Source organism: Monodelphis domestica, chromosome 6 (assembly GCF_027887165.1).
Source record: "Monodelphis domestica isolate mMonDom1 chromosome 6, mMonDom1.pri, whole genome shotgun sequence".
In the NCBI taxonomy this organism is placed as follows: Eukaryota; Metazoa; Chordata; class Mammalia; order Didelphimorphia; family Didelphidae; genus Monodelphis; species Monodelphis domestica.
The window spans coordinates 143586566-143709126 of NC_077232.1; the positions used below are offsets into that span (position 1 = coordinate 143586566).

The 122561-nt window shown below is 38.5% G+C and overlaps 1 protein-coding gene across 4 annotated transcripts; it reads left to right on the top strand.

Annotated features, from left to right (window-relative positions):
• Positions 1-83145: 83145 nt before the first annotated feature.
• REST (RE1 silencing transcription factor) lies at positions 83146-119704 on the top strand. Of its 4 annotated transcripts, none has more exons than XM_007496400.3 (4): positions 83146-83557; positions 86952-87871; positions 96476-96559; positions 113750-119704. In XM_007496400.3, exons 2-4 carry the CDS (start codon positions 86962-86964, stop codon positions 115687-115689), a joined length of 2934 nt encoding a protein of 977 aa, XP_007496462.2. In that variant the 5' UTR covers positions 83146-83557; positions 86952-86961; the 3' UTR covers positions 115690-119704. The 4 variants fall into 4 exon arrangements, with proteins under 4 accessions (XP_007496462.2, XP_056658643.1, XP_007496464.2 ...); XM_056802665.1 differs by lacking the exon at positions 83146-83557 and adding an exon at positions 83663-83747; XM_007496402.3 differs by lacking the exon at positions 83146-83557 and adding an exon at positions 83811-83935.
• The last annotated feature ends 2857 nt before the right edge of the window (positions 119705-122561 follow it).

Sequence of the window (122561 nt, forward strand, 5' to 3'; positions counted from 1 at the left end):
AATTCAAACCCTACTTCAGACACTGAAGTTATGTGTCCTAGACAAGACATTTTACTTCACTTGCCTCAGTTTCTTCATCTGAATAATAAGGGGGGGGTGGACTAGATGGTCTATAAGATTCATTCTAGCTCTAAGTCTATGGTGCTATGAGAAAGTTTATGGAAAATAGCAGTTCCCAGAAGTCTTTGCTCATAATAGTTCCTTGGCATTCTTTCCAGTTCCTAGTTGTGGTTCCTTGAGGTCTCTGCAGCTCCCACTGGTAATACCTGGAATCATTTGCACCATTTTAGCTTGAACTTACTTTAGGTCATCCATCTAGTCAAAATTTCCCTAAGTGGGAAGTGGATAATAAATATGCATTCTTTTCTTCCTCTTCCCCATCATTTCCCAACTCTAACTTCAGCACTTCCTCCACTAGACCACCAACCTGTTTGTTTTCTTTGACTTATAACAACACTTTCCTTCTTTGGGAAAAAAAATGTTACTAAGAGGGAAGAGGAAAAAAGAACCTTCATGCCCCTTTTTTCCCAAATTCTTTCCTGGAGTCAAGCTTAGATCTCTAAAGGATGAACACTTTTTCTGAGTCAGTCAATAGACATTTAGTAAATGCCCATTATATACTAGGTACTCTACTAGGTCCTAGTATTACAAAGGCAAAATTGAGATGATACTTTCCCTCAAAGAGCATTGAATGGGGAAGAAAACATATTTTTATATATTATATATATATATATGTTCATATGCATAAAATAAATACAAGGCAATATTGGGATATAGGGAGCCATTGGCAACTCAAAAAAGCATCATGTAGGAGGCATTCTCTGAGCTTTTGAGCTGTGCTCTGAAAGAAGCCAGGAATTTTAAGAGGAAAAAGTGAATGAGTGCATTTCAGCCATGGGGACAGCCTAAGCAAAGACTTATAGAAGAGAGAGGAACACCAGTCTGGATGGAGGACCACAAAGTATATGAAGAAGAATGTGTAATAAGGTCAAAAAGGTAGGTTGGGGCAAAGCTATGGAGAACAGTGATGCCAAGAGTCCTGGGACATCAGAACTAGAAGAGGAAGGAATCTTACAGGTCATTTAGCCCAAACTCATTATTTTACAGACAAGGAAACAAGGACTAGAAAGATAAAGTTATTTGTCTTGAAGTTTTCTCAAGAGGTGGGCAAAAGACAACAGGCATTTATTGGAAGCTAGTATAAAGAGCAAACCCAATAAATACCAGTCCAGGACTTTTTTCCATTACCCAATGGGTCCTCTGGATCAGCTCATCTGGATCTCTCTCAGACTCTTTCAGTATTGGTCAAAGAGCAGATCCACTTCCACAGAGAACTGGGAACAGGCTTCACTCTCAGAATTTATAGCTCTGGCAAAAAATTGGAAAATGAGGGGATGCCCTTCAATTGGGGAAAGGCTGAACAAATTGTGGTATATGTTGGTGATGGAATACTATTGTGCTCAAAGGAATAATAAGCTGGAGGAATTCCATGGGAACTGGAAGACCTCCAGGAACTGATGCAGAGTGAAAGGAACAGAACCAGGAGAACATTGTACACAGAGACTGATACACTGTGGTACAATTGAATGTAATGGACTTCTCCATTAGTGGCAATGCAGTGATCCTGAACAACTAAGAGGAATCTACCAGAAAGAATAGTATCCACATTCAGAGGAAACACTGTGGGAGTAGAAACACCAAAGAAAAACAACTGCTTGAATACATGGGTCAAAGGGATATGGTTGGGGATGTAGACTCTAAATGAACATCCTAGTGCAAACATCAACATGGAAATATGTTTTGATCAAGGACACAAGTAATACCCAATGAAATTGCGCATCAGCTGCAGGAAGGGTGGGTGGAGGGGAGGGAAATAAAGTGAGTATTGTAACCAAAAAAAATTTAATTTCATTTAAAAAAAAAGAATTTATAGCTTGACTATAATGGCAGAATCTATAATAATCAATTATTAGGAAGTAACAGATACCTCTGATTCTATGGAATGGGACAGAACATATGGAAGCCAACCCAAAACACTCCAGACATTATTGATTCAAGGAATCCATCTCAAAATGGAGTAATGAAAGGGATTTGCTAGGAAGACCCAGAGACAGACTTATTATCCATCCTGGGTGCAAGAGGATGATCATTTCCACAGCTTGCCCACCACATCCAAACATTAGGGCAGAGGTTTCCTGGCCCATTTCCTACAATCCAGAAGGATGATTGAGGTCAATTTGGATTAAGTCTCATCGATGTTACTTAGTGAGGAGACTGGATTCTGGGCCAACTCTTAGGTTTCCGGGATGAATTCATTCAAAGACCTGCCCTTTTCTGATGATGGGAAGGGCTTGTGAATGTGAGGTAACTTGGTTGCCTGTGGTTTTTCATGTTAGATTCTTAACAACACTACTTACAAAAGGTCTTTGTAATACCTGAAAGAGATGGGTGGGGGTGACCAGAGCCTGAAGAAAGAAGCAATTAATTGTTACATGGGATTTATTCCACTCAAGGACTCTAATCACCTATAAATTACATGCTCCAACATCCTTAAGCTCTACTCTCCAGAAACAAGAAAGAATACTTCTACCATTCCCAAATACTCTTCCCAGGATGACAGACAGCAGGCTGAGGCAGGGAGAGGCACCTCTCCCACAATGCTTGTCATGTCTTTGAGTTAAAGCCATCTTTCCCTTCCCTTGGGACATTTTCGAGCTGCTTTCCTGTGAGCAGGTAATGACAAAACATGCTAAATCTCCAAGGTGGGGGTGGAGGAATAGGGAGATTTTTCTAATTTATACTGGTGCCAAGATGGCTCCTCACAGTTATTCATATTGGACCTTTAAAAGTAGTCAGTTCTTAGCAGATATAAAAGCAGTTTTCTGAGGGGAGACCCCTGATCTGAGACCACGATCACTTGTATAAATAATATATTCAAGAGGCAGCTGGGTGGTCTGTCCTCCCCTCTTCTCCTCTTCTCTCCCAGAAAACCAGTGATGAAGTATCACCATCTACCCACTCCTTAAGAGACAAGAGATAAACTTGGATTATAGATTGAGGCATTTTTTAGACATGGACAATGCAGGAATTTGTTTTTCTTAACTAGGAATATTCGCTTCATCTCTTCACCTTGATTGCCAGTTCTTTGAAAGCAGGGAACAATTCTTTGGCATTCCCTACAGTATCTTATTAAACATTATTAAGGACTAAAACAATACATACAAATTTAGGCATCTCATGAGTGGGACCTATGATAATAATATCTGGTTATGGCTAATAAAGAATACAAATACAGTAAGTAAAGCAAAGCAAGATAACATGATTGTCCTCTATATGTGTCCTGAAAGAGTGAAAGGAGCAAAACCAGGAGAACATTGTACACAGAGACTGATGCACACTGCGGCACTATCCAATGTAATTGGACTTCTCTACTAGCAGCAATGCAATGATCCAGGACAATTCTGAGAGACTCGAGAAAGAACACTATCCACATCCAGAGGAAGAACTGTGGGAGGAGAAATGCAGAAGAAAAACAAGTGCTTGATCACATGGTTCAATGGGGATCTGATTGGGGATGTAGACTCTAAACAATCACCCTCCTGCAAATATCAATAATATGGAAATAGGTCTTGATCAATGATATATGTAAAACCCAGTGGAATTGCTTGTTGTCTATGGGAGGGAGGAGGGAGAAGGAGAGGGAAAGAACATGAATCATGTAAGCATGGAAAAATATTCTAAATTAATTAACTAAATAAATAAATTTTAAAATGTAAAAAAAAAAAATATATGTGTCCTGCAAGGGATCTTCTTATTATGATGACCTTGATTCATGTCCTTTAGTATATTAAACAGTTAGGTGGCACAATAGTTATAGTACTGGAACTGGAGTCAAGAAGACCCATGTTCAAATCTGGCTTCAAACGCACAATTGTGCGAGTCTGGGCAAGTCACCTAATTTCTACCTGCCTCAGTTTCCTTATTTATAAAATTATAATAATAGCTAGCATATATCTTTCAGGGTTGTTATAAGGACAAAATTATATGATATTTGGAAACACTTTGCAAACCAGCATTATATAAATGCTAACTATTCTTATAGTAAGTTCATAATTTATCCACTTTTTTGTAAAAGAGTGACCAGCTTGGCAGACAAAGGAGAAGTAATATATAAAGCTATCTGGAATTAGCAAGGCTTTCTATTTGTATGCAAATAAAATAAAATAAATATAAAAAATAAAATAAAATAAAATATTCTGTCCCTCAGTATTCTGGGAAAATAGGGCCAAGACCACACAAGAACTAGGTGTATAAAATCTAAAAAGACCTACCTTTGGAGTGCTTACCATTGTTAATAGTGTCAATTTAGGAAAGAGAGGAGCATATGATGAATATGTCTGAAAAATGCTGCATAATTTGTTTACCATTGGGATCAATCCAGCTATATAATATTTGCATAAATGAATTAGATATTTACATTTAGAACAAAATATTCTGTTTAAGAGCAACACTAAGCTGTTAAAGATACTGTATATACAGTCACACTAATCTGTTAAAGATACTACATATATAATATTTTAGAAAATTGGATCAGAATTTCAAGGGTCTTCGGTAAATCTGAGAAAGGGTCAGAAACTGAATTAAATTCCTTGCCCAAGGATGGGATAGTAACCTTACGAAGAAATACAATTTTCAAAAATATATGTTGGAGGATGCTAATACACTGTTGGTGGAACTGTGAACTGACCTAAGCATTTTGGAGAGCAATTTGGGATTATGTCCAGAGAGTTATAAAACTGAGTACACCAATTTCTGGGTCTATTTCCCAAGGAGATCAGAGGGAAAGGGAAAAGAACCTATATGTTCTAAAATATTTATAGCAGCTCCTTTCATAATGGCAAAGAACTGAAAATTGAGGGAATGTCTGTCAGGGAAGGGATGAACAAATTGTCAATTATGATTGTGATGAAATACTACTGTGTCTCAAGAAACGATGAGCAGGATAATTTAATTTGATTTAATTTGATTTTATCATTTTTTAAACCCTTATCTTCCTGTCTTAAAGTCAACACTAAGTGTAATTCCAAGGCTAGGCAATTGGGGTTAAGTGACTTGTCCAGGATCACACAAGTAGGAAGTGTATAAGACTAGATTTGAACACAGGACCTCCTTTCCCTTGGTCTGACTGTATTCACTGAGACACTTAGCTGCCCTGAGGAAGTTAATTTTTTTTTAATTTAGAAATACTTATGTGAAATAATGAAAAGTGACCAGCTGTGTGACCCTGGGCAAGTCACTTGACCCCCATTGCCTACCCTTACCACTCTTCTGCCTTGTAGCCAATACACAGTATTGACTCCAAGATGGAAGATAAGGGTTTAAAAAAAAAAGAAAGAATGAAAAGTGAAATGAGTGGAACCAAGAGAACATTCTATACAACTACAGAATTAATATTTGAAGAATAACTTGTGAGTATCTACCTCCAGAGAATGAACTGATAAATAGAAACAAAAAAGACATAATTTATATATGCATATCTTAAGGGCAGCTCTGGATGAGATATCTGGGAATAAATTTTTATTTAAAAAATTAATTTCTATTATAAAAACAAAAAATATGGTAGATAACAGGCAAAACAGGAAATTATTTAATCTATTGGGAAATCCAGAATAAATTCTAGGGAGTTACCTGAGAAAACAAAAATGTTAAGTGATTCATCTCATACAGAATTAATCTGATTTGATTTTGGGTTTTCTTTCAGGAGATGATTATTGGACTATTTCAATTTCTTGAAATAAGATATCTAGGTTCTTTTTCTGATCATGGTCTTCAGATACTCCAATACTTCATAAATTATCTCTCCTTAATTTATTTTCCAGGTCAGTTGTTTACCACTGAGGTTTTTCACATTTTCTTCTTTTTTCCTTTCTATTACCTTTGTTTTATTTCTTGATGACTCATGGAACCATTAACTTTCACTTGACCAATTATAATTTTTTTTTAAACCCTTACCTTCCATCTTAGAGTCAATACTATGTATTGGTTCCAAGGCAGAAGAGTGTAAGGGCTAGACAATAGGAATCAAGTGACTTGCCCAGGGTCACATAGCTGGGAAGTGTCTGAGGCCAGATTTGAACCTAGGACCTCCCATCTCTAGGCCTGGCTTTCAATCCACTGAGCTACCCAGTTGCCCCCCCCCCCCCGTTATAATTTTTAAGGAATTATTTCCTTCAGTATTTTTGTACCTCTTTTAATAATTAGGCAATTCTGATTTTTTAGGAGTTATCTGCTTCAGTATTTCTTGTGATTCCTTAATCAAGTTATTAATTCTGTTTTCATAATTTTCTTACATTATTTTAATTTTCCCCAATTTTTCCTCTACTTCACTTATTTGATTTCTAATTCTTTCCCTCTTTTTAATCTCTTTCTTTAGCTCTTCTAGGAATTTTTGTTGGGCTTGTTTCTGATCTGCATTTTTCTTTGATACTTTGCTTGTAAATGTTTTCAACTCATTGTCTTCTTCTGAGTTTATGTCTTTGCTCATTTTTCTAGCCTCTTTCTTGACTTTGGGCTTTTTGTTAGTACTGGGTTCTGCTCAAGTCTAAGGATTAGGAGGAATGTCCAGCCTGAGTTTCTGTCTTTTATGTCCTCCTGCTACTTTCATAGCTTGGTATTGGCCTTTAAGCTTTCAGTGCTTCCACTATGGCATATTCTGAGAGAGGTCTGGTGACTGTCCACCTTTTCTACTCTTCAGTCCTTACATAGCTAGAGCCCCTGCTCCCTTGCAACTGCAATGACTCCTCTCTACCTTGGAACTACCACCAAAAAAATTAGGTAATAGATGAGAGAGCTATTAAATGCCACTTGATCTTACATTCAGTGCTAGTACAAAGATATCCTGGGATCTCTTTTTTACCAGGTGCTTAGTCTTCTTATAGTCCTTAGACATTGTTGTCACCCCATAGTTGGTTACTTCCATGAAGCCATGTTTCTAACCAACTTCCACCCCAGCATCTGCATATCTCTTTTTTCTTTTCTTTTCTTTTTTTTTTTAAGTCTTCGTAAGCTGCCCTGGAATGAAAAAAACTGCCTCACTGTGATTTTTTGGTTGGTTTTCCCACTCAGACTGTAAACCTTAAAATTTCTTAGACTTATGAATGTTGGAAATTTCCCCATTGGGAAATTTCATACTTGAAAAAATTTCCTACTGATAGTAAGAACTCTATTGGAATATGAAACTCCTTGGCATGGGAGGATCCTTCTCCTCTCTACTTAAGACTACTTTAGGACATAAACCTTTTGCTAAACAATGGAAAGGGCTTTGACCTATGCTTAAGCATAGAACAGGAAGTTCTTTGAGTCATGATTGATTTTAGAATTGATACAATAGAGATACTTGGAATGACAGAACCAGGTCTTGGAAACTACAATCTCCACCCTACTCAGAGTAACAGGATTTAGGAAGGGCTGCAGCAAAGATCAAGATTTAATTATTTGAGAATATGACCTTCAACAGACATGTGCAAAGGAGACAGACCTCTGGGCGGTCCTGGGTTTAGCTAGAGCCACCATTGGCACAGGGGAGACATCGACAGTGATTGGTAGGTGTGAGAACTTAGGGGAAGGAACTTAGGTTTTTTGCTTAAAGATAGCGGGGTCTGAGGAGGAGGAGGAGGAGGTTGATGCTCAGAAGGAGTTCTGAGAGGAGAGAGGTCCTGGAGGGAGAGCTCCTGGAGAGGTCTTGAAGGAGGCTGTGGAAGGAGAACTCAGGAGGAGTCAGGAGGAGAATTCTCTGGAAACATTTCTTGAAAGGAGGCTCTCTTGAAGGTGAAGCCTGAGGTTGGAATGAGAAGCCTTACCTATAGAGATCTTGGGTGAGTGATAAAACCAACTGACTGATTTATCTCTTAGGACTGAGGTCTAGGCCTTATTGGCTTGAGGCCCTTCATTCTTATTCCTTTCTTACTTTCTCTCTTTTTCTATTAATTAATCAGTGTATTATAAATTAAATTTCTCTATAAATCCCAGTTGGCTTGGGCATATTCATAAATTGGGAATATATTCCCTGGCGACCATCTTATATTTATATAAAACCAAGACACAGTAGAAAACATATTTCAGCGGTCATAATTGTTATATATTTCCCTTGGTCCCAAACATTTTAATTATCACATTTTATGGCTCCCACTCTCTTATCTACAACTATTTAACGCTCAAAACTATTTTAAATCTAACAAGACTTTGGTGTGTTACTTTTTTAAAAAGTTGTTGAAAGGGTATTATGCTTTAAAATGCTAGCTTCGCTCCACCATCTTGGCTCCACCCTCCAGCTAGTATTATTTGAACCAAAATCTTCCAGTTTCTAAACCCAGCACTAGTAGACTAAGCTGCCTTTTTGAAAGATGATAATAAAAAGTACTTGCCAACAACACTTTAAAATTTCATGTATTTATTTATTTTTGCTGTCTTTGTTTTTATGTAATACAAATTCACACTCCTACTGACTAAACACCAAAGGTCTTACGTTTCATCCCTCCCAAGAGTTCTCCAGTACCTTTAAAACTTTGGAGTGACTCTCATTCCAGACAATAATACAAATCCCTATTGATTATATTCTCTCTAGTTTTAGGAGTCCAAGCACCCCAGTTCCATTTAACCACCTAATAGTAATAGATTAGCTTTTACAAAGGAATAAGCAGAAGAAAACATATAAACACTTCCCACCCCAATACCTTTGAGGCATAGTCCCTATCCCCAATATACACATGCCACCTCAGTTTTTAGGTAATGTGGGAAAAGGGATTAGATTTTGTAAAAATGGACTCGAATCCAGGACTTCAATCCCCAGAAATCCTTGCTCCACTTCCCCAGAATGCTTTGTAATCTCACTGAATTCTCACCTGGGCCGAGATCGAGAAGGGGTATTTAACCTGATTGGAAAGGCTTTTGGGCCCTTTCCTGTTTCCGCTTGCAAGCAGACACGGCTCTTTTGATAATGTTGGTGAGGTTGTGTCTAGGCCTCTCTGGGCCTAGACACGTGCTTTCTTATCCTGTATTTTCTTTAATCCTCAACTTTTAATAAACCTCTAAAAATATAATACTCCTTGCAGAGAGAAACTAATTTCTACCTGCCTCAGCTTCCCCAAATTTTAATCTTTACAATTTATCTTAACTCAGCTACTATACCATACTATGACTATGCTATACTATGCTATACTATACTATACTATACTATACTATACTATACTATACTATACTATACTATACTATACTATACCATTAGTTCCACCAAGTTTCAAGACCAAAATTTAACCCTTCCCTCTTGTATCTTGACATCCTGGTTTCTCAAGGCTTCCTCACTGGGTTGATTTCAACATCCAGTCTGGATTTCTGTACTTAAGGTCCCTGGCTCAGGAAATCCACTTCCTATACCTGGAACTGAAAAAGACAACAAATGAAATAAGATCAAATCTCACACTCATTTATTGGAGAAACAGGACCTGAGGGAAAGGTGGCCTTCACAGGCTTCCTTCCTCAGCTTACTACATGGTACTCCTACTGTGAATGAAGAGGTCTATCACCACTAGACAGTGCAAGAAAGAGACAGTGACTGAGCCTCAGACAGCTTCAGTTAAGATGCAAACAGAAAGATCCTGCTCCAGACCACTGATAGGCCAAGGCAGAATGTCTTCTCCTAGTTGTGAACCAATCCAACCATTCTGCAGGGCAATTTGGAACTATTCCCAAAAAGCTATAAAACATTGCACACTCTTTGATACAGCAATACCACTACTAGATCTGTATCCCAAGATTTAAAAAAAGTGGAAAAGAACCTGTTTGTACAAAAAATGTTTATAGCAGCTCTTTTTATGGAGACAAAGAATTGGAAATTAACAGGATGCCCCTCATTTGGGAAATGGCTGAATAAATTGTGGTATGTGATGGTGATGGAATGCTATTGGGCTATGATGTATGATGAAGAGGATGATTTCAGAAAGAACTGGAAAGACCTTCATGGATTGATGCAGAGTGAAACAAGCAGAACCAGGAAAACATTTTATACTGTAACAGCAATAACTGTGATAGACTTAACTACTGACCGCAATACAATGATCAAGAACAATTCAGAAGGAACTATGAAAAAGAATGCTCTTCATCTCCAAAAGAAAGAACTGGAGTAGGAATATATATGGAAGCATATGACTTATGACTTGTTTATTTGGGTATATGTTTTGGGATTTTGGTTTCATAAGATTATTCATTTATAAAAATAAATAAAATAGAAATATGTTTCGTGTGAAAATGCATGTATAACTGGATTTTGGTTTCATAAGATTATTCATTTATAAAAATAAATAAAATAGAAATATGTTTCGTGTGAAAATGCATGTATAACCCAGATAGAATTGTTTGTCAGCTCCAGGAAAGGGTAGGGAAGAAGGGAAGGAGACAATATGGATCATATAACTCTGGGAAATGTATGTGGAAATCTGTTATTATGTGTAATTGGTAAAAGATTAATTAATTTAAAATTTTTAAACATCTTCTCTTAGCAACAGGACTCTAATATCAGCCACATGGATTCTTTCATCTTAGGTGTCTAGGCATACTTGAAATTCATATAATATTCATGGCACCTTCTTATTTCAGAACACTGCTTTCTTTTTGTCCCTTCTTCCTCCATCTCAACTATAAAAGATATTTTTTTAGAATAAAGAAGAAAAAAGTGATTCAGCCAAATTCATTAACATTTCAAACAATATCTCCTAAGTCATGAGAGAAGGGCATTCTCGTATCTTTTCTTAGGTCCTTAGTTAAGTCAACAAGCACTAATTAAGTGCCTATTATGTGCCAGGCACTGTACTATGCTGAGATACTAAGAAAGGCAAAAGACAATCTGCTCTCAAGGGGCTTCCAGTCTAATAGGGAAGAGGGTGTACCAACAAGAGGGAAGCCTGGGAAAGGCTTCTTTCAGAAGGTGGGATGTTAGCCAGGAGGCAGAGATAAAGAGAGAGAAGTATATGCACAATGGATGCAGCTGACTCCAGGGGGCATATCTGCTCAGTAACACCTGGTTTGAATTTCCTAGGAGACCTTCTGCCTGGTGAGGTGAGGAAGGTGACCCTTCCTACTGGTCAGTCACATTAGGTCAGAACTCTAGGGTTAGTGCTTTCAGCTGGGTTTGGCATGTCCCAGCTTCAGCCTCAGCTGATACTCAGAAAAGAGGAAGTGCCTCTGACTCTTTTAGGAAAAGGACAAAGACTAGGATGAGCAAGAATGTCTGCGGTTCTCCTCCCTCAGCTAAGCTCTGAGGCACTTCTCCAACTCCAGGGTTGCAGGAGGTGGCAGTGCAGAGAGGAGTAGCCTCTCCTCTATGTAACTGTCATAAAATTCTAGTTTTATAAAAAATTGTCTTGTTCGAGAGTAATTTTAGGATAAGAAACTTACTAACTCCCCAAATCAAGAAAGTGAACTGTTTGGAGAAGGTGCCATGGAGATGCCTGCAGAAAACTCACACTGCACCAAAAGATCCAGAATGAACTTTGGGATGTAGTGAAATTGAACTGTGGAGGGTTGAACACATTTATTTTGAATGTAAACTCTTCTGCCAAAAGAGACTACCCCCTAATAGGGTTTTGTCAATGTGCCTAGCAATCACTGGTTTTGTTCTCTTTCTCTTTTATTTCCTTTTTATCCCCAAATTATTGTAATTTCCCCTTAGAGAGTGCAGTATTATATGTACCTCTAAAGATCTTTAGAGATATAAGTTGGTTATGTGTACTGTTTCCATGGGGAAACTAGGTATGTAAATCTGGGATATTTCTACATGCTCAGTTTCCATGGGAATCACAGAGGGGGATTGTATAATTAATTTCTGTACCCTAGAATTCCAATTCCCAGCATCCCATGTTCCTTCTTACCTTAGTGTTGAGGTAGGGAGGATATAAGTTTGGTGTAGCCCCGCCTCTCTCTCTTCCTGTGATCCCATTTGTTGGAGGTGGTATGAGGTGAGTGACAGGAGAATCTACTCATGCGGCCTTATATTTTGTTAGATAATTACCTTTTTATTCCTTTACTTCAAGTGATTATTAATAAACTTTATAAAATATAATACTTGAAGTATTGGACATTAATTTAAATCTTGCACCTCCTTGTCCTCCAGGGCTGTAGCAGGTGGCAATGCAGAGAGGAATAGCCTCTCTTCTTTATCCTCCAGGGCAGCAGGTGGCAGTGCAGAGGAGAATCCTCTCTTCTTTGTCCTCCAGGGCAGCAGGGGGCAGTGCAGAGAGGAGTATCCTCTTCTCTTTGTCCAGGGCTGTAGCAGGTGGCAATGCAGAGAGGAATAGCCTCTCTTCTTTATCCTCCAGGGCAGCAGGGGGCAGTGCAGAGGAGAATCCTCTTCTCTATGGCCTCCAGGGCTGCAGTAGGTGGCAGTGCAGAGAGGAGAATCCTCTCTTCTTTGTCCTCCAGGGCAGCAGGGGGCAGTGCAGAGAGGAGTATCCTCTTCTCTGTCCAGGGCTGCAGTAGGTGGCAGTGCAGAGAGGAGAATCCTCTCTTCTTTGTCCTCCAGGGCAGCAGGGGGCAGTGCAGAGAGGAGTATCCTCTTCTCTATGTCCTCCAGGGCTACAGTAGGTGGCAGTGCAGAGAGGAGAATCCTCTCTTCTTTGTCCTCCAGGGCAGCAGGTGGCAGTGCAGAGAGGAGTAGTCTCTCTTCTTTGTCCTCCAGGGCTGCAGTAGGTGGCAGTGCAGAGAAGAGAATCCTCTCTTCTTTGTCCTCCAGGGCTGCAGTAGGTGGCAGTGCAGAGAGGAGAATCCTCTCTTCTACGTCCTTCAGGGCAGCAGGTGGCAGTGTAGAGAGGAGTAGTCTCTCTTCTTTGTCCTCCAGGGCAGCAGGGGGCAGTGTAGAGAGTAGTATCCTCTCCTCTCCTTGAAGACCAGCCCCTCAAGGAGTTTCCAGTCTAATGAGGGAGCAAAGAGACCTAAACGGTATGAATTGGAGATCTGCAGAGGGAAGAAACTAAGATAAGGACCAAGATGCTTCTTGGAGGGGCCAGTTCTTAAACTGCCATTCAAAGGAAGCCAGGAAAATCAGGAAGTGAAAATGAGGAAGTAGAATGTTGAAGGCCAGGGGAAAGCCAGAGGAAATGCCTAGAGCATGAAGATGGAGTGTCTTGTGTGAGAAAGAGTGAGATCTCCATGCACAGGAATGGATCCCTTCTGTGAGAAACCTCCCTCTAACTTATGGCAAATAACCCAAACCTCATCTTTGTAGCAACCAGACAATGTAAGTTTGTTCAATAATCACAAAACAGTTTTGGGGTTGAGAGTTCCCCAGCTACTAAAACTTAAAAGTTTTCCACTGGATTTATATGGAAATGAACAGCTAAGAACTCTAGAGCTGGCTTTGCCCTGAGGAAATTAATTTTCTCTTTTGCTGCTTTTTTCACGTTTTTCATCTAAAAGTTTCACATTTTTGTTTGCCTTTCTCTTTCAAACATCAAAACAGTAAAAATCTTTATGTGTTTTTATTGTTTTCCTGGTTCTGCTTACTTCATTTTACATCAGTTCACTTAATTCTTCCCATGACCAGCCCACATATTAATAGTCCACATGGGGTGGAGCATACAGGAAAAACTTTTCATTTTAATCACTGTCTCCAGGAAAAGACTCCTCTAATGGAATTTTCCATCCAACTGAAGAACTTGGGGTCTTATATATACTTTATGGAGTATAGGAAAGGAAGTGCAACTGATTGCCTTACCTGGAGGCTAAGGAAAGAGTATTCTAGAGGCTATAATCCTGGGGAGCATCCTAGACACAAAGAGACACTCAACTCAAGGGAAGACAAACCAGTACTTAAGACTTGAGTACCTCTATCATTCCTATTGAAGGTGCTTAATGGATGCTTAATGGCTTATTGTTCATTCCGGAACAAAGGTCAGTTTGGGAGTCTCTAGAAGGCAAGCTCCCATTGGGACAAAGGTAAATATGGGATTTTATGAAAAGAGGTTGTCTGTAGGGATTCTAAGACAAAAGGTGCGGGTTTAAAAAAAACTAGCTGTACACCAGGACACACTTCTAAATTTAAAATGTCTTGTTAACATTTTTTCTCCATCATATTCTTAAATCTAAACAATCAACAAAGCAATAGGTCAAACTGATTTATAGTGTTTGTGGATTTCTGAAGTATGAGTGCCCACTTTGAAAATTTAACTATTAACTCTTACCAGGCTCCAACACAGTCCTGGCTATAGTCCTTCATTTCTAGCCTGTCCCCACCAGAATTGCTAAATGACACAAATCGAAATGCTTTTGAAACTTAAAAATCTTTTCCCCTGGCTTGATGGGATCTTCTTGGGCACCTAATCCAAAGTGTGGTTCAGGGAACTTCTAGAGGTTCTAAGACTTTCAGGGTGTCATGGGCATTGTACCCCCAGAAACTCAGATAAACTATTATCAGGGAAATTCCTTCACTCCCTTACACCCTCTGACTCCCAACCCAAAACATCTGACCCTGAGAGGATTATCCTCCTTTGATTGATTGTCCCATTGATCCAAATCATGAGAACCACCCCCATGCCTTCAGGGAAAACTCCCCAACCCCTTGCCCCAGAGTCAAGTCTTCACTGACTATAAAAACCCCAGAACTGAGGCACTGGGTAGCACCTCCCAGTTTGCTCCACTCATGCTGATTTGATTGCCAAAAATGCAACATTACTAATAAATTTCTCTTTATTTTTAAGTTGTTTGGAGTCTTGCAATCTTGCAAAAGGTATCCTTCCCGAGCCCCAGGGGTACACATCTGCACCCCACAACAAGGGGATCTTCAAGATCAAGTTATTTTCATAATAATATTTTCATTTCTATTATGGTATATTGATAGGTGGAACCCATATAAACCAAAGCTATTTAGAAGAGTCCAAATTTCAAGAGTGCAGAGGGGTCCTGAGAACAGAAAATTTGAGAACAGTTGACCAACTCCATCATTTTACAGATGAGGAAACTGAGGCCTAGAAATGTGAATTTGACTTGCCCATGGTTACATAGGTGGCAAAGCCAGAACTAAAACCCTCATTTCCTCATGCTCTCTGGTCTCAGAATCCAAAATTTAGTCACTAATTCATTTCCTAAAACCCTGTTTCTTACATTAATATAATTCCTGTCTGGGGAGACCAAACAGGTTGGTGCTAGCCAACATATAGCATAATCAGAAATAATTCTGCTGCTACCCTTCAGTTTATTTGCATGTCCATCAGGGAGGGCTCTGGGACCAGTGGAGAACTTCATCATCTACTATACTGCTGATGGTATTAAGTGGAGTCTCCAACATGAGCTCTGAGGAGACAGATTGATCATAAGGGATTTAACAGAAATATAAAACTTACCTTGGGCCAGGGTCCTCAAGTCAACAACCCAAGAGGGGTCAATTGTGTGATTGTCTGATCTGCCAGCAATCCCACTACTACATCTACCACTTCATTCTGGCCATTTTCTCACCAGCTGTCTTCCTGGGGGACAGGAAACCACATCCTGGAGTATTTAATCATCTCAGCCCTGAAACTCCAGCCTTGGGGCCTCCAGACTGATTTACAGTTGCCTCATTTACCCTCTTGGTCAAGGAAGGACTGACTTCAGCCATGTCTCACTTTATCCCCAGACATTTTCTTACTGAAAGTCTCTTCAACCAGGCACAAACCTTGTTTCTTCTTCTCCCCCAAAACTGATCAGTTCTGAATCCATAAGCAAATCAATGATGTTGGTTCTTGTGGAAAGCAGTGCCAAGCCAACTCATCTTCCCAACCAAAACATTGTCTCCACCACCCCTTTCTTAAATGTGTTAACCCTTACCTATTAAAATATAAATGCATCAAAGCCAGTGATTCTCTTGGTTTCCTTAAGTGCTCTGGAATTTAGCACAGTGCTTAGTACCTTGTGAAGGGTTAGTTCTTTTTCAAAAAAATAAATTTTCATTTCTATCTTTTGTTTTTTACAAAACCAACATTTCTACCAATAGGCCTCCTTTATTCCTTCCCAGAGAGTAGTTCCAAGAAATAAATATTTTTAAAGAGAAAAAAATCAGCAAAACCAATAACTACAATAAAAAAAAGTCTGAGTCTATATGTAATGTTCTACAAAAACTATGTACCTCCCACCTGGGCAAAAGACTGGGCTGCATTTTCTCTTCTATTTCTTCTTTGGCATCTTGCTTACTCTTTGTAATTTTGTGACATTCCTTTTCTTTGTTCTTCCCATTATTATATCATTCTAGTTATTGTTCATGTTGACTTCTTGATCCTGCTGACCTTATTCTGCATCAGTTCCTGTCTTCCCATGATTCTCTGTATCCTCATATTCATACCTTCTTAGAGCACAATAATATTCCATTAGATTCATGTACTCCAGTTTGTTTAGTCATTCCCCAATTGATGAGCACCTAGATAGCATGGGGCCTGGAGTTAAGAAAACAGGATTCAAGACGAACTGGAGAATTTCTATATGAACTAGAAGAACCTTCAGGAACGGATGCAGAGTGAAATGTGCAGAACCAGAAGTTGTCCACAGAAAGTGAAACACTGTGGAACAATACAATGTAATGGATTTGCTAATATAAGACCCTAGGGATTTATGAGAAAGAATGTTATCCATGTCAAGAAAAAAGAACTGTGGGAGTAGAAACCCAGAAGAAAAACAAATTACTTATTTGTTTATATGGATATATGATTTGGGGGGTTGGTTTTAAAAGATTACTCTATTGTAAAAATGAATAATATGGAAATAGGTATTAGTGATGTCAACATAGAATCTAGAAACCCCAAACTTGTGGCCTAATGGGATCTGGTGAACCCCAGGTTTCAGGACCAGCTTATAGGTTTGAGACCCCAAAGTGTGTACTTGTTCCCTATTCCCATGGGAATGCACCCTGAAGGGAATCCCAGGTTAACAATTTCAGATTGAGTGACAGACCCTCAGGTGAATGACAATCCTAGTTGGGTGGGACTAAGCATATGCTAAGGACCCTCTTTGTTTTAGGTAGTCTCCCTATTGTATCAGAGATCCTTTCCCAAGAAGATATGCACCTGGGCAGGAACCATCCTTTAGTATCCTTTGGTAGCAGCCCCATGTCTTTCACCCTGGCCTCTAGCTATGATTCCTTTCCCTAGCTTGATTGTATCCTGTCTGTGTAGTTTGAACACTCCTATTTCCTTTGTAGCTATAGCAATGTCAATCATCTTTCCCTGTCCCTGGATCCCCCAAATGGTATATAGGTTCCCCAAATTCTTTTGTTCCTTGGAGTCCTTATCTAGTGTGGTGACACTCCCAGAGATAATATCCCCAGAGTCCAGGGTTTATACCCTGAAAAAGTTGTGGCGCCAGACTGACTAAAGAATTAAATACTGGACTTATCCCTATCCTGATTAAAGACTTGGTTTTTCTGACTATTTAATAGTTCTGTGTTATTTCCAAGTTAACAGTGATAGCATCTCTATAACCCAGTGGAAATGCTTTATTGGATCCAGGAGGGGGGAGAAGAGAGGGAAGGGAAAGAAAATGAAATATGTAAACATGGAAAATATTTTTAAAATAAAAAAATGAAAAAAATAAATTATGATACCCCCCCCAAAAAAAGAAGAAGACTTGATTGAAATCCAACCTTAGATACTTACTAGCTTGGTGACCTGAGCAGACCCCTGGGTCTTCCTCAGTTTTGTCAAATATAAAATGGGAATAATGATAACACCTACCCCCACAAGGTTGTTGTGAAGATGAAATGAGGTAGTACTTGTAACTTGCTTAGCACAGCGTCTGGCACATTTGAAAAATGGCCAATCAATTCATTGCTCCTACTTGCCTCTCATTGCTCCTCCTTCCCCTCATTTTTCTCAGCTTAGAGCCTTGTCTTATGAAAAAGCTGAGACCTTTCCCCAATGTTGTGGGGTGCAGATGTGTACCCCTGGGGTTCGGGAGGGGTACCTTTTGCAAGAATGCAAGACTCCAAACTTAACTTAAAAGTAAAGAGAGATTTATTAGTAATGTCGCATTTTTGGCAAACAAGACAGTATGAGTGGAGCAACCTAATGCCTCAGTTCTGGGGTTTTTATATTCAATGAAGACTTGACTCTGGGGCAAGGGGTTGGGGAGGAGTTTTCCCTGAAGGCATAGGGGTGGTTCTCATGATTTGGATCAATGGGACAATCAAAGGAGGATAATCTCAGGGTCAGATGTTTTGGGTTGGGAGTCAGAGGGTGTAAGGGAGCAAAGGAATTTCCCTGATAATAGTTTGTCTGAGTTTCTGGGGATACAATGCCCATGACACCCAAGAGTTTCCTCTTCTCCCCTTTTTACTCAGATGTCTTCTGTATCATCTCCTCTTTTATCTCTGTCTCCCTTGAAGGCGCCATCCTGTTTCTTGTCTCCATGCAAAAGTGATTCTGTAACTTGGTCCTTTCCCACCTTCCTAGTCTTCTTTCATCTTTCTCCCTTCCAAACACTCCTCAATTCAGTGACAATGGCCTCCTTGCCATTCCTCATCCAAGATGCTCCATCTCCCAACTGGGAAGACAGCATTTTCACTGACTATCATTCCTGAAAAAATAAACCCTTTCCTTCTTTACCTCCTAGTTTCCCTGACTCCCTTAAAATCTCTGCTAAAGTCCCACTTTATTTGAGAAGTCTTTCCCAGTCCTCCTTTGTTTGAATGCCTTCTTTCTGAGATTATCTTCAATTTATCCTGTATATGACTATATGACATATTTTCCCGTGGTTGTTTGCATGTTGTCTTCCTCCTTAGACTGGGAGTTACTTCAGGGCAGGAACTGTTTTTGTTTTTGTTTTTGTTTTTTAATTTGCCTTTGTATTCCCAGCACTAAGCACTGTGTCTGGCAGATAGTAGCACTTAATAAATACCAGTTGATGGATGTTTGCTTGTTTTTTAAAGCACCATGATATTACATTACATTATCCCACCACAATTTACGTAAGCATTCCTTAATCTCAGGATATATGCACGTTTTCCTACCGTTTCCATATTAGAAATAAAGCAGCTATGAACATTTTTTATTCAGATAAGTCCTTTTTTTTTCTTTTTCATGGCATAGGCATGGTAAAGTCCCAGCCATGGAATCTCAAGACCTAAAAGTAAGACAAATCTTGTGACTTTAATTGTCTATTGCCATATTCATCTCCAATCTTTAGTTCTGCCAAATAGTACCCATTACTATGTTTTCCAAGAAAGATTTTTTCCTTTGTGGTAATGGAAGGGGCTCTATCCTCTGTTTCTCCTGCCCTGGATGCCATATATCCCTTGTGGGATTCAGAAAGGAGGGATTTTGAAGGGTTCTTCTTCTCATGGAACCAGCTCATAAAGAAAGGCCATTCTGCTCCAACCTGAAGCACAGCCAACACTTGGCATTCCTAGTGTTAGTTATCACCAAGGTCATAATGTCCTGGCAGCCCTATCTCAGACTGAGAGTTAATCAAATGGACAATGGAAAAAAATGAGGAGGTTAATGACAGCCCAGAAAGACTGTCTAAAACTAAATTACCTCATCAAGGGTTAAGGGCCCCCAAATTAAGGACCCAGACGTGTGTTATCTGGCTAGAGAGGGGTTCACTTCAAAGTAAAGACTAAAGGGTCTCTTGAAAGTGGTAAAATGATGCTTCATTTGATACTCTATAATCCTGGTAACCCTTGACTGGTCACAGACAAGAATGCCCCCATATGGCATGTGCCACACGGGAATGAAAGGGAAAGGTCAACAGGCATCAGGGGAGAGAGTCACTTGCATGACTAAGTTTTTCATTATTAAGTGAGTGCTGTGCTCAGGGACAAACATTATTGCCTTTAGCTGAGCAACTTTGCTCAGAGAGGTTTACGGTTCTGATAACAAATTCAAGATTTTCTCCAAGCATTTTAATAAAATAATATTGAAAGATTACATTGGAAGTTCTACAAGAGAAATTTAGAATGAAACGCACTGGAAACTTTATAACTAAATTCTGCTTCTTTCTTGTCATTGCCATGGAGATGAATGATGCTTCCCTGGAATCCATCAGCCACAGCCATGGATATCACAGAACTGGATTTCTGGGGTGGCTTTGTGGAGATTTCTGGGAGAAAGAGGCTGGAAAAAAAATAAGCTAGGTCAAGAGTTGCAGTTGAGAGAGTTCATCTTCCATCTTGGTACCAGCTGGCTTCTCCAGTCATTCGCTTAACCAGGGCTCTGGTTTGTGGCCTTTGCCCTCTCTCAGAATGATTCAGAAAGGTGTTGTTTCTGCGCCTACTATTGGCAAAGGAAATGTTTATTATGCTATTCAAAACCAGGTTGAGATGACCCAACTGCCCCGTTGGAAACAATATCCTTTTTCCCATGACTGAGTCAGAGAAGGAAGCAACTGCCCCAGCTCTTCTTGATGAGAGGAAAGAGTCTAAAGCAGCCAGTTCTCTTTAGTTCGTACATACACCCACATTTTCTCTCCCACCCTACCCCTCCTGATGGTTTATCCTTGTTAAGTAAATAAATAGTGGCTGCTTATCCTTGTTGTAGGGTTAATGTTTTCAGTTCCAATAGATAGTCTGGGAAAAGCAGAAAACCCATCCAGCCTCTAGCCTACAGATGGGGATTCACAGATCTTTGTTGTCAGTCTCCACAGGACTTTAGCCAGCTCAAAGTTCATTTAAAGGATCCAGTGTAAGTTGAGAGAGATTCATAACCAACTATATTTTGCAATGTAGCATGGGATTGGAGAAAGAGGATTACCTTTTCTGTACACTGGATGAATCTCTATTTGGATGTTTTTTTCTGGAGGAAGACCTTCTTATCTTACCTACCTCTTCCTATTTAAAACCGATATTAACCGTGAAGACATCTATACCCTGACCCCATTATTACCATCCTGTATTACATTTAAATCTCAAAACAGAGAAAGAAGAGACTCATAAGGTAACCAGGTACCCTTCACAGTAGTTATTCAAGAACATAAAGGTTGGTCACTTGTCAGAGATGTTCTAAAGGAAATGATTCACATGAAGGAGCAAGGCTGGATTTTAGAGGGATCTAAGCTCCTTTGTAGCTGTTTGATTTTATGAATATGGCCCCAAAATTGGAAAATCCTCAATCAGGGGAAAGGACAACACATAGAGCTTACCTTGCGTTTATTTCATTTAATTTCTTTTTATATGATTTAGTATAAAACTAATTCATTTTATATAATCCTTTAAATAGTACATGTAACTAGAATGTTAGGAAGGCTAGTCCCAGTTGTTAATTAACTGTATATAAGCAAGCCAAGAGTTAGCTTAAGAGCTCCTTTTATAAACCTTCTTACCTTAAATACACATCTTTACTATCTCTTGATTCTGAATAAAAATAGCAAAAAGAATCACAGAGTCAGTTGTGTAAATGGGAATAGAATTTGATTTTCTAGGAATTTATGTCAATAACAGGGTCCTCAGATTTTATAACTCAGAGAAATGACTCTATTTACCTTTATGTCTCTTCTTAAGTCATTGTCTGAGGGTATTAGTTATAAGATCAATAAATTGGTTGGACTTTATACTAGAATTTATCAACATTAGCTAACACACTTTGAGTACATAGATTTTGTTAAGCAATAATTTATATCAACTGTCAAAAGCCTATAAAAATAACTGTGAACATCCACAAGATATCTTTCATCACAGTCTGGGAGTAAAGTGATCACTTACTATTTATCCATGAATAAAGTCAGTTTTCAGCTCAGAATTATGGTGCAGAGATTTCTTTATTTCTTTATTTCCACCCCAGGAGTAGGAAATTAAGGCTTCAGAGGAGAGGGGGCACCAAGGAATCTGGATGACCACAGGGGCTTGAGAGAAATGAGTGTGGAGGTGACTAGAGTTCAAAGCTTAAAGAAAGAGCAAAAAAATTAGAAAGCCCTAATTACAGGAGCACGAGCAGTTAGCATTTTGATTGAATTCAGGCTGTTTTTCATAAGTTTAGGTCCTTTTTTTTTTTTGAGGGGTGGCACCCCATTTCTGCTGTCACTCAGAGCCCCTCCAGAGGTCTTAGTCAGGACTTGCTGCCTCCTGCTGACTCAATCATCCCAGCTGAGACACCAGCCCAAGCACACTCTGCCTAATGCCTTTAATTACTGCTTCCCAGAAAACCCTGCTTTCAGTCAAACAATGTCAGTCAAACAATGGTACAGAGGACAGTTAGTTCCATAGGAGAAATGGTCCAAATGGGAAACATTCCTGGGTGGCTGAAATTGGGATTATACAAGTTTAGTTAATTCAGGAGGATGAAAGGGAGAAAAAAATTCTACCTGGCATTTTCCAATATCCTCTCTTGTAGTAGGAACTTCACCCTTTTTCTGCTTGATTTGATTTGCTAGTCTCAACAAATCAGAGTGGAATAGTATGGGGGAGTGGGTGTAGAAAATCCAGAAAAATATTCTAATAGTTCAAACGTTTTCATTATAAAATTACATAGACTGGGGCAGTGAAGATAGGTATCACCTTCAGTAAGGAAAGACGGAAAAGTCAAATGAAAAAAGAAGTTAATGGAATAAAGGCTCAAAGGGCCAGTATATTGTTTTTTGTTCCTTTAAGGCAAATCCTGTAAGGAGAAAAAGGCTATACAACTTGTACTAAAAGGAGAAGAAATATTACTAGAAGAAAGTCTTGCTCCATCATTTTGTTAAGCAGTAACTACTATCGAATTGGAAACCTGAAAAATCTGAGACTCTCAGCTTCCAAATGCATTAACAATGAAGCAGTCAGATAACAAATTACAATTGTAGTGGGACATGGAGTATATGTGGGAATGGGCCTAAGGAGCCATCCCTGGGAATGTTCCAAGCCAGACCACCATATAAGCTGCCTGTTTGCTAAAGGACCCAAAGGGCTTTGGAATGATGAAGCAAACCCTTTATTGGCTACTGTTGAACAGGAAGAGATGCTGATTTGCTGTATTTTTAATTATTTTTTAAAATTTAATTTAATTAATTGATTGATTTTAAAAATATTATTTAATTGATTAGTTAAGAAAAATTTTCCATGGTTACATGATTCATGTTCTTTCCCTCTCCTCCTCTCAGCCCCCTCCCATAGCCAAAGAGCAATTCCACTGGGTTTTACATGTGTCATTGGTCAAGACCTATTTCCATATTATTAACATTTGCACTAGTGTGATCATTTAGAGTCTACATCCCCAGTCATATCCCAATCAACCCATGTGATCAAGCAGTTGTTTTTCTTCTGCGTTTCTACTCCCACACAGTTCTTCCTCTGGATGTGGATAGCATTCTTTCTTATGAGTCCCTCAGAATTGTCCTAGCTATTGTACTAGCATTGCTGCTAGTAGAGAAGTCCATTACATTTGATTAACAGTGTATCAGTCTCTGTGTATAGTGTTTTCCTGGTTCTGCTCCTCTCACTCTGCACCACTTCCTGGAGGTTGTTCCAATCTCCATGGAATTCCTCCACTTTATTATTCCTTTGAGCACAATAGTATTCCATCACCAAGAGATATAATTTCTTCAGCCATTCCCCAATTGAAGGGCATCCCCTCATTTTCCATTTTTTTGCCATCACAAAGAGCGCAGCTATGAATATTTTTGTACAAGTCTTTCCATGTCTCTTGGACTCACAGTCTTCTTTTCCAAAATTAACACTATCCAATGAGCCTAGAACCCTCTCCTCTCTGATACCCACAGATACCCCAGCACATACTTGTTTTTAATTCTTACCTTGCATCTTAGAATGCAATTCAATACTATGGTTCCAAGGTAGAAGAGTGGTAAGGGCTAGGCAACTGGGAAGTAGGTGCTATTGTTATCCCCATTTACAATTGAGGAAACTGAGGCAGATAGAGGTTAAGTGATTTCTCTGGTTTCACACAGTTAACTAATAAATGCCTAAAACTGGATCTAAACTCGGGTCTTCAGGCTTTGTGCTTTATTCACTGTAGATTTCCGACCCCTGCTTACCAGGGAAAGCAGAATCCCAGAACATAAGGCATGAAGGGAAGTGTGAAAATATATAATGTAGTCAGTGGAACTGATCTAAATAGTCATTAAATAAGAAAAATAAGAAAATTAACAAAAATAGGAAAGATTACTTTCTAAAAAAAATTCTTGAGACCTACACACTTGCTATAGATATTAAGGTTACACTGCCCAACTCCAGGTATGACAGAACTCCAAAGTTCTGTCATGCACCCTCTCTCTCTCCAGTCTCTGGGGTGAACTCATCAGCTCCCAAAGGATTAATAATCCTATGTAAATAACTCAATTCTATCTTATCACATCCCAGTCTCTCATCTGAGTCCAATCCTCCATATTGGATATTTTAAACTGGAAGCCCCATAAACATATAAACTCCATAAAACAAATAAATAAATAAATAAAATAACTAAAAACTCTGTAATAAAATTTATCTTTTTTACCCCAAATTCTCCCCTCTACCAAAATTTCCCTGCTTCTCTAAAAAACAACTCCCTTTTTCTGTTCTCATAGGTTTCTTATTCCACATTTATAATCAGTGACAGCTCTTGCCATTTTTATATCCATTCTTTCTTTCTGATCCCTTCTTTTCATTCACAAAGCCACCATCTTAGCTCAGAGGCAGCTATAGGTGGCCTAGTGGCAAAAGCCCTGGTCCTAGAATTAGGAAACCATTCAAATCTAGTTTCTGTGATAAAGGATGGAAAGGTCAATTTGCAGTTTTGCAATTTGTAAACCTTTCCATCCTTTATCACATTTCAGATGTATACCAATTATAGGATTCTAAGCAAGTCACTTAATCTCAGATTCTGTTTCCTCAATTATAAAATGAGGAAAATAATACTATCTATCTCTCTAAGGGTTGTTGTGAAGATCAAATGAGATAATATTTGTAAAGCACTTAGCACAGTGCCTGGCACATACATAGTAGGTGCTTAATGAATAAATGCTTGTTTTCTTCAGTCTCTCATCATTTCTCACATGAACTATTCCAGTAGCCTCCTAATTAGCCTCTTTTTTAGGAGTATAGATATTTAACAACTGACTCTCCCCTCAGAAATATACTCACAACACATTAAACAATTTTAAAAATTGCTTTAACTTTAACTTACCTTTTAGAATCAATATTGTGTGTTGGTTCCAAAGCAGAAAAGTAGTAAGGGCTAACTGATGGGGAGTTAGGTGACTTAACCAGGTTCACACAACTAGGAAGTGTCAGAGGTCAGATTTGAACCTAGGACCTTTCTGTCTCCAGGCCTGGTTCTCAATCTAGGAAGCCACCTTACTGCACTCCAGCCCCAACATGTTTTATGTTTAATTTGCATTAGTTTCTCCATCACTTTCTAAAGTCTTTAGATAATTAATGAAACAGTAATATAACCCTTAACTTGTCTGCCAATTTCCAAGGTATAAATGCTTACCCTGCGATAAAAGACTGTCTGCCCTTTGATCCAGCCATACCACTGCTGGGTTTGTATCCCAAAGAGATAATAAGGAATAAGACTTGTACAAGAATATTCATAGCTGTGCTCTTTGTGGTGGCCAAAAATTGGAAAACGAGGGGATGCCCTTCAATTGGGGAATGGCTGAACAAATTGTGGTATCTGTTGGTGATGGAATACTATTGTGCTCAAAGGAATAATAAAGTGGAGGAATTCCATGGAGACTGGAACAACCTCCAGGAAGTGATGCAGAGCAAAAGGAGCAGAACCAGGAAAACATTGTACACAGAGACTGATACACTGTGGTACAATCGAATGTAATTGATTAGTGTCCATTAGTGTCAATGTAATGTCCCTGAACAATCTGCAGGGATCTAGGAGAAAAACACTATCCACAAGCAGAGGACAAACTGTGGGAGTAAAAACAGCAAGGAAAAGCAACTGCTTGACTACAGGGGTTTGGGGAACATGTCTGAGGAGAGACTAAATGAACACTCTAATGCAAATACCAACAACAGGGAAATGGGTTCGAATTAAGAACACATGTGATACCCAGTGGAATCGCACATCGGCTATGGGAGAGGTTTGGGGGGGGAGGAAAAGAAAATGATCTTTGTCTCTAATGAATAATGATTGGAAATGATCAAATAAAATATTGTTTAAAAAAAATAAATGCTTACCCTGAAAATTTAACAATCCGCTCTCTTTAGCCAATCCCAGCATATTCTTACCTCCCTACCTCAATTCTTCCTCAACTCCAATTCATGTTCTACCTTGATGATAAAAAACAAATTTCTTTAATGCAAATCTGACTCAATTGGTTAACTATAGTGACTTCTTATGTCCTCCAGAATAGAATATAAAGTGATCTCCTTGGCTTTTAAAGTCCTTTCTAACTTGGTCCCAATTTGTCTGTCCAGCATCATTAGACATCATACCCTTTCCTGCCCTCCATGGTCTTCTAGACTTCTCTCTGTGTCTTACACAGAGCATTTTCCCCTGGCTAGCCTGTAGGCCTGGGATATGTTCCTGGCAGAATCCAAGATAAGAACTAAGCTCTTTGAGGACAAGGTCTTGTATTCCAATACTGGGCATATAGTGGGTGCTCAATAAATATTTGTAGACTATATGATTGAGAGAGGTTAATGAAAGATAGTTGAACTGCACTATTTCTGAGGTAATACAGAGCTGAACAATTAAAGATGGCAGACCTCTGGATTGGGAAAGGCAACTGAACAATGACACACTACCCAAACTGGAAAGTTCTCATATTTCCCCAGATTTCCACCAGGAGGAGGAAGCAGTATACTGGTTGGTTTGGATGAATTCTTTTTCTTTGTGAAGAAAAAGGCTCTCAGTGGGGAGGCAAGGGAAGAGTAGAATATGGGAAAATAGATGTGATTAAAAAATGAAAAGCTGGGGGTGGAGTCAAGATGGAAGCTTAAAAGCAGCAAAAGTCCAGACCTCCACAAACCCTTCCATACCAATCAAAAACACAATGCTTTGTGGGGACAGAAAACCAAATCTAACAATAGGACAGAGCTGGGGAGCCCTCCTGCTGGATTCAACTTCAAAGGTACACCTCAAAAAAGCCTAAATTCTTGTACATTCAGGTTCAAAGTGAAGGAAGAAGGAAGGTTCCAGGATACCTTCCCTACCTACAATGCTGAGCCTCCAGCAGTGGCCAGAGTCTCTGGGAGGGCAAGGGCTCTAGTCTGGAGGGAGAGCCTTGCTGGCATAACTGTACCAGGCTCAGGGCATTGAACACAGGTGGCAGGAAGGCAGCTGGAGGAGAAGCACAGAAAGAGCAGCCAAACTGCAGCCAAGACACTCTACCTTGCCCACCCCCTTCTCAAGGTTTTGGCCTCAGGGCACATCCAGCTCTGCTGGTCAACTCTGCCCAGGCTTAATCTTATCAATAGGGTAGATAAGAAGCCTTCAGAGGGCAGGGAACCTCAACTCCAATCCCCCCCCCCCCCCATAGACTTCTCAGAGCTTTGCTGACTAAGCTCCAAGGGCAAAGGCTGTAACCACTATAGGCTACAACCTTGATAACAGGGTGGGAAGCCCAGCTCCTTTTCCACTGCTATTGCCAGCTGGGAAAGATCTGACCTCAGGGCTCATCAATACCATCAGCCTAACCTGGTCAATCAGCAGAGCAGAGAAGCCCCTTCAGGACAGAATAGCCCAAACCCACAGATCCAACACATAATCAGAGGAGCAAGATTACAGGGTGAGAAGGAAAAAAATATGACTAAACAAAAAAAGGAAAAAGAAATTACAATTGACAGCTTCTATCCAGGCAAGGAACAAAAAGCAAATAGAACAAAGGAGGGCCAAGGAATACCAAGCAAAAACACAGAAACTCCAGTGAGTTGGACACAGGCTTTGGAAGAACTCAAAATACAATTCAAAACATAATTAAGAGAGGCTGAAGACAACTGGGAAAAGAACTTAAAAAGAAAAATACAGAAACAGAAAATAGTGTCTTGAAAGCTAAAATTAACCAGTTTGAAAATGAGGCAAAGAAGAAGCAAAGAAATTGAAAGATGACCTACAAAGAAAATCAGACCAGAAGGAGAAGGATGACCAAAAAGCCAGGGATGAAATTCAGTTTTTAAAAACTAGAATCCAACAACTAAAAAATGAAAAGCACTAATAAAACTTGGAGGGAAAAATGGAACTTTTTATGACCACAATGCACTGCACACAACAAACATTAATAAGTATTTTTTTTTCAATGAGATTTCCCCCCACCAACACCCACCCCAAGCACCAGAATAGGAAGCAGGAGAACTTGGTTCTGGTCCTGAAACTGTCACTGTCTCCTAATGTGGCCCCAGGCAAGTAATTTCTCCACTTGAGCTCTTAATTCCTTCATCTATAAAATAAATGATCCATAATATGTGTGTGTGTTTCTAAGATTAAAGAATTCTAAAATCCTTATCACCCTACTTCAATAGCTCTATCTATAGGTATGCAAATCAGCTTCAAAATACTTTAAATATTACGTCCTATGTAAAACCCAGTGGAATTACATGTTGGTTATGGGAGGGGATGGGGGAAAGGGAGGGAAAGAATATGAATCTTGTAAACATAGAAAATATTCTAAATGAATTAATTGAATAAAATTTTTCAAAAAAATTAAATTAAAAGAAATAAATATTGTGTCCTTCTGCCCTGAAACTTTAGGGTATAAGCTATGACTTGGAGAGTAAGTCCATAGATGGAAGAGTTTCCCAGAAGCCCACTTCCCCTGCAAGGCAAGAAGAAGTAAATGAATGTCATATTTTAGTAAAAGTAGATTTCTCTCCCCCTCCTATACTGATGCATTCAAGGAATTATCTTTCTTTTACTAACACATCATCCTTTTGATTCTGTCATTAATGAAACACAAAACCTATGACTAATATAACTACATTTATTCACCTCATATCTATCAAGTTGGCAAAGAATAGCTTTTATGAGCTCATTTGTCAGATCAGCAAAATGGAGTTTAGTAAAATGTTGCACAGAGGATTTGAGAAGCAGGGGTCCAAAATTGGTTTTAATTTAGACTTTGATATTATCTCACCCAATCTAACATTACCAATGAGGAAACTGAGGCACATAAAGTTCTTCTATCACACACGTGGCAAGTAGCACAGCCAGGAATCAGTCAAGCCTAGGTTTCTAGATATCAAATTCTGGACTCTTTCTACAATATCTTACTACCAGAGGTAGGACTATGGAGAGCTGTACACAAGTTTATTAAAATATGTACTATATATCTTTAAAAAGATATGTGTGTCTACTGGTAGAGTTGTGAATTGATCCAACAATTCTGGAGGGCAATCTAGAACTATGCCCAAAGGGCACAAAAAGACTATATGCCCTTTAATAAAATATATAAAATATATATATATATATATATATAAAATATATAAAATAAAAAAATAAAAAATAAAAAGTCATAGCACTGCTGGGTTTGGACCCCAAAGAGATAATAAGAAAAAAGACTTGTACAAGAATATTCATAGCTATGCTCTTTGTGGTGGCAAAAAATTGGAAAATGAGGGGATGCCCTTCAATTGGGGAATGGCTGAACAAATTGTGGTGTTAATTTTATGATTGGACTGAATATTTAATTGGTGGTCACCAGGGATTTAATTTCTAAATCCCAAAATGAGTTACTCAAGTAAATGGAATTATGGTAGTTTTATTTTACAATAGAGGGAAGATATTAATGAAGAGAGAAAAGGGTAGAGAGAGAGAGAGAGAAAGCTCCAGCTTCCTCCAAACCAGTTAGAAATTCCAAGGCACCAGTCAGGGGAAAGGAGTCTCAAGATGATGGGTCTTTCTCAGAGGTTCATACCTCCACAAAGGGCAAGGAACTAAGTCAGCCTTTTCACTCACTATGGGTGACCATCTAAAAGGAAAGCAGTCTGAAGTCTCCTGCATGAGCTCCTCCAGGGGTCCAGTTCCACAGCCAAGTGTCTTCACTCCAAGTCTGAGTGATTGTGTTCCAGTCCAAATCTGAGTAACTGATCATCCAGTGTGTCTCTTTCCACTATTTAAAGACCTTTTTCTCTTGTGTCACCTCCCCTAAATTTTACATCTATCAATCACAGCAGACATGCCTCTCCAGGACTGCCCACTCTTTCACGCATGGGTCCCAGACCTCCCACTCAATGTATGAAATGAGTGTTCACGCCTTTTTGTGGTTAGTTCACACCTTTTTGTGGTTAAAATGGGTAGATCTACTTTAAGTACTTGGTTTACACTTTGGGGATTATAATTTAAAAATAAACAGGGGATTACAATTTAATCTGCACAATCAAGGAAGAGCTAAGTACATTCATTGTTACAATCAAGGGAGAGCCAAATCCAATCTTCACAGTGGTATATGTTGTCAATGGAGTACTATTGTGTTCAAAGGAATAATGAACTGGAAGAATTCCATGGGAACTGGAATAACCTCCAGGAAGTGATGCAGAGTGAGAAGAGCAGAACCAGGAGAACATTGTACACTGAGGTACAATCAAATGTAATAGACTTCTCCATTAGTGGCAATTCAGTGATCCTGAACAACTCTGAGGGATGTATGAGAACAAACACTATCCACATTCAGAGGAAAAACTGTGGGAGTAGAAACACAGAAGAAAAACAACTGCTTGATTACATGGGTTGAGGAGGATATGATTGGGGATGTAGACTCTAAATGATCATCCTAGTGCAAACATCAGCACAGAAATAAGTTCTGATCAAGGACACATGTAAAATCCAGTGGAAGTGTGTGTTGGCCACAGGAAGGGATGGGGGGAGGGAAAGGAGGGAAAGAATATGATTCTTGTAACCAAGGAATAATGTTCTAAATTGACTAAATAAATTTTTCAAAAAAAAAAAAAAAGAAAGATATGCATGTGGGGGTCTTTCTACGTGGCTGGTGACTTCACTGGGGTAGGGAACACTCAATGAGATAATTCCTTCTGCCAACACAGGTGCTCTTGGACTTACATTCTTCACATTTCACCAGCCATCTGCCAGCCTCCCTGACTGCCAACATTTTTCTTTTCCTGCTCTTCCCCTTCTCTCCTTTCTCTCTGGAACCATAACAAATCAATATGCTGAAATAACATTGCTTCTAGAAAGCATCAACTACCCCAGGAGCTCCACTCACTGTCCCTCGGACCTCTGGGGTTCAAATACACCTCCTTGATCCTCATTCCTCTATTTCTTTGTTAAAATACATTCCTGGGACAACTAGGTTGTGAATCTTAAAAATTCTCAAACTCTACTTCAGGAGCTTTGATTAAGCTAAACCCATTTTAAACAATGAAGGTACTTGATCAGTAATATGGGGACTTCTAACATTACTCCACCCATACTTAAGCATACTTTAGGGGAAGATAAATCTTACTGAACAATGAAAAGTACTTAACCCATACTTAAAGTAAAGCTAAAACCCTTAAGCTAGGTCTATTTTTAGATCTAATACAAAAGGGTGCTAAATACCTATAAAGGTCAAATTAATCACTAAAAGTTCAAGCAAGCTTAGCAAGAGGTGTGAGGTTTTAGTCTACCCAGAGAAGGTGATAACAAGGTATGAATTAAGAATGGTCAGTCCTGTGAAAACATCTACTGTGATTGGTAGATGTGAAAACTTAGAGGAGGTGACAGAGGAGAAAATTCTCTTTAAAAGGAGGCCAGAAGGCCTCTGAATAAGAATTCATCCTTGGAAGCTAAGGTGGAGCTTCTTGAGCTAAACTGGAGGCTCACTCTGAACACTAGAGTTTTGCTTGGAAGAATCTTGTAGTGAGTGGATTAAAGACTGACTGATCTCTCTCTTAAGGCTTAAGCCTAGGCTGGCCTAGGCTGGCATAGCCCTTTTCTCATTATTTCCTCTTACTCTCTCTCTCCCTTTCATTAATTCCTTAATTTGTATTAATTAAGATCTCCATTAACCCAGCTGACTTGGGTATTTCATATTTGGGAATTATTCCCATGGTGACCACTTTATTTTAAATATAAAATCAAGTCACTAAAAATTATCTTTACAGTTTTGGCAATTCAAAGTCTTAAAACCATATTTTCATGATCACAGTTTAAGGCAACCACTCTTTTTTAGGTAACAGTTTATGTCAACCACTCTTTTAACTGTAACAGGTAGCACAGTGGATAGGGTGCCAAGCCTGGAGTCAGGAGGACCTCTGGTTAAATGTGTGACCCTTGGCGAGTCACTTAACCGCATTTACCTAGCCCTTACCATACTTCTGTCTTAGAAAAGATAGACAGTAAAAGTTTAAAAATAAAATAAAATAAAATGTATGTTCCCCAAGAGAAGAGGTTGTCTATTTTTTTAGTTTATATCTCTGCTTAGCCCATAGTAAGTTCTTAATAAATGCCTTTTCAAGACGTAGACTCTAAATGATCACCCTAGTGCAAATATTAATAATTTGGAAATAGGTCTTGATCAATGACACACGTAAAACCCACTGGAATTGAGTGTCAGCTTCTGGGGGGGGGGGGTAGGGGGAGGGGAGGGAAAGAACATGAATCTTATAACCATGGAAAAATATTATAAATTAACTAAATAAATAAAATTTTCAAAAAATAAAAATTTAAAAATAAAATAAATGCCTTTTCATTTATCCTCTGTAATAGAGTCTGGATCCCTGAGAAGCTCAGTGGTCACAGCACCAGGATGAATCAGTTTGATTTGAACCCAGATTTTTCTGGACTCCAAAGTCAGTTCTCTATCCCTTACTCTATGCTCTCTCTCAAAATGGACAGGATTACCGAGGATGCCAATATAACAAATATACATGCAAATATGTATTTTTCATACATGAAATTCTGTAATGAGAAATTCCTCTGGAAATAAGAAGACAGTTCTTTTATTTATGAATACATATGTGACATCCCCTCTGGAATAAAGCCCTTCTCTCCACTTGAAGTCATTGATTAAAACCACCAGAATCTGACTCCTAAAGTTATCATTCATGACATTCCCACCAGTGAACTTAACTTTTTTTTAAAGTTAATTTTATTTATTATGTTAAAAATGTCCAGATCACAGAAAAGGCATTATTTAACAAAAAGACATATGTGATATAAAACTATGTCTTCTTAGTTTTGTGAAGATTGGATTTGACTCTCCCCTGATTGAAACAATGAAGGTACTTAACTCTTCCCTGATTATGAAGATTAAATTGTTATCCCCTGTCTATTTTTAGATTTAATCCCCAGAAATGTAAATACCCTACTTAAAGTTGAATGAGAAGATCTGCCTATTTTTAGATTTAATCTCCATAAGTGTAAACACAGTACTTAAAAGTTGAGTATGGAGACCTGCCCATTTTAGATTTAATCACAAAAGGCACAAACTTCTGGGCAGTCCTAGAGCAAAGCGTCAACTGTGATTGGTAGATGTAAAAAATTAGGGGAAGTGATACAAGAGAAAAATGTCTTTAAAAAGAAAGTAACAACTGCCTGAATGTAGTTCGACTTGGAACTATCACTTGGAGTGGAACCTTCTGTGAGAGAGAGTTCTGCTGGAGTTCTGCTGACAGTTCTACTGGAGTGGAGAATTTTCTTCATTCAGAAGAGTGCTGACTGGACCTGTTTCCTGGTGACCCCTTTTCCTTGGCTTTCTGGTGAGTGCAAGACTGACTCTCTTTTCTGTGGCCTTTAGGGACATGTCAACAAATCGAGTAACAAATACTTCATCACATCTGTTATCTGCTCCTTGCTGCCTTCTATCTTGAGGGAGGGGAAGAGACTAATGACCCCCATCAATACACTCATGTCTGTGTGCATATATGGTTGCAGGAATGTGTACCTATTTACCCATGTATCTCCCCTTCCTAGAAACAGCATCAAACAAACAAACAAACAAAAAGAACCCTGCCCCCCCCCCAAAAAAATCCGTTGGGTTTAAACAGATGTGTTTTCATGAATGACTGGAGGGAGAATCTTCTAGTCCCCAAAGCTCTCAGCTGGACTTTTCTATATCTTTGACTTGTTTTCTTTACCCAAATGTGAGGTAGATCATTTTCCAGTTCTTAAATCAAGTGCCAAAATTATTATTGGAACAATTCCTTTAATCTGGCTGTTTCTTTTTCCTGTGATTCTGTGGTCAGAATGGCCAGACTTTCACAGTCGGTAACTCCGGGGTCAGATCCTGATGGTTCCCACAGACAGCTGGTTTCTTTACAAGACCTTTCACAGGGATCCAAGACACTGGAGGCTTGGTAATGGAATCAGGAGGCTTTAGGTACGAATGATGGGCTCTGTTTATGATTTTTCAAATTGTTAGTGGTCCACAGAGATGGCAGTGGTGTCCAGGGACTTCCCTCCTGCCCTTTCCCACAATCAACCAAGTTTCTTTAAGAAGAAAAGACAGCTGAATCACATTTCCTAGAACCTCCCTCTATTTCTAGCTTTAATGGTCTTTTTCATCTACTGTCTTTGTCCCTGGTCAACAGCATTCACTCTAAAAAGCATACCCTCTAGTTCTCCCTACCTCCACCTAACAGGCCTTTAGTCAATGTTTGTGGTCTTGAATTGTATTTCTCAAACAATAACCTGTCCTCATTGTCCTCTGGCACTAGCATTATTAAATATATCACAATGTAATACAAATTGTCATTTCTTTTGCATGAAGTAAATACACTGTAAAAACATTTTTTAAAGTTCAATTACTAGCTGTGTGGTAAGGATTTCAAACCCTAAATTTTTTTTTTTTTGCAATGTTGAATCTATCAGCCTTGGAAAATCCATGCTGTTGGTGGCAACTCTGGTATTATAATCAAGTCTGCTTTTCTGGAACTATTGCTAACATCCTAGCATTTGACAGTCTTGTAAAGCAGTTAGAAAAGCAAATGGCTTTTTGAGATAATCAGTTCAAATTTCTTTCCCTACAAAGCACAAATGGCAGAATTCCTGAACAGTGTGGTTATTACTTTGTTGAAACTTTGGGAATTCTTTGAACTCAATAGTTGGTAGAGTCTATAAATACAAACAAAATTGTGAATGATTTTATGCGTCAGCTTTCACTTAAAGCTCATTTATAATAGTCCATTCCTGAAAATAGCCAATTTTAGGAACAATGCCATTAATTGACTACAGACACAAGGCATGTTCTCCCTCTCCTTAAATGCCTTTACACTAAGCTCCCTACCAGTGTACTCCTAGATTAATTCTTAATCAGTTCTCTCAAGTAGATATACCCTGTGAAGAGAACAAACAGGAGGGAATAAAAAGGAAGCTTTGAAAGGTTGTGTCTGAGTGACCCTGAGAGAAATGGGGAGTAAATGTAGAGATTGCAATGAGACTCAAATCCCAGATTTCTGTATTCCCATTTCATCATTTCTCTAATCTGTATGTGTTGCTCTCTAGCTTTTATTATCATGCTCAAACCCACCCTCCCCCATGTGCTACTCTTTGTCCTTTCCCCCACACTTTATACTTGCCAGGATGAGACTTTAAGCATAATGGTTCATCCACTATTTTTGCTTCCCACAACTGGCCTCCTCCATGCTTCAAAGTCTGCCTGGAAATGAAAAAGGATCATCTTCATCACAGTTCTTTCTTAGCTTTGGGAATACCAAGGGAATCCCTTCTCTTGGAGTTAGCCCTGATTTTGTGGCACTGGACAAACAAATGAATGAACATTTAAGTGCCAGGCACTGTGCTAAAAAGAGAGAGAGAGAGAGAGAGAGAGAGAGAGAGAGAGAGAACTCCTACTCTCAAGGAGAACTTAATTCTAATGGGGAGAAAGAGCACATAGAGGAGTAATGACCAGGGAAGAGATGTCTAGGAAATCAGAGAATTGATGTAGTTTACTGTATTCAGAGTGATGAAAAGGTGCTGGAGAGAGAAGAGATATTACTTATCTATGGTGGGCAGATGGCAAGATGCCCTAACAAAAGTAATGGATGGGATGTAAAGGTAAAGCATGGTCTGAGCCCAGCTAGAAAACACGGATGGACTAGGTAAGTTTGCCTTTATTCTGTCCCCATTCAAGATGGTGGACACAAAGGGAGGAAGAGATTGATAAAGTAAATGAGGAAGTCTTGAGATTGGGAGCTGAAAGAGATCTTAGAGATCACCTAATACAACCCTCTTATTCTACAAATGAGGAAACTGAAGTTCAGCAAAGTTAAATTATTTTCCTATTACACATTAATGTGTTAGAATCATCAAGATAGTTGGTATACTGGGTAGAGCACTGGGTAGAACACTGTTATTAGAATCAGGAAGACTGTACAACATATAGGAAAGAAATCCAGAGTAGCTACTTAATAAATATTTATTGTAGGAAACTCACTTTACTAAAGAACATCCATCAGTCACCAATCTTCTGTGACTTAAAAGAACTCTGTGGTTGCCAGAGGTTAAGTGACTTGCAGAGTTAGGAAACCTAATAAAGTCTGAGACTTGACTTGAACCCAGGTCTTCTGCTTCCAAACCCAGCATTCTATCCCCTACACGTTTTTACCACCTGTCACATAACACTGTCTCTAAAACAGGACATCCCATGTTATAATATAACATTTTTTGAAGAAATAGTGACAATTGCAATAAAATGCAGCAGCAGCAGAGGAATCATACTTCTTTCCCTTTCTCTTTCTATCAGTCTCTCTAAGATCATATCTAGCTTACTGGCTGAAACTAGGCAAATCATTTTTAAGGGCATAAAAAAAAACACACATGACACTATGGAATTCTTTATGATTGGGCTCTGTCTTCCCTCTGATCCTTGCATGACACTTTGCACATTATTGGTTCCACTTGAGGGACAAAAGAAGAGTATAGTTCTCTGTATTTCTAGCCTAGAGAAATCTATAAACTCATTCTTAAGAAGCATCAACTACAGCCCTGTGCAGCTTGGAGGACCCATTTTTCAACAATGTCGGTACTCAGAGAAGGGCTGGGAACAATGTACAAAGGAGGGCATGTTCTCACAGTCTTGCAATAGGGGTCAGTGAATATCTAATGGTTATTTGGCAAAAAGAACTTTAATGAGCATCAGAAATTCTTCTGGCATATGCAGGTGTTCTTAGTTCTTTTCACATCAATAGTAGAGGATTGTTTAAGATGATGATTGGCAAAGAAGTGATATTGTTCTCAATAACTCTGGGAGGGTTCATTTAAAAAAAAGTATCTTTGAGTTAGAGTTGAATGGGACCTTAGAGGTCATCTAGTTTGGCTCCTTCATTTTACAGGAAATTAAAGTCAAGAGAGATGAAATGATTTCCCTAAGGCTACTTGGTTAAGTGACAGAGTCAAAATTAGAACCCAGATCCTGATTTCAAATCCAGTCTTCTTTCTGTCCAGATCGGGTGTTTTGCCTCTCTAGTTTTAATTTTTTAGAATGTAGATCAAAAACTTGAATTAAAAAAATCATTTTTTAAAGAAATCTTCATATTGAGGTTATTTCTTTTTTCCTGAAAATGTATCTTCTCTTATAGACTAGAAGGATCTAGAAAAACAAAATAGCAGGCATGTCTTAATTTATTGTTATTTGCTTTTTTATATTAAAAAAAATTAATGGTAACAATGGTGGGCAGGAAGGTAACTCAGTAGATTGAGAGGCAGGCTTAGAGTTGAGAGATCCTCAGTTCAAATCTGGCCCCAGATATTTTCTAGCTATGTGACCCTGGGTAAGTCACACCCCCCATTGCCTAGCCTTTACCATTTTTCTGCCTTGGAACTAATATTTAGTATTGATTCTAAGACCGACAGTAAGAGTTTTAAAAAATGGTTAACAATGACTCTAATTGTATTAATAACATAAAAGCAGATTTTAGGAAGAATAGAATATTTGAACTAGTTGTCAAGAAACCTGGGTTCTAGGTTAGGATTATTAGCTACTTGACCTTGAGATATCATTTAATAGCAGCTAGACAGCACAGCGGGTAAATACTCTACACTTGGAGTCATGAAAACCTGAGTTTAAATTCTACCTCAAATTTTCCATATCTTTCTCCAATGGATTAAGGCGAACAGAGGTTAAGTGAGTTGGCTAGGGCCACAGAGTTAGAGAATGTCTGAGGGCATATTTGTATTTAGATCTTCCTGACTCCAGGCCAAGCTCTAGCCACTTAGCCACCTAGCTGCCCCCATGACATGTAGAACAATATAAATGCTATAGGCTATTTAATCTCTCCTGCAGTCACTTCCTCATTGGTAAAACAGCCTAACTGGGTTCAGATGACAAAGGAACAAACTGTCAAGATGCCCACACTAACATAAAGTGTTAATAATGGTGATGAAATAAGGATTATATGTTTAGTACTAGTAACATGTATATAAGAGAGAGATGGTATGCAGAAACTGGCCTCAGCCAGCAAGATCAGTTTTCTGACTTATCCTGGCTGTGGGCCCCTGGAAAAATCACTTATTTCCCAGTGCTCGAGACCAGAGGTGTCAAGCTCAGATAGAAATGGGGCCACTAATGGACTTATGAGCATCCCCGTGGGCTATATGTTGATTTAAAAGTGTGATATTATCTATATTTTATTGTACATTTATTTATTTTGTTAAATATTTACCAATTATATTTTAATAAAATTCTGACTTCACTTGGAAGGGTTGTGGGCTACATGAGGCCCACAGACTATGTAGACTGAGCCTTTGATATAAATTGAGAAGATGCTTTCTGAGAATGAATGGTCAAATCAAGTTTCCTCTTTTTGGAGTATCAGGAGGCCAGTCATATCTTAGTTTCTATCTGTGATTGCCCCAATAATATTATATTGAATATTATATAGAATATATTTATTATGAAAATCAGAAGAAATGGATATAGCTAGTCTCAGAACTGATACAGATAGAAAATATTAGAAATAACTCTCAGTATGATTCTAAAAATCACTCAGATTTTGTGAATAATAGGCCACGGACTTTATTTTTTTAAGTATTTTTCCATGGTTACATGATTCGTATTCTCTCCCTCCCCTGTTAACTCCTCCCCACTCTGGGAACTGACAAGGAGTTCAACTGGGTTATATATGTATTATTACTCTAAAATTACTTTAAAGATTTTATTTTGAATGGCTCTGTGGTTAATATTGTTGGGCTGCCTATGCAATAAGTAATGGATAGATTGCAGGTCTTAAGTCAAGAGAACCTAGGTTTCATTTGTCATTTGCACCAAATCAGTAAGCAGTCATTAAATACTTATTCTGGGGGCAACTAGGGGACTCAGTGGTTTGAAAGCCAAACCCAAAGACAGGAAGTCCTGGCTTCACATTTGCTGGGGGGAGGGGGAGGAGCAATTGGGTAACTCAGTGAATTGAGAGCCAGGCCAAGAGATGGGAGAAGGTCCTAGGTTCAAATCTGGCCTCAGACACTTCCCAGCTGTGTGACCCTGGGCAAGTCACTTAACCCCCATTGCCTAGCCCTTACCACTCTGCTGCCTTGGAACCAATCCACAGTATTGATCCTAAGACAGAAGGTAAGAGTTTTAAAAAAAAAAAACAATTTAGAGGAGGAATCAAGATGGCTGCATAGAGGAAGCAAAAGCTCAGACTTCTGAAAACCCTTCCTTCCCGATTACAAACAAAATGCTCCTAGGAGACTGAAAATCAAACCTAACAACAAGACAGAGCCAAGGAACACTCTCTGCAGGACTCAAAAGGTACACTCCCCAGAAGCCTAAATTTGAAAACAATCAGGTTTAAGGGGAAGGAAGAAGGAAGGTCCCTATCCCCTCCCCCACCTAGAGTGCCAAGCCTCCAGCAGCAGCTGGAACCTATGGGCAGGCAAGGGTGCTGGTCTGGAGAGAGTAACTTGTGGGCAAAACTCTGCCAGGCTCAGAGTGTTGAACACAGGCAGTGGGAAAGCAGATGGAGAAGAAGCGCAGAGCACAAAGTACAGAGTACAAAGCAGACAGCCAAGTTGCAGCAGCTCAGACACTCCATATTGCTCCCCCCTGAAGAGGTTTTGGCCTCAGGGCACATTCAGCTCAAACCAGCTGGACTTAATTCCATCAAAGCCTTCAGAGGGCAGGAAAGCTCAAGCTCCAACACCCCCCCCCCCCCACAGACTGCACTGAGAGATTTGCTGACTAAGCTCCAAGGGTGAAGGCTGACAGAAAAGCCCACAGATCCAACAAAAAAATGAGAGGAGCAAGAGCACAGGCAACTGCATGGAGTAAAGAAGGGGAAAGTATGAGCAAACAACAGAAAAAGAAAAAAGAAATTACAATCCACAGCTTCTATCCAGGCAATGAACAAAGAGCAAATGGAACGGAGAAGGATTAGGGAACACCAAGCTAAAAAACAGAAACCCCAGCAAATTGGATACAGGTTTTGGAAGAACTCAAAATACAATCAAAACACAATTAAGAGAGGCTAAGACAACTTAAAAAGCAAGATAAGTCATCTGGAAACAGAAAACAGTGTCTTGAAAGCCAAAATGAATAAGCTTGAAAATGAGGCAAAGGAGATGAAAGATGACCTCCAAAGAAAATCAGACCAGAAGGAGAAGGATGACTGAAAAGCCAGGGACGAAATCAAGTTTTTATGAACCAGAATACAACAATTAGAAGCAAGCAACTTCACAAGGCAATAGGACACTATAAAACAAAATCAAAAGGATGAAAAAATTGAGGAAAATGTGAAGCACCTCATTCACAAAATAGAAGATTTAGAAAATCGTTCCAGAAGAGACAACTTAAGAATAATTAGTCTACAATACATGGCGGTACAATCCAATGTAATGTACTTCTCCATTAGTGGCAATGCAGTGATACTGAACAACTCGGAGAAACCTATGAGAAAAACGACTATCCACATCCAGAGGAAACACTGTGGGAGTAAAAACACCAAAGAAAAACAACTGCTTGAATACATGGGTCGAAAGGATATGGTTGGGGATGTAGACTCTAAATGAACATCCTAGTGTAAACAACAACATGGAAATAGGTTCTGATCAAGGACACAAGTAAAACCCAATGAAATTATGCCTCGGCTGTAGGAAGAGTGGGTGGAGGGGAGGGAGGGAAATAATGTGATTATTGTAACCAAGGAATTGACTAAATAAACTTATTCAAATGGGAAAAAAAAAAAAGAAAAGTTATACAGATTAGAATATACCAGAAAATAAAAAAATAAAATAAAAAAAGAATCACTGGTCTACCAGAAGACCATGACAAAAGGAAAAGTCTGGACAACCTAGCACAAAAAATTATCCAAGAAAACTGCCCTGATATTCTAGAAGAAGAGGGAAAAGTGGAGATTGAAAGAATCCACAGATCACCTCCTATACTCAATCCCCAACTGACAATACCCAGAAATGTTATAACCAAATTCAAGAACTATCAGACCAATGAAAAAAATATTACAAGCTGCTAAGAAGAAGTCATTCAGATACCATGGAACTACAGTGAAGATAACATAGGATCTGGCTGCATCTACACTGAAGGACCAAAAGGCATGGAATCTGATATTATGGAAAGCAAGGGAACTAGGTCTACAATCAAGAAACAACTACCCAGCAAAACTGACCATATTCTTACAGGGGAAAGTATGGTCATTTAAAAAAATAGAAGAATACCAAGCATTTGTAAAGAAAAAACCAGACCTGAACAGAAAATTTGATGCCCAAGCACAGAACTCAAGAGAATCATCAAAAGGTAATCAAGAAAGAGGGGGAAAAAGAAACACAAAATAAAACAAAAAACAAAACTTTTTTTAAGAGACCCAATAAGTTAAAACAATATGTATCCCTATAAGAAAAGAGGTCATTGGTAATTCATTTTTTGTCCGAGAAGGTTTATTTTTAATTAATTTATTTAGTCAATTTACAACATTATTCATTGGTTACAAGAATCACATTATTTCCCTCCTTCCCCTCCACTAACCCTTCCCATAGCCAACACGCAATTTCATTGGGTTTTACTTGTGTCCTTGATCAGAACCTATTTCCATGTTGTTGGTGTTTGCATTAGGATGTTCATTTAGAGTCTACATCCCCAGCCATATCCCCTTGACCCATGTATTCAAGCAGTTGTTTTTCATCTGTGTTTCTGCTCCCATAGTTTTTCCTTTGAATGTGGATAGTAGTTTTTCTCATAGATTTCTCCAAGTTGTTCATGATCACTGAATTGCCACTAATGGAGAAGTCCATTACATTCGATTGTACCACAGTGTATCTGTCTCTGTTTACAATGTTCTCCTGGTTCTGCTCCTCTTACAAACACAGGAACTATATGGACACAACTAAAAACACTCTCCACACAATTAAAACTAGATCTAAATAATTGGAAAAACATTGATTGCTCATGGGTAGGATGAGCTAACATAATAAAAATGACAATCCTACCCAAACTAATTTACTTATTTAGTACCATACCCATTGAACTACCAAAAAACTTTTTTACTGAATTAGAAAAAAACATAACAAAGTTCATTTGGAAGAACAAAAGATCAAGGATATCCAGGGAATCATGGGAAAAAAATGTGAAGGAAGGAGGCCTTGCAGTCCCAGATCTCAAACTCTACTATAAAGCAGTGGTCATCAAAATAATTTGGTACTAGCTAAGAGACAGAAAAGAGAATTAGTGGAATAGACTTGGGGTAAATGACCTCAGCAAGACAGTCTATGATAAGCCCAAAGATCCCAGTTTTTGGGACCAAAACCCAGTATTTGATAAAAATTGTTGGAAAAATTGGAAGACAATATGGGAGAGATTAGGTTTGGATCAATACCTCACACTCTACACCAAGATAAACTCAGATTGGGTGAATGAATTGAATATAAAGAAGGAAACTACAAGCAAATTAGGTGAACACAGAATAATACACATATTAGATCTGTGGGAAAGGAAAGATTTTAAAACTAAGAAAGAGCTAGAAAAAATCACAAAATGTAAAATAATTTTGATTACATCAAATTAAAAAGGTTTTGTATAAAAAAAAACCAATGCAACCAAAATTAGAAGGGAAGCAACAAATTGGGGGGAAAATCTTCATAGCAAAAACCTCTGACAAAGGTCTAATTACTTAAATTGATAAAGAGTTAAATCAATTGTACAAAAAATCAAGCCATTCTCCAATTGATAAATGGGCAAGGAAAATTAATAGGCAATTTTCAGTTAAAGAAATAAAAACTGCTAATAAGGACATGAAAAAAGTGTTCTTATAATCATAGAGATGCAAATCAAAACAACTCTGAGATATCACCTCATACCTAGCAGATTGGCTAACATGACAACAATGAAAAGTAATGAATGCTGGAGGGGATGTGGCAAAGTTGGGACATTAATGCATTGCTGCTGGAGTTGTGAATTGATACAACTATTCTGGAGGGGAATTTGGAACTATGCCCAAAGGGCAATCAAAGACTGTCTGCCCTTTGATCCAGCTATAGCATTGCTGGGTTTGTACCCCAAAGAGATAATAAGGAAAAAGACTTGTACAAGAATATTCATAGCTGTGCTCTTTGTGGTAGCAAAAAATTGGAAAATGAGGGGATGCCCTTCAATTGGGGAATGGCTGAACAAATTGTGGTATATGTTGGTGATGGAATACTATTGTGCTCAAAGGAATAATAAAGTGGAGGGATTCCATGGAGACTGGAACAACCTGCAGGAAGTGATGCAGAGTGAGAGGAGCAGAACCAGGAAAACATTGTAAACAGAGTCAGATACACTGTGGTACAATCGAATGTAATGGACTTCTCCATTAGTGGCAATGCAGTGATCATGAACAACTTGGAGAAATCTATGAGAAAAACCACTATCCACATTCAGAGGAAACACTGTGCGTGTAGAAATACAAAAGAAAAACAACTGCTTGATTAGTAGACTCTAAATGAACATTCTAATGCAAGCACCAACTACATGAAAATAGGTTTTGATCAAGGACACAAGTAATACCCAGTCAGATTGTGTGTCAGCTACAGGAAGGGTAGGTGGAGGGGAGGGAGGGAAATAATATGATTCTTGTAACCAAGGAATAATGTTCTAAATTTAATCAATAAATAAATTTTTGAAAAAAGAAAAAGAAAGAAGAAAAAAACCCAATTTATTCAGTGGCTGGTAGAGGTACTAGCCTCTAGGTATGTAACAACAAACCAACCAACCCCCTAACTGTTTTATTTTCTAGAATTTACATTCTATTGAGAAAATACTTCAGGTAAATAAGATAAGTATTTACAAGAGTTGGAGGAAGAAGAGGAGGAGGAGGAGGAGGAGGAAGAGACAGAGGTCTTAAAAACCATCTGGAAGCCTTAGAACTCTTTCCTTGGAGGTGTTGAGTGGGCTGACTCTGAAAGGTTACCAGAGGTGGTGCTTGGATTTGGGCTAAGGCTGTGAATGTTAGCCTTGGAATTCTAGGTCACATCGATGAATGGGCAGCACACCTGGAAAGGTAGGTTACAGCCAGATCATAAAGGGCTTTAAGTGACAAACAGAGGAGATTCTCTTTTATTCTAGAAGCAGTAAGGAACCAAAGAACATGGTGGTCACGTAGAGGAATGATAGAAGCAGACTGGCTTTAGAAGCATAGAGAAAGAAGGAGGAAGAAACTGGAAGCTGGGAGAGTCCAATTTCGAGGCTATTTCTATAAATCCAGGTGAAGGGCGATAAGGGACAAGGGAATGAACTAGAGAAATATTAAATAATCTTTGAGTCCTAGTTTACTCATCTGTAAAATGGCTCTATGTGTGTGAGATATTATCTCTAATATCTCCAAGATTGTTGAAATAAATAAAATAATATGTAAAACACTTTGCAAACTCTGATGTGTCAGAGAAATGCTAGACTTAAAAGCATCTTATTTTCCTTTTATGGTGATTTATTTTTTAATTAAGTAAATTTTTATTGATAGCATTTTATTGAACATTATCTACATTTCCCAATGTAGTCCTCCCTGAAGGACCTTTGCAGTGTATCAGTTTAGCAAAACAACCAACTTATCAAAATAAATCTTATCTGTAGGAAATGTTAAATTCCTTTTTTGGTGGAGAGCCTGATAAGGCCAATATATAGACCTTTTGTAGTTTGTATTAAGAGGTCTTCTAGCCAATTGTCACATTTTTGTAGTAAGGAGTTGATTGGCCTATATTGTTTTTTATGTTGTGAGAATTCAGTAGAAGATAGATTTCTCTGGTCAATGGAAAACAGATGTGAAGGCTTTGAAAATAGTCCACATGTTAGGTCCTCAGAGGCCACAAATCTGCATATCAAGAAATAGCCAGAGCCTGGATGCAGACTCCAAGGGTGCTCTTTGGTGTAATGCCATTTTCATAGAAAGTTTTGGGGCCTTCCATCAGCTCTGAGATGGCCAAATTCAAAAATCTGGGTAAGGAAATGATTTTTAAAACTGCATTCTGAATGACTGCCTCTTTTCATGACAAGCCTGGTTGTGTTATAATTGCCTTTGATGTCCATTCTATGGCCTTTCTCCCTTGCATAACCCCTGTCACAGTCAATTATCCCCAGGCCTTGTCCGCAACAATGGAGGCTATTGCTTAAGTTACAACCACCGCTCCCTGGCCCTGGTGCCAGAGACTATGGGCACTGCTGATTGCTTCACAGCATCAATAACTTCTGACTAATGATTTGCTCACACACTGAAAATCTGATTTTATTTTCTACTTTGAGTGCCTACGGTCATACTGTTTTAGGCTCCGGTTCTGCCTTAGATCTCAGCAGGCCTCTCAGACGATCTCTCAGCATTGGCCCGGAGGTTTTTAATAATGCCAGGCCCCACTGGGGAGCTCCCAGGGAGAGGAACAGAGCCGGGCCTGGTCTGGGTGGCAGTCGACGTTATGTCTTCCAGATAGAAGTTGCTTCCTCTCCCGCCATCTTTGCCAGCTTCCTCGGCTCGCTCCCCACTGCTGCTCTCTTGGCCTCCAAAGGAGGGAGATGGGATTAAAGCCAAAGAAAATCAGGCTACCTGGGCACTCCCAATTTGATTGGTTCAAGTCAATGGACTCTTATAAATGAAAAGCTCTGTGGTGGAAAATTCAAAGATAAGGGCAATTCCTTACCCCTCCTCAAGGCCTAGATAGAATTCACAAGGGCTCCACTGTTAATAAGCCCTGATTGTGGACAGGAACTATGGAGAGTTCTGGGAACCGGAAAACAAACAGCTTGCCTATAGTAAATATAGTAAATATATAATATGGTAAATATATATATAATATAGTATATTCTATAGTAAATATTGTCATATTTTATATTATATATTTATTATTGTTATAATATAATATACATAATTATATAATGTATAGAACAATATAATACAACTACATATAATATAAGAAATATAACTATTATATTGAAATCTATTATATTATGTATATACTATGATTATATATCATATAATTATATTATATTATATATTTATACAAGAAAGTGATACAAAATACAAACTCTTAGAAAGGAAAGATAATTTCCAAAGGGAGGAGCAAAGCATTTTTTCCCTTGATGATCACTAGAATTGGCATCTGAAGTGAGCATCAAAAGACAAGGTCTCAACGGGGTTACAGGCTAGAGGTGGGCTTTTCAGATACAAGATATTTTCCAGGGAGTATAACTCACTTGTACTGTGTGTTTGGAATAGGGAAGTTAGAACACTGAAAAAGCAGGCTGCTTACAGCTCTTCCGCCTTGGAACCAATTCCAAGATGGAAGGTAAGGGTTTTTATTTAAAAAAAGAAAGAAAAACCAGGCTGTCAAATTGTGTATGCTTATGAGGGTTTGGGCTAAAGAGTCCTGCTTACTTTCTGGCCCTTGAAAATGATGCTTTGTTTCACAGACAAAGGCAGCTAGATTTGGGAACCTGGAAGAGGTAAATTCGAATTCCACCTCAGACACTAGCTTTCTGACCTTTGGCAAGTCATTTAACCCCTTTCCACCTTAGTTTCTTCTTCTGTAAAATGGGGACCATTATACTGTCTCTCTGGCAGGGTAGTTATGATTATCAAGTGAAATAATATATAAAACTCTTTGCAAATATGATGATGATGATGATGATGTGTCTCCTCTGGATTTCTTAGCCTGGGATATTTTTCTCACTTGTCTTTTGGTTTCCAGGGTTATCTTCAAAATAACTTAAATCCCAACTGCAAGAGGGTTTTCTCCATCTCCCCAGCTACTATATAGCCTTCCTCTTTCAGGCCATCTGTCATATTTATTCACAGTTATTGGAATTTTGTTGCCTCCATTAGAATGAATGGTTGCTCCTCAAAGGCAAGGACTATTTTTTTTTCTCTTTTTTCTCTTTGTATCCCCAGCCTGGCACATGTAAGAACATGATAAATGTTAACTGACCCTTTGCTAAACAGAAAGGAGACATGGAAGGGTTACAGGGGTTCGAGCAGAGAGGACTGACAGATCTGTGTACAAGTACAATAAAACTAGTTGTATTGTACTGTACTGTGAAGGATGGAGATTGGAGGTGGGAGACCAGGCCATGAGACAGGAAATAAAGATCTGTCCTAGACAGGTGTCTGTGAGAATGGAATGGACAGCTACAAAAATGTTGTGATGAATCTTCTCTCCTTAGTCTTCGCATTCTATCAAATTGGAAAACATTAGGAAGAGTAAATGAATCTGAGATTTCTCCTTTCTATTGACTAAGGACAAGAAAAGCACATCCCACAGATTGCAATCTTGTCTCCAGCAATAGGCTCAGATGTAGTGTGGATAAGTGTGATGCTGAGCAAACTCTGGTGGAACAGATCTTGCAATTCAATAAACCTATAATGTGTACAGGACTAAGCTAGGCTGGGATCCACAGACAATAAAAAGGCAACCAACTGGAAACCTAATCCAAAAACTGTTTTTGTCCTCTGGAAAGGTTACATTCTACTTGGGAGTGGGGTAAGGATTTAATTTGTAAACAGGTGAGTGTATAAATAACAACTGGAACAGAGTTTACCAACAACATGACAGAGACTAAGCTAGGTTTGCTTCCCTTGGATAGTAGGAGAGCTGAGCCTCAGAGAAAAGCAAGCACTAGAAGGACGGTAAATTAAGAATATTTTTTAAAATTTAGGACCAAGTTGAGTCACTGGAAAGAATGCATTTTCTTATCCATAAATGAAAGAAAATATACAATGAAAATTTTTATTTCAAAGTAAAATTTTTGTATCAGCTGATGCACATTGAATTTCCATTGTTAGGGAGTGATTCGGAGAGGTTCTCTTGAGGATGGACCAGGAGTTTAAAGCACTTTATCTTCTCTCAGTCTCAGCTTCCTCATTTATAAATGGAGATTGTAATAGTATAAATGAAATGTTTGTAAAGTACTTTGAATCCTTGAAAACACTATAAAATATTATTATTATCATTCTCAACATTATTATGATACCAGGCATAAGTAACATCCTATGGTGAAGGGATGTAGGAATAAGAAAAAATATGGACATATGGGAACATCAAGTCAATCAATTTAGCTCCAGTGTAAAATTTGTAAAAAGGAAGTTAATTTTGTACAGTAAGCTAGAAAGGTAGGTCTAAGAAGGTAACCTTGAGTCAGATTGTGAAAGGCTTCAGATGCCAAGCCTAAGAATTTGTGTCTTCTTCTCCAAGCAATAGGGAACCACAGAGGATTCTTGAGCTGGGAAAAACATGATCAGACTTAAGCTATGAGGGATAATGCATACAATACCAAACTTTTTCAATGAGTTGGTTAGTTTTGTGGAAGTTTTTTCCTCTCCTTTGTAACAGTGGAGATTTCTTTAAGAGGGCAAGGTTGAGGAACATATTAAAAATTTTAAGTAACATAAAAATAAAGGGTATCAACAATATTTCCAAAATAAAATTTAAAAAATAATAGAATTAAACTAGACCAAGTGAGGATTACTGGCAAATGTAAGCTGATCTCAAAAATTGTTTATAATCTAAAATGAAGCGGTGTACCATGTAAACATGAAGTTATCTATAAAGAACAGTGAGTAAGGACATAATATTCTTTTTTTAAACCTTTATCTTCTGCCTTGGAATATCGATTCCATCTTGTAATCAATACTGTGTATTGGTTCCAAGGCAGAAGAGTGGTAAGGGCTAGGCAATGGGGGTTAAGTGACTTGTCCAGGGTCACACAGCTGGGAAGTGTCTGAGTCCATATTTGAACCCAGGACCTCTCATCTCTAGGCCTGGCTCTCACTCCACTGAGCTATCCAGCTGCCTCTAGACCAGATACTTTTGGGGGGCTTTTTTTCCCCTTTGTAACCCCTAGTGATTAGCATAGTGCTAGGCTACAAAATTGGTGCTAGAAATAGGGTTTAGATAAGAGTGTCCTTAAAAATAAAAACAAAAATCAAAACTGGAGCTTATAGTAAAATAGATTGGTGTTAGGGCACAGGTTGTATAATAAAGTAGAGAGAATTATTTTATGTGGGAATTAGAGACGAAAATTTGAATCTTGGTTCTGCCATTTGCCACTTTCTAGCTATAGTCACATTAACAAGTCATTTCAATTCTCAAGGCCGAAATATCCTCACATCTGCAAAATGAAGACCTTGAATGAACTTCTAGTTTCAGCCTTCCATCCATCTCTACCATTAATTTTCAGATCTAGAGTGGTGATTTCCATCCCAAATTTCCAGACATTTCTACTTGGAAATATTAACAATGTTCATTAGAACCAAGTTTGGGGGCACTGTTAGGTGGTTCAGTGGATTAAGAACCAGCCTCAAAGAGGAGAGATTCTGGGTTCAAATGTAGCCTCAGTATATAAAATGGAAATAACAATAGTTTGCTATTATTATTAAACAAAAATATTTTATTAAACCAAAACAGAGTAAGGATTCGAAAATGGAAGGTAAGGGCTTAAAAAATAAAAATAAAAAAAGAATCAAGTGCAGGTTTCCTGGAAATCAGGTTCCTACCTTTTGAAGGAAGAAAAGAGTTTTTAGGCAAGTCAGTATAATTATGTATCGTAACTGAAAGGAATGATAGGGTGTTTGGGTTTTTTTTTGGGGGGGGGGGGATTAGCAAAGTGCCAGGCACACTGTGAGCAGTCATTAAATTCTTCGACTAGGCCCCAACTGCAAAGCTACTTAAATGGGGGGCCCCAAGTCTGAGAGATAGATCGGCTCAATTTGAAGAAAAATGTCCCAACAATTAAAACCCCGAAAGGAGTTGACTGTCTGTGGAGGGGCTGGGTGGCCAGTGGGCTTGCACAGGCCACTCAGTTGTGTTGGAACTGGATGCCTGAGACTTTCCCTTTCAGCTTCTGAAATGCCTTGATTCCGCAAATAAGTTTTAAGCAAATTTGACCGGTTTAAAGTCATGGCTAGGTTTTAACGGGCAGTAGTGACCAGCACGCACATTTTCTCTGGAATTTATTCATTAATGTGGTGTAGGCTGTAATCCTTCTCGTTTGTGGGCAAAAACTGGTACTCCTAGACAATTAGCTACTTGAGCTCTCGCTCTTCCTTTGTTGAGACTCTCTTCTGGTCAGTTCCTGTAATTGCTCTAAAAGTCAGTTGCTTCAGGTCGTCCTCCACCCCCAAAAAGGAATTGATGTGCTAATAGCTCAAATAGTTTTCAAATTACCCTAATTAAGTTTTGTAGGGAATATCAATGAATTTACTTTGGTGACTTCCTTGGGAGACTGAAGACTCTGGCTTCATCCATCAGTTTGAAGAGCTTGGTTTCCTGGTTAGAAAGTAATTTCTGTAGTTTGGACTTTAAAATGATTTTTGGTAGGAGGGAGGGGTCTTTGGATCCACTGAGCCTAATGTAATTTTTGAATTGCAGTAGGTACATGCCAGTCCTTCCTAGTGGTCCAGTAGTTAGAGCCCTGGAATCCAGAAGCCTTGAATTAAAATCTTCTCTCAGACAGATTTAGTAGCTGGATGACCTTGGACAAGTTATATAACCTCTGTCCTCCTCAGTTTCTTAGACTGTAAAATGGAAATAATAGTTTGCTATTATTATTAAATAAAGATGTTAAATGAAAATGCTTTATTAAATAAAATATATTAAATTAAGATGTTAAGATAAAAATATTATTTTTAAATAATAAAAACTTTCCAGAATTGTGGCTTGGAACCAACACAGAAGGTAAATGTTATTAAAAAACAACAACAACAAAGAAGCTGTGACCATTCCTCACATATTCAGCAAACCAGGAATGGGTCTTAGCAAAAGGAACTCAAGGGTTAGAAAAATAATATGTTTGACTAGAGTAATGGTTTGGGACTAAAGTTTCTTATAACTAGATAGACAATATCCTTTAGGGAGATATGAATGCTTTAATTGTCCTTTAAAGGGCTGAATAAATAAGTCACTTAAGTGGTGCTAAAAAAGATTTGCAATGAGCTTTCTTTCCTCTAGACAACTCTTGTGAGATAGCACTGGTTGCAATATTATTGTCCTTGTCGATCTGGAAAAAATCAAAACAACTAGATGATCAGTAAATAAAGTGAGGCATTATTTAGAGAGGAGAAATTGCAAATCTGGATAACACTGTCTTTTTTAGACTGGGATGCTTGGGGAGGAATGGGAGGAGGGGATTCTTATAGGGTATGATAGTGAGGAACAGCCTTAGGGTGCATCATCTGAATACTCAGCACAGCCAAAGTAGGGATTGAAGGTTTATGAGGACAAGGTGGAAGAAACGTCCTTGGAACTCTCTCTGTCCCAGAAGAGGGGCACTTAGAAACTACTAGGGTATGGGGTGGGTTTGGGGAGCAGTTAGAAAATGGAGGTCAAGCCAAGTGTTGACAATACTTATCTTTAAATGTTCATTTATTGGTTTGTTAACCTTAAAAAGCACAGAAATACTAAAGTTTTTGGAAAATCCAAGTCTTCAATCAGGAAAGAGATAGGTCCAATAATCAATTTATATATCTTTTGGAGAACTAAGGACAAGGAAGCATCATTGATTGGCATTACAAGGAAATAAGTCCTGGATGGGATTATCCCCTGATAATAAGGGGCTGATAAGAGGCTGATGCTTTACAATGGATATGAAAGGGAAAGATTCAGCCAAGGGCTGGGCTACCTGGGAGAGTACCTTGGGAGAAACTACCAGGACTAAAGGGTACTGAACTTTTAACTCAGGTCCATTGTCCCCCCTGGGCTGGGATCCTTAAGCACCTCAAAGTCCATGGTTCAGTGTGGGACTTCCCTCAGGGTGAATTCTCTGGATACCAGGGCAGACTTGGGGTTTCCAGATTTCAAGTTGACAGTTTATAGTTTCTCTTTCTGATAGGAAATTTAATTTCCTTTATGCTGATTTCCTTTTTGTCAATGAAATGAGGAGCTGCTGCTTCTGGGATCATCTAGGGAATGTCTTGGCCATAGCATATAATGTTTTGACCATGACCAAGTAAGGCTTATGGAAATGGCAGCACACAGAGAGTGATTTGAGTTACAACATAAAGGTTTAAATGGTATTTCCATCATTTCACAGTTGTAGACATCCAGGCCATTATACACATTTATACCAAAATTCTTTGTGAATAGAAAAGATCTAGTTTGCACTTGTGGACATATTTGCTAACAAGTTGTCTGATTGCATTAAACCAAGAAAACTCTCAAACCACCAACATAGATTCTCTGGAAGCGTTAATTCCCAACTCTTCTTCTTTTCTTTCATTTTGGAATCTCCATTGGAAATAAGAATCATTAAGCAAAACAAATCCATACTATGGCCAAGCTCTAAAATTTGTCTCCTTCTTGTGTCCTCCTTGAGTTCAATGACCTTTCTCTCCCGAGGTGGATTGATTTGCTTCATCAAAGATCTTCAGGGGACTTGGCTCTTTGCTGCTTTGATCAGAGTTCTTAGGCCTTTCAAAGTTATTTTTCTTAAAATGTTATTGTATGTAGTTTTCCTGATTCTGCTCACTTCACCCTATTCCACATCAATTTACCTTACCCAGGATTCTCTTGAATCACATCTTCTATTATTTCTTATGGGGCAATAATATGCTTTTATATTCACATTTCACAATTTGCTAAGTCGTTTCCCAAATGATGGATAACCCCTTAGTTTTCATTTTTTTGCTTTTCTTTTAATCAGGAACTTTGTTTTGCTTGTAATTATTCCTTCTCCAATACCTTTAACCCCTTTCCTTAAAAGTTTCCCTGCTGAGTTTGATATTTCTTGTATTCAATCATTTTTTTAGTCCTGATCAACTCTTTATGACTCCATTAAGGATTTTCTTGGCAAAGACACTGGAGTGGTTTGTCATTTCCTTCTCTTGCTCATTTAATAGATGAGGAAACAAACAGGGCAAAGTGACTTGCCCAAGGTTACAGAACTAGTAAGTGTCCAGATTTTGGCATCATCAAAGAGGCCAGATTTGAACTTAGATTTTCTTGACTCCAGGTTAGGCCCTCTATTGACTGTGCCATCTAGCTGCCCACTATTTGTGTTTAAATGTTCTACACTTTTTTGTCCATGTCTATTTTCTACTTCTCTGCTATTCTGATTATGGGAAATTTAAGTTCTACCTCCTTCCTTCCCCCCACCCCCATTTCTATATTCCTTTTATTCTCCCTTTTCTTCCCCCTCTTAAAAACCTTGGAACAAAATCTCCCACAATAATGGGCACTTAATAAATACTAATTGGTTGATTGAACTACAAAGCTACCAATTTCTTTCTTCTAAAGTTTATATTATAATGGAGAGAGACTACATTTGTAGGGGAATAGTGGCTTAGATGGGAATATTTTGTTTTGGAGAATTCAGAGATTAATAAATGTAACGATAAGTCTGTAGATTGAAACACCATTTCTTAGAGTATTGACTGCTGATTTGATTATGGTTCAAAAATGAAAAAGGGATGTGTCTGAAGAATGGAAAGGCAGAACTGAGTAGAAGATGTCTAGAGTTAAGTGGAGAGTGGCTGGAACCTGGCTTAGTTTTTGTAGTAAAATTGGAACAATCCCTGATGAAGAATGTAAGATCACAAAGTATGCTGCCAAAGTAAAATTCTGGAGAAGAGTTATTGATCTTTCTTGTCTCTCAGATTGGAAAACTGAGCCATCACTGCCTTTTTCTTCTTCCTCAGTCTACAATATTACAAACATTTGCTCTAAATCCATGATATTTTTTGAATGCTCAGTCTCCTTTCCATTTGACTGCTACAATCTTTATTTAGACCCTCATTACTGCAAGCATAAACTATTATAACATTCTTCCAATTAATTTTCCTATATCCATTTCCTTTCCTTTCTAATCTATAATATGAATATTATGGAAATTATATACTATTTCCCTATATAATCTTATTTTTTAATAAAATGGTTTTTTAATTAGCAAAAATCTGCCTTTTTTCCCTCTTACCTTGTACTCCCTCCTCTACTGAGAAAGAAAACAAAATCTTGTCACAAACATGTAAAGTCAAGCAAAACAAGACAAAATTCCTTATTGACCATGTTAATAAAAAATTCTAGTGTTGTTCAGTTTTTGTTTTTTTTTCAGTCATGTCTAACTCTTTGTGACCCCTTTTGGGGTTTTCTTTGCAAAGATATTGGAATGGTTTGCCATTTCCTTCTCCAGCTCACTTTACAGAGGAAGAAACTGTGGCAAACAGGGTTAAATGATTTGCCCAAGATCACAAAGCCAATGAGTGCCTGAGGTCACATTTGAACATAAATGGTGATGACTCTAGGCCAGGTGCTCTCTCCACTGTGCCACCTTGATAGTATAACTTCAAAAAGCTTTTGCTGATTTCCTCGTGAGTTAGCTCAAACTCTACAAAAGGTGAATTGTGCCCTGCTTCTTCCTGGTCATTAAAGTCTGTCTATGTCTTCATATCTCTTCCTCCCAGTATTAGTCTTTCATCAGAGTGATATAGAAAGGGAAAGAGCTGGGAAATAGGAATTCCTAGGCCAGGAGAAAAAAAACTCAGGAAAGCTAGGACTGTGAGAGGGAGAAAGGAATGATAGTCTAACGTTATCATAATAGGCGTGTCAGGAAGGCTGGACTATTATGTCAGCCTTTGAGGATGTTATTTGAGATGCTTTGTGCCTAATTCCAGATCCTGGAATGCAGGTAGGTCCAGAGGGAACCTGCTCCTTGGGATGAGAGAGAAGCCTGTGTGGAAACACAGGTCAGTCCTCCACCCACGTACCCCTTTCACTGCTCTTTACTCACATTCCACCATTATATTAATGCCCATCTAGGATTAAGAACTTGTGGGAGCCTCACATACTCCCTCATGTGAGAGGAGAATTCCTAACTCAACCCAAGAAACAGTAGCTGTCAGGTAAGAGAGGTAGAGTATGGATGTTACATAGAGCCCGAGCAATAGAGGCCAGATGTCCTCCATCCCAAATCTAAGGCTCATTCATTAGGCTGCTTTATTATAGGGTGTAAATCCTTATGTTGATGAACTCAATGGTGATCCCTTTTTACTTCTCTTTTCTGACTTCTCCCTTTACTCAAAATTCATACCCAGGAGAATCTGTTTTGACTTATAATTTCTCATTTTAAAGCTCCTAACTTAAAGAGCTCTTCTGCTATGACTCATTTCTTTTGATAGACCTACTTCCAATTATCTTGGGGAAAAGATGATTCTTTTCTTCATCATTTGATGTCATCATTTGGGTCTAGAAAAGCTCTCACTTGACAGGTGCATAAACTTAGTTTGTCAAACCACGTGCTCTGATTTTGGGCTTGGAAAATATAATCAATACAATAATAGGCTATCTGTTAGTTTTTCATTAAATCTATTATTTAATTGATCGATGCATTCTTTTTGGTATAGGACCAATATCTACCAGGGTTCCCTCCCCTCCCATACACATAGGTTTGGCTAGATTTTCTTTATATTGAGATAAAGCCAAGATTTGATTGGTCTAGAGAAGAGTATGGCCAAGGCACAAATTGTAGCTCCCTTGATGTAGCTTCCTGGTGACCTCCACATGAAAGGTTCAATCACATGAGGTCAGCGACCTTTAGACTTGATGGATGTCCAAAGTCACTACATCTTGCTCTCCTGGCAGATGAGTTTCCATGTGGATGACTTAAGTACAACCAAGCTAAGCACTACTATATAGATAATGACTTATAAGTGAGCCTCATTTTGTCCCAAAGCCAAATCTGAACAGTGTGCTGGAATCAGATTTGCCGCTAAGCACCTCCAAGAATGAGGATCATGATCCATTCACATATATTCTCCTCCTGTGTGACTTTTGTCCACAGCCTGCTATCAATTCTTCAAAGAGGATCTATCCAACATTTTAGAACTCTTCTAGATTTTATAACCACCTTTTAAAAAAATTTTATTTTTTGAATAATATGGAAATAGGTATCAAGTTATAACATTCATATAACCAGTAAGAGAAAGAAAATGTATCATGGAAACATGGGAAAATATTTTTAAAAATTAAAAAAATGTATTTTTATTGTCATGCAAAACCTTCCATATTGGTCATTGCATAACCACCCTTAATTTAAAAAAAAATAAGATAACATGCTGCTTCTATCTACCCAAGTCATCCCTATGTCTCCACATTACCCTTTAGATCATTCCTAGTGGTGACTTTTCAGAGACTCAGGGTTTAAAGATTGGTAGCCACAGAACATCACGAGAAGAATGGTGTTAAAAAAAATAAGTATTGGGGCAGCTAGATGGTTCTGTGAATGGAGAGCCAGGCTGGGAGGCTGATAGGAGGTCATGGGTTCCAATGTGGCCTCAGATAACTTATTAGCTGTGTCACTCTGGGCAAGTCACTTAATCCTATTTACCCAGTATTGGTATTGATTCTGAGACAAAAGGCAAGGGTTTTAGAAAAATAAAAATAAAAAGGTAAGTTTGTTGGCAAGCAACTTAAGGTCACTGACAATACTGCCCATTTACCAGATACAATTCACTGTTCTACCTTGGTCCTCTTGAGTTCTGTCCCATTTTATTGCCCATCTGTAGTACTCTTCCTCATATTCATTGTTATTATAGCTTCTAAAGGGGCCAGACTCCTAATAGAACCTTCTTGGTACTCTCTGTGGCCTCTCAAAGATGATTAGGCTAACAATCCATAAAAGAAAAAACAAATGGATAAAGAAAGCCCATTACCAAAGCTATAAGATACAGTCAGACCTCTAGCTAGTTCATCAAGTTTGTAAAGATTAAAATTTAGGAAACTGAGGCAGGTAGAAATTAGTTTCTCTCTGCAAGGAGTATTATATTTTTTTAGAGGTTTATTAAAGGTTATGGATTAAAGAAAATACAGAATAAGAAAAATATGTGCCTAGGCCAGAGGCCTAGACAAGATAACCTCACATCATGAAAGAGACGCCTCTGCTCCAAAATGGAAGTCCAAAAGAGAGACAAAAGCCTTTGCAATCAGGTCAAATACCTTCTCGATCTCGGCCCACCTGAGAATTCAGTGAGATTAGAGGGCATTCTGGGAGCTAGCAAGGACTCCTGGGGAATGGAGTCCAGAGTTCAAATCTCAATTTTACAAGTTATTTGGTCAGTATTCCTACTGCCACAGCAAACCCTCACCTCCCTTACAATGCATCTATTTCATGCATATATTTTGGCACTTGGAGACGGTAAACTCTGAGCAAAGATTGTGCTTTGTACTTATGTATCCCTACCAAGGCCAATTGGCACAAAGCTCCACTCTAGAACTGAACTGAGTTGAAAAGAATTTGGATAAAGAGACCCGAGAATGATAATAATAAACCCAGGTGCACTTGTCTCATTTCATGGCCATGCCTAATATCTGGCACTCTCCATGTTGGATCCATTCGCTAAGGACCGACATGCCCCCAAATGATTAGAACTCTCCTGTACTTTCTACTTCTTTTCTGTCTTCTACACGCTTGGCATAGTGCTCTGTTACTGGCTTGAGTAATCTGCATTAACAATCCCCCACTGATAAGAGCACCAATTAAGAACTTTATCAGTTATACATTTCTACCATCAGCCTCAGCAATTATTACCACTTCAAATGCTATCTGGGATTTCCTGGAAAAGTATACAAGAATCCTAATGGCTAATCCAGGATTCTCCCTTCCTTCATGGCAACAAAATAATGGAATAATGTACAGGAAACCCCGGTACTTTTATTGCATCTGCACAGCTTTAGCTACACGGTTGCTGTTGCTATCCCCTGTTCGCCTTCCTTTGAGTACTCTCCCAGGAAGTACTTGGAAGGTGAGAGGTAGGGAAGAGAGAGACTCGTTTGTCAGATTAAGCTGATAATGATGCTTCCATTTAAAGTGGACAGCTTTTCAGAGTCAAGAGCACCTGCTTTAAAACAGAGCTCTACCGATTGCCTGTGTGGCCTCAGGTCAATCCATTGAACCTCTCTAGAACTTGGATCCTCATCTCTAAAGTTAGGGCTGGGACTCATTGGGGAGGGGGGGAGAACCTTTCAGTTTTAAACTTATGATCTTAAGGAACTATGGGATTTTGAGTTCAGGAGGAGGGATAGAGCTCATCACTAAATTTAAAAAAAAAAGCTCATCACTAAATTTAAAAAAATCACTAAATTAAAAAAAAAAGGGTTCCCCCTTTCCCCTCAAGATGGATTCCTTTTCTCTAAAAGGCAACAGAGTTGACCCTGGGACTTGATTGGGTTTTGCTTCCCTTGGCAGCTTGCTGGTCACCTGAAGGCATAAAACCTTCCACCTCTAGGTGGAAGCTTTGGAAGCTTCAGCGTTGATGGATTTCTGGGACCCTGCTGACCACATCTAACTGGACAAGAGGCACTACTATGTCCTTGCTTCCCTAGGCTTCACTGGGGCAAAGTAAACCTCTTCTTGTTTATTTGATGACTTGTGGGTGCCTGAAACAGAGTGCAGGTGGTGTTAATGCAGCCTCTAACAGAAAGGGCAAGTCCGACTCCCTTCATTTACTGTAATGCCAACTGCAGACCTTAATGACTAGGCAAGTAGGGATCTCTCATCCAGGTTGTTTAAAAGTTAAAATAGGTCTGCTAAAAGGTCAGTTATGTTGTTTAGAACCCAGAAGTTGGGTCTGTCCACTTCTGAAAACCTTAATGCAGAAAAGACCTATGTGTAATCAAGATAAAGGGAGTGGGATTTCAGCAGCGGATAAACCCCAGTGCTTTGCCATAGTGTTGGCTTTAATAAACTTTAGGCAAATATAATAAGCAGAGTGTTGAGAATACAAAGACAAAAGCAAAAAAAAAAATCTATGCCCTCAAGGACCTTACTTTCCCTTGTAGATCCATCATGTGGACAGATAAGTGAATAAAACTTAGTTGGAGGGTCATGTGGACTGGACAGTGACAGGCTGGTCAGCTTTCCTGTGGTGAAGATGGAGAGCCTTCTAGAGTAGTCAGAGAATCTTTGTAAGCAGCCGAGGCCAGCTAGTCACACTCTATCCTGCAGCTGCAGTAAGCAGAGAAGCTCAAGATGAGATTTCTGAATCCCTCAGACAAAATAATCAGACTGAAGCCCGACAAAGAAGTCCAGGCTGAGATTGACCAGCAAGTCTTGCAGGGAGAGAAACTTTTAAGGCCAAAGAAGGTGCAGCCCTTGGGTGCCATAGAAATGGCAGCGGTCACTAGAGAAGGAAATCCTGGAGGAGATGTGCCTCCAGGACCGCTTTCAGAAGAACAGGGAGGATATCTTAGAAAACTGTTGGCTTTTGTGCATGACAGCCATCCAGAAATCCAGGAAAATGACTACCCTGATGAATAGAGGGGAAAAAAAGAAATAAGCTCATATCCTATAGCTTGGCAGTTCATTTGCCCTACCATGGAATATGAAGCTTTAACCATGCTGCATCAAGACTTTATTACATCCAAACAGATATAATTCTTAATCATCCTAGAAAGAGCCAGATATTGAGCTTGGCCATAAAATGAGGCAAGTGTAACCTGAGTTGTTTATTATAGTCTTCCAGTCTCGTTATCCAAACTCAATTCAACTCAGTCTAGTATTTCAGCCTTTTTAAGGAGACTAAGAAATCTAGCTTCATACAGATTGAAATCTCCCCCCAAGATTTCATATTCTTATCTCTTATTTCATCCTAAAGAACTCATTTATAGAGGGCAGCTTTTCTCTGCCTTTTAGATGGCAAGCATTGAAATTGCTGCCCTGCTTCCTAGGTGATCTTAAGTGCAGAAGAAAACACTTTAAACTGCATATGGTTTTAGATGGCTTTCTCAGAGGGCATATCCTTGAAATAGCCCCTTCTAGATGGGGGCTAACATCATGTTGCCGATACAGGCAGTTAGGAATCTTTGAATTACCCTTGAAGGGAACAAAACCAGCTCACAGAACTCAGGTGCTTAGGAATACTATGTTACGTTTAGTTTAGGGAGGTCCACTTGAAAGTAAAGATTTTACCCTATGTGCTTCTTTGCATTTTTCCTCTGGCTCCTACACATAGTTCAGAAGAATCCTTTAACACAGCTATTCTACAAGATATTGCTTAGGAAATTAATTAGACCCCCAAAGCCTTTAGAAAATGTGATTTGAAGGGGAGAGCAATGGAATTTATTGGGGTTTTAATGTCAGAGTGAAGAGTTTGAGCTGCTGAAGATTTTTGAGCAGGAGAATATCATCCAACCTGGGCTTTAAGAAGCTGATTTTGGCAGCTATTTGGAGGGAACACTGGAGTGGAGGGAAGAATGGAAGCAAAGAGACCAATAAGGAAGCTAACTTTAGTAGTCAGGCGAGATATGATGAGTCCCTGTGGAGGTGGTCATTGCAGAGGGGGGGAGGGAACAGAACAGATTGCAAATTAATTTCCCAAGCAATATCTTGTAAGAACAGTTAAAGGGTTCTTCTGAACTATTTGTAGGAGCCAGAGGAACCTCATATTTCAGTGGTCATCATCTGTGTGCTAAGGGATCCTTACCAGGTAAGCAACATCTTCACAAGTCTCAGGTTTTAGAATGTCACTAGTACAACTATTTAAACTCGGAAGTAGCTACTCTTTCTTTTTTTTTTTAACCCTTACCTTCCGTCATGGAGTCAATACTGTGTATTGGCTCCAAGGCAGAAGAGTGGTAAGGGCTAGGCAATGGGGGTCAAGTGACTTGCCCAGGGTCACACAGCTAGGAAGTGTCTGAGGTCAGATTTGAACCTAGGTTCTCCTGTCTCTAGGCCTAGTTCTCAATCCACTGAGCTACCCAGCTGCCCCTGGAAGTAGCTACTCTTAAGCATTCATTTTCTTTTTTTTTAATGTATATATACACACACATATATATATGCTTTCTTTTTTTTTAACATTATTTTAAGATCATTTTCTTTTCCTCCCCTCCCCCCCAACCTCTCCCATAGTCAACACTCGAACCCATTTCCCTGTTGTTGGTATTTGCATTAGAGTGTTCATTTAGAGTCTCTCCTCAGTCATATCCCCTCCACCCCTGTAGTCAAGCAGTTGCTTTTCCTCGGTGTTTTTATTCCCACAGTTTGTCCTCTGCTTGTGGGTAGTGTTTTTTAGATCCCTGCAGATTGTTCAGGGACATTGCATTGCCACTAATAGAGAAGTCCATCACCTTCGATTGTGCCACAGTGTATCAGTCTCTGTGTATGTTTTCCTGGTTCTGCTCCTCTCACTCTGCATCACTTCCTGGAGGTTGTTCCAGTCTCTATGGAATTCCTCCACTTTATTATTCCTTTTTGCACAATAGTATTCCATCACCAACATATACCACAATTTGTTCAGCCATTCCCCAATTGAAGGGCATCCCCTCATTTTCCAGTTTTTTGCCACCACAAAGAGCGCAGCTATGAATATTCTTGTACAAGTCTTTTTCCTTATTATCTCTTTGGGGTACAAACCCAGCAGTGCTATGGCTGGATCAAAGGGCAGACATTCTTTTATCGCCCTTTGTGCATAGTTCCAAATTGCCCTCCAGAATGGTTGGATCAATTCACAACTCCACCAGCAATGAATTAATGTCCCTACATTGCCACATCCCCTCCAGCATTCATTACTTTCCATAGCTGTCATGTTAGCCAATCTGCTAGGTGTGAGGTGATACCTCAGAGTTGTTTTGATTTGCATCTCTGATTATAAGAGATGTAAAGCATTCATTTTCTAGTTTCTTTGGAGGGAGCTTGACTAGCTAACCCTTTCCAGCCCTAGGATTCCTACAAAGGGCCATATTATCTTAATGAGTTGAATAGATCTACCCCAAAATCAAATGAAAGGATAGTATTGCCAATAGAATGGGGATAGGGCCTGGAACTAAAAAAAAAAATTTTTTTTTAAACCCTTACCTTCCATCTTGGAATCAATACTATATATTGGTTCTAAGACAGAAGAACGGTAAGGGCTAGGCAATGGGAGTCAAGTGACTTGCCCAGGGTCACACAGCTAGGAAGTGTCTGAGGCTAGGTTTGAGCCTAGGACCACCCATCCCTAGACTTGGCTTTCAATCTACTGAGCTACCCAGCTGCCCCCTGGAACTCAAATTTTTATAGATAAAGGGAACTCCCTGGTGAAGAAAAATTTACAAATGTTGGTCAGCATCATCTCTGGGACTTGTAGTCTTAGCCTATTTGGCAGTAGTTTTATTTTCCCCCAAATATTAGGTGACTGATACCCAATCATTAGATATGATTGTTTAACACATAGGCCTGGCATTGACCCTTACTCACATTGCTTCCCGTTGAAATTTTGTGATTTTGCGATTTTGCTTTTCCCCATTTCATATTCTCCCCTTCTCCATCCCCCCAACCCAAAGAAAAGGTATTATATTCGAACTCTTCTGATGTCTGCTTACTTCCACAATTTTATATCTCTTTGCATAGTTACTTTGTTTTGTAGCAGACCACTGGGCCCACCAATCTGCTTTCCCAGAGGATTAATTCAAATAAATATTGATTCTCCCCCTCCAAAAAAATTTAATTGGAGAATGGGAGAAGACACCAACAAGTAGAGAGACTGAGAAAGATTTCCCCTGGGAGCTGGCAATTCAGTTTAGCCTCCAAGAAAGCTAAGAGCTGAAGGCGTACAATCCAGCTATAGGGGGCAGAACAAAAGCTAGGGGGAAGGAGAAAGAATGCCCCAGTTTGAGGACCAATAAAGAGATGCAGTTGTCTGAATCATCACATTCATGAAGGGGAATAACTTAAAGTAAATCTGGAAATGTAGACTGAAGGCTGATTGTGAAGGGCTTAAAATGTCAGAACAAGGAGTTTGAGCCACTGAAGATTTTTGAGTAGAAGAGTGATATCATCCAACTTGGGCTTTAAGAAACTTATTTTGGCAGCTGAGAAGGGTGGATTGGAGCTGGGGGAAATGGAAGCAAAGAGACTAATAAGGAAGCTATTTTAATAGTCAGGTGAGATGTGATGAGTCCCTGAGCTGTGGAAGTGCTCATTTCAGGGGAAAGAAGGGAACAGACGGATGCAAGATCTGTGTAAGTAGAATTGAATAGACAGACCAACTGTGAAGGATGAAGAGAGGGAAGAATCAGGGATGGCTTTGAAGCTGCAAGCTTGGGTGACTATATACACGGTAGTGCCCTTGACTTTGTAGGGAAGTTAGGAAGAGCGGTGGGCTTGGGGAGTTATGTTTAATTCTGAACGTGTTGAGTTTAAGATTTTCATGGGAAATGACATTTGAAACATCCGGTAGGCATTTGGTGATGCAGCTGATGCTCAGAACTAGGGCAATATGTAGAGGTCTAAGGGTCCTATGGTTGTGATCTTGGGTGACTAGAAGGATGTAGTGACCCTAATAGAAATAGGAAATTTGGGAGAAAAGGAAAGTTTGGAAGGGAGTAAATAATAGTTTAACATTTAATTTGACATGCCTTCTGCAACATTCAAGTAGAGCTATCCAATAGCCAGTTGGTGAATTTGGGGATACCTAAGAATTTGGGGATCTGGGAATTCAGGAGAGAGATTCAGGATGGCTCATACTTGGGACTTTGCTCCAGGTGGCTATCACTCAATATTCTTCCCCTCCTGTATTTTTTTTTTTACCTAAAAGCTCTTGTCAATCAAGATGTATTCTTTACTTAACTTGCCTCGTTTCTTTCTCAGACCTACTATTTACTACTTTAGTTATTGACCTACTCCAAGTCAAAATGAGGAACAGGATAATCTTTATATATATGTATATATGAATATATATATATATATAAATTATTTATATTTAAATTAATATTTAAATTAAATTTAAAGGACAGACAAATTCTTCAAAAAACTGGATGTACTCTTCTAGTCCTACCCCCAAATCTATCAGGTTACAATTTTTTTTTTAAACCCTTACCCTCCATCTTGGAATCAATATGATTCCAAGGCAGAAAAGTGGTAACAGCTAGGCAATGGGGGCCAAGTGACTTGCCCAGGGTCACCCAGCTAGGAAGTGTCTGAGGCCGGATTTGAACCTAGGACCTCCCGTCTCTAGGCCTGGCTTTCAATCCACTGAGCTACCCAGCTGCTCCCCAGGTTACAATTTTTTAAAAACCTTCTTATCATTAATTACAATGACTGGTACATAGTAGGTCCTTAATTCTTCTTCTAGGAACTAGTTATTTAGCCTGGAAAAGAAAAGATCATTAGAGCGGGGCATGATTCTTTTCTTCAAGTGTGTGAAGGATTGTCACATGGAGTGGCATTAAACTTGCTTTTTTTTTGTCCATAGAGGGCAGAACAAGCCCTACGATGTGGGTTTTCTGCAAGTTTCAAGTTTGCGCCTGCTCCCTGAGAACTCAGCCTGAAGCAAGGGCCTGACACACCTGTTTTGGACTGAACAATAGACCTTGAAGTGTTTGCTGACCCCAGGTGGGTGGGACTGGCAGACCTAGTCATATATTGAGTACCCTTATTTGTCTTCGTAGCTTCTCCCATTGTATAAAAATCCTCCCTCAGCAAGCTCAGCTCTTGGTTTGTATGCATTGTGGTTGATCCCTCCCTGATGCCCCAGCTGCTGGCTGCAGCCTCTTTGCAGCCTGTCTGTGCAGGCTTGCTGTACCAAGTTCTCCAGAGTGTAAAAGCCCCGTGGGTTGTGCCACTCTTCTCCCGCGGTGCATTCTCCCAGAGATACGCTTCCCAGAGTCCCAGAGCCCTTGGCTTTGTGTGGTCTTTAAGCACTTGACTCTGTGGCGGCCAGAATTAAGCACTTTCTCTGCTGATTCAAGACAAGACTTTCCTGACTGCTTCAGGAGTTCCCGTGTTTTTTTCAAGTTAACAAGTGCTAGGGATCCAATGAAAGGCCGTACTTGCCCTCAAGGAGTTCACCGTCTAACAGGGGAGACAGGCCAGCCATGTACAAGGAAGTTATATACAGGAGGAAATGGAGATAATAGAAGGAAGGCGAGAGACTTCCCGTAGAACGCTGGAGTTAGTCGGAACAGAAAGCAAGCCAGGAGGCACTGATGATGAAGGGGAGCATTCCAGGCACAGAAGACAGCAAGTGAAAATGTCCCGAGTCAGGACATGCAGCATCTTGTTGGAGGAACAGCAAGGAAGCCAGTGTCTCTGGGTGGTAGAGTCTGGAGGGAATTTGGGAGCAGGAAAGTGTAAGGAGTAGCCTGGAAGGACAGGGAGGGGGAGGATCAGGAAGGGCTTTGAAAACAAATTCAGAGGATCTGATATTGGATCCTGTAGAGGAGTAGGAAGGGGGAGAGCAAAAATGAATACAATCCAAGTATTTTAAATCTGTAGGATTTCATAACAACAAAAAGGGCCAGAGAAAGGGGTTAATTCAGCCAAGTGAGCAGAGCACAAGCCTAAAGACCCACACCTGCTGGCCTTTACCAAAGCACGGCCTCAAAAGCCAAATTTATCTCCCAAACCGGAACTTAAAAGGATAAAACGTCGTTCAGGTGTAGCAAATTTCTATTTGCACTGAAGTGATACGGCCAGAGTTGTCCTTTAGGAAAATGATTTTGACAACTAAGTAGGGCATTGAAGGAAAGTTGCAAAGAGGCAAAGGTAGGCTGGAATAACAGGAAACACGTCCCAACCAGGAGAGCTCACCCAAAATGGAATGGACTACATTGGAGGGGGGGGGGGGGCGGGGTTCCTGTTTCTTGGAGGTTTTCCAGCAGAGGCTGGATGACTTGTTGAGTGTGGTATGGTGGGGAACCCTTTCAGTTCTCAAAACCATTGGTTCTGTGAATCACTAAATGAGGGAACTTGATAGGAGAGCTGAGGTGTTGCTTTTCACAAGGTTAGTGAAGTTGATGAAAGAAGGGTTACCTCTACAGCTTTTAAAGGAGATTCTAGAAGGGGCAGCTAGGTGGCTCAGGGGATAGAGAGCCAGGGTCGGGAGACAAGAGGTCCTGGGTTCAAATGTGACCTCAAACACTAATTAGTTGGATGACCCTAAGCAAGTCCCTTGGAATCAATCAATTCAAAGACAAATGGCAAGACTTTAGAGGAAGGAAGAAAGGACTAATCAAACTGTAAAAGTGTTATTGTCTTTATCTTGGGAGTACCTTTGTTCAGAGGTATTTCCTGGGATGTACTTTCCTTTAGAGTTCTCTTAAGTGAGTGTCCATTTTTCCAAGCTCTAATGCTTTGTGTGGTTGTGGGAGTGGCTGAGCTCTAGGTTTGTGGGTGGATGGAGGAGAAATGTTTTGTTAATAATTGCTTTTATGATGCATTCTCAGTAAATGCCTTTGCTTTAAGTTAATTGCATTAGTGGGTTAACTATTAAAGGTAAGCATATCCATAGGTGCTCATGAACTATATTTTAGAAGTGGACCCATAAAGTCCTTAGAACAAGGGTAGTTATCCTTCACTCAGCCCCTTCCAGAGTCCCAACTCTTGAGTTTCATTTGTAGGGAAGAGTCCCACCAAAAGGAATGTTATGAAAGACAGAATTCTGTGCGGAAGTAATTAGGGAAATAACTGATATAAAAACAAAAGATAACACCAACTCTTAAAAAAAAATTTTTAAACCAATACTGTGTATTGGTTCCAGTGGTGAGGGCTAGGCCATGGGAGTTCAGTGACTTGCCCAGAGTCACATCACTGGGAAGTGACTGGGGTCAAATTTGAACCTAGGACCTTCCATCTCTAGTTCTGGTTCTCAGTCCACTTAGCTACCCAGCTGCCCCCTTAATTTTGTCTTTTTTTAAATTATTTTTAAAATATTTTCATCGATGTTTTTTATATATCCATATTATCTTAGTTTTCCATAACCCCCTGACTTTTCCTTATGTGGAGGATTTAGGATTTATCTTCCCAAATGATAAATAACATTTTTAAATAGAAAAAAGAGAAAGAAAAAGAAAAAGAAAAAAAGGGAAGAAATCAGCACAACTGATCAAAAAATACATTGAAAAAGTCTGAAAATGTATGCAATGCAAAACATCTGTGGATCCTCCCACCTCCTGGTAGGGATGGGTCTGGGGGAGTATTCTCATCTCTTTTTTCTAATCACATCAAAACATACATACATATGCACACATGCACATATATGTACATGTATAAATGTATGCATACGTACAAAATTAATTTTTAAGCATTTCCCAATTACACATAAAATTTTTAAATGTTCATTTAAAAAATTATGAGTTCCAAATTCTCTCTCCCATCCCTTGAAAAAGTATGATAATTGGTTATACATGTGAAGTCATGCAAGAAATATTTCCATATTAGCCATGTCCCAACACTTAAAAAAACCTGTTTTTTTATTTGTTGCTTTTAAATAATTGTTTTTAACAAAATACCCCAAATATGCAGATAAGAATTTTAAAAAAATTTTTATAATATATATATATTATATATATATTTTTTAATTTTTTAAAATTTTTATTTAGTCAATTCAGAACATTATTCCTTGATTACAAGAATCATATTCTTTCCCTCCCACCCCTCTTCCCGTCCTTCCCATAGCCAATGCACATTTCCATTGGGTATTACATGTGTCCTTGATCAGAACCTATTTCCATGTTGTTGGTGTTTGCACCAGGGCGATCATTTAGAGTCTTCATCCCCAGCCATATCCCCCTCCACCCAAGTAATCAAGCAGTTGTTTTTCTTCTGTGTTTTTACTCCCACAGTGTTTCCTCTGAATATGGATAGTGTTCTTTCTCAGAGATCCTTCAGAATTGTTCAGGATCACTGCATTGCCACTAATGGAGAAATCCTTTACATTCTATTGTACCATAGTGTATTCCTCTCTGTGTACAATGTTTTCCTGGTTCTGCTCCTCTCACTCTGCATCACTTCCTGGAGGTTGTTCCAGTCTCCATGGAATTCCTCCACTTTATTATTCCTTTTAGCACAATAGTATTCCACCACCAACATATACTACAGTTTGTTCAGCCATTCCCCAATTGAAGGGCATCCCCTCGTTTTCCAATTTTTTTGTGACCACAAAGAGCACAGCTATGAATATTCTTGTATAGGTCTTTTTCCTTATTAGCAGATAAGACTTTTAAAAAAGCATTATACATGAAACTGAAAGCTTTAATATTTTTAGTTTTTTAAAAGTATATTAAATAAGTTAGAAATAAAAGTCCTGTTTTATTTCTCAGTCCCCTTTTGAATTCCTTTCCTGTGCTCTGAATTTTAAGAAATATTTTTAAAAATTTAATTTTGGCATAACTCTTTTCTTCTGTGAGTGACTTCAATAAGATTTTCCATTATTTCTTTTTCATATTTTTCATTCATGTAATAAATAACATTCCATGATTAGTTCTCTGTACATAATCAATATGTAATGCATATATAATGATTTTCTATGCTTAATTTCCTTTGCTTCAATTAATTTAAATTTTTCAAATAACAGTTTAAGTTCACATACCACCTTTTTTTAGCCATTCCCAGGACTGGACTGGAAACATGGATTATTTCCCAGTTTTTAAAATTACAAATAAAACTGCTGCTGGTAATATCTTTTTTAATTGATACTTTAAAAAATCAATAACATTATTAGGGTATAATCATAATAGAAGGGTCACTGTGTTAAAGGGTAAGAGCTGTTTTGTAACTTGTTTTACAATGCATATTGATTTCCAGAAGAGCTGAAATAAATCACAGCCTCATTAGGAGCTGAATAGGTGAGCTTATTTAATAAATGAGTTGGGGTTTTTTTGCCAGTTGGCATGAATTTTTTTGTTTTAAAAATTTGCTAACTTAGTTCATATAAAGTGGTATTTTACCAATGTTTTAATTTGCATTTCTCTCATTACTAGGAAGTATAAACAATTTTCAGGTGGTTGTTAATCATTTTCATTGCTTTCTAGAACTATCTATTAATATCTTTTGATCACTTATCTGTTGGAATAGATATTGGAAAATTTAATCTTATAATTTTGCATCAATTTCTTACAGAATTTGAATGGCAAAATTCCTCCTCACACACCTGTTTCTTTCCTTTCATTCCAATACTTTTTTGTTCTATATAACAAAATAAAGCTAAAAATAATCTTTTTTGTGCTGAAATTTTTTTCTTATAATTTTTCCCATTTCTTGTCTATTTGTGCTTTTTAAGAAAATATTTAGGATGAAATATTTTGAAAATCATCCAGGGCAGTGATATCTTATAATTAAGGTATTTTAATAACAACCTTAATAAGCCAAAATAACCATGAAACTAAACTATAAATTTATAAATAAATTACCATCCCATCTAGCTTCTGTTACTTAAAGTTTGAAGCTGCTTTAAGAATTGTGTAGTGTTGCAAGTAAAACCCAGTGGAATTGCACATTGGCTAGGGGGAGGGGAGGGAAAGAACATGAATCATATAACCATGTAAAAATATTCTAAATTAATTAATTAAATAAAAATTTTAAATTTAAAAAAAAAAAGGAATTATGTGGTATTGGGGGTAGCTAGGTGACTCAGTGGATTGAGAGTCAGGCCCAGAGATGGGAGGTCCTGGGTTCAAATCTGGCCTCAGATACTTCCTAGCTGTGTGACCCTGTGCAAGTCACTTAACCCCCATTGCCTAGCCCTTACCGCTCTTCTGCCTTAGAATCAATACTGATTCTAAGATGGAAGGTAAGGGTTTAAAAAAAAAAAAGAATTGTATAGTGTCTAGGACAAAGGAGATAATTGTTCTATAAGGCTCTGTGCTGGTCAGAATCTCTATTACTATATTCAGTTCAGGGTGCCATATTTTAATAGGGACAGTGACATTTTGGAGCAAGTCTACAAGAGGGCAACCAGGATAATTTTAAAAAATTAATTTAGTCAATTTAGAACATTATTTCTTGGTTACAAGAATCACATTATTTCCCTCCCTCCCTTTCCACCCACCCTTCCTGCAGCCAATGCACAATTTCATTGGGTATTACATGTGTCCTTGATCAGAACCTATTTCCATGCAACCAGGACAATTTAAGGAATTGATGTATCTTGGAGAAGAAATAACTTGAGGAGCTTAAGGACCTCAGAGCTGTTGTCAAATATATGAAAAATTATAACATGGATGAAGGGTCACTTATATTCTGTGTTATTTCCAGAGATTAGAATTAGAAATGAAAGATGGAAGCTATAAAGAAGGAACTAAATGCTCGGGACAAGGAAGAACTTTTCAACAGTTAGAGTTGCCCAGAAATGGAATGAGCCAGTGCCTCATGATGATAACATCATAAAATGGCAGATTTGGAGTTGGAAGGAACTGTAAACTTTAAATTACTCCACCCTACTGTGAATCTTAAAATTTCTCAGACTTGTGAATGTTAAAAATTCTCAGACTCTACCTTAGAACATTTGGTTAAGACCATTCCCTATTTTAAACAATGAATGTACTTGATCAGGAATATGAGAATTCTAACATTACTCCACCCATATTTAAGCATACTTTAGGGGAAGATAAAGTTGTAAACTCCTTACCAAACAATGAAAAGTACTTAACCCATACTTAAAGTAAAGCTAAAAACCCTTAAGCTAGGTCTATTTTTAGATCTAATACAAAAAGGTGCTAAGTACCTGTGAAGGTCAGGCAACTTGCAAACTTGCAAGGGACAAGCTTAACAAAAGAGGTGTGAAGTTTTAGTCTACCCAGAGAAGTTGAGAACTAAAGAAGATATGAATTAAGAATGGTCAGTCCTGTGAAAACGTCTACTGTGATTGGTAGATGTGAAAACTTAGAGGAGGTGACATAGGAGAAAATTCTCTTTAAAAGGAGGCCAGAAGGCCTCTGAATAAGAATTTAGCCTTGGAAACTGAAGTGGAACTTCTTGAGCTAAACTGGAGGGTCTCTCTGAACACTAGAGTTTTGCTTGGAAGAATCTTGTGGTGAGTGGATTAAAGACTGACTGATCTCTCTCTTAAGGCTTAAGCCTAGGCTGGCCTAGGCTGGCATAGCCCTTTTCTCATTATTTCCTCTTACTCTCTCTTTCCCTTTCATTAATTCCTTAATTTGTATTAATTAAATCTCCAAAAGCTCAGCTGACTCGGGTATTTCATATTTGGGAATTTTTCCCATGGTGATCACTTTATTTTTAATATAAAATCAAGAAGCTAAAAATTATCTTTACCGGTGTGGCCAAAACCTTACAGTTTGGCCATTTACACATTTTTGTGGTCACAATTTAAGGCAACCACTCTTGTCTGTCACACTACTTAGACTGTACTTTAGGGGAAGATAAAGTTGTAATCTCCTGATTGAACAATGAAGGTACTTAGTTCTCACCTTATAGTGAAGCTAGAACTTTAAGCTAAGTCTATTTTTAGATATAATACAAAAAGGTGTTAAGTAACTATAAAAGTTAAATTAATCACAAAAAGGTCAAGTAACTCACAAAAGGTGAACTTAAAGAAGTGTTAAGTAACTCTAAAGATATCAAATCAAAGAAGGTGAGAAATAAAAGTATGGGCAGTCCTGGAGAAAAAGCCTTTAATGTGATTGGTAGATGTGAAAATTTAGAGGAGGAGACACAAGGATGAAAGGTCTATATATTTGAGATTTTTTGTCCCTCAAGGACTCTCTCTCTTTCCCTGAGTGGCGGTGGAGAGCTAGCTGAGAGCTGCGTGCTAAGTCTTAGAGTGGCTACAAGCTATTGTCCAGTTCCGTGGTGAGTTTCTGGCTGAGTTTCCTCCTTTACTTCCCAACTTTATCCTCTCAGAAGCCTCTAATCTTCTTCAGAGACCTAGAGGCGGGGAGTTTAAAACTCCCCCTGGCATAGGCCAGGTAGAAATACCGTATCCTCTTTCCTCCTTGTCCTTAAATTCCTTCCCTCTATATTAATTAAATTACCATAAATTTCCAGACTGACTTGGGTATTTTATTTGACGACCATTTAAATCTAGATTTAAAGTCACAACCCTAAAATTATCTGACAGAACCTCAGAGATCCTTTGGTCCAACGCCATCATTTCACAGATGAGGAAACCAGGGCCTTGCCCAAGGACACAAAGTTGTAGGGAAGCAACCATTCATTCATTCATTCATGAAGCAATCACTCAACAACTATTTAATTTGACCCTCCTAGGGAATCACAGAAGGTCCAGGCTGGAAGAGACTGAGGATGACCAACTCAGGTCCTCTCTAGGGGAAAGTTAGTCCCATCAAGTTCATGTCTAGATAGGGCACGCTTGGCAGATAAGTCCTTGTCTTCGTTGCTGCTGGTCCGAGTCCAGAACATTACTCCTAGGGGTTATCTTTGCTTCTCAGGGCATTGATACTACAAAGTCACATATGCTAGAAAGTTGGGATACTAAGATGTACCTTTTGAAATTCAAAAAAACACTGAGCTTCCACTTTAAAATTTTTAAATGGAGTAAAATTAGAATTTAATTAAAACTGAGATAAAAAAAAAATATAAGGACTGAGACCCATTTATGAGGGCCACAAAGCCTTGCCCCTTGCCCCATGGCCTGTCACTGGACACCGTGATTGAAGGAATAACTTAATGAAGTGAAGAGAACCAGCTAGAGCAGCCTAGGATCTTTTAAAAATCTCTGCAGAGCAGCCTCGGCCTAGCTATGATTTGTTTGTCTGCACATGCTCCACAGTCTTGCCATTATATTGATTTATCATCCGGCTTCTCTACTTCCCCGGGAGACACACCATTTCAGGCACATTCGTCAGACTTTTATTTGTACACAGTTAGAACTTTATTGCATATCTATTTAATCACTTAACATTCTTTGAAATAAGATATATTTCCATCAATTATATTGCCATTCCTTAAATTTCAGTTATGAAAATAACAGAGAAGTATCTTTTTCCATTTGCTAAGTGTTCATTTTCCTGGCCTAAATAAATTACAATGTCCCTATCATGTCACAGTTTCACCAAGTTTTTTTGAACAGGATAGGACCTGAGGTATCCTCTAGTCCACCGCCATCATTTTGAGAATTTTACAAATAAGGTCTATTTTGACTGATTTTCTTTTTTAAATGAAAAATTCTAAAATGCACTATTTAAAAAAGATAGAAATCTATCTTACTGAACAGCAAAGCACAAGAGGAATGGAACAAGAGAAAAGGGATGTGGGGTGATAAGTGGGAGAACAGATTAAAGGAGGCAGTGGTCAGAAGCAAAACAGATATTTGAAGAGGGATGGAGAATAAGGGAGAAGAAAAAAGAAACTAGGGTGGAGGAAAATATACAGCAATAAGTTTTTTTTTCCTGAAATGTGGCTCATATGGAAAAATGTATATTTAAAGGAAGGAGATGGAGGGAGGGAGAGAATGTAGAATTCAAAATTCTAAAAAAATGAATAAAAGATAAATAAAAGAGTACCAAAAAAGAAAAAAATCCTCAATTAACAAAATCCTATTTTTTTCTTCCACTTTCCCTAAACTTTCCACTATTGGGGGAAAAAACAAGGAAAACAAAACCTTTGTCACAGATATGCATAGTCAGATCAAAACAAGTTCCCATTTTAGCCATGTGTATTACATGTCAAAAAAAAAATTCCTTCTACATTCCATTCCATCACTTCTGTGTGAGGAAAGTAGGTAACACACTTCAGCATCAGTTCTTTGGAACCATGGCCATTGCATCCATCAGACTCCTAAAGGTTTTCAAACTTGTTTGATTTTACAGTGTTATTATTAGTATATTAATTATTCTCCCAGTTCTGCTCACTTTACTTTTTATCAATTCCTTAGTCTTTTTAGATTTCTCAGAAATCAACCCTATCATCATTTTTATGGCAAAATAGTATTGCTACACTCATATTTCATCATTTTCCCACCATTCTTCCATTTATTGGCCTTCCTTTATTTTGAATTCTTTGCCACTACAAAAAGATGTGCTTGCACATATGAATTCTTTTCTTTGCTCCCTTTGGAGTAAAGACCTGGTAGGGGTATTTCTAGGCCAAACCTATGAAAACCTAGTAACTTTAGGGGTGTAGAATTACTCCCCAGAATGTGTGTAACTCCCCAGAGGTATATTAAAGTGCTTGTTTTCCTGCAGCCCCTCCAGCATGGATTGTTTTCCTTTTTTTGGGGGGGGGGTTCAATGTTGCTAATTGGACGGCTGTGAAGTAGAACCTTAGAGTTGCTTCAATTTTCTTTTCTCTATTAGTGCTTTGGAGAATTGTTTTGACATGTCTATTGATGGTTTGGATTTCTTTATAGAAAAATGTTTATTTATATCCTTTGTCCATTTATCAGTTGAGGATGACTTCAGTTCCAGCAACACCGACTGCTGGGTACTCACTGAGTAATTATTGATTGATTGGTCTATAGAAATAAGAAGTTAATTGTCTAGCATTTATTTTGGGGACAATCAATGGAGCAATGGATCGAGTTCCAGGCCTTTATTTTATTTTATTTTTAATGAATTAGTTTAAAAAAACCCCCATACCTTCTGCCTTAGAACCAATAATGATTACCTCATCCGCCTCAAGCTCCTCCCTACTAATTTCCCTCAAAACCTTCATATGCTGCTGCTGCTGCTGCTGTACCTCCTTCAATTCCTCTGTCATCAGGACCCAGGGTTAAAAGTTAAGAAATTGGTCCAAACAACTGATACTAAAGACAAAAAATAAAGAAGAAAGCAAAAGCAATTCAACAGAGGCTGGCAGGTCAGATAACATTGAACTAAAGGAGACACAGGTGTATCTTGTGAAATTGAATGTTGGGCAGGCTATCTGGTGGGGGGTGTGGAAAGCTTGACATTCAAATAACTGCCCATGACTTAAAGCAAAAAACCCGATTGGGACTGCTCGTATCTCAAATTGCTCATGACTCAAGATGCTCACGTAACAAGGTACCACTGTACTAAATTTGTATGGTCATTTATTACTAGGTATTTTGGACCTACTCTATTCCAGTGATCCCCTACTCTATTTCTTAGCCAGTACCAGATTGTTTTGGCGATTGCTACTTTGTAATACAGTTTGAGATGTACTGCCAGGTCACCTTGATATTCTTGACCTTTTGTTTTTCCAGATAAATTTTATTATTTTTTTTCTAGCTCTATAAAATAATTTTTGGGCATTTTTATTGGTGTAACAATTAAAAATCTCTGGAGACCTTATTTTAATTTTATAATGTATTATCTACTGTCAATTTAAATGGAATTTCTTTTTCTACCTCTTACAGTGAGTCTCCATTGGTAATATGTAGAATTGCTGATGATTTATATGGATTTATTTTATATCCTGCAACTTTGCTAAAGTTGTGAATTATTTCAATTAATCTTTTACTTGATTCTCTAGAACTTTCTAAGTATAACATTACATCATCTATGAAGAGTGACAGTTTTGTTTATTCGTTGCCTAATCTAATTCCTTCAATTTCCTTTTCTTCTCTTATAGCTACCATTTGTAGTACACTATTGAATAATAGTGGTGATAATAATAATAATAATAAAAATAGTGGCAAAAATCCTTGTTTCACCCCTGATCTTACTGGGAAGGCTTCTGGCTTATCTCCATTATAGATAATGTTTGCTGATGGCTTTAGAGAGATGCTACTTATCATTTTAAGGAAAGCTCCATTTATTCCTATACTCTCTGGTGTGTTTTCCCCTCCTACATATATATTTAATTTAATTTAATTCTATCCCTTCTTTTTTATTTTTTCTCCCATTGTTTTTTCTCCCATGGTTAATGATTCATGTCCTCTCCTTCCCCCTTTACCTCCCCTTTCCCAAAGCTGACAAGCAATTCCACTGATTTCTACATGTCTTTATTACTCAAAACCTATTTCCATATTATTAATATTTGTAATAATCTTTAAAAACCAGAACCCCAAATCATATACCGATAGAACCAAGTGATAAATCCTATGTTTTTCTTTTGCTTTTCTTTTGTTTCTACTCCCACATTTCTTTTTCTAGATGAGAATGGCATTCTTTCTCATAAGTTCCACAGGATTGTTCTTAATCATTGCATTGCTATTGCATTTGATCATTCCACAGTGTTTCACTTTCTGTGTACAATGTTCTCCTGGTTCTGCTCATTTCAGTCCTCATCAATTCATGGAGATATTTCCAGTTTTTATAGAAATCAAGTAGTTCATCATTCCTTAGCACAATAGTATTCCATCAACATCAGATACCACAATTTGTTCAGCCATTCCCCAATCAAGAAACGTTCCCTCTTTTTCTAATTTTTGCCACCATAAAAAAATGAAGCTATAAATATTTTTGTACAGTTTTTTTTAATCTCTTTGGGATACAAACCCAGTAGTGGTATGGCTGGACCAAAGGGCATGCATTCTTTGAAAGCCCTTTGGGCATAATTCCAAATTGCCTTCCAGAATGGTTGGATCAATTAGCAATTCCACCAGCAATGCATTAGTGTCCCAATTTTGCCACATCCCCTCCAACATTTATTATTTTCCTTTGCTGCCATATTTGCCAATCTGCTAGGTGTGAGGTGGTGCCTCAGTGTTTTGATTTGCATTTCTCTAATCAGGAGAGATTTAGAACACTTTTTCATGTGATTATTGATAGCTTTGATTTCTTCATCTGAAAATTGCCTGTTCTTATCCCTTGAATCCTTGTCAATTAGAGAATCTCTAGTGTTTTTTAATAAGAATGGATGTTGCATTTTATCAAATCTTTTTTGAATCTATTGAGACAATTATATGATTTCTGTTGGTTTTGCTATTGATATGGTCAATCATATTTTTAGTTTTCCAATATTGAATCAGTCCTGTATTCCTGATATAAATCCCACCTAGTCATAGGGAATAGTCTTTGTGATACAATGTTATAATCTTCTTACTAATACTTTATTTAAAAATTTGTATAAATATTCACTAGGGAAATTGGTCTATAATTTTTTTCTCTATTTTTGCTCTTCCTGGTTTGGGTATCAGCAACACCTTTGTTTCATAAAAGGAATCTGGCTGGACTCCTTTGCCTATTTTCCACATAGTTTATTTATAACTTTTGTTATAAATTGGAATTGTTATTTAAATGTTTGGTAAAATTCATTTTTAATTCATCTGGCCCCAAGAAATTTGTTGATGGCTTGTTCAATTTCTTTTTCAAAGATGAGATTGCTTAAGTATTTTATTTTCTCTTTTGTTAATCTGATCGGTTTTTGTTTTTGTAAATAATCATCTATTTCACTTAGATCATTGTTTAGTGGCATGCAATTAGGTAAAATAACTCCTAATAAATTCCTCTTCTTTGGTGGTAAATTCACCCTTTTCATTTTTTGATGCTGATAATTTGATTTTCTTCTTCTAATTAATCACATTAACCAATGGTTTATCTATTTTTTGTTTTAATATTTAATTTTATTTAATCAATTAATTTAGAATATTTTTCTATGGTTACAAAATTCATACGCTTTCCTTCCCCTCCTCCCCCTCGCCCCTGAAGCTTACACGCAATTCCACTGGGTTTTACATGTGTCATTAAACAATAACTATTTCCATATTATTGATAATAATTGCACTAGGGTGATCGTTTAGTCTGTATCTCCAATCATATCCCCATCAGCCTGTGATCAAGCAATTGTTTTTCTTCTGTGTTTCTACTTCCATAGTTCTTCCTCTTAATGTGGATAGTATCTATTTTTTTTAAGAACAAGCTTTTAGTTTTATTTATTAGAGGGGTCCCCAAACTATGGCCTGCGGGCCACATGCGGCCCCCTGAGGCCATTTATCTGGCCCCCACCACACTTCCAGAAGGGGCACCTCTTTCACTGGTGATCAGTGAGAGGAGCATTGTATGTGGTGGCGCCACAAAGCGAGGTGTCGCTCACATACAGTACTAATTCTGGTGACATAATCCTTTGCGTGGCACCTTGTTTTGAGAGTAACTGAGAATGAGGCGCCTCGCAAAGGATTATGTGGCTGCACAATGGAAGACATCAGCATGGTGATCTGGGATTGGTGATCTGGGATCGGTGATCTGGGGAGGATCTGGGGGACTGCAGCCTAGGATAGTGGTGGAGGTGATGGGCCTGTTCAAGGTGTGACTGCAGCCTTCATTATCCCAGACAACAGTATACAGATTTGTTCATAGTTTTTTTATAGTCCGGCCCTCCAATGGTCTGAGGGACACAGTGAACTGGCCCCCTGTGTAAAAAGTTTGGGGACCCCTGATTTATTAGTTCAGTGGTTTTCTTACTTTCAATTTTATTAATCTCACCTTTAATTTTCAAGATTTCCAATCTGGTGTTTAAGTGGGGATTTTGAATTTGTTCTTTTTCTAACTTTTTTAGTTACTAGATCAGGGGTTCTTAATCTGGGTTTAACACCTTAGGAATCTCCCTCTCTAAAGATCATGGATGGGGATGGGGAGGGAACCAAACATCTTTATTTTCACCTACCTCTAAGTGAAATACAATTTTTTTTTCAGTTATGAATATAGGTAACAAACATGAGCAGTTATGTAGCTCATGGCAGCTAGGTGATACAGTGGCTAGAGCTCCAGACCTGGAATCAGGAAGACTCCTTGAGTTCAAATCTGACCTATACTTCCTAGGTATGTGACCTTGGACAAGGCACTTAACCCCACTTGCCTCAGTTTTCTCATGTATAGAATAAGCTAGAGAAAGAAATGGCAAACCATTCCAGTATCTTTGCCAAGAAAACCCCAAATGGGGTCACAAAGAGTTGAACACCACAGAAACAACTGAACAATAACAGCAAAAATAAACTTTCTGAATCAAGATTCATAAATTGTACTAGATTGCTACTGGCAGTCTGATGCAGACTGATAAAAGATTAGGAACTTTTTATAAAGTTTACAAAATTTTTGTAAAGCAAAGCAACGAAACAAGTTTTTATGTTATTCTTATTAATGAGATGATTTATAATTAGGAGTATAATTATATTGATTCAAATCTGAGTTAATGACCATCCCCTACAGAATGGTTTGAGATTTATTTGAAAGTCTTTAATAAAATGCTCCACAGGTACCTGTGGTTGTCCCTTTACTGTTGTATTAATGACTGAAATAAAGGCAAAGATGGTATATTTATCACATCTTCCGACTGAACAAAACTGGGAAGGATAGCTAACACACCAGATGACATCAGGATTTGAAAAAATCTTTCCAGGTTAGAGAAAATAAAATTCAACAGAGATGTTTTTAAAATTAAATATAATTTTTTCAATAAGCAAACATTTTGACTTCTCTCCCTCCCAAGATGCCCAGGGTCCTCCAATTGACAAAGGAAAAATAAAACCTCTATTAAAAATATGTGTAATCAAGTAAAATAAATTTCTACATTGGCCATGTCCAATAAAACAAACACAAAACCCCAATCTCTTTCTGAACTTTGAATCCTTCACCTTTCCATCAAGAGAAGGGTTGCATGTTTTTTCATGAGTTCTGATCATTATATTGATGAGGGTTCTGAAGTCTTTCCTGGTTGTTTGTCATTATTAAAATGTTGTTGTATAAATGGTTCTAGTTCTACCTACTTTAGTCTGTATTCATTCACATGACTCTTCTCAGGTGTTTCTGAATAAGGAAGGGAGTTTTCACAAAAGATAAGACAAGCCAGTAATACTTAGAGCAATAGACCTTTATCATGGCTCATTTTAACTCCCTCAGGGTCAGATATTCCAGGAAGCAGAGATGAGGATGGAGTCTGTGCAAGGGCATCAAAGTAGGACTTGAAAATCTCAGATGTGGGAACAGCGACTAAGAGTTTAGTTGGAATGAAGAACGAATGAGAGGGAAGCACTGAACTTGGTCATGAATGATAGGTTTGGAGTCACATTGAGAAAGGGCATTACAGGTCAAACTGAGGACTTTGGGTTTTGATAGGAAGTAGTGAGCTCCTTGAGCATAAATCAGACCTGTATTGTAGGAATATCACTTTAGCAGTTGTGTGGAGGATGGATATATGGATAAGGAAGACAATGAACATAGAGATCAATTAGGAAGCCACTGGGGAAGTGCAAATTCAAGGCGACATGACCAAGGAGTGGTCATGTCAATAAAAATGTATGGAGGGGCAGCTGGGTAGTTCAGTGGATTGAGAGCCAGGCCTAGAGATGGGGGCGGGGGGAGTCCTAGGTTCAAATCTGGCCTCAGACACTTCTCAGCTGTGTGACCCTGGGCAAGTCACTTAACCCCCATTGCCTAGCCCTTCCACTCTTCTGCCTTGGAACCAATACAAAATATTGATTCTAAGACAGAAGGTAAGGGTTTAAAAAAATGTATGGAAATAAAAAGAAGGCAATAGGTCAGAAAAGACTTGGCAATGGATTTAATATGTTGAAATGAAGGAGAATGAAGAGTGGAAGATGATATTGAGGTTGTAAAATTGGATGTATGCCAGGATGATTTCTCTTAACAAATAAAGGGAATGTGGTAGGTTTGGTGGAAAAAGAGCATAGGATTTTAGAGCCATAGATCTTGAGCTATAAAGGCCATCCGGCCTCACTCATTTATTTTACAGATGAGGAAAGAGAGAGATTAAGTCACTTGCCTAAGGTAACATAGCTAGTAGATGTTCAAGACAGGATTTGAGTTCTATTTAGGACATATTGAGTAGGAAATGGCTATTAATCAATCAGCAAGGATTTATTAAGTACCTTTTATTGCCAGGTTCTGGGGATACACAAAATAAATAATTTCTATTTTCAAGGAACTTGAGTTTAAAGGGGGATAGAATATAGAATAAATATCAATCTCCTGATTCCAAGTTTAGTGTCATTTCTACTATCTCCCATTGCCTTCTAAAGATTAGTGAATTATAGGAAAAAAGGAGGCACTGCTGTGTACACTGTTTACCTGAGGGGCTAGGATGGTGGCTGTTTGGAGACAGAGGTAAAAGAAGACATTAGAGTTAGACAACTCCTGGTTGTTCTAGTAGTTCTGAAAAGTTTGGCTACAATTTCAATAGGTTGCACAGTGTTAGGATATTTGAACAGCATTGGAGTAGAAGAGAAAAATAAGGCAATATACAATTTAGATAGCATAGATAATATCAATGTCTATGTAAACAGCTTGCATATAGCTTGTTTGTACAGCCTCTTATCACGGCATGCCTGGATCATTGCAATAGCCTGCTGGTATATATGTCTGCCTCATATCTCTTCTCCATTCCAACCTCTACTCCATTCAGCCACTAAAGTAATTTTCCTAAAGCACATTTCCAATCACATCACCAACTCATTAAAGTCCAGTGACTTTCTATCACCCCCAAGATCAATACAAAATGCTATGTTGGCATTCAAAGCACTTCATAACATAGCACCCCCTCCCCTCCTTTAGTCTTCCTACACCTTACTCCCAGACTCATTATTCGACCAAGTGACTGACTGGCCTCTGGCTGCTTTACAAGCAAATGCTCCATCTCTTGACAGGCACTCTTTCTGGTTGTCCTTCATGCCTGAGCTTTATGGTGTTTCACTCCTGATCTCTTAGACTTCCATTATTCTGAACCAAAATCTTACCTTCTACAGGAATCCTTCCCCAATCCCACTTAACTCCAGTGCCCTTCCTTTGGTTAATTATTTCCTCCTTATCCTAAATTTGGCTTGCTTTGTATATATTTGTTTGCACATTGTCTCCTCCATTAGATTGTAAGCTCTTTGAGGACAGGGACTGTCTGGCTTCTTTTGTATCCTCAGCACTTAGCAGTGTCTGGCATGTAGTTGGTACTTAATAAATGCTTACGGATTGACTTAAATCTTCACTTGGATGTTAAACTCAAAACAGCTAACTGGAATTCATAATTTTTCTTCCAAAAGTAATCCATGTTCCCAGTTCATTTCTGCCAAATGGGTATAGTGGAAAGAGCTTTGCTTTTGGATTCTGAAGAATTCTTGGATTGGACACAACCTTTTTTTAACCTACAATCTCCTCCTCTCCCCTTTCTTCTGCTTTTCGGCTAAGAACTGTAATCAAACCACCACCAGCATTACTTCTGCAAATTTGGAATAGCTCCAATCACCTACCTTGTGACTTTTCAGACCATAACTCCCTTCCCTGGTCACACCACTCCCCCAAGTGTCATCTCCATTAGAATGTAGATTCTTTGACAACAGGGACTGTCTCACTTTGGCTTTTTGTGGCCCCAACATAGGGCATAAATATAGTAAGAGCTTAAGAAACGCTTTTCATTAATTTATTCATTCATTGTTTCCTCCTCTGTAAAATGAAAGTATAAGAATAGAAAGACTTCCAAGGGCTCTTTCGGTCTTAATTCTATATTTATGATTCTCCCAGTAATTCAACCTGGAAACCACAGTGCTATCTTTGATTCTTTCCCAATCCCCTATCCAAATTAATATCCAAGCCTGACTTTTTTTTTTTTTGTTCTTAGAGTTGGTAGCACAGTTACTTAACATAAATTAGTTTGCTTCCCAACAACATTTAAATTAAACCAATATGTTTATCGACACACATGCTATGCAAGAGCAGTCTGTTCAGGTTATTGCCTATAAAGAGATGAAGACAGCTCCTGTCCTAGGTGCTTACCAGTACTAGGATAGACAACAGATAGATGACAAGAGATAGTTCAAGATAACCGGAAAGCTTTCCTGAACAACACTCATTCCTGTAGCACTTTTCCATTTTCTCTGAACAACTTTTTCTCTGAATAATCTTTCTACAATGAAGAAACTCAAACTCCCAAAGATGGAGTGGTTTGCCCTTGTTCACAGATTAATTTGTTAAACTCAGACCCGTCTGAATTTCTTTACTTCTCTTTGGTCCCAACTAATAGTTTATCTCCTAGTCTCTTCTCCTTACTCACAAGAAATAAAAATAAAGGCAATCCGGGCAGTTCCGTCCAGACCCCTAGATGATTCCCTCAGGTGCAACCACGTGCTTGATCAATTTCTCCCCTGGTCCTCCAGGTCTCGAGTCCCAAAGAGCCCCTTCTGGACCTCACGAAAGCGAAAAAGCGAAGGGGGCTACCAAAAGGCTCTTTCCCTCAGCGGACAAGGTGAGGGGTTCGAAGAGAGCCGGAGGGGACTAGGAACCCAGGCAGGACTAAGGCGGCAGTGTACCACAGGACGTGCGGGAGGCTGGGAGCGAGCCGCGAGGGCGCGCCTCGGGGCCGCGCGCGAGGAGGTGGAGGGGGCGTGTCGCGCTGGAGGAGGAGGCGGCGGCGGCGGCGGCGCGGGCGGGTTGCGCCGCGTTGCCTCCTGTGCTGGAATGTGCGGATCGGGCGGCCGCGCGGCGCTGCAGCCCGGAGCCCTGCACCCGGAGACCCCAGCTCTGGCGTCCCCGCTACTCTCTCGGGCCCTGCAGTAGATTTTGGGGGAGACAGCTGCCGGAGCAATCCTCGCAGCGTGAGAACCACCTGCAGCCGGGCTCCCCGGGGCCTCCTTCAGCCCCCGTGGCCTTAACCCTAACTTTACTCGTTGGGTGGCTTTCCCGCCCCCCCCCTCCTGCGAACAATTCCTGAAACTCCGTTCAACAAAGAAAAGGAAAAAGAGGACGCGCACGTGTTGCGCCCCTTCCCCCCCCTTTTGGGAGCCCCGGTAAGTCCGTCCCCCTCCCCCCATGCCCCGGGCCCCAGCCGGAAGGAGCTGGGGCTGGGGAGGGGGTGAGGGTTCAGGTAGGCTGGCTGCTCGGCGGCGGCGTGGGGGAGAGGAAGGAGGAGTAGAGAGAGGCGCTGTCCAGGGCTGATTTGCAGATATTGCGGCTCAGGCAGCAGCGGCCCCGGGCGGGGTGAGGCCGAGGAGCGGGATCGGGTTACACCCCCGCGGCTGGGAGGGAGGAAGGGAGGAAGGGAAGGAACCAGGCTAGAAGATCGTGGAAGGAGGAGGAACAGCGTCGCTGAGGTTGGGGGGGTGGGGTGGTGTTTGGGGTCCGTTGGGACTGCTGCGGGGCGTTCGGCCCGGACTCTTCTTCTCCAGGTGACTCGGTTTCTCCCCACTTCAGAGCCTCGGAGCAGTTGGGGCGCACCTTGCCACCTCGAGGCTGAGCGGAGCTGCTCCGTCCTTTAGTCCTGAAACAAACTTCCTGCCGCTGGCCCAGTGCACGCCCGTCCTCCCTTCCTCCTTCGCTCACCCCTCCCCGGGGACCCTCGCGGCGCAGGGCTCGAGGATTCGCCTGGCCCTGCAGGCTCGCGCATACCCACACACTCCTAGGCCCTCCGTCTCCCCTCGGCCCCCACCCCCAGCAGCTCGTGGCCTCCCTGCCCCTCCTCCCCGGCGCGGCCCGGCCCGAGCCTCTCCCCCTTGCCGGAAGGCGCTGTTGACTCGGGGACCGGACGGGTTGAGTCAGCCGCGGGGCCCGGGCGCCTCCGCCAATGAGGCTGGACAGCGATTTCTGCTGCTCGGGCGGCCGCCGCAGCTTCCCTCCCGCCCTCCCCCCACCGCTCCCGGGCTGTCCGTGGCAGCACCATCTCTGCCGGTCGCGAGGCTCTGCTCAGCGCGGCGGCGCGGCCCGGGGCAGGGCGCACGAAGCCAGCCCGGGGCCGTCCTGGGCCCGGCCCGGCCCGGCCGCCCATCGCTCCCGACGCCCGGCTGTGCGGGGAGGGGGGCGGGGGAGTGAAGTTCAGAAACTTCCGGAGGGAGAGGCTGGAGGGCGGGCGGGCCCGGCCGGCGTGGGTGGGGGAGACCCGCTCGACCCTCGAGGGGTTGCTTCCTCTCCCACTTAATTAAACGCCTTTCCTGGAGGCGCCGAGGACGGAGCTGGGCCGCTTCCCCCACCCTTACCCCTACCCCCTCGCCGGCCTTCACCTCGACCCTCGAGGGGAGGAGGATTCTTGGGGAAGTTGAAGGTGGGAGTCTCCAGACGCCCAAGTCAAAAAAGTCCTGGTAAACTGACTCCTCTTTCCCTTCTTCTCTCTACTTTCCCATCTTAGGGGGTTTGGGAGTGTGGGAAGATGGTCTTGGGTGGAAGAGGGATGGCCGGGAATTTGGGGCCCTGTGGCTGCCGAGGCTAAGGTTTGGGGGCGGGGGACCACCCAAAGCCCTAGAGCCAGGCTTAGGGAGAAAAGTCTAGTAAGTCGGTCTGTTGGGAGAAGAGGGGGTGGAGAGGAGGACAGAGTCTCGGAGTTTGCAAAGAGCTGCTTTGTGTTGGGTATTTTGAGAAAATGGCCGAATGCCTATTTCAGGCAGGAATGCAGCAGCGGCGGCGGCGGCGGCAGCAGCAGCAGCAGCAGCGAGGCGGCTGCAGTGGAGGCAGCGGCCGCCTTGGCGGCAGCAGCAGCAGCAGCAGCAGCACGGAGGAATGTCTGCAGCCTCCTGGGCTTGCAGCGCCGTTTCTGGCCTTGCTCGCTTGGGGAGCCCCCCCTCCCCCTTCTTAAAAAGTTCACAATTTGGTTTGGAGGAAAAAGTAGAGACTGTAGGTAGCCTTTTTTAGAGGATTGAAGTGGGAATCTTGACCGCCGAGGCTCGAATGAGGGCCAGGCGAGGTGGGGTTTCCCTGTGATGGTATTTTGATTAAAAACTCTTCCTACTTTGTGGATACTTAACGAAACTGGCTTTTGTTTGGACACTCGGAGGAAATCGGTTATTTGAGTGCCCTTAGCTCGGGCTTCTGAGTTCTGAACGGGGTTTCCCGGCTCTACCTTTGTTTTGTCAGAAAGCAAGGTGAGAGTTAAAGAAGACTAGGCGACTTAGGTTTGGGGAAGGAGGAGAGCCAGACCCTCTTAAGGCCAACTTGCTTTCTTAAAGGTGATTGTGCTGTAATGGCTTCCAGGCAAGTAGGCCAAATCCTGCATGCAAAAAAAAAAAAAGTAAGTTGCTCCTGGTCCTGTTGGCTCCTGCCCCTCCCAGGAGTGAAATTCACAGTTGTTTTTTCATCCTTGAGTTTTTTAGCTAATCAATATCACACTCCTTTCAGAGGAATTGGGGCCACGAACTTTTTTTTTTTTTTGGACCAATGGAAACCTTTAGAAATTAATAAAACAGACTAGATGGTCCTTTTCACAATAGGTTAGTCATCTGGAATTAGTGATTGAGTTCATATGAAATTCAATTAAGTTGACCAATTATCGCAGTCTTCCACTTTCCAGACTTGTCTGTGTGTATATAATGAATGCACAGCATGGCTTTCAGAGACCTCAAAGCTTTCTGATTCACGAGAGAAGTGAAATGTATAAGGGTGTAACGGGGAGGAGAGAGCTCCATAAGAAATGTTCCGATAATTCTGTGAAGTGTAAATGCATACCTAAAAAACTGGACAGAATGAGACAAAATAAGATTTTCTAAGCAAAACAGGAACAATTGTAACTTGTAAACTTTTAACACCTCCTCTAAGTTTAGAAGGGTGGAGTGGAGAAGCCAAGAAAGGGATCTAAATCAAATAAATAAAAAATTGGATATAGACTAAACTTGATGGGTATCATTGAAATTGATACTTTTTGAGGAAAAAGTCAAAAGTAAACTGCAGTTTTGTTGGGTATGTAGTAAAAAAGAATTGTAACTTGAACTATTTTTAACATTTAAAATTATTTCCATTTTTCCTGATTTCAATTATTTTTATTGGTTTGGTGCAGATTATATTCCCTCTATTAGAGTTACTATAGCCAAAAAGCCATGTTATGTATAGCCTTTTGAAGGATGAACAGCTTTGAATTTGTCTAGGTCCTCTTCCTCTAGGATAGAGGCTTGTTGGAAGTCTTCTAGAAGGATACTTTGCTAGCATAGCCTTTGAAAACTCAAGGTCATGTTGCACTACTCAATGGTGGCCTTGGATTCAGATTTTCTGGAAATATTAAAGAGTTCCTAAAGCTCCTAAGTTAAATTATGTATTAAGTAATATATTTGAGGAGCTTATTTCATTTAAATCTCTAGGAAAGGCAAGCTAAGACTTTTAAGCTATAAAAGCTTTAAAAATAGAAGTGATTTACTTAAGTTTTAGGCTTTAAAATAGATCACTTTGAACTTGTTTGATTTCATTTGTTTTGGTCTTTACTTACAGAGCTGCTGTTATGGCCACTCAGGTACTGGGTCAGACTGGAGGCAACGGGCTTTTTACTGGGAATGCCAACATCGTCATGGCATTGCCTAACGACATGTACGACTTACACGACCTCTCCAAAGCTGAGCTGGCCGCACCTCAGCTGATTATGTTGGCAAACGTGGCCTTGACTGGGGAAGTGAATGGTGGTTGCTGTGACTACATGGTTGGAGAAGAAAGACAAATGGCAGAGTTGACCACAGTAGGAGACAACAACTTCTCAGACAGTGATGGGGAGGGACTTGAAGGGCCTCCAGGAATAAAAAATGAGTCAAATAGACCTGAAAACATGGAATTGGGATCTTTGGAAATCATCGTTGTTGATCCTCAGACTGTGTATGAATCATCTGCCCCAGAGACTTTCAGTTCTGAAAAAGACCCTCCTTCAGAGATCCCGTATCAGCCAGAGACCTCAGAGGACAAATGCAAGAGCTTGAAGAGCAAGCCCTTTCGATGCAAACCTTGTCAGTATGAAGCGGAGTCTGAAGAAGAGTTTGTGCATCACATCAGAGTCCACAGCGCCAATAAGTTCTTTGCAGTAGAAAATGCAGAGAAACAAGCACAACAAGCCCAGACCAAGGAATCAGATTCTTCTGTTGCTGAAGAAGCTGACTTTTCCAAGGGGCCTATTCGCTGCGACCGCTGTGGCTATAATACTAACAGATATGATCACTATTTGGCTCACTTGAAGCACCACAATAAAGCAGGAGAGAATGAGCGTGTCTACAAGTGCATGCTATGCACATACACCACTGTAAGCGAATATCACTGGAAGAAACACTTGCGAAATCATTTTCCTAAGAAAGTCTATACCTGCTCACAGTGCTCCTATTTTTCAGACAGGAAAAACAATTATATTCAACATATCCGAACACATACTGGTAAGTTTTTTGTTTCTTCCACATTGTGTATCTAGTCCTGGTTCACCAGGTTGAGCCTGAGTGAGTGTCTTGGTCTTTATGTGTTCATCTGCAAAGACAAGAGGCTGGCCTACATAGATGATGTCTTTTTGAGTTAGGGTTGTCTAGAGTAATAAACTTTAGAATTCAAAATAAAAGCTTATTAATAAAGATAAACTGTAAGAAGTAGACTATATTAAAGGACTTCTTTTAAAAAATTCCATTTTACTTTCAGGTACATGTAGTAATATAAATAAATTAAGGGTTAAAAAAAAGCATTGAAAATAGAAGTCATTTAAAAAAAAAACAACCTAACTTTCTGTCTTAGAATAAATAATCTGTTCCAAGGCTGAAGAGTGGTAAGGGCTAAGCTGTGGGGGTTAAGTGACTTGACTTGCTCAAGGTCATACCACTAAGAAATATATGTGTGAGGGCAGATTTGAGTGCAGGACCTTCTCCCCTGGCTCTTTCTAAGGTCATCCAGTTGCCCCAATAGAAATCTTTTTACATATTGTATATGAGTTCTGTAAAAATCTGTCTGTGATACTGAAAATCTTTTTTTTTCCCTTTAACATTCTCTAGTAATCTCATTTAGACCATTCACTTGCTTTAGGGTATTCCCCACACCCCCCTTTTAAAAATGATGCCGAGGTAACTTTCAGCTTTGGTTAGTACAGTTATCAGGAGAAGCCCCTCATTTTTTACACTAGTTTAGGAAAGACACATTCAATTGGTAAATTGATAAATTTAAGGAAAATGAAATACCAAGTTGATTCTCATTTTGTATAACTTGTAAAATCTCCAAAGGTAATACTTTCTTTTCATGAATATTATAGTATTCCAGAATGGATGTCTCCCTTCTAATTCTATTTGAGATTATAAGAGATCTGTTTTTAACTAAAGTTCAATGATGGTATTGTAGGTTTAAATCAATATCTTCCAATATATGTATAAGATCTTTAGCATTAAAAATTAATTTAGGGTCAGCTAAGTGGCTCAGTGGATACAACACCAGGCCTAGAGACTGGGAGATCCTGGGTTCAAATCTGACACTTCCTAGTTGGGTGACCCTGGGCAAGTCACTTAGCCCCCACTGCCTAGCCCTTGCTGCTATTAGATCTTGAAACTGTATAATTGGAAAATCTTGGATCTTTGGACTCATGTCTCCCAGAATTCTTTTCTTGTTCCAAGAATCCTTTTTCCTTCATTCATGTTAGTGACATTGTGTTATTATTTTTAAGTTGTGGGTAAAGCCTCCCTCATTCTCTTCACGTGTGAGACTGGGTGAGCTCTCCGTGTTTCTCTAGCTTTTTAGTTTCCTTTGCTCCAAGTTAAATATTAATAAATATTATTAAATACAATACTTGGAGTATTGAATATTAATTTTTAAAGTCTATTACCAATACACTGTATTGATTCTAAGATGGAAGGCAAAAGTTTTTAAAAAATTAACTTTATGAAGTCTAGTTGTAGTGAAGTTTTCACATATTCTGTATTTTCAGTTGTGGTATAAAAATACTAGCCTTGAGCCTAATTATTGTTTTGGGTAGCAATTAAAGGCAATGTGGAGACAGTATATATTTTAATATATTAGTAAAATTTTGAGTGGGAAGAGCTGGAAAGCTCTGCATTTATCAGTATCAGGTAGGTATCTTTTGCAGAATGGGCAGTTTTCTTTGAAGAGTGCCAGAGCTAAAGCAGGGTGACAGAAAATGTTGAGATGGTTGGGCAGACCACTTTGTATATTCCAGGTGGTGATAATTGTGATGTCTATTAGAATGATGTCTCCTGCAATGCAGGTAAACCATTTTGATTAAATAGAATACAAGACTTAAAAGCCATAGCAGATGGACCACTTATTTAGAACATATTGGATAACTAACATGACATCAGTTCTCATTTATAAAGCACTTAATAAACTGTAAAAATGTTTTCTTCCCAACAGCTCTGTGAGGTAGTGCAGTTAATACTGTTCAGCCTCAGGAAACAAGAGGAACAGAGAGCTAAGTCATAAGCCATTTAAGCTTGTAGACCTGAGGAAGAAGAGGGCAGGACTTCAAGAGAGTCTCCTGCACAAAAGGCTGCCAAAGCTTAGAGGAGACACTTTAAAACTTTGTTGGTTTTGTTTGTTTGCTTTTTAATTAAACTCTTACCTTTCATCTTAGAATCAATACTAAGTATCCAGTCCAAGGCAGAAAAGAGTGTTAAGGGTTAGATAATTGGGGTTAAATGACTTACCCAGAGCCATACAGCTAGGAAATAACTGAGGCCAGGTCTGAACCCAGGACTCTCCCCTGCAGGCCTAGTGCTTTAGAGACTGAGAATTAGCCTTTCAGCATTATCTAAATAGGAGTAAGACTCTTATAGTCATTAAACTTTTGCTATTGGCTTCCTGAGAGTTATAAGGGAGTAGATGTGGCCAAGATGTGCCCTCCCTAAAAAGGTGTAAATAGAGACAATGAAGCTCTCTGTGGGAAAATAACTTTATTTCTCCAGTTGAGCAAATGTCAGAACTGGAACTGAATTCCAGGTCTTCTGAATTCCAACTCCTATGTTCTTTTTTGATTTTTCTTTCTTGGATTTTAATAATGAATGGACTGTGCCCTGTAATTTGTGATGGATAGGCTGTGAACATTTTATCCATTTTGTGGCTTATTGGCTGTTTAATCATGAGCTAGTTTTCAACTAACCAGGATACTCCTGGTCAACCTCTATCTTATAATATATTCTTCTTAGTAGGCAGATTAAGTTTAATATTGGTCTAAGAAAAAGAATTAATAAGAATAGGTGCATTTCAAATTTTAAATCATCTATTGTCTTAGTCTGAAAATTGCCTTTATTAATTTTAATGAATATGTTTTAAAATATATTTTACCAATTACATGTAATAACAATTTTCCGCATAAGTTTTCTGAAGTTAAATAAAATTCAGATTGCCTCCTTCCTTCTCCCTTCCCAGAGCTGGCGAGCAATTTGATCTAGGTTATACATGTATTACCATGCAAAACATATTTCCATATTGTTCATTTTTGTAAGAGAGTACTCATAAAAACAAAACCCCAGAATAAAAACCCAAATAAACTAGTGAAAAATCATGCTTTCATCTGCATTCTGACTCCAACAGTTGTTTGGAGGTGGAAAGCATTCTTTGTCCTAAATCCTTCAAAATTGTTCTGGATCATTGTATTGCTGATAATAGGTAGGTCCATCTCAGTGGATGATTCTACAATATTGCTGTTCTATGTATATTATGTTCTTCTGGTTCTGCTTATTTCACTCTGCATCAGTTCACGTAGGTCTTTCAGTTTTTTCCGAAATGATCCTGTTAATCATTCCTTACAGCACAATAGTATTCCATCACCGTCATATACCACCATTTGTTCAGTCATTCCCTTACTGAGGAACTTTTCTTTAGTTTCCAATTCTTTGCCACCACAAAAAAGGGCAGGTATAAATAATTTTATACAAATGAGTCCTTTGCCCTTTTTTAAAAAATCTCTTTGGGTTACAGGACTAGTAGTGATATTGCTGGGTCAAAGTGGTATAGTTCCAAATTTTCCTCCAGAATGGTTGGATCAGTCATGAACATATTTTTAGAAGAATTTATCAAAAACTTAACTGATCAGTAAAAGAAATAATACTGTAATCAAAATAGCTAACATTTACTTAATGCTTACTATGTGCCAGACATTATGCTAAGTGCTTTACAGTTATTTCATTTGATCTTTATTACAACTATGAGGAAGGTGCTATCATTATTCCCCATTTTACAGATGCGGAAACCAAGAGGTTAAGTGACTTGCCAAAGTCTCATGGGCCAGATTTGAATTAAGGTTTTTCTGACACTAGACTTGTTGCTCTATTTAATTCACCACAGTAATCCACCCAGTGGATATACTGTCTAGGTGACAGTTTCAATGAAAATGCATTTTCTAAGATAAGATTCTGGGTTGTACCACAGAATGTTATTAATTCAGGCAGCCAGTAAGTTGAAGTGGAGAATTGAATTGATAAAAGATTTTTTTTTTAACCACATCATAAAGTTTCTGTAACACCTGAGGTCAGTGACATCTTTTGGCTGAATCTGTAATTAAATTTTCATTAAACTCACTAGGTCATAGCCCAAACTTACTAGACCTTATTTTCTTGCCTAGCTCAGGATTTGCAGCTACTATGTCAGTTTGAGTAGTTGGTTGAATTTCTTAAACATTTGGACTGCTTATTTGAAAACAAACAGGCCTTGGTTAAAATAAGATCTTCCAGATCTTGTGTTTTCCAGCATAGTACGTTTTTCTAGAGTCTGGAAGAAGAAACTTGATTAGAAAATAACTCCTGAGGAGAGGGTCTAAGGAGAACATGAAGGAAAACATGGGAAAGGAGGAAAAAAAGACTTATTAGCAAAATAAGTGTTCCCACTTTCTTTGTATATAAAAGATAATTGAGAATTTTACTTTAAAAAATACTGAAACAGCATAAAAAATCTTTCCTTATTTTGGGTGTAGAATGTTTTATATAGGCTTCACTGTTTTGTTTTAAAGTTGGCAAGGGGAGGATATGTCAGGAAATTATTTTTTAAAAAGACATCACTAGGGGCAGCTAGGTGACTCAGGCAGACCTAGAGATAGGGAGCACTGGGTTTGAAACTGGCTTCAGACATTTCCTAGCTGTGTGACCCTGGGCAAGTCACTGAACCTCCATTGTCAAGTCGTTAGCCCTCTTTTGCCTTTAGAACCAATTCACTGTATTGATTCTGAATGGAAGGTGGTGAGGGTCTAAAAAATAAATAAAATGGAGTCACTAAGAAAAATGAAAGGAAAAAAGGATTGGAAGGCCCTGCCAAGTACATTGAAATAATTTTGGAAGCTTGAACAGCTAAAGAAAGAAGTAGACCCGCCCCATTCATGACGTGCTATAAGAAATATAAGAAATGCATTCCATTGAAATATTTTAAACAATGGATTGGTTTAACGGGTAATCTCTTACAGTGGAACTGCTCATTGTAATATTGCTCTTGATTTGTTTCATTCATAAAACACGAAATTCCTTCATGCCAGACAAAGAGTTGAGATCGAGATAAATAAGGCTCCTAGATCTAGAGCAGGTATAAGTCTGCCCCCATTTTACAGATGAGGTTAAGTGACTTGCCATATATGGGGTTGCTTCACATTGGGCTGGAATCTATGAACTCATGTCCTCTGTCTCCAGAGTTGCTGCTTTCCCCTGGACTGTGGGGCCTCTTAAGGGCAGGCTTTGGGCCCTGCTAAGTACACAGCTGAGAGACAAAAAGAAAGAATAGGATATTTTTCCTGTGAATGTTCACAGCAGGTCAGAAATGATTCTTCTTTGGGAGGTTTCCTTGAAGAGGTAACATTAAACTGGAGTTTTCAGACTGGTTATGAGAAGCTAAGGTGTTGGTGGTAGGGATTTATATGTTGTAGAAGAATGGGTCAGAGGTTGAGTTTTAGAAGTACTCGACACCTATTTACATAGTGTTCTGTCTGCTAGTTTATTTTCAAATATATTTGGTTCATTTTATCCCATTAAAAAATCATATTTTATATATATAAATAAACTTTAGATTGTTACCTGAGACCTTTGGAGTTGTTTGTAATCCGTAGTCACACCTATCAAACCATTTAAATTTTCGATTGCTGGGATTAACAGTATTATTCTATTGTACCTCATTTATGTTTTTAGGATTGAAAGAGCAACCTTTGAACTGTATCTGAAGGGCAATGGAGTTTAAACATGATTCTATCAAGATAGTGGTCTTATTTAGTTCCACAACTACCTTGTTTAATATATAGCAATCCTTAAGGATTCTTTCTGTTCTCTAATTTTTTAGTTTTCATCTCTAAAAATGAAATACTTGTTTCCAGTATGTTGAGGTCACATTTTAAATTGTCCCCAACCTTCAAATAGTTAATTTAAAAAATATTGTTTGACTTGAAAAGTCTGTGTGATTTAATGAATCAGTTATTAGAATTGGAAAGTGGCAGACTTCCCCAGATTTTTTCTAGCAGTTTGTCCATCTCTCTTCAAAATGCAAATTTAGCTCTTTCCTTCAATTTTGCTTTGTTATTCATGTGTAAGTTTAGTGGATGATAAAGAGCACAGTACTCCCCATCCCCAGCTTGTGTTGTACTGTTCACAAGTGATCTCTTAAGATGACATTTTCCGCCATGGGAAAATGTTTTGACCAAAAATCAGCTTAAAGCCGTCTCTTTATGCATTTAAGTCTAGTAAACAGTTGTATCATCAATATCTTCAGTCTTTCATAAAATTTGTCAGTCATGGTGATGCATGTGTTTTTCCCCCATTAATGTCTGCTATTGTCTTAAAATGTCTCCAGATCAAAGTTTTTATGGCATGGTTGCCACTAAAACAAAGTCATTATGGGTTTTATCCTCCCCAACCCTGCCCCACATCCTCTGCCACTTTTTCAGGACAAAATTCGAATAACTTGAACTTGTATTTTTCAGATTTACAGAGTATTTTTCCCTTGCAGTAGTCTCCCTCTTCATATTTCTCTCTTTTTTTCAAACAGAAGAGGAACTTGAGGCATGGGGAGGTTAATTAACTTCCCTAAGGTCACATAGCTTTTAAGTGTGGGAGTTGAAATATCTCCAAGTCCAATGAGATGAGATCCTTCCAATATCAAATTGCCTTTCTTTTAAGATTTTGGTGACTTGATTGTTTTCACCTGTAATTTCATTTGTTAAGGGAAACTCCCTGATGTGGAATTCCCTCCGTAGATATATAACTTAAATAACATGTCCTAAGTGCATTACCTCTAATGGTAAGTGATTAAATGATTTGTCATAGTCCTCCAGTGGCTTCCAAGTTCCAAAATCAACTTTCTAATCACTTATGGTACACTCTCTCATGACCAGATTATTACCCTGGTTATTCTCAACTAACTGTGGCATCCTGCTATATTTTATTTTTTATCCCACTGTATTTTAGTGGAGTTTCTTTTTTTCCTTTTTGTGCATGTATCTTCCAGCACAGTACCTGGCAGATAATATATTCTTATTAATAAATGTTTGATGATTGTTAAATAATTGTACTGTTTTTAGAGTTGTTCGACATGGTGGTTCCTGGTGAAAATAAGAGAGGAAAGAGCTAGTCTTAACCTAAGGATCCAAGGAGCATGAATATAGAACCTGAAGAGACCTTAGAAGCCAACTTCTTCATTTCTGTAGTTGAGCAAACTGGCATAAAGAGGCATATGTTTAAATTATTTGCTCAGTGTCACATAGCTAGTAAGTGGGATTTGAACCCAGGTCTTCCTGACTAGCTATACTAGGCTGTCTTTTACTGGAAAGCCGGCTAGTGAGCAAAATGTGGTAGTGGAGGGTGGAACTCAAAATGTTCTAGACTTGGTAGTTTTGAAAGCAGATATTTGTCTTTTTAAACTCTTTCCCTAAATGAGGGATGAGTGGACGCTCTGAAACTATCATCCCCTTAACCTCTTAAACTCTTGTGGAGTTGGAGCAGATGGGAAGATGTGTCCTACAAAATAACTCTTCATTTGCTGTGTTGCCGCCCCCTGGTCTTACCAGGCAGTGCCAGAAGGAAGGAGAGTTGGAAGGCATCTTAGAGGACCTCAGTTCTCACCCCCAACTTCTTGTAATAGGTGACAAAGCCTTACACAGTGGCAAAACTGGCCTTGTGGCTTTTCATCCATTGTGGCCTTAGAAATCATCTGGAATGAATGTCTGTATGGTATATTCTTATACTTTTCATTATTCTTGTCCATAAAATGGTTTTTAATATCCATCTAATTCAAAGTTGTCAAACTGCAGCTAAGAAAAACAATACTTACACAAGAGCTTCCTTTAATATGGTTTGTGAAGTTGCTCTGCGCTTCATAAATGCATAGCCCCAAAGTCTTAGAGCAGCTTTCAGCATTTGTTACCCAGCGAAGTTTTTAGAACATCCTGTACTTAGTCTCCTTGGATCATCACAGCAACCCTTTTAGGTAAACAGTCCAGGTGTTAATATTCCCATTTGATGAGAATGTTGTGAAGAAACTTAAGTTCATAAAGGTTATAACTTGCTTAAAGCCACAGAGACAAATAAGGGTTTCCTAATTGAAGTTTTTGGAGAAGCTCCTTTCTCACAATAAGTCTGAGGTAGGTAGTTAGAAATTAATTGTCCAGATTAATTGTTGTTCATAGATACTATTACAGAAATAGGCCTAATCAAAAATTAGGTTTTTTCAAAAGGATTATATTTTTAAATTCCTTAATATATTTATATTGTTCTGTACTTACTACCAGATGCATTATTATTAGATACCTACAAAATTGATGTGGTCTGGAGAACATTTTGAAGGATGATCATTTTTACTGAGCTGAACTTTAAATTTGTTTTGATTTTCAAAGTTGTGTAGATGCTGAATTGAATCAAGGAAGATGCTAATAATTCTAATAGTATTCTAGTCACACCAGTATATCAATTGACTATGTTTTGCCAGGCTGTAGACAGTAATGAATATTCTATGTATTTTGTCACTCAGATGAATTTCCTGTTTATTTTGCCTTCATTGACATTTCTAATACATGATTGATTTGTTTGCAGGTGAACGCCCCTATCAGTGTGTTATGTGTCCCTATTCCAGTTCGCAGAAGACACATTTAACTAGACATATGCGTACTCATTCAGGTTGGTAAAAAAAAAGGGGGTGGGGCTTTAAAAAATACTATGCCATATTTTATACACAATTTTACAAAGTAACATTTCTTAAATAATTGAACACAAAAATAGACACTTTAGAGAAATTCATATCAATAATTATTTTATAAAGCTCTCTTCTAGGATCCTGAAAATTTAGGACAAGCATTAGCTTTGTAAAGTGTTTGCTCTGTCTATATGAATATATCACATTATTGTTTTTCAAGACCATCAGGTTATTGTATAATTTTTAGTTTCTGTATTCAATGTTGGGAGCCTTGTGATTATGCAAACATAATACAAAAACAACAGTGGTATATGAAAACTTTTTGGAAAGCTGTGCCTGAGCCAATAAAGTTCTGGAGACTATAAATACTCACCCATTTAAATACCAAATGGTCTGATACCTATTTCATATAATGCCCTACCTTATCCCAACTTACATATTTCTTTTAAAATTGCTTTTCAAGCATGACAACTTTTATAGAGAGATGATTTTAGAACTTTTACTTCAGCTTTTTATAAACCATTTTGAAATTGATATAATCTTTAATTGGAGTTAAATTAATGATTAATTTGGTAAAAGGTTTTTCTGAAGCTTATGGATGATGTGATTGGTTTTATACTGTAATTAAACTAATCTGTGTCTCCACCTGGTGGACACATCCACATAAAGCTTTTCCTTTAATTTACTAAATGGTGTAGGACAAATCATTCATACTTCAAGTATCACTACAACTCCTTTAATTTAGCAGATTATCTTTGAGAGTTGAATGTTCATCACCATATTGGCAACCTAGTTATGAGTCTCTCTGAACTTAACTAGGCAATAATTTTAATCTTCGCATAATTGAGTCCTTTCCAGGTTATGTGAACTTGCCAGAACTTGCACTCCAGTAGACTTCAAGAATCCAGTTCATTCACTTCCTTGCCATATTGAGGCTTCAGAGTAGGACTTAAGTAAAGGGTAAATAATGGATTAGTGGTTCATTTGAATCAGTGAGTTGCATGCTTATGGAAATCTTTCTTAAAAATCTAATTGGGGGGGGCTACAGATAAGTTTAGTATTAACTCCTATAATAAAAGGCCTATAAAAAAAACAGCCCTTTTTTCATCACAGTACTTAGAAAAAGGAATTCTCTTTCATAGAACATAAGAAAAAGTTGCTTCTGTCGGTGTGTTTTTTTTTTTGGTGTGTGTGTGTTTTTCATGTTCTCTCTACTCTGGGGATAGTTAATTCACCTAAATAATTTGTGCCACACTTGGAGTCATAACACCAGGATTCTTAGATAGTTCTGGTGACACTAGAGAGATATTACTGCCCAGATCCATGTAGATAACCATCTGTGCTAATTTTTCATGACATTTTCTCCTTACTGACCTGCTATTTCCACGATTCTATGTAATTGTTTAGTTACATTTTATGGTGACTTTCTGTTAACATGTGAAGGGAATCTCATCTATAGTAAGCTGTATTTAAATGAAAGCATAAAGTTTTAACAAAACACGTGTTAAATGTTCTTGAATTTTTTGGTTAAGAGATTCATATCCCTAGGTTTTAGGTGTATATCTTACTTTTGGGGGATCTACAGTCTACTTTTAATTTAATTTTTTAAAACCTTAGCTTCTGCCTTAGATACTATGTATTGGTTCTAAGGCAGAAGAGTGGTAAGGGTTAGGCAATGGGGTTTAAGTGACTTGTCCAGGGTCACACAGTTTAGGAAGTGCCTGAGGTCAGATTTGAACCTAGGACCCCTATCTCTAGGCCTGCTCTCAATCCATTGAGCCACCCAGCTGCCTCGGTACAGTCTTTAAAAGAAAAAAAATATTTTAATGGAATTAGTAGAAGATTAAGGCCATTTAAAGATAATAAAAATGATTAAAATTTGATCTAGGGGGCAACTGGGTAGCTCAGTGGATTGAGAGCCAGACCTAGAGACTGGAAGTCCTAGGTTCAAATTTGACCTGACACTTCCCAGCTGTGTGGCCAAGTCACTTAACCCCCATTACCTAAAAAAACCCAAAAAACAAAAAACTTAGATCCTTTTAATTTTTCAATTAGATTTCTGGCTCTATCTTTTATGAAATTATTCTACAAATGGAATCAGTGTGTATGTTCTTGAAAAAGAAGGTGTTTCAAAGACATTTTAAGATTTGACTTTTACTGTGACATGCAGTAGCATAGACACTGCATTTCATTATTAATCTTATGAAAAATACTCATTGGCAAAGTGTGTCATAGGAAAAACACATGCACTATGAGCTACTTTATATAATTTTAAGTAACACATAATAAAAGGTATATTTCACTTGATATGACAATGCCACTATAGTATCTGTTTAGAATTTATATTCTTTTGTACCTCCTCAGTTTTCTAAAATGTTCTCTCTTGGGGGGGACAAGTTTTTAGCATTCTGATTTTCAGCAGATTATGTATCTGTTGTGATTTATATTAACTAAAGTAAATTTTTCCAATAACTGAGTCTTTAAGAACTATTTAAAATAATTTTTAACCATTCAAGATACAGATCTGCCTAAAATCATTGTATACTTCCCTGCCTTAACCAAAATGTGCTTATAACTTGCCAATACTGTACCATTTGTCATTCAATCAGGGACATCATTGTAAATACAGGTTATTTTTAAAAATACATTTTTGATCTCTTTTGTTTATATGTCAGCTACAGTTTATAATATATCTCCCTACCTCCCAGCATTCTCTCCTAATAATAAATAAAAAAGAGAAAAAAATCCAACACCCCTGGGGGAACAGGCATTTATATATTGTATATCTGGCTTGTCTGGGGAGTGCTGTAGGGGTGGCTATCTGTCCTTGAGGCTGAATTTTTTTCATTTTTTCACCTTTTGATGCTTCTTAAAACTTCAATATGCATCATCCTCAGTATCCAGTACTTTGTATCCTTTTAAAGAGAAAAGGGATAGCTGTAGTCTCCCTGGTGACTGTAGTTTCTATGAACTATTGATTTTTTTTACGGAACCATCAGGGTGCTGAAAAACGAAACAAGACAGCACCATATGTTACTAGGGTCTCTCCTTATACTTAAATATTTTGATGATTATGTGTTTCTGGGCATCCTTCACAAACTTTTCTTTTGCAAAACAAACATTTTATGAAATAAATCCTTCTATCTCAGGTTCTGTTGGAAATACAGAAACTCCTGGGTCCTAATCCTTACTCTAGAGCTTCTCTCATAACTAGTTCTACCTATTTCTATGGAAGCTTAATTACCAGTTATCAAAAATCTTACTTGTCTAAAGCTATCACTTAATTCTAACTTTTCACTACTAGTCTATTTGCTTGTTTGGAAAATGGAAACTTTTCATTTTACAATTTGCTCCAAAAAAAAAGTCAGGAAAAAGATCTTTTAATTGTCCTTACAATTATTTCAAGGACATAGAATGAGTTAACACTGTCAGAGCTATCACTGGCTCATGTCCCAGTCCTTTTACTCAAGGACTGTGAAAGGAAATTCTTGGTTCTATTTGTTTGTTCTGAGTTTACACTTGTGAAAAGAGGATACTTTATTCTCTTTGCCTAGTTGGAGTTAAAACTTTGGTTAACATTAACTTAAGTATCTCATTAGATTGTGAAGACAGGATTAACTCTCCTTTGTCTACCTTTTGATTGAATCAACACAAGCTTGAACTAGGTGGAAGAGCACAAACCTCCTAGTGAATTCACACCCTACTTAGTGCTAGGTGAGAAGCCAGTAAGATACTTGGAGAGCTCTGTCCTTTTTTCTAATTCAAACAGCCAGAAACTTTTGAATTCTTTTTAAGAGTTCACACACTCAGAAATGTGTGAATCCAAAGGTGACCACTCAGAAATCTTTGAATCCTAGAAGGAGAGTTAATACCTTTACAGATGAGAAGTCAATCCCAGTGGCATTGCCCCTGGGCAATGTTAGATAGTTTGGAAACTGTGATTGGTCCCTGTGAAAAGGGGCAGGGACAGGAAACCACCATAAAAGCCACGAAATCCTTTGGTTGGGGCCAGTCTCCTGAAGTTGAGTCTTATGGAGAGTGTCTCCTGGAGATATCTTCTTGAGGGGACTGTGGCATGGGTAATAACTTAAACTTTTTAGACTCTGACTCCTGGACTACTTTGTTGGGTGAGTGAAAAGACTGACTCCCTTCCTAGTTTCCTAAGAGACTAACTTTCATCTTGGAGGAGACTGAATAGTAACTCACTACTGGCCCTTCTGACTGAGGACTAGTACAGGTATTTTCTCTAACCTCTTTCATATTTCTTTGCTTTATTGTTTCCCCTCTATTTTGGCAAATAAACTTCTGACTTGAGATATAATAATTTCAGGGACCATGATTTAAATCCAATCATTAAATTTAACCCTTTCAGGACCACCAGTATCCCTCTCAAAGGGCTGGTCTGAGTTGAGTCCCAGTATGCCTTTCCAACTGTTAAAGGACTTTCAAATGCCCTCTGAGTATCTTCTTCTCTTTTCAGTGGTGAATCAATCATCAGACAGCCTGAAATCCAAGCTTACAATGGGTGTGATTCCCATAAACCTTTTGTCTTAAATGGCAAAAAAAAAAATCCTACTAATTACAATTAAGAGAACCTGTTCTCTGTTCCAATTTCATTCTTTTAAAACTCCATAATTTCAAACAAACTTCCTGTTTACTTGTTTATTTACTCTTAATGGCTTCTAAAAATCTTTTCCTTAGTTTCTCTAATATAGCAAATGTTAATCCTTTATCTCTTAATACCTTATCTATATTTGCCTTACCATGGTCTTCAAAAGACTTTTCTTTCCCTACCTTAAGTTCTAATTAAAATTAGTTTATCCCTACCCTATAACATTTTATTCACTTTTCTCTGAGAACACTGGGGGCTCTATTGTTTACTTCTCCTTGGTAAGAGGGGGAGATGAAATCGTTAATTGCTTAAACTTACTTGTTTAGAATCATTGGGATTCCATTTTTAAATTTAGAGCCTTTGCTTCAGTATTGGAATTATTTTTCAATAAATAATCAAATTGATTTTTGGTCAGTAATCTTGTCTTTTTACTTCACAAAGTTCTGCCACAGTTTGACCTTCCTCTAATCTCTCTGCAAATGGTCTAGCCTGGGGTGGAGCTGTGGAGCAGGAGGGGTAAAGTGGCAGAAAGGAGGATCACAAGTCTCTTCCCAAATTATTTTCTTTATATATTTTAAACAATTCATTAGTGGGCAATCCCTCAATTCCATTTTTGCCAATTCTTCCCTTTACAGGACAAAAACAATTTCTTTGGAGACATTCTGCATTTACTTTCCTTTTTTCTTTTTCATATTCAAATTGTGCTATTCCTACAGCAGTTTTTATAGCAACAGATTGATAGTTTAAAGTCTGATCTCCAAAATAAAATTCTGGCATTGTAACATGGATAATTTACCTTGTAGTTCAGCTAACTCTTTTTAAGACATCCTAAAAATAGTAAAGGTTCACCTTTTCTTTTTTCACTCTACTTCTCCAGTTTTCTCACTGGCCATCATATTAGCCCATCACATCCTTCCCTTTTTACTTCAGCTTTTTTGAGAAACAACTTATTGTAAAGCAAGATCCCATGCTCATCTCCATTTTGTAATGTTAAGGTGTAATGTATGCAGCTTTTAGCTTTTTCAAAGTTTTTATTTTCTTCAGGTCCCCAAGAAAACTCATATACATACATACATATATATATATATATACACACACATATATATATATATTTCCCTCTCCCCCACATCACTTTATATAAGGGTCACAATATCTGAATATGTGACCTCCAGTAATTACATTAACCTATAAGCCTCTGAGTATAAATTTTTCATTTTGAGGGGGACCTTGAATTTTCATTGGATTTATTTTCCATCTCTTCCATAGCCTGTAGACTGTATAAAAATTTATCCTTCACATATATTCCAATGTAAGGGGGGCGAAGGGGTTTATTTTTAAAAGGGTTGGATTTTATATTTTAAGAGTGTGGTTGCCAGGAATTTAATTAATTCCAAAGAGATTTTATTTACAATTTATTTACAAAATGTAGAAAGAGTGAAACAAGAAATCAGAGGGAGGATATCTAGCCTGAGCACTAAGTAATTTACTCTCGGCCCCTTCAGGCATGGAGAATTATTTTCAGCCGGCCTCAGCAAGAAGTGTCTCTCAAGAGTAGATCTCTCCAGAGGATAGTTTTTAAAGAAAAATCCAGCAGTTAAGAGTCAGCTTTTCACCATGTGTCAGTCTAACAGCAGATCAAAGAATGAAGAATTCTTCCAGTCTTCACTTCCAAAAAATGAAAAACTCCATCTCATAGGAAGTAACAGCTCCTTTCAAGACAGCTTCTTTTTTGTCACTTCCTGTGTCTTCCCCTAATTTTACATCTACCAGTCACAGTTGATGCTTTGTTTTAGGACTGTCATCTACTATTACACACATGGGTCACAGACCTTCCCTACTCAATGTGTGAAATGGAGTGTTTGCACCTTTGGTGATTAAATCTAAAAATAGGTAGATCTCCATACTTAACTTTTAAGTACTTTGTTCTAAAAATTGACAGGGGTTGCAATTTAATCTTCATAATTCAGGGAGAGATAAGTATTTTCACTGTTATAATCAGGGGAATGTTAAATTTAATCTTCACACCATCTACAAGTTACTGCTTCACCTCTGGCTCATCCATAATTTTCTGCTTTTACCATAATCTCTGGTTGCTTTGGTTATCTTTATACCAGATCAAGATTTAGTCAAGCTGCCAAGTTACCATATCAGGGGCTCTTAGGTTACTTCCCTAATGATTATGTGAGATAACTTATTAATCAACCAATTTCAACAACCAACTCATTTGGTCATTTGGGACATGGAATGTTCATCTTAAATTCCATAACTCAAACAAGCCTTTCGTTTTGCAGGGTTGATTACTTTGCCCTCTTACAAGTCTTACAAGTTTACAGTTAAAATGTTTTTCTCTTTAACTTTCTCATACAGTAAATACCAATTCTATATTTTTCTTTATCCTCTCTCTCTTTTTCAAGTCCTCAAAAACTCATTATTCTACCATAGATGTAACTGAAGATTTTATCCCAAACTGTTATATTTATTTTTCCTTTTTCTGGGTGTTTTCTGGGCAGTAAGTTTGTCCTCCCTCCTTTTTATAGTGAGGAAATGAGATAGACTTGAATTCCAGTGAAAAACAATTATAGACACTTTCTCCTTTTCTGTGAATCAGAAAAGGGTTAATAAATTTGTAGGCAGTTTTAACTTCTTAGTAGCACTATCTCAAATCTATCTTATGATTTATTATGGCTTCATATCCCAGCTGTTTGCAGTATTGGGAAATGAGTTGTACTTTTTTATTAATACAACTGTCTTTTTTTCCTTCACAACTCAGATGACTACGTATTTGAAACTTTCACATTACAGTCCTCCCAATGGAGGATTAATTAAAATAATCAAAAGGCCTATAACTTTCAGATGGACTTTCACAAAAGTCCATTAACAACCTGTTTCCTTTTGTAAGCTTGCTTTTAAATAATATAATTTAAAAAAAGCAATTTGTGATAAATTGCTCTTGTTTACCATTGCAAAACTACTTTAAAGTTTGCGTGATTTAAAAATTTGCATTTTCCAAATGTTATCTCATTTTATCTTTATGACCTTGGGAAAGAGTTGTCATCATTCCTATTTTACAGATGAAAAAACTGAGGCAGATTGGTTAAGTGACTTGCCTAGAGTCCCACAACTAGTCAGTGTCTTTGGCTGGCTTTGAACTTGGGTCTTCTTGACTGTAGATCTAGCGCTTTCACTAGCTGCCATTTTTTTAAAAAATGGATGCAGCAGGCTTAGAGATAAGTCCTGGGTTCAAATGTGACCTCAGACACTTCCTAGCTATGTGGCCTTGGACGAGTCACTTAACCCCCATTGCCTAGCCCTCACTGCTCTTTTGCCTTGGAATCGATACACAGTAGTCATTCTAAGATGGAAGGTAAGGGTTTAAAAAACAAAAATTATCCTGTTTGGATGTGTTTCTTGTTCTCTTTTGTACATTCTGGAAATGTTTTTGTGTTACATTTTTTTTGTTATCTAACCCTCTTCAGTCTCCAACTTATACCCTCCTCCCCTCTTTAAAAATGAGAGAGATAAAACTGTGCTTAATGTAGAAGCAAAGTCAGAGGCAGGAGCCTGTAAGAATAATTTAGGGTCATGGTCTGGGTGGAGGAAGCTGTCCGGGTTCTGTGGCTCACTTATCTCCCATCAGGCCGAATCCCCACCAGTCTAAGAATTCTCTTTTTTGCCTGCTGTAGGGTGGGCCAGCCTCCCACAGGGGATGGGGTCTTGGAGGTAGGATGATTTCGGCAAAGTGATGGATGGGACACAGCTTTCGCATTCAACCCTCAGCATAGGTTTCACAGGATAAACTGCTTCACCTTTATTGAGGCCTGGCTTTATTTTATACCCTCATAATCACACATCTACTTGGCACAGTTTCATTCTCAACTTACATGTTTCCATAGAACCTAACAACAGACAGGAAGCCTAGGGAGATAGTCAATGAAACATTGTTGCTAAGTGCAGGATCAGAGGGTAGAATCAACATGATCCAGATATAGGTTAGGAAATTCAGAGCACATATTTGCCAGAAGTTTTTTATGTCTAGAAATGAGGGTCCTATCTAAATGGGTATATAAGAATCCTTAGGTTTAATTTTGTAAGGGGTTTGTAAGGGGCTGCTTTGCAGTCCCCAGACCGTGTCAAACAGCGTGGTCTTTGGCTCCCAGCATTTGCCTTTTCTCACAGCAGACTCCTTGTTTCCTTGTACTTGCAGGGCAGAATTGTTCGGTCATTCCCAGGTCTGTAGGTTCTAGAGGTTGCTTCATTTTTCCTTCCCAGCTATTCCACAGCCCCATTTGTGTGCCTGCTCTATTGTCTCCCCTCAGCTGGGCACAGGCTCAGGCTGTTACCCATCTCCTGCTAGGGTGTGGAATAGTCAACTGTGAGGAGCAACCCCTGGTCCCTAGCCTCCTCTCAGACACTCCTCTTTTCCTTCTTTAGACTCTTAGATTCTTATTTCCTTGGGACCCTTTGAAGGCACACAAGTTCTGAAAGAAAACTCCTTAGCAGGCAGGCACTGTGTCATCTAACTGTGTCCTGGTGTCCTGGGCTCCCTCCATGCCTGCCTCTTATGGGGAGTGGCTGGCCTTTTTGCTAGTTCCTTCTGTCCCTCTGGGGAGAAGGCTGGCCCTGCAGGCAGTTTTCCATTGAATAGCTTGATCAATAATCATTGGGTACAAATATAAAGTTTTTGCTGCAGCAGGTTTACCTGCTTCTGTTTATTGCCCTCTTGCCTGGGCCTCTATAATCATTGTCCTCCTTGGGTGGGTGACTCACTGGCTTACCACATGGGTTAGAAAGTTTATGGATTCTTTTTTTCTTATAATTCCCCTACCTTAGAATCAATATTCTGATTCCAAGGCAGAAGAGTAGTAAGGGCGTGGGCAATGGGGTTTAAGTGACTTGCCTGGGGTCACACAGATAGGAAGTGTCTGATTTGAACCCATGATCTCCTGGCTCTCAATCCACTGAGCCACTTAGCTCCCCCTAGATATTTTAAAATTTCATTTTAAGGCCCTCTTGAGTGTTGTGGGTGCAGTGTTTGACACCTCTGATCAGATATAACCCCAAGACATTTCCTTAGCAGTGCGACTTTGAACAACTCACTTAACCCCTATTGCCCTAGCCTTTACTGCTCTTTTGCCTTGGAATCTGTATTCATTATTGAGTCTAAGGTGGGAGATACAGGTTTAAAAAGGGGGGGGGGGAGACTTATGATTGGAAAATGAAATGGGCTTATTTATCAGAGCAAAAGCAAATGGACAGATTCAATAAAAAGACCAAAATAAAGATCCTTTTAGCACTAAGTAGTTCCTGTATTATTTATGAGAGAACATGAGAAAGCACTGTATGAGATGAAAAGGCATGAATAGACTTATATGAAAATTGCTCTCCATTAACCCCCCACCCCCCAGGTCTTTTTCATTATGAACTATTGCTGAGATGACTTCTAATAGTAATAAAACTTCTAATAATACTTCTAATTGCTGAGATAATTTCTACAGTGTAGGATTTTGTATTTATCCTGACCAAAATTAATGTCATTGGGCTCTTTTGTCCACAGTATTAGCTTAACTTTATGCTTTCTGAAAATCTAATAAGCTTGTTTTTTCCCAACAATGGTATTGTTGGCCAGGGAACATGGAAATTCCCTTGTTAATAACATACTAGCTATCTATCCCATGTAACAAATAGTTCTTTTTGAAAGACAGAAAAGTTTGAAAATACATAGTGTGCAACATCCTACTACCTCTAGGAAGGGGTGGATTGGAAGGTCTTATTTCTCTTTTTTCAAGCCATACTTTATGCTTTTGTTTTTTATAATTTTATGACATTTATTTTGAAGTTGTACAGAGTGCTCTCTGTGGGCAGGTGAGCCATGCGCCCCTTTTTCTATCTCCTCCCATCCCACCCCCCCACTGCACCTGATAGATATTTTTTCACATCCTCACCCCTCTGCCCAACAGCTCAATGGGAGCACACAAGATGTAAGGGAGGCAGAGATGGAGGGTAGCAGAGTGCTCAGGCCATTCCCCTCCCCCTCTCTATATACGCCTCAGTCTCATCACCCACCCCCAATAGAGCACTTCCTTCTCTCCCCTCCCCCCCATTTCTGGGATAAGGGGAGGGGCGCATTACTGTACTCAGTCTCTGGGGGGATGGGCATGGCACTCCATCTCTTTATCTTTAAGTTTATCATCACTGTTCTAGGCATTGTGTATATTGTTTTCTTAGCTTGACTTATTTTATGCTCCATCAGTTCATGTAGACCTTTCCATACTTCACTGTGTTCATCATCATTTCTTACAACAGAGTAATAGTCCATTATATTTATATACCACAATTAGTGTAGGCATTCTGCAGTCAGTGGACATCTGCTAACTTTCCAATTGTTTTATTTCACAGAAAGTGCTGCCATAAACATTTTGGTCGATATGGAAATTTTTTTTAGTAATGGAGTCTTTGGGTCAAAGGTTATATATGGTTATTTTAGTCATTTTGCATATTTACAAATTAATTTGAGGAATGATTTAGCAGTTTACACTTCCACCAACAATAGCACCTATGTGTCTATTTTCCTACATCCCCTCCAAACTGATGGTTGATGTTTTTGTTATCTTTGCCAGTTTGCAGCAGAAACCTGATATGAAAATTCAGGTTGTTTTGATTTGCATTATTATCAGTGATGTGTAGCTTTCTTTTATGTGGTTGTAAATACTTGGCAATTCTTTTGAGTACTATTCACACCATTTGACCTCTTATCTGTGGGAGAATGGCTGTTAATTATATAGGGATAAATGACTAATCCATTAAATATATTAGATACCAATTGAATATATCAGAAATGTGAGAGGAATCCCCCCCAGCCCATTTTGCTTTCCTTATCCTAGTTATGTTAATTTTATCTGCAGAAGCTTATCAGTTTCATGTAATTAAAGGTAATCTTATTTTATGTTTCCAATTACTTCTATCTCTAGCATAATATCTCTAACCCACAACTGAGGAAAGTATGTGATTTGCTTCTCTTCTAATTTTTTGACATCATAATCTGTTTTACAGAACTCTCATCTATCAGTCCTGGTTATATCTTCTGGAGTAACATTATTAGGATTAGATTAAAGAGTTAGATTGAAGGATTATGAAGTGTTCACTTTCAGGTTTGCTCTTGGGTTCAAGCTTGTGTATTTCCTGCTTATTATCTCTTCAAATTGGATAATATATCCAGATACAGCTTGACAAGTGCTTGATGGTTACTTTAATTCCTTCTCTTATCCTGGACATTTGGAGTCAGGCTGTGATTTTATGCAGATCCAACATCTGTGGTGCATGTTAGAGAACTGATTAAAGAGCTGCCTTGAGCACTGAAAGGCATTCAAGTCATTTGGCCAGGGCTGCAGCCTGCATGTATGAGATGTAGTCAGTTGTGACTCCAGAGCTTTCTGCTTCTGAGGCTAGCCCTCTGTCCACCACACCGAGTCTGCCTCCTGAAAATCTGGTTGTTACAGTGGAGCCAAAGGGTGCATTTACTGGATTGACAGTCATATCATACTGGACCGTATTGAGGCACTGGACTTGATTAAACCCCTTTAACTTCATGTGAGTTAAGAAGGGTAGTATATTTATCCCAACTAAAATTTATCTTGTTTCGCTGGCCCTATTCCATCCAGTCTACTGATCTTTTTGAATTTTGATTCCCTTGACCCAAGTAGGCATAGCTTTGTGTTGTATTTAGTACATACATAGTAGGTGCTTATTAACTAATTTTATTGGCCAGCTTTATGGGTCTATTAAAATCTTATGAGTATGTCTTTACCAAGAAAACTATTGGACAGAAATCTAGAAGTCCTTCTAGTTTGATGTTGTTTTAATCAGCAACTTGGGGTATTCAGTCAGTTCAGTATCTGTGTAGCTAAAAGCCTGACCAAATTTTCCTACATTGTCTACTATTTCTGCCAGTTGAGCATTTCACAGTACTTCAAGGATCCATGATTTATTTCATGGTAACTCCTGCCACTAATGTTAGAGCCTCTCTTAAGAAGTAGACAGGTTTTGTGAGTTGCTGTAACCAAGAAATTCGTTGGCTTGTAACCAATACAGTGATCTGAGTCTTTCTTTACCTTGCTTGACTACTCATACCATATATATAGTCTTTCGCTAGGCCTTTTTTGTTTATTCCATTTGAATTACAATAATCACATTATTTCCCTTCCTCCCTTCCACCCACCCTTCCCGCAGCCTACACACGATTTCATTGGGTATTACTTGTGTCCTTGATCAGAACCTATTTCCATGTTGTTGATGTTTTCATTAGGATGTTCATTTAGAGTCTACAGTCCCCAAACATATCCCCTTGACCCATGTATTCAAGCAGTTGTTTTTCATCTGTGTTTCTGCTCCCATAGTTTTTCCTCTGAATGTGGATAGTGGTTTTTCTCATAGATTTCTCCAAGTTATTCATGATCACTGCATTGCCACTAATGGAGAAGTCCATTACATTCGATTGTACCACAGTGTATCTGTCTCTGTGTACAATGTTTTCCTGATTCTGCTCCTTTCGCTCTGCATCACTTCCTGGAGGTTGTTCCAGTCTCCATGGAATTCCTCCACTTTATTATTCCTTTGAGCACAATAGTATTCCATCACCAACATATACCACAATTTGTTCAACCATTTCCCAATTGAAGGGCTTCTCCTCATTTTCCAATTTTTGGCCACCACAAAGAGTGCAGCTATGAATATTCTTGTACAAGTCTTTTTCCTTATTATCTCTTTGAGGTACAAACCCAGCAGTGCTATGGCTGGATCAAAGGGCAGACAGTCTTTTAGCATCCTTTTTTATGTGCTTATTGATATTGTTGATTTCTTTAACTGAAAATTGCCTATTCATGTCCCTTGCCCATTTATCAATTGGAGAAATGGCTCACTAGGCCTTTACTTTTGAAGCCATTCCAGATTTGTAGGATCTGTCAGTTTTCATTATACAAGTATAGCCTTCAAGAATGCCTAATGATCAGTAATCAGAGTAGGACTTTAGTGGAAATTACCCTCCTAGATTATCAGAGTAGTCTTTCTCTGAGTGAAACTTTTTTCTCCGAGTGAAACTTTTTGTGTTTAATGATTAGTTTTGCAAATAACTTGATCCATTTTAATGTTTTGCCAGAGCCATCAAGTTTGTCTATAATTTTAGAACTCCACTTTTTTCTCATTGAAAAATTTTCTGCCCTTAACTATTGACTTATTTAGGAAAAATAAAGTGAAAAGATGGACAGTTATCAAAGGAAGAAACAAAAATTTGTTAATAATCCTTGGAGAAAATATAACATTCACATTATTATCATATCTGTCAAATTGGCAAGATAAATTTAAAAGTTACACAACTCACTTTTTGTGAGGATATATAAACATGTACCACTATTGTAATTGAGTAATTTTGTTTGGACTATTTAGCAGTTTTCATAGGATTATTTGTAATTACAAAAAAATCTGGAAGAAACCTTGTTGCCCAATCAAGGGGGAAGTATGTGAATATGTAATATTGATTTTGAAAAGTATGAGGATGATAAAGAAATAGGGAAAGAACTTTTTATGAATGGAGGGAAAATAAGGAAAAGGAATGAGTCAATAATGATTCTGATAGACACTTAGATTGGATTTTGTTTACTTAAACATAAATAGTTTCAAAGCAATTTTGTGTAGTGTGACATTCACATAATTTTAATTTTTAGAGGAAAAAAATCAGTGTTTAGAGTAGGATTTAGTCAGGCCAGTTTGACTGTCATTGAATTTATGGTCAATATGTACTATCTCAACTAATGCTTACCCAAAATGAGTTATTCTTTACTCTGCTTTCCATCAAATTTTTCATATATACTGGCATTTTTGATACTCAAACTTTTCTATTAAGTTGGCATCCTTTATTGGTTTGGACAAATATATTTAAGCAGCAATCACTGACTTTTGAAAAGGCATTATTAATCATTTGGAATATTATTTCTACATGCTAATCTAGGTTCTGGATGAAGTTTTTCTATAATCCCTTTAAAGATTTGAAGCTTTGTTATTTTAGTTTTCTTCATTGACTATAAAAGATATTCAGTTTCCTTAGTTATGGAAATGAATAGCTGGAACTGCTTCTTATGCCTTTGGCTGGGTTTTGTGTAGTCTTGTGTTGAACTATTTAACATGTCTTGGAAATATTTTAAATAAGTATATTTACAATTATGTTTGCAGGTGATTTGTTCATGTTTGTTACTTGACTTTAATTTGCTCAAGAGTTTTGAGTACTTTAGTAATTGGAGTCCATTACTCATGAAATTTTATAGTAATGTAAGCATGTTTAATATCTTAAATGGTTATAAAACTTCCTTTTTTTAGTTTTATATATAGATTTTAAATCTGTTTACAGTTTTGAATAATTTTTATTTTCTTTTTTGAGACTGTATATATTCTGTTTGATCAACTGTTTAATTTCCATTTTTCTACAATGCATTCCAAAGGACCAGTTGGGTATGGATACCATTTGGTAATATTACTATAGAGTGATCTAGATGGGTATGTACTTGGATAGAATGTGTGTTACTCTATTGCTCCTTTTAATTGGGGGGGAGGGGCTGTATTGTTTCTCAATGTATTTGTGATTGTATTTTTTCCTAGCTTATTCTTTTATGTGCCATATTTACTTGTGTTTTTCCCTGAAATAATTCCATTACTTACAAGGCACCCTCCCATCCTCTACTTAAAAATTGCAGCAAACCTGGACACAAGAGAATCTTCTTAAGTAGAATTTAGTTCAGTTCAATTAACATTTAGCAAATATACTTCTCAGGTATGGTGAATACAATGTTGAGAGAGATTAGAGAATTTTGATATATAATCCCTGTCATAAATTCATAGATTGATAGCTATATGGGACTTCAAAGATTATCTACAAAACCACTCATTTTATGAAGGATCTGACTCCAGATTCAGTGTTTTTTTACCACCTTACCTCCCTTGTGGGGCTCATAATCTAGTAGGGCAACAAAGAGTTAAATATTATAGTATTATGCATTAATATAAAGCAAAATGCTTTGCAAAGTTCAAAGGGAAAGGTTTTGATAATTACTTATGAGTGGTGAAATAGAAGACTGTATTTAAGAAAGGTTTCATAGAGATGATACCAGTTGGAATTTAAAGAATGGGTAAAATTTTAGCAAGTTGCCTGGGGGAGAGGATATTCTAGCCATGTGAGATTAGAATAGAGTGGTAGGGTAGTTTAAAATTGTATCAGGATTATTGTTTGTCAGGCAGAGAAATGTGAATTGTGTGGCAGGCATTAGGGAGTCATTGTTCCTTATTGAACAGGAGTGGTATGACCAAATCATGATTAGAATGGTTACATTTTAAAGAATGGATTGAAGAAGAGAGAAACTGAAAGTAAAAATTATTAGGAGGCTATTGTAAGTAGTCCAGGTATTAGGTAATGAGAAGCCTGTACCAGGGCTAATATGTGCATAGGTTGAAGCCAGTGAAGTGAATTAGATTACTGAGGGCAGAGAGAAAAGAAGAGGAATAAGGGCTTCATTCACCTCAAGAGAGCAGCCAAGCAAAAAACAGAAAAGTATTTAGGGGTATGAGACTAACCAGGAAAATGTCCTTGGGATGGGTTTGAAAATAGGGATTAAGTTTACCTCCTCCTAAGTAGAGGGGAGGAAAAGAAGATAGTCATGCTGGGAATTTTGAGGTATGAAAGGAGAAATGTGAAGTTATTTTCTGTAAGGTAAATGGATTTTAATGAAATAAAGAGCTTGTGTCATCTACTTTTCAAGAGTTGGGTGGGGATATGGTTGAAAACTTTATAGATGGTCACTTAAGTTTCTTAGAGGCCTTCAGGTTCTTCTCTGTTTAAAAAGAGCTGAAATGATGAATAGATCCTTGAACTAACTCTCATTTGGCAAGTGTAACAGTTGGTGCCAATAGATAGTGGATTAACTTAAAGGAACAAGTTGTTTGTCCTTAACTAGGAAACAGGACAGACTAGCTACTTAACTCTCATGTTTCTCTATTTCCCCTTCCTATCCATCACTCCTGGGGTTTATGCTGTTACTGGTAGGGAGACAGGAAAAAGACAAAAATGGTTTCTGATCTCAAGAAACTCACATGCTAATATAGAAGACAAACATAAACATTACTAGGTACATACAAGTTTAGATACAGAGTGGATGGAAGGTATTCAGAAGATAAGCAGTCAAAAGCTAGTTGGGGGGAGGGGGCGTACCAGCAAAGGAGACCATATATATGCATTGCTGTGCAACTCTTAGGCCTGATAAACGATGAGATTCTCAAATTAAAGTTACTGAGGATGGTAGCAGAAACAGATAATAGTTCCTCCTTTTACAGTCAAAATATTGGTGGGGAAGAAAAACTATTCTAGTAAATATGGCAACTAAAAGGTGCATGGGTCAACTTTTTACTTTGTGCATACTTGTTTACACATGGGTATGCTGTTTGCATCCATCCTTCCACATTTGTTCAAATTAGTTTTGAATTCATTTTACTTAAAATTAATTTTCTTATTTTTATCTGCCTACAGGTGAGAAACCATTTAAATGTGAACAATGCAATTATGTGGCCTCTAATCAGCATGAAGTAACCCGACATGCAAGGCAGGTTCACAATGGGCCCAAACCTCTCACCTGCCCACACTGTGACTACAAAACAGCTGATCGTAGTAACTTCAAAAAGCATGTAGAACTTCATGTGAACCCACGGCAGTTTCTTTGCCCTGTATGTGATTATGCTGCTTCTAAGAAGTGTAATCTACAGTATCATATCAAGTCCAGGCATTCCGACTGTTGTGATATTGCAATGGATGTTTCCAGAGTGAAACTTAAAAAATCCAAAAAGAGTGAGGCAGACCACTGTAGCTGTAATAGTGTGGCCAATGAAAAAGGTGAAAAAGAACAAACAAAAACAAAGGGAGATATGATGGAAAAGATAAATGAAAAGAATATAAAAGTGGAGAAAAAAGAAAATGCTTCAAAAGAGAAAAAGCCTTGCAGTGTAGGCCAAGTGACAACCCGAAATCGTAAGTTGGCAACTGAATCAAAGGAGATAGATGTCAAATTGGAGAAAGGTTCAGAAAAATCATGTAAAAACAAGAAGGTTAAGAGAAAGATGGAGAATGAAGCAGCTTCTTTAAATAGTAACCCAGTGAATGATCTAGAACCTGTGGTGAAAAAGAAAAAGAAAGTAGAGAGCAGACCTAAAAAGAACCAAGAAGCTGGCAAAGATGAAGTCACAGTGGAAGAGCATAAAAGACAGAAAGCTGGCCTGAAGAAAAATAAAAAAAAGAAAGCTTTGAAAGGTAAACATAGTAAAAAAACCACCAAGTCCATTCAGGGAAAGGTGACTGAAAATGAGCTGGTCCATGAAAAATCTCCTCCTTCTCCTCCTCCTCTTCCTCCTTCCCCCCCTCCTCCTCCTCTTCTTTCTTCACTTCCTCCTTCTCAAGAAGATCCAAAGAAAAAGTCTGACAGCTCCAGTGAGGAACTGCAGAAAGAGGAGGTCCTTGTGGAAGATGCCTTAGTTCCTGTTACTAGCCTGATAACCGAAGAAAAGTCAAGCTCTCAGGACCCCCTGCCCACATCAGTGCCTGCCCCAGAACCATCGTTGGCACCAGCTCCAGACCCAGGGCCTGTACCAGCTCCTGAACCTGCACTTGAACCTGTACCATTACCTGTGCCTACATCGCCAGCAGAAAATTTGGAGAATGAAGAGAAGAAAGACCAAGAAATGCTGCTTGAACAGAGGGAAGAAGACAAAGAAACGGCCCTTCAGAGAGCTGTAGATGAAGAGCCAAGGAAGAGTCAGTTGGGTACCCAGGAGTCACTCAAACCATCCTCTTGTGAGCCAGAGGAGGGTCTTCATGAGAAAGAGTATCAGATGGATGAAGTGTGTGAGATGGAAACTGAACCGAGTCCAACCCTAGCAGAGCATCTGGTAGACAAAGACTTGCCAGCCCAAGAGTCCCATCCTTCACTGCCAGAGCCGCCCCCGCCACAGCCCCTGCCACAGCCTGCGCCACAGCCACAGCTGTTGCCAGAGCCTGAGTTGTCGGCTCCTCCCCCAGCAGCAGCAGCAGCAGCAGCAGCAGCAGCAGAAGAAGAAGAAGAGCAATGTGAACCGGCTCCCCAGATGGTACCAGCACCCACATCGTCAGCCCCTGCTGCTGCAAGTGAATCCCAGGAAATTGATGAAGATGAGGGCATCCACAGTCATGATGGAAGCGACCTGAGTGACAACATGTCAGAGGGCAGTGATGACTCTGGCTTGAATGGTGCTCGATCTGTGCAGGAAGAAACAAGTCAAAAAGCTTCCCAGGAAGAAGTAGCAGTGACAGTTAAAGGAGCAAACTTTGTTTGCATTTTCTGTGATAGATCTTTTAGAAAGGAAGGAGAGTATAGCAAACATCTTAATCGACATTTAGTAAATGTGTACTACCTTGAGGAAGCAACTAAGGAGTTAGAATAACTAAACTCTATTTGAATAAGCCTACAATTCTTTCATCAGATCTCTTCTGTTTTGTGGATAATTATTATATTAGACACCTTTTTTTCAGTTCGGACTAGTATCTGATGATTTGGGGTAGATACTTTTTTCTTCAACCTTGTATGATAGTTTAAAACTTGCTACAACTAGTGAATCCAAGGAATCGTTTTTCTCTTTTCTACTCATCTAGCACTAGTGAAAGACTAGTAGCCTTTGCATAAATTATTTTTAAAGTAAGATTTAGAAAACTAAGATTATACACAAACGTTCTATTGATCATACAGTTATTAGCAGTAGTTCATTTTCTCATTTCTAGTCTCTAGTTTTATGGTTCCTTGTTTAGTTAGGAGGGATAAATCAGCATATTAGTAGCAAATTACTCAGTGGTTTTCTTTGAGGAATCTGATGTGTCTTTCAGACAATTAGCACTTTTAACAAAAACAGCCACAATGCGGCTGAAAAAATGAACAGTCATAATTTTAAAAATGTTTTTGTTTCTCCCTATAATGGACAGTGAATTTCGTCCACATTTATTAGTCTTTTTTCTTTTTTTAATTAAAATTTCTGATTTGTATATGTCAATCTTCATAAAAATATTATAACAATGGTTTTTAATTGTGGGAAGTAAAGGGGAGTGTTCTTTTTTATTTTTGGTGGTGCTTTAATGGCTTAAAATGTTGCACATTGTGTTTTTGATTTTTTTTTTTACCTATGCAGTGTAATCTTTTAGAAATAGCATTTTTTGCTGTACAGGAACACTTTATATATATATGTGTGTGTGTGTATATATATATCTGCATATATATATGCGTGTTTATTTTGATTGATTTAAAAAAACTTTCAGGTTTGTTGCTTACCACAGAGCAGGTGTTTTCGTGTTCATTTCCTTTGCTGCAGTTTAATCTTTTTTCATGGGGAGTCTTTTGAGTTTGCTAAAATTAAGAATTATTTTTGTGTATATGTGCTAATGTATCATTTGTGAGCAGATGAAGCAAATGCAGATTCAAATCCATTATATTTTGATTTTTACATCTGATGCATATTAGAATCTGTGTTTCATGTTAATTTATTTTTAAACGGCTGTAGTAAATTGGCACTCCTTGGTTTTGATTTCACAATCATTATGCAATTTGGCTGTATATTGTATATATATGTTTGATAGACTTGTGAGTAAAGTGTCACATAGCAAACATCAATAGATTTTCTTTTCCCTCAGTCCGTTTTGGTACGGCTGCTTCCCAAACTGCATAGTATAAATCGAATCTTTCAAGTAAACATTTTTTCATGGATGGTTAATGTCCATATAGCCACCAATCCAAATAAGTATAATATGCTGGTAAGTAGCAAACCTGGAATTGGAAAAGAAGAGAGGGGAATTGTCTCTTCCTTTTTCATTCAAGTTATACAGAGCCTTGAAAATCCTCTAAGGTTTCAGCTGGAGTAAGAGCTGCTTGTAAATCGGCCCCATGTCCTTTTGAAGAGAATGAACAGGGCATCCAGTACAGTTTACTCTAACCTCAGGTACCATCCAGATAGACACTCTGAGGACACATTACTAGTTCCAGTGCTGTGTGCCCTGGCTTGCCCCCCTGCAGCAGCCTGCTGGTGGGATGTGGATGGGGAAACAAACCACTCAGATTCACAATGGGCAGTAGACAGTAGAAGGGAAGTCTCTTTTCAGGATAGAGTGTCTTCTTCTTAATGGCCCTTTTTTGTAGGTTCTTTGGCTAACTGTCAAAGACCAGAAGTAATTTTGACTTAAAGGTTTGTTTTGTTGGAATTGAAAAGTTTTCAGAGCAAATGACATAGATTTGAGCACAGTAGGGGAGGGGAAAAAAAAACAAACCCTGAGAAATCCTAATCTTGCATTTCTGGAATAGTCACTTTAATGTTTAGGTTCTCTTCTTTAAACATGGGACCTGATCATGGAATGAGTTTTGGCCATATTTTGGTCATGTTCCTAAATGTGTAGCAGTACAACTTGAATGAATGGGGAAGCTGGAGGGGGGAGGGGGGCGTAGAGGACAGGGACACATGACGAGGGATGCTTCTTTTGGCAGTGATCTGAGAATGAGTTTTAGATTAAAGGGTGTGGAACTTGGTATCGGTATCAGGAGGCCAAAGATTGAAGGAAGCAGAAAAATCTCATGGCAGGAGTAAGTTGTGTGATGTAGCATGTGTTCTGTGTGCATGAATGGATATGATTCAATGGTGTTGAATACTAGGCTCTGACAATCATTGTCAACATAAGATCAAGTTGCAACTATATTTATGTTTAAAACTTTTTAATAATGAAACTAGTTATGTCTTCCTTTAAAAAAACACCTAGTTTTAATATTCATGAGTACATTTTATTGGGTTTCTTTTTATAGTATATGAATATAAAAAATTGCCATCTTTTGGTAATTATTTAGCAGAGACCTATAGAAACCTTAGTTCTGGAAAGAGGTTTTATTAGGACCCTTCACATCTCTTAAGCAAGAAAATTTGCCATCTACAGATGTTGAAGAGCTTTAGTAATATTCTAATCCAGTTTTAAGACTAGTCTGAAAAACAAAGTTAAATGTAACAGAAATTAACAAATAACTCGATCATTAAATTGATCAAGACCTATGTTGCTGCAAGATAACTTTTTGTTTTCCTGGGTAGTAGGCTGAACTTTAGGCCTTTCTCCCAGCAAGCAAGGACTTTGTGACAGTCAGGCCTATATTAGGTACTGTCCTTTATTGCTATGTATTTTTGCTTATCGATTTAAAGTAAATCAGTAATTCCAAATACAGATTTCCAGTAAATAGAAATTTTATTTGGAATAGGTAGTATTTGCATGAAAATGTCTCATCTTTCAGTTTTTTACTTGGATAGAAGTGAAGCTAGAATTTTTGGCAGTATATTAAGAGAAAGTAACAAGAAAATAACATTCTATTCATATGTGTAAGTTGACACTTATGTATTATTGGTAACAAACTACCGAAATACTATAGTGTGTGACCCTAATTAACTTATACAGTTGGTCTTCTAAAATATGTATTTCCTTTGCCCTTTAAACTTAAGTACCATATTGGTTCTTCCCCCCCCATCCCATCCCCAGTATTTTCAATTTATTTTTTAGTTCTATTTTTATTTTCCAGTCATAGGTGCTTCTTTTTCTAGAGGCTTGTTGATGATGCCTCTTGTAGATATAAATCTGCTCTTGTCTTTCATGCTTGGCCCATTTCTGGAGCCACTTCTCAGTTTGAACTATGTTGGGGGGAAGATATATTAATTGACTTTTGGAAGTCCATAACTTTACACAGAAGCAACCCCCATAGCATATTGGCCCTGTGTGTTTTGAATGAGGAATTTGAAACTTGCTGTTAGTGTAGTTCTCAATTCTGGACAGAGGCTCAAAGGCTGAAGTTTTTCTTTTTTTTTTATATAAACTGCAAAACGGTGAAAACTTGACAGCCTATGTGTTGTCACCTTGCTGACCTCAGCAGAATAACTGAGCTTATAGTGTTACTCAAATTCAAGGAATTCCTTGAGTATTGGTTTGTGTAGATCCACAGTCTACATGCAATATTAACCGAATTCAGATAGCTAATGCAGTTGTTTCACATGTACATATGCTTTGTTTTTGTAAGACTACACTAGTTATTGAACTTTTGTAAGCTGGCACCGAAACATTTTTTATAATGTTCTGTTGCACCATGTTTGAAGCTTTTACAGTGCAATAAATGTATTATTTTCTGAAGTAAACCAAAGGTAAATCTCTCATGGTTCTTGCTGCCTGCTAGAGCAGCACTTGAGGATCTTTTATACATTTGTAATAGATGAAAAATAAACCAGATTTCAAATCCTGTTTGGGTTTTTTTTGTTTTGTTTTGTTTTTAAACCTAAACCATGTACAAGTCTTTGGTCCAAATTGTAGTGTAAAGTTAAACTAAATTGCATTATATTAACCCATATGAGTGTATTTCCCTAAGTATAGTTATGTTGAAATAAACTTTATTAAAAAGTGTATTGCCTTGGTGTAAGTCTTTTTCAGAGTTTTTGAAGATTATTTCAATGTATTTTTTTTTTAAAGCTTACCAGAATTCTGTCTTTGAATTGATACTGTGCATTGGTTCCAAGGCAGGAGAGCAGTAATGGCTAGGCAGTAGTCATTAAGTGGCTTACCAACTTCAGGCCTGGTTCCCTATCCACCAACCCATTTAGTTGCCTTCATTTCCGTGTAATTAGAATTCAATATTTTCTAGATAATCTCATATGCCTTAGGACAGTGAGGGTCTCTTACAGTCAACATTTTATTGGGTCATTTTAGAGCCATTATAACCTAACTTGGAAGAAAAATGTTGACATTTTGACATGAAGTAATTAAGAGGCTATAATTAAGGTACACAACACATGATCTATATTGTAGCTAGTATGGATGCTGGCCTTTTTATTAACATCTACCCATTCTAGATGTGGCCATCTAGGGCCATACAAAATAATTCACGGTTCATCTTCTACATGATAGCCTTTTAAATGTCGGACCACCCCAATTCAACTTTCCCTGAGCATACTTTACTTAGCTGTAAATGCTAATGCTTCAGCCTGTCTTCATATAGCATAGGATTAGGTGCCTCACCAGTCCTGCTTGTTTATTAATAAGTCATTGAGATGTCTAGAATTTTCAGTTTTGAATTTTTATAACAACACTATTCCAGGTGTGCTCGGATTAGTGTGTAGTAGATCAACTCAAGATCACTTTTTGTTTATTTGACTTATGTGCCATACTTTGCATACTGAATTTTAGCCCCCAAACACTTTTTTGACAGGCTGTTCCATCTTGGGCTTAGCAAGTTTAATGCTTTCATTTTTCTAGAATTTAATGTTATTCAATTCAGTCCAGTTTTCTAAAACTGCCATCTTTTATTTAAGTTTAATTAATTTAGAATATTTCTCCATGGTTACATGATTTATGTTCTTTCCCTCCCCTCTTCCCACCCCCCTCCTGTAGCCAACAAGCAATTCCACTGGGTTTTACATGTGTCAATGATCAAGATCTATTTCCATATTATTGATATTTGCACCAGGGTGATCATTTAGAGTCTACATCCCCAATCATGTCCTCATCAACCCATGTGATCAAGCAGTTGTTTTTTTTTCTGTGTTTCTACTCCCACAGTTCTTTCTCTGGATGTGGATAGTGTTCTCTCACAAGTCCCTCAGAATTGTCCTAGGTCATTGCGTTACTGCTAGTAGAAAAGTCTATTACATTCGATTGTACCACAGTGTATCAGTCTCTGTATAATGTTCTCCTGGTTCTGTTCCTTTCACTGCATCAATTTCTGGAGGTTGTAAAACTATAATCTTTTTGACAGCCAACTTGGTCAAATTTTATTAAAATTTCTTGACTCCTATTTCTCACTGTTGACATATTGAATTTTTAGCCAGTTGAGAAAGCATGGGGGGAAAAATTGCATGAACCACAATGTAATAGAAAGTACAAGCTTGACCCTAAAGATTTTAAAATTTCATGCTATATTTAAAAGAAGCATATTGTCCAGAAGAAAGGAAATGATACCTGTACTGGGCCCTGGTCAGACAACATCTGGAATGTATTCCTATTTAGTTTTGAGTGCCAACTTTTAGAAAGGACATTTAATAGACTGAAGTGTTCAGAGAAAACAAGATGATGAAGGGCTTTCATGGTCCAGCAATTTTTGATGACAAAGGAAATGTTGATAGCTAAGAGTTATGCCACCTTCCACCCAAAAAAGAGATCCAAGGGCAAAATGCTAGCTATCCTAACATTCTTGAAAAGAAATATTCCAGACTAGGATTTCCATGTTAGGACTTAACTGGAGAGACAAAACTCAAATTTAAGAAAAAGGATGGAAAGAAATAGGTTAAGGTTAAAGTCGATTTTTAAATGTTACCCTAATTTTCTCATGTTGAAGTTTGTTTACTTTTTGTTCCTCTTTCCACCCAGGTCAGCCCCAAAATTTCAAACAAGTTGGTTAAAACAATGGATTTCATATCACTATTAGAGCTGTCAAAAAATCTCAAATTATCAAGAGTCAAATTTAAACTTTGGAAATGAGAAGTGCTTGACACAAAGGAAGTACAACAAATGTTTTTTCATTCATTTCTCAACTTTTTTTTTTAACCCTTACCTCCTGTCCTAGAATTGATACTAGGTATTGGTTTCAGGACAGAAAAGCAATAAGGGCTAGACAGACTTGCCCAGGATCACATAGCTGGGAAGTGTCAACAGATTTGAACCTAGGAACTCATGTCTCCAGGTCTGACTTTCTTAGGCACTGAGTAATTTAGCTGCCCCTCCAGTATTCATTTTCAATAATAGCTTTCCTAGACTCAATTCAATTTGATACCCTTCTTTTCTGTAAGGTCTGAAAGTTTTAATGATAAAAATTAAAAAGCTATCCCCTACTCCCACTGACAGTTGGCTTAATATGCAAAACCAGGAAAACTACACAGACCTCAATATAAACAAAAAATAAAAATGCAATGGAATATTGCCCAAATAGAATGACCAAGCCTGACTCCAAGATGTGAGGAAATAAGACTTTTTTTTTTTAATTGTGGGAGACCACACAAATGCCAGTCTACATTGTGTGGATTTACTTTTTTTTTTTCTTCAAAGGGAGGCTCAGGAGAAGCAAGAACATTTTTATGTCGATGGAAAAACCCAAGTCTGGTAGAGAGCAAAATAATGAAAACCAGTTCTGGGCTTCTAGTGATTTATTTTTTATCTGTAAGATTTAAGGTTAAGATGGGGAAACCTACATTACACAGGAATTTTGGAAAAGACTTGATGACCTTAATGAAAAAAACCGGAAAGCCACTTTGAGATAGAGCTGATAGGA

Excerpts from the sequence above, each read along its gene's own strand:
- REST (XM_007496400.3), top strand. The coding sequence starts at position 86,962 with ATGGCCACTCAGGTACTGGGTCAGACTGGAGGCAACGGGCTTTTTACT. Across the intron at positions 87,872-96,475 it reads ACATATCCGAACACATACTG|GTGAACGCCCCTATCAGTGT; the intron begins GTAAGTTTTTTG and ends ATTTGTTTGCAG. Across the intron at positions 96,560-113,749 it reads ACATATGCGTACTCATTCAG|GTGAGAAACCATTTAAATGT; the intron begins GTTGGTAAAAAA and ends ATCTGCCTACAG.